The sequence below is a fragment of the Saccopteryx bilineata genome, chromosome 5 (assembly GCF_036850765.1).
Source record: "Saccopteryx bilineata isolate mSacBil1 chromosome 5, mSacBil1_pri_phased_curated, whole genome shotgun sequence".
Lineage (NCBI taxonomy): Eukaryota > Metazoa > Chordata > Mammalia > Chiroptera > Emballonuridae > Saccopteryx > Saccopteryx bilineata.
This window is the reverse complement of record NC_089494.1, coordinates 227,919,756-228,063,934: the sequence shown is the minus strand read 5'-3', so window position 1 is coordinate 228,063,934 and position 144,179 is coordinate 227,919,756. Positions and strand designations below refer to the sequence as shown.

The 144,179-nt window shown below is 41.0% G+C and overlaps 2 protein-coding genes and 1 non-coding gene across 4 annotated transcripts; 1 reads left to right on the top strand and 2 right to left on the bottom strand.

Annotated features, from left to right (window-relative positions):
• Nucleotides 1–78,044: 78,044 nt before the first annotated feature.
• LOC136337912 (ubiquitin-ribosomal protein eL40 fusion protein-like) lies at nt 78,045–78,573 on the top strand. The gene has a single exon (XM_066279832.1). It carries the CDS (start codon nt 78,092–78,094, stop codon nt 78,476–78,478), a length of 387 nt encoding a protein of 128 aa, XP_066135929.1. The 5' UTR covers nt 78,045–78,091; the 3' UTR covers nt 78,479–78,573.
• A 523-nt stretch (nt 78,574–79,096) lies between these two features.
• On the bottom strand, nt 79,097–124,916 carry CHIC2 (cysteine rich hydrophobic domain 2). Of its 2 annotated transcripts, none has more exons than XM_066232507.1 (6): nt 124,446–124,916; nt 99,790–99,844; nt 99,485–99,640; nt 84,563–84,619; nt 84,337–84,396; nt 79,097–80,958 (listed from the first exon to the last, which is right to left on the bottom strand). In XM_066232507.1, the coding sequence occupies exons 1-6, from the start codon at nt 124,562–124,564 to the stop codon at nt 80,908–80,910; spliced, it is 498 nt and encodes a 165-aa protein (XP_066088604.1). In that variant the 5' UTR covers nt 124,565–124,916; the 3' UTR covers nt 79,097–80,907. The 2 variants fall into 2 exon arrangements, with proteins under 2 accessions (XP_066088604.1, XP_066088605.1); XM_066232508.1 differs by having other exon boundaries at nt 99,569–99,640.
• Nucleotides 124,917–142,012: 17,096 nt separating this feature from the next.
• On the bottom strand, nt 142,013–142,088 carry TRNAT-AGU (transfer RNA threonine (anticodon AGU)). The gene has a single exon. It is a non-coding gene; the product is annotated as a tRNA-Thr (tRNA).
• Nucleotides 142,089–144,179: the final 2,091 nt, after the last annotated feature.

The following is a 144,179-nucleotide window of genomic DNA, read 5'->3' as shown; positions in this document are numbered from 1 at the left end:
GGCAGAATGGGATTCGCTTAGAAGAAAATGTGAGCAAATAGCTAAAGAAGAGCTTGTGTTTATCTGGAGTGGATAGTTGAGGTGACGCCTCGTGAAGGAGGGAGCCTTTGCTTGGGTCCTGAAGAACAGGCCCCCGAGGCAGGCGGGTGGGCAGAGGAGAGGGCCCCAGGCCTGGGCAAGGCGCAGATGTGGAGAATGGGGCCGGCTCCTGAGCAGCCGACTGGCCCCTGCTCTTAGTTGCTGAGGAAGGAGATACACAGAAAGGGCCAGAGACGCTAGTCTAAGCCCCACTGTGGAGAGCTTCACCATCAGCCCAGTGGACCCAATTCCAGAAGGACACAATAGGGAACGACCGGAAAGGCCAGCAGGACCATGGATAAAGCTAATTTTAGGAAAAGATAGTCTGACATGGACAAGCAGAGCAGATTCAAGGGGACAAAGCAGAAAGTAAAGAGACCAGTTGAGGCACTATTATTGCAAAAGCCAGTAGGATGACATTTTGTGGCGGTCAGCACAAAAAGGAAGGAGGGGGCGGATACAAGAGGCACAGTGGTCTTTATGGTCTGGCAACAAAGTAACTGTGGGAAGGTGAGGGTAAGGCAGCAGGCAGTGGGACCGAGTGAGTCTGGAGTGGAAGTGTCATGGATACAAGCACAAAGGGAAGGCTGAGACCCGGTGTGGGGAAAGAAGACCAGAGTTTGCGCTTGGGTGTGTTGATTTGGAAACTCCTACAAAATATCAATGTAGAGATGTCTGAGGGAATCACTAAAAACCAAGACTGGTGCTCAGGGACAGGTCACAAGAAGGGCACATTCCAAATTAAAGTAACCCTCGGTTATACCTGGAGACGGCCAGCCACTCCGGAGGACTCTGCGTCATGACCCTCCACGCCATGTCTGCGGGCCTCTCTCGAGGTGCTGTGGACTTGGCAGTGTTTTCTTCTTGGCTCTCGTTTGGTGTCTACTTGTCTTAATATTGTTATACAATGTCCATGTCCGAAGAAAGCCCGGCTTATAAAACACGGGATTAACTGTAAAACATAAATCAGTCCTGGAAATAGGGAAGAGAATTCTTATTTGCTTTGCAAATGGATTTATTCATGTAGAAAAAGATTTATCATTGAATCTCATTAAAGGATTCTGAATACACTTTTAAAATACTGTATGATCTGGCTTCTACATATAATCAATTTAAACAGAGCTTTCTAGGCAAACTTCCATGAAAAAGTGAAGTGTACCCAATGTTTGAGACAGATTTGCCGCTTTATTCTTGGAGGAAATTAAAACAACATTATTAGAAATGAATATAAAACATTAGGAGGCAATATGGTATAATAGAAAGATCTGGAATCAGGTTTAGATCTGCCTAATGAGTGAGCACAAATACAACAAGAAAATAATACACTGTTCTGCCCAAAGTTATTGTGTTGCGTAAGTAATTCACGTGAGTTTGCATTGCACAATCCCTGGCCCAGAGCAGCTGCTTAATCAAAAGCTCAGGCTTCTTGGCGGTGGTCCAGTTTGAAACAGCTCTTGTCCCAAAATAAGTGTCTCCCTTTGTCTCCTTCCCTTTGCCTTCATCCCATCTTTGTGGGGTTACGTGGAGCACACCTTCCTTCCTGGGCCATGATTCTATTTTCAAAGCTTTGCTCTCTTGTAGGTGGTTTTTTGTTTGTTTGTTTTTAATGAATAACAAGTCTGGACATTCAGAAGTGCAAGTCCCACCCTTCAGTAGAGGACAATCCCGTCAGCCCTGAACCAGAGGCATTACCTTCAGGAGATCAGAACTGCACAAGGCAGCAGAGCTTTCCCCCTAGCAGTCCAGGACCAGACAAAGGCACCCTTCCTGGCTCCTTCTTCTCTGGGACTCCAGGAAAGACCCAGACAGTCCTCAAAATCATGAATTATTACGAAGCATTTACAATGTGCATAGCACTATCCTGGGTCCCTGGTGACAAGTGCTGTCATGAACCATGTTTTCTTTGACCCCCACAATGAGGCAGTGAAGAGCACAGACCGAGTGGATTCCCATCCCTGCCCCACTGCTGCCTAGCTGTGTCACCCTGGACGGTCACGTAATCCCTGAGCCTCAGGCCTCCTCTGCAAAATAGAGCTAACAGAGGGATCTACCACGCATGAGTTACCACGGAGCTCAGGGCAGACAATACGGCCGTCTGTGAGAGCTCCTACCACGGTGTCCGCCACACAGCAAGCTCTCTACAAGGGCTTCATTATCCACACTCTCCCGATGAGGGAAAGTGAGGCTCAAAACTGTGTCCTCAGCTCAAGAGTACATGCTCGAAGTGACAAGCTGGATGGAGCTTAAACCAAGAACTCTCAGTAAACACAACCACACATAATTTGATCAAGAGAAAGCAAAATAAAGGCCTCTTTATTTCTTCTCTTTTATGAAGACTGTCCCTGTTGGAGCTCCTCTGTCCCACTCATTCCTCTCCTTTCCTTCGTTCTGCCCCGAAGAGGTTAAAGGTCGGGTTTTACAGGAAAGTTGTGTATTGGGGTCAGTCTAAGGTTTGCCGCCCCCTCACTCTGAGCCAGTCCATTCTGTGGGGCTCACTCACCTTTAATCGAATTCTCTGATAACCTCATTATTTTCATTCATCTGTTTAGCAAATACTAATTGAGTCAGCATCCTATTAGGCACCAGATGAAAGAGCTGGTCCTACCCCACTGGGAGATAGCTAGTAGAATCATTGTTGCCCAGAAGCAACTGAGCTTACAGAGGGGATTCTCTGTAAAAACAGGATAGTTTATTAACCAGCTGCCTGTTTGGATAATCTACCCAAAGGACAAGAGAGCAAAGGCCTAGGAGAAATTCATATCAAATCTTTGCAATTTGACTAACACAACAGCTCAGAGTGGAGTCCCGTCCTCCTCCGGGGAGCTTCCTGGGGAAGGCGCCGCATCATAAGCGTGAAGAGCCCAGGCTTGGGGAGATCAGTGAGCTTTGCGTCCCAGCTCTGCGGCCTCCTCACCGTGCAGTCGTGCAATTGTGCAATCGTGAGCAAGTCACTGAGCTCCGGGCATGACTTTCTTACGAGATTCCTCACGTGAGGTACAGGGGATGAGCGGCAAAGTGCGTATCGTAGGGTTTGACGCATGGTGACTTACAGTGTTATCACAGGTGACGGATAACAAGTGGAAACTTATAATGTTATAACCGGGAAAAGGCAAGCTCTCTTCCGGAAGAGGGGAGGGGTGTGCCTACAGGCCGAGGTTTCACAGACTGTGCTGATAAAGGAGGCTGCAGTGGGCAGGGTTCCAGAGAGGTCTGAGCCAGGCTTTGCGACTACGAGGTGGTAGACCCAGCAGTCTACCGCCACACTGGTACCTGGATGTTAATGTCATTAAGTGGCCAAGTCACTGTCATTCTCAAAAGCATCCAATCTCCCTGCTCCTATCTTTGCCCACCCATTGTCTACTCTTAATACAGTCTCCAAAGAATAAGTCAGATAATGCCATTCCTCTGCCGAAATCTTACAGTCGGTATCTCTCTCTCATGGACCAAGCCATAGTTATTTAAAAAGGAAGGTCGTTGTTGATGCAGAAACATGGTCCTGCCTCCAGGCAGACATGCATCAGCAGTCTTGCGTCGGGGCAGAGCGTGGTGAGTTCAGGCATCCGTGTGCAGTGAGCGACCTGCACAATAGCCCTGCAGTGCCGCTTACAGTCCCGTGTGTGGCCACGTCACCCCTCACTTCACCTCCTGTCACCTGTTTCCCCCTCTCTGATCCAACTGCGCGTGAAGTGCTTTGAATAGCCAGGCACGCTTTGCACTTACTGTCCCCTCTGTCTGGGAGTCTCGTCCCCTAGATGTCCTCCACCTGTTCTCTCACTTCCTTCCAGGCCCTGCTCAGCACCCTCTTTCAGTGAGGTTTGCATCCACCCCTGCATTTGAAATTGCAACATCACTTTCGAGAATATTATGTTATGTTTTATTTCCTTATTTTATTGTCTGTCTCACCCCACTGGAATGTAAGTTGCACAAAGACAGAATTTTTAGAGCTGTTCATTTACTGCTGTTTCCAGTGCCCGGCACACAGTAAAAACTCAGCATCGGGTACATAAGTGGTCATGGGGATGAGCCCAAGAGCCACGGAAACCCTGGGTCCTGCCCCGGAAGTGCCAGCTTTTTCCTTGGGTACCAAAACATGCCCAGGGGATTACTGCTGTGGATACATGAGGGATGCAATCTGCTGTCTCTCCAGATTCAAGCATGAGGCTGGCGTCTCCCAGAGAGGCACCAACAGCAGAGAAGCTGGACCTCTGGCCAAGAGAGCCCCCAGGAAACCTTGGCACAGAGTAGGTGTTTGGTGGGCATTAAAATGACTCAACAGCCACGTCCTGCCGTTGCTCTCTGAGCTATTGGCCACATAGCAGTGTGGAGATCAGTGTTCAAAGTCCTATCCTGGGGTGAGGACTAATGCCCCAGGTCAACCAGGACAGTTGGTTGTTCCTACTATCATCCCACTTTACAGTTGAGAGAACTGAGGCTTAGTGACATTCTATAGCTTAGTGAGATTTCGTGAGGTTCTAACAGTCCTAGCGCATTAAAAATCCACAGTTGCACTGGCCTGGTTAGGTCACCCAGACAAACAAGTCTTATCTGAGCAGGCCCCAGCATGTTTCCTCGCACGCACACCCATGCGTCATGTGGCAGTGCATGGGGACCAGATCTCGTGTGAGCACAGATTTGAAAAGTCTTGTCACCATGAAAAATAAAGCTGTGCGTAATCTCTGTGGCATTCTGTAGAGACAAGGAGTCTTCTCATCAGTACAGGCCCTTGCACTTTGGCTTGCCTCTCTGACACTTAGTAAGCATGTACTGTATTCTTTTTTTTAAAAAAAAAAAATGCATACTCAGGAATAGTCACAGCTGCACTGCTCACAATAGCTAAATGGTAGAAACAACCCAAGCGGCCATCAATGGGTGAATGGAAAACCAAATTGTGGTACATACACGCAGTGGAGTATTATTCAACCATAAAGCAGAAGGAAAGCATGATACATCCCTCAACATGCATGAGCTCTGAAAGCATCATGCTGAGCGAGAGCAGCCAGACACAAAAGGTCTCATGTTGTATGATTCCACTTACAGAAAATGTCCATAAATCCACAGAGACAGAAAGCAGGTTGGTGGTGGCCAGGGGCTGGGAGCAGCGAATGCTTAGTGAGGATAGGGTCTTATTTGGACACAAGAAAAATGGTTAGAAATAGACAGCATGCTGGTTGCACAACATGTGAATGTGCTCAATGCACTGAATTGTTCACTTTAAAATAGTTATTATTATTTTTTTTGTATTTTTCTGAAGCTGGAAACGGGGAGAGACAGTCAGACAGACTCCCGCATGTGCCCGACCGGGATCCACCCGGGATGCCCACCAGGGGCGACGCTCTGCCCACCAGGGGGCGATGCTCTGCCCCTCCGGGGCGTCGCTCTGCCATGACCAGAGCCACTCTAGCGCCTGGGGCAGCGGCCAAGGAGCCATCCCCAGCGCCCGGGCCATCTTTGCTCCAATGGAGCCTTGGCTGCAGGAGGGGAAGAGAGAGACAGAGAGGAAAGTGCGGCGGAGGGGTGGAGAAGCAAATGGGCGCTTCTCCTATGTGCCCTGGCTGGGAATCGAACCCAGGTCCCCCGCACGCCAGGCTGATGCTCTACCGCTGAGCCAACCGGCCAGGGCTAAAATAGTTAATTTTATACTATGTAAATTTCATCTTATTTTTTTTGTTGTTGTTTTTAAAAGCACATGCTTCAATTTGTTCAAGGGGTCCTCACAGAAACTCTATAAATCACATACTAATTCTATTATTCCCGTGAGAACAGCTAAGGAACCTGGTCAAGTTTGCACAAATACTAGGCTTGAAGCTTTGGACCCACCAGCCACTCAGCCGCTCAGAGTCACGTGTGGACCCCGGAGAAGCGAGGGCTCGCTGGGGAGCGCTACAGGAGAGGAAACTGGGGCAGAGGAGGGTCAGAGCAGAAGGCCTGGGTGTCTTCAAGATCACAGCTTAGGACCAGCAAAGCCCAGAGTCTTACACTGCTTGGGTCCTGGCGCTTTTGTCCGCTCATGTGACTGAGCTTCCCAGCTTTGCTCTGTGTTCCTCGTGACTCTTTGCATCAGGGGCCAGATAAGAGCCATGGATAAGGGGTGATATGGGGAGGCCCAGGGGTTGGGCAAAGAATTAGAAGGATGCCACAGAACACCAGACCAAAGCCCTGATACCCAATATCTCTATCCTTCTTCTTTACAATGTCTTAAGTCTCTGACTCAGCAACACAGCGCTAGAGTGACTTGAATATAAACATATTTTGAAAGAAGAGCATATTCTAGGGAGCTTCATCTCGGAAGATTTGATGATGGTGCGACTCAGTGTGTCAGGGTGTGGGCGTGGCTGGCGGGTGGGCAGAGGTGGCAGGATGGAAGTGAATGTGGCAGAATGACACAGTAACAGGGCTAATGATTTCAACATTTGAAAAGCTTCACAGCTCTCAGTGAACACTAGAGACAAGCTCCAGCGGGAGGCTTTTCAAAAGGCACTTCGACAGTTTCTGCACTTCTCCAGCTTCTCCTGTTTGTTTCTTCTTCAAAGCTTGTTAGCACCTCCTGTTTTGAAGACGCTGGCCATCTAAGAACAGTGATGAGGCCTGACTGCAGGGGGCCGACCCCCCAGCTGGTGCGAGGGCTCTCCACTCTTCAGTGTGAGTTTGTTTATAGAGGTAGGGGCGGGGAGGGCAGAGAAGGCTGCCGACAACTCCTGCAGACCCTTTACTGACACCCTAATGAAAGCCCTCCGTCTTAGCCTCCCCTGTGAGCCCTTTAAAAAACAGAAGATCAAGGTGTAGAACAGAAGTAAGTAAGTATTGCTGACTGGCATGAATTCACCAAGAGCCAAAGTATGACTGGAGACCAGCGAGGACGCAATCCACACCACCTACTGGGTGGAGGAGCCTCCCATCATCAGACTAGCAGATTCGTCTCCTGGGAGCCTGTCTAGTAAGTGGCTTTGCCATTCAAAACATCACAAAGCTCTGGTCCACAACAATGTAGGTTAAGGACCGTCCAGGAAGTCAAGTGCTCCTCCATTTACAATCCAAGCAGCCCAAAGTAACAATGCCCAAAGAGTACCGACTTCCTTCTGAGCTCTGGATGGAGACTAAGTCAAGTGCCACCATCCGGGGACCATCAGTGTTGACTCAGCCTCCCTGTTGGCCCCAGGAAAGGACCAACCTGCTATTTCTGGCTGAGTTGGTTAAGGTCACCCCAGTTGCCCCCCCTCATTCACACCACGAAAGAGGAGGCTGGAAGATTTGCATACGCAAAGGATCCACTGTCTTGTCATCAACTGGCCTAATTAACCCTAATTAACGTGGTGGCTGATGGAGATCAAACAGGCCAAAGGGACTGTTAGCAGATTTATCAGCGGCCCAGGTTTGCGTGGCCTCTCAGCTAGCTCAGATCATCGTGGGGTTTCTATTGGTTTTGAAACACCGAGCATTAATTTAATAAGTTACTAAAGTCACATCTGGGGGAAATTATATTCAGCTGTATGAGATAAAGACCATTGTATAAGCATTTTCCTCAGACATCTTCTGTACTTTTTCTTTTGAAAGGGTTCTCTTGTGCCTGATGTTTTAAATATAGTATTAAAATTATAACAGTAAAATATTTCTTGAAAAAAAAAGAGATGAAAAGAATTGAAATTAAATGGAATGCCAACAGATGTGTGTGTGGAAGGAAATAAAATGGGGACTGTGGACGAGTGGATAATGAATGAGGAAGTGGCCCTCTGGAGGTGTCTGTCTCCAGCGGCCTTCCCTCCGTCTTCACGTGACCTGTACAGCGTAGTGGTTAAAAGTTCAGGCTTTGGAGGCAGAATGTCTAGGTTCGGGTCCCTAATCTGACACTTATTAGCTGTGTGACTTTGGACAAGCACCCAGCCTCTCTGTGTCTCACTTTTCTCCTCCGTGAAAAGGGGACAATACCACTCTGTACCTAACCAGTGGCTTCAAAGGCAATATGTACACCACGCACGTGAACAGTAGCTGGTCCGGTATGCAGCCAACAAAGGGCTGCATGTCACTTTTCCATTGTTTTAAAAATATATAAATGAAGATTTTCAGCATAGAAAGGTTGTGTCCCCCTCCCTCACCCCCAGCCAAGGCCTAAAGTACCTATCTAAGTGGGTCCTTTCAGCTGTTAAAGGCATAGTTACTGGCCCCTGCCAGAAGCAGGCTACTGCTTCAAATATATATAATACATTGCCGCTGAAAAATACAAACATCTGGGGTGTTGTCCTGACCTTTTCCTTGACAGTTTAGATGGTAATCGCTTTCTAGACAATTACATTTTTTGTTGTTGTTGAAAATACTGCCACAGAAAAGCAGGACAAATTTCAGTTGGGATGATAGATTCAAAAAAAGATTTAGGTGGCCAACTGTTAGTTCCTGAGCCCCAAGGAAGGCACCAACATAAAGCCTGATCATAACAACAATACCAGGATTACTCTCATCTTCCAGGCCCTACTTTCCGCCAGGCACTGTGCTAGGCGCCTGCTATACACATCTCTATGCAGAACTCCCAGCTTCTTACCAGCTGCAGGAGGCAGATGCTATTGGCCCCATTGGACGGGTGAGGAAATGGGCCCGGAGCTGCTAAGTGCCACAAACTGCCTGAATCTGGCTCCAGCCAGACCCATCTGGCTCCAGAGTCAGCATTCCTTCCAGTCCTCACGGTATCCAACCACCTCTTGGTCCTTTTCCCTGCCCCATCTGTGACCAAAAGTGATACATTTCAGGATCATATCTTCCAGAAAGTTCTTCTCCATATCCACTGTCAATCTCATCCTCTATAGTTCATGCCTCTTTCAGGCCTCTCCCGGTGTTTCTGACACCCGTCCACCCATGGTGATCTCATAGGGTGTTCACTTGGGGACAAGTATCCCCATCTAAAGATATTTCTGAAGTCACAACTAGGGAGAAGATGTGCCACAAGTGTCTAGTGGGCAGAGGCCAGAGAGGCTGTTAGACATCCTCCAACACACAGGGAAGCCCCCACAATGAAGAATTATCTGGCCCAGAAGCCTGTGGCGGAGACATCCTAAGACAGAGCCCCCGGGTTCCGCGCCCCGGATCCATCAGTCCTCTCTCTGCCCGTTCTCTGCACAAAGCACCACTGTTCAGATTTGTTCAGACCCCAAACCCAAGAGCTTGCCTTGTTTTGTCCCTTTTTCTAAACTTTCTTATTTTTACATAAATTTTAGCTGTCACTAGAAAACAGAATTAATTCTGTGGTATATGATTCATATTTCAACCTCCAACCTCCCCCAGGGTTCAATCAATTAATTACAGTATCTATCATTCAACCCACAAATGGTTACAGGGACACCACCGAGAGCCCACCAACTGCATGTGCTCTCACTAGAACCCGTAAAGCTTCCTACCTTTGCAAGCTTTCACACAAATACAGTTTAGCACTAACGGGCAATTCACTTAAAGGTGTTTAAAAGATTTTGCAAAATTCCAGATGAAGAGAAGTTTAAAGCTAAAACAAATCTTGACTGGCCCAGAGTAGAAATAAAGCCGACCAAAGGAGATTCGAGGCAGGGCTCTGTGCAGACGGTCCCGTGAGCCCCGTGGTGGTGGGGTGTCCGAGCCCGCCTGATCTTTGTCTTCGTGGTGCTTAGAGTCTAAGAGTCTATACGGAGCAGAATGTGTAAGGAGAAGAGAGATTTTTTTTTTATTTTTAAAGTTTCCTGCTTTTATTTATTTATTTTTTATTATTATTAATTTTAATGGGGTGACATAGATCGATCAGGATACATTGGTTCAGAGAAAACATCTATCTCCAGGTTATTTTGACATTTGATTATGTTGCATACCCATCACCCAAAGTCAAACTGTCTTCCGTCACCTTCTATCTGGTTTTCTTTGTGCTCTTCCCCCCACCCTTCCCTCTCTTTCTCCCCCCCCCTCCCCATAACCACCACACTCTTGTCCATGTTCCTGAGTCTCACCTATGGAAGAGAGATTATTTAAACCAGGGGTCCCCAAACTACGGCCTACGGGCCACATGCAGCCCCTGCCACACTTCCAGAAGAAGCACCTCTTTCATTGGTGGTCAGTGAGAGGAGCACAGGAGTACTGTATGTGGTGGCGCCGCAAAGCACGGTGTCGCTCACGCATAGTACTACTTCCAGTGACGCGGGACGCACGCGTCACGGCTCCGGAAGCGCGTCATATCACTTGTTACGGCTAGCAGTGACAAATATGGAACCGGACATTGACCATCTCATTAGCCAAAAGCAGGCCCATAGTTCCCATTGAAATACTAGTCAGTTTGTTGATTTAAATTTACTTGTTCTTTATTTTAAATATTGTATTTGTTCTCGTTTTGTTTTTTTACTTTAAAATAAGATATGTGCAGTGTGCATAGGGATTTGTTCGTAGATTTTTTTATATTCCAGCCCTCCAATGGTCTGAGGGACAGTGAACTGACCCCCTGTGTAAAAAGTTTGGGGACCCCTGATTTAAACAAACTCCCAGAAATCCTAAATCCAGTTGAGCGCTGCCTACCATGGACCTCTAAGAAGACCCGATCCTCTCCCGGAGTTGCCACCTTGTCCAGACCCACAGAGAAGCCCCTGGATGGCCACAGACGTCCAGCCACTAAAAGGAGGCCACGTGCTTCAGAAGTCTGCTTTCCTTCTCCTGAGAAAGACAGGGAGCAGTTTCATCCGACGCCTCATCCCCGGGCCTGAGCTGCTCCCAGAAACCCACTTAGTTTTTCAAGTGGCCACCCCCAAAATGATATACAAACAGACTTGAGGCCATTAGATAGGCCACCCTGGGAAAAAACTGAAGGCACAATTCTACCTTCCTGGCCCAGAATAATGGTTCCAGTAGAACCAAATGGCTAAGGGGGGTGCTCTCTGAGAACCCATAACGTCCAGACAGCTATTCAGGTTTCGGGGGAGTGACTGGGGTTGTGGACAGGCCCAAACATTTTTCTTCAACTCTGTGAGGTCATGGGTTAGAATCCTGGGTTAAGTTACCTTAGGCAACAGAACGCCTATGTGCCTTATTTTTTTCATTGGTAAATAAGAAATACCTACTTCAGAGGGTTCTTAAGAGGATTTAGAGAGCTATGAAATGTAAAGTACTTTTAATTTTACTTTATACAAGTATTTTGCATAATTTTATAATTGTTATTAATGTTATAGCTTTTAGCATAAAGTTTGGCACATAATAGACACTCAATAAATATTAACTATTATGGCCTAAGTCTATGGTTGACCTGAAAAATCTTAGGTGACCTTATAACACCCTGAGAAACTGGGATTCATCTAAAGGTTGTATACAGTCATTAGAAAGAGACATGGGGAAAAAAACAAAGCTATTTTCAAAAGGAGCAATAAATATTTACAGTTTGCCAGGTGCTGTGCAAGGCACTGAAGACTCCATGGTGACTTTTAAACTCCTGCTTTCTTAGTGGATCTTAGTCAGTGTAGGGTCACAACACCCCTCTGAAAATTTAACTCATTGTATCGCCCCTTTAATGATAAAACAAAGGTGCCCTAGTTTTCGGCAGTGTTTTCCTTGGCCCTGGTTATAACATAGAGTTGAATCATGACTAAGCCCGGTCAGCTGGGAGTGTGGACTCCACCTGGCTTGGCCCCTGCCACACCTCCCCCCGCCCCCAGCTGGCTATCTAGCCGCAGGCAGACGCTCTGATAAAGGGGGAGTGTGCGCTAGACCTGCGGAGGACCACAATTAGATTCGGACAGGATGAGTAGGCCGATAAGAGCAACGCATTGTACTTCTTGTTTTGCTTTTAAAAAAAGAAATACCCAAGATAGTGTGGCCACCATAATTCCTTTTTTGATTATAAAATTTAGTTTTCTTATCCAGCCAACTCCAAAGGTTCCCCTGTGACCATCACCTCTGGAATTTAACCCCGATCTGCCTATGAACCTTGCTCCGCAGAAGTTTCTCATCCTACATCTGGCGGAGAAGATGGCTGACCTCAGGCTGAACAGAGAGCAGGGGGCACATCTCTCCTGGTCCACACCACCTTTGCAAGAGGGTCTGGGGACGGAGACCCTTTGCCACCTCCACTGAACCAGCTTGTGCGGGTTGAAAACCCACTACAGGCTGACCCAGGAGACTGGGTGGTTTGATGGATGCTACAGGGCCTCCTGCTCTAAGTCATCTCAGTGAAGCATCCAGGCCTCTCACAGCCTGCAGCCACCCAGCCTGTGGCCACACTCGCCACTCTGCATCCTATGCACGCTGCCCCCTGCCCCCACCCCACCCCTCCTCCCTCCCCGCCGTGCCCACGGAGCTCCCTCTGCCAGAGAAACCCTGTCCTTCCTTCACATTTTAATATCCGCTGAGCTTCCCACACCAAACGGAGCCCCCCCTTCTCCCCGCCCCTTTCCTATGCCCCGGGGCGGAGGGGGGACTCTCCTCAGTGTCTGTCGTTCCCTCCCGCGGGCCACTCAGTGCACGGTCCTCGGTTATCTGTGTGCACACAGCGCTTCTCCCACCAGAGTGAGCTCCTGGAGGCTGCAGACAGGCTGGATGGATTTTTGTAGTGTCTGCTACATGGGAGGCCCTCAGTAAACGTGGAATGAATGGATACCTGACTGAATAGTCTCAAATTGCTAACTGAAGTCACTCTTCAATAGGATCATAGAAAGACTTTAGAGATCATTTTTCCTAACCAAATTCTTTTTTTTTAAGTCTTTATTTATTTATTTATTTATTTATTTCAGAGAGAGAAAGTGAGTCAGAGTGAGGGATAGACAGGGACAGACAGACAGGAACAGAGAGAGATGAGAAGCATCAATCATTAGTTTTCCATTGCGCTTGCAACACCTTAGTTGTTCATTAATTGCCCTCTCATATGTGCCTTGACCGCGGGTCTTCAGCAGACCGAGTAACCCCTTGTTGGACCCAGTGACCTTGGGTTCAAGCTGGTAGTCTTTTGCTCAAAGCAGATGAGCCCACGCTCAAGCTGGCGACCTTGAGGTCTCGAACCTGGGTCCTCTGCATCCCAGTCCGACGCTCTATCCACTGCGCCACCGCCTGGTCAGGCCCTAACCAAATTCTTACTAGCTGTGTATCCTTGGGTAAGTTACTTAACCTCTCTGTGCCTCAGAGTCTTAATCTGTAAAATTCAGATACTAGAAGGACACATCTATTTCATAGGGTGGCCAGAAGCATCGAATATTAGTGTATATAAGGCAGTAGAATGGGACCTTGCATACAGCGCATGCCCAGTGGATGTCAGAATCTATCACCGCCATTGCAGTAACATCATGAATGCCCGTCCCAGAGGTGCACCTGTCTCACCCCACCCCCACACTGTCCCCACTGCCTGAGGGTTGGCTGCCAATGGCTAGACCTGCACCCTTTCTTTGGAGACTTGCCCTCAGCCAAAGGGAGCAGCCCCACCCAGATGGTGACCCCGTGGGTACCCTACACCAGAGCTGCCTCTCTGCACCTCGGTCACTGGCTGACTGACACAGGGCACGAAGGCCGGCCCCTACCCTCATGGAGGATAGACTTCAAGATCTAATCTGTGCTCCAGAGCTCCCTGCAAGAGCAGACTGAGCTAGGGTCCAGCTTAGCAGGTTCCCCTCCCCCTCCTGCTTCCTCTCCCCCTTCTCCTGAGTACATCCCCCAAGAAGTCGCTTACACGAGAATTCCTGTTCTGAACTCGGTTTCTAGGAAGCCCAATCTACACAATCATCACCACCACCACTCCCGTCAGAGGAGAGCACAGACGCTGAGTGGCTGCCTGACCTATCCAAGACCCAAGGCTAGGAACAGAACCAGCTGGAGGCCAGGCACTGGCTGGGAGTTAGTCATTTCAGAAGAGTGCAGGTTTCTGAGTCTCCAACCAGTTTTTTCTAAGAAATGACAACCAAACGAATGAACAAACAACCAGTTAGGAAAACAGTACGAAGCCTGCCATGCCTGACGTAGGTGCAGGAAGTTGCGACCTGTATGGCAGTGGGGCGGAGCAGCCTTTGCGCAGGGCAGCCTCCGTTGAGACCCTATGTCCTGGGATGGGAGCCCAAGGGTCCAAACCAGCACGGCAGCCCTGCCTGCCTTGGCCTTGCGCAGCCCCCACCTGTGCCAGAGCGACCTCCTGTCTCACGCTCTCCCGAGCCCACAGCCCTCCACGGAGCCCTCCCCAGTGAGCCCCCACCCCCTGCTGAAAAGCACCTTCACTTGCTGACCCTGTGGCAGTTTTCAAATTCTGGAATTGAGAGCTCCGAGGACAGGGTTGTGCGTGGATCTGGGCCCCACCCCTCGGGGTCCCTGCTGTGGCAAGGGAGAAAAAGGGACAGAAAGGAGAGACTCGCTAGTTGGCGGTAGTGAGACGGGGGTCATTGTCACACTCAGGAGTGAAGGCTGCAGCTCCATGGTCGCACAGCTGCTGTGACTCTCGAAGCCAGGTTCAGATACAAGTCGTTCCACCCCATAAGTCCAAGCTGAAACAGACCAGGAAAAGGCCACTCTGCTCCAGGTGAGGAGTTCAAAGACATTTGATATGTCAGATGAATATTCTGATGAGCAAAAGAGCTTACACAAAAGCTTTGCAGGGTCTGGTGCAGGAGTTCCTTCCTTTTTTTTTTATGTGAAAGCATGTTTTTTTTAATTACAAAAGTAGCATATATTTGTAAAAACTTCAAAGAAAATAGAAGTGCTCAGTATCCCCTCCCACCCACAGCTATTAGTAAGAGTTTGACTATTCTTCAAGACATTTTTAAGACATGTTACATGAACTGATAGATGACAGATAAAATATCCACAAATCTGCAAAAGAATTGTTATAAAAATGAGACTATGAAGAACTACATTAAATTAAAAGTGCACATCTAATGAATGTCTTTAAACAGCATTTTTCTAATTGCTATGAAGTAATATATTCTATTGCACGAAGTAATACATGTTTATTATAATTGGGGGGAGGGATTTCACAATAGCACAAGGAACCAACACTTCCCCAGTAATTACATTCCCTCTGTAACTATTTTATATTTTACTATGTTCCTTTTTGTGTTTTTTCTAGCCTTGTGCACTTATAAATTTTTCTTTAACAAAATTGGGTTCAGACCTTTCTGGAACGGGGTTGTGTTTTTTTTTCACTCAGTGTCAGATTGTGAATTTGGGGGGAGGGCTGAGTATTGTGTGCTCCATTATACAACCTGTAATTGATTCATCTATCAGCATTTATTTCCTAAGGAGGATCTTTTAAGATAAGGAAGACACCCAAACAATCTGTCTGTCTTTTTTTAGAAATCTCTTTGTCCTTTGATCTCTTGTCATTGTGTCTTCTTTTTTTCTTTCAGCCCCTCTCGTAAGTAATTGTGGGTCTGTGGATCTTGGGAAGACCCACTCCCTCTTCCTCGTGAGTACCAGGACTTCCTCGAAGACCATATTAGTGGCACTTCTGGGTGCTGTTTCAACAGAAGGCAGAGATTCTATTCTGTGCTCCTCGAAGCTTTGTATAGATCCAACACTATCCTCTTTTCCCGCGGACGTCAGCTCCTCACACTTCAGAGAGACCCTTTGTCTCTGACGGATCTCTAGCTTCTTGGGCGCACCCCCAGATACGTTGGTTCTGGATTGCTGTCACATAGCACACACCCACACCCCCCACACACACACCCATTTCTGACAAATCTACAATTTTTTGAGCCGGAACAGCCAGATCAGATGAACTGTGCCTGGTGGTCCGTGGGGTCACAGGCAATGCAGCTAGATGGCGCTCACATCCACACATTTCTGAGCCATTAGGAAGGTGTGACTGATGTTTCCCATTAGCACCCCAATTTAAGCTGCTTGTGTCTCAGGGGAAGGGAGAGCAATATACTTGGAAACATGAAATAACTGAAAAGAAATTGTAATCTATTTGTTTTCCAAATAAAATTAGCATACAATGACTACAGCATGCCAGATGCTATCCTAAGCCTGGAACTCTTTCTCCCAGCACCCCTAAGAGACAGGTAGGTGCAATTCGATCCTCCCATTTCAGATGAGGCACTGAGAGACCTAGTAACTTGCCCAAGGTCACAGGGGCAGAGGCGGAAGTCAAACCCAGGCGACATGCTCCAAAGCCCACGTAAGCACCATGAACTAACTGGCTCAAGAAAAATGCTAAGAATGACATCAGATTAACAGTGGTTTGCTCCAGGCAGCAAGGAGTATTGGGGAACCACATTATTTACTTTCTACATGAAACTCTGTATTCAAAATTATTTCCTCATACACAAACTATTATGGTTACTTTTGAATTCAATAATTTTTATAAGAACAGTACAAAAGAGTATAAGAAATCCTTTAACTGTGGTCAAGGACAGATTAAGGTTGTGTGAGTCTTGAAGTTTATAATGGAGGGGGACTCTTTAAGAAAAAGAATTCAAAACTGGAATACAAAATTAGGTATGAAAACAAATAGGTATTTAGATTGGAAAAAAGAAATCACAAAAAATTACAGATTTTTTTAAAAGTGACGAATACCATAAACATAACAAAACCATGAAAAATTGCATACTCTACCTTTTCAATATTCTTTTTCTTATTTTTTTGTTGCATACCTTTTGTATGATTATCTCTTCATATGACAATTCTGTAATATCATTTTCATAGAAAAAAGAAAAAGGCGTTCAAATGCATTTTAAACTGCCATTATATTAGATTGAGCTACACAATTGTTTAATCAAATCACCCTTAAACAATGCACAATAACTTGTGGATGAATATGCATGGGAGTTTTGTCACAAGACCAGTTAGGATGCTCTACTGTGACTTTTGTGTTTTTGAATATCTTTCTTTTTCTGGAATTGCAGGGCAAGATATCTTCAGATATGCTAAGACTGGTCCAACATATAAAAGCATAAAAGCCTGACCTGTGGTGGTGCAGTAGGTGGAATGTCGACCTGGAACGCTGAGGTCCCTGGTTCAGGGCCCCGGGCTTGCCTGGTCAAGGCACATATGAGAGTTAATGCTTCCTGCTCCTCTCCCCTTCTCTCTCTCTCTCTCTCTCTCTCCTCACTAAAATGAATAAATAAAAACTCTTTGAAAAAAAGAAAATTAATTCTTTAAAAAAGAAAAGGCATAAAAATGCAATTTGGCATGCATAAAAATGCTGCTTTGCCATTATAGCATTCCTATAGTTTTGTGCCTTATGAACACAAGAACTCTGGTCAATTCTATTTTGCACTGATTCTCATTTTAAGAAATGGTAGTACTGTGCCCTATAATTGGGTATACTGCATTATGCAGTATTTTCCTGAAGGTAATATCTGTCTTGACAAGACATCAATGAAAACCAAATATTCCACTTCTAATTTTATACATCTGGTGGCTAAAAGAACATTCCACAGGCTAACTTTTGTTTCTGTACATTTTGACTTCTCCGCCCACACGATCCAGGGTCAGCCATAGCTGGGCACATGTGTATTGCAATAGGAAGCAGGATGCCAGGTTGAGTGTGTACCCGGGACACTAGGACTATTCCTTGGTGCCATTCCCCACCTAGAGCAGCTAGCATGGAAGGGAGCATGAATCACATGAATAGATCCATTGCACCCCAAAAAATAAACCTCCAACTCAACTTATTCCCAGTTGGAGTCTCCAAGGTGCTCAGGGCCTCTCCATGGCCACAAAGCTCCTCAAGAGAAAAGTGATGCCGGGGAAGTTGAGTAGGAAGAGAACATATGTTCAGCTTATTGCAATGAAAATATCTTACTTTTGCAATTTTACCAAAAGCATATGACCACGTGAACCCATAAAAGAAGAACACTATTGGACTTCACCCTTACAATGAACAAGTCCTAAAGTTTAACCTTCTTTTGCTTTGCAGTGAATCTTCCCTGACGGTGGTGAAGATGATAATTGCAATAAGAGCTGAGATCATGGATAAATCAGTGTGGACTGGAGTTGTCAAGGCAAACTTCATATAGGAGGCAGGCACTGAGCTAGTCCTTGGGCCATTAGTAGGATTCAGTAGACAGAGGAGTGGGAGAGAGCTGAGCCACAAGTGTCTGCAGTCTGCCAAGAAGCAGACATGCATATATGTGGACGCAAAATGGGTTCTCCTGCCAAGGAAAACATTTTTCCATCACTGGCATAGAGCTACCTTGTAAGAGCCAATGGCAATACATTTACATATCACTAAAGAATGAGAATTGAGCTTTCTTCCCAGCCCCCTCTCCCCATCTCAACCAGCAAATAATCACTCCCAAGCTGGGATCTACCAAGCTGCAGGCATTTGGCACACATGTGTCCATCACCTAGTTGTTCCAACACATGGATGCAAGGACACTGGGCTTACACTCCAGGCAAAGGGGAAGGAAGGGCAGGGGAACTGGCCAGAGGTGGTTTCCTGGGTAGACTCAGGAAGCAAAGCCTGGTGAATACCTGCTCATCCAGTGTGAGGAAGGAAGGTCCATGCCCAACTCTTTTCCTTTCTTTTCAACATCTGCTGTGCCATGACAACCCTGGGGAAAGGGCAATGTTTCTTGCCAGAGGCGTGGCCAGCCAGCCAGCCATTTGGAAGCCTGGAAGTTGATCTTGGCCATGGTCTTTTGGCTGAGTCTTTAACACACTGCATTAAGTTCTCAGTTTTGCTCTTCTTGATCCAGGACTCTACTCTGGAATATCAGAGAAATGCTCCCAGGAGGGCCTTGAGTGCAAGACTCTTCATGCTTTAAGGCGCTCTGGGTTCAGACAATAGCCACGCCACCAGCACTGAGCACTCAATAAAGCCCTCGGACACAGATGCCATTTAGACCACACACATTTGTTCAGCATCTACTGCATGCCAGGTGATCTCTCAGAGGCTAGAGTAATGGAGAAGATTTGGGTTTCCAAATTTCCCCTTTTCCTTCCAGATCATAAATGCAATTACCCTCTTTTAGTTTCCCATAAGTTGATGTCTAGTAAATTTGCATTATGTCTTTTACCCAACTACTGCATCTGCTCTAGAATTCAGCTGGGTTAGTCCCAGGTCAGCCACACTGCTGAGCAGCTAGTTCAGTGTGCGCTTTAGTGGATACTAACATAGGCACATGGAAAGAGAGACAGTTCCAGAACAACTAGAAAGTCCCAGATTAAATTTATTTCAGGATATGGTTTAAAGTGCGAATCTAAAGTGCTTTTTCCCTGAATTTAACTTTTGTGTACAAAATCTATTGAGCCCTGAACTGGTAGCTCAGTTGGTTAGAGTATTATCCCGATACACCAAAGTTGTGGGTTTGATCCCTGGTCAGGGCACATACAGGAATCAATCAACGAATGTAAAAATGACTGGAACAACAGATTGATGTTTCTCTCTCTCTCTCTCTCTATCCCATCATTAAATTTAAAAAATGCAAAACTGCTTACTGAATAATTCTTGCTTTCCCTTTGTGATGCTCACATAATTCTTTAGTTATTATATATCTATAGCTCCATGTCCAGATAACTAGCCAGTTTCACAAGACTACATCTTTATCAGCCTGAAAATCCCACTGTTTTAACCTGAGGAGCTAGATTCTTTTTTCCAAAACCCCAACCTCTTCCCCCTACCCATCACCACATGCCTTGCCCCCCTTTGGGGGGAGAGATAAGAAGACAACATCATCTCTGCCTTCCCTTGAGGAGCTTGCATCCTGCACAGGAAAACAATATGTATGCCCCTGAAATAAATGAAGTGCTCCCAGCCTGTGCTCAAAATGGCTTGTTGAAATAGTAAGTTCAAATACAATGTAAAGGATTACCAGCTAGCTTCTTTATAAACTACTCACTATCTATTGAAATTGTTCCAGTTCCCCAACACACACACACACACACACACACACACACACACACACACACACACCTCTACTGCATAATCTTGTTCTTTTTTTTTAGATTGGCACTTTACTGGTTTAGAAGCACAGGAATGTATTCTGTATTATCAGATCATTTATAAACTTATTATATTTGACACTTTCAGAGATGTAGAAGTTTGATATAAGAAGACGTTTCTCTCATCTTTGTGCAGATCAAGAAGCAAGAGAGACTAACACACACACACACACACACACACACACACACACCTCATACATGCAAACATTCTTTTTTCCAGTCAGATTTTTTTTAATTTAAACGATTCTAAAATTGAGATGTTTCCCTATGTTCCCAGGTTAATTTCTGAGCCTCCAGAGCTTTTACCAAGACTACTGTGTTCTTCACCGGCCATGGTATAAGCCAGTCTGCCCACCCATGCCTGCCCCTGGGTGGAGGCTGCCTGGACTTCGAGGAGCCCCGTGCAGACGGAGGGTAGCAGAGGTGTCTGTCTCCCGAGCCTTCAGAGTCTTGGATAACTGTCCCTAAAGCTGTGATTGCTGCAAGCAGTATCTGCCCTCAACCACAGTGTCTTGAAAGCTGGGATGTGTCAGGATCCCCTGCTGAGTCAGCTGTGCAGGAGGGAGTCTGGGCAGGCAGACTTCTCCCAGCTCCGGGATGCCGACGCCCCCTGGTCGGAGGGCCCTCGCTGGACTAGGCGCTCCCCCAAAGCACAGGAGATCTGTGTTATTCTCGCATGCCAGGGCTTGGCACAGTGCCAGACATGTAGTAAGGACTTAAACATTCTCCAAATGGATCATAATGAGTACTACAATCCAGTTGGAATTAAAATTTTTATCATTTTTTACAAAAAAATAAATAATTGAAATAGCTTCCATATCCTATCAAACCAAAGAAAGGATACTCACAACTTGATTTCAAAGAAAATATAAAAATATATATATTTTTAAAATTTTACAATTATCGCCCTGGCTGCATAGCTCAGTTGGTAGCATCGCCCTGAAGCGTAGAGGTCGCCAGTTCGATCCCCAGTCTGGGCACATACAGGAACAGATAGATGTTCCTGTCTCTCTTTCTAAAGTCAATAAAATAGACATTTAGAATGGTTTTACAATTCCCATTACTCCATATTCAGTCGTCAGGAATCACTAAAACCACGAGTCTTCCACATGCTGGCTGGAGTGCACAATGCATCACTGTTTCCCATTAGCCAGAGGCAGCAGGGAATTAAAAAGAAAACATTCAGATAATAAAGAGTCCGACTTTATTATATGGATCATTTAAACATAAAATCACCTTGAGATTGTAACCACTCTTTAGTTCTTTCCTGTCTTGTCCTTTGCTCTCTCCTGCTCTTCCCCTTGTCGGCTTGCTGTTCCCTCTGCCTGTCTCTCCCTCTGGCATCCTCTTCAGCGGTCGCTCTCGCCCGTCTTCCAGGGAGCCATTAATGAATGATTCAGATTTTCTGGGTGGGTGGCGGAAAGGCTGAGGCTCGGGCGATCGGGAGAGCAGGAGTGGATGCAGGGAGACTTGCCAAGGGGTCCAGAACTCGGGCATGGCTACAGGAAAAGACATCGGAGTGCAGCAATTTGTAAGCATTTAAATGCCCTCAGGGAGTTTGCTGTTTAAATAGGCGTTCTCTACCAGATTCAGTCCAGTCCAGCAAAGATTTACAGGCAGAGGGCGAGGACACAGAGTCTGCAGGCAGACTCTCTAGTTTCCAATCCCAGCTCCAGAATTCACTGCCTGGGTGACCTTCGGCAGCTTCTTCTCTGTACCTCGGTTCCCTCAGCTGGAAACTGTGGAAAACAATATCGTTGATGTAAAAATTAAACAAAGCTCTGGTGACTTACAAATGTTAGTCATTATTTTTTGGCCATCACTGCTCTTCTTTTAAAAGTAAATGAAAACAAGAGCTTACAATTTAATTGGGGGTGGTAGGCAGGATTTAACATAAACAACTCATACTGATTTTTTTTTTTTTTTTTTTTTTTTTTGTATTTTTCCGAAGCTGGAAATGGGGAGAGACAGTTAGACTCCCGCATGCGCCCTACTGGGATCCACCCGGCACGCCCACCAGGGGGGGAGCTCTGCCCACCAGGGGGCAATGCTCTGCCCCTCCGGGGCGTCGCTCTACCGCGACCAGAGCCACTCTAGCGCCTGGGGCAGCGGCCAAGGAGCCATCCCCAGAGCCCGGGCCATCTTTGCTCCAATGGAGCCTTGGCTGCGGGAGGGGAAGAGAGAAACAGAGAGGAAGGAGGGGAGGGGGTGGAGAAGCAAATGGGCGCTTCTCCTATGTGCCCTGGCTGGGAATCGAACCCAGGTCCCCCACACACCAGGCTGACGCTCTACCGCTGAGCCAACCGGCCAGGGCCAGTTTTTCTTTTTTTTATAAATCTGATTATTGTTGTTTTTTTTAAGTAGGACATAGCTTACATAAACACATATAATAGAAAAAATATTTATAAGGCACTCTGCCAAATAATTTACCTATTTATATCAATTAATCTTCATAAAACTCTATAAGATAGATATAATTGTTTCTGTTTTGCAGATGAGGAAACTAAGGCTGAACAGGGTTAATTAACTCAAGGTCCCACAGCTAGTCAGTGGTTGAGCAAAGCTTTGAGCTTAAGTCTCACTCTAATTCTTCAGCCCTTGTGCTAGACAGTTAAGCTTTAAAAACACAGTTAAAACTCTGTTGACCTACAGAATAAATCATTTCCCTGCAAGTCCCCTCAAAAGCCCACCCAGCTGACTTACCAAGAAACTGAAAAACAACAACAACAACAAAAAAAAAAAACCCCAGCATCGCCAGGAAAGGTCACAGAAACATGGGAAATCTTGACTGGCACCAGCCACCTTGTCCTTCAAGCCTCCAGGCTAAGTGACCGAATTGTGGGGGATTAGATAATCTTGGGCGAATTTTGGGTTTCTGTTTGCCAGGATTCACAACCACCTATCAGACTGTGGTGTTCACTATACATTTAGGGTCTCCCACAGATGCCCTGCTGGAGCTAGAACCTATTTTCCAACCAGAAAAAAAGCACGACCTGGGGGCTAATCCATCCATTTACTGGAAAAAACAGCCTAAATTTGTCTACCAGGCTGATATCATTCTGATTTTTTCTCTGCATTAGGTATTCAGCAATGGGCAAGAGTTTTGAGGTCTTGTCCATACTGGCTTGGAAGGTCCCATTTCCCAGAAGCACCCCAGAGACCTCTGGGAAAGAGCACTGCGCCATGACCTTCTTTAGGCCACTTGTAGCCAGGCTTGGATAATGTCCAAACTCTTACAACAAACTGATCTCCTCCTCTTCTTTTTTGGATGCCATCAACCAAGAGGTGTTTAGGAATGTGTTAATAATTCCTAGGAGAAATTGGCCAGGATTACCTAGTCATGACTAATGAAGCTGTCATCCACCACTCCTTCCCGCTGTTTAATAACGCCTTCCAAGGAGGGCTTTATGAAGACGGATCGTATTGTAATGCTGCACCCAAGAAACTGGCACAATGTCAATGACAACAGGGGCCAGCTTATTTTGCATGCCACTCTATTTTTCATTACACTCCACAACAACTTGTTATTAAATGAAAATGAATTTGCCATTAGAGACTAGATACTATATAAAACTGTTCAGCCATGTTTCATGATTCGATGTTTTTTTTTTTCTCTCTCTCTCTCTTTGTTAAATAGTGCAGCAGCCATGTGAGTAAATGTCATTCTGTATTAGGTGAGGTCGGATTTTCCAGAACAATATTAAATATTTTATGAAACTTGGTCATTAAAATTTGATGTGGCTTGAAGCTTGGTTTGCAAGATTCTGACTTGGAATGGCCATTTAAAGACAGGAAGAATGAAATATACGGTCTTCATAAGTGCGCCCAGAAAATGACATGGAATGGGGCGAGGAGAGGGAGCTCTTGCGCAAGAACAATGGCTCTCTCCTCTGGGCAAGAGGGCTTTCTGGAAAGCAGCTAGACCCCCTCTCCAAAAAGTGTGCATTAGTGAGAGTAGTCAGTGTTACTTTGCAATAACAAATAAACCCCCAATTTCAATGGCAGAAAAATGGCAGAGGGCTGTTTCTTGCTTATACGACATGTTCATTACAAGACTCTATGTCTGTCATGAGTTATCTTGGAAGCCAGAGTGATGGAGCACCCACTATCTAGAATGGTAACAGAGCTCTGGAGGGTCTCAAATCCGCAGTTAGAAGTTTAATCCTCCTGCCTGACCTGTGGTGGCGCAGTGGATAAAGCGTCAACCTGGAAACACTGAGGTTGCCGGTTCAAAACCCTGGCTTGCCTGGTCAAGGCACATATGGGAGTTGATGCTTCCTGCTCCTCCCCCTTCTCTCTCTCTCTCTCTCTCTCTCTCTCTCCCTCCCTCTTCCTCTCTAAAATTTAAAAAAAAAAAAAAAGAAGTTTAATCCTGAGGGACTTCATGCAGGAATTAGGGAATATAGTCAATAAAGTTGTAATGACTATGTATGGTTTCAGATGGGTAAGACTTAGACTAGTGATCACTTCATAAGGCATATCATGTCTAATTACTATGTTGTAGACCTGAAACTAATATAATACTGTATGTCAACTATAATTTTAAAATTAAAAAAAAAATGTTTAATTTAATCTTGAACTAGTCACATGGCCCCAACCAACCCCAAGTGATGGGAAGGGGTCAAGAATTACAATCTGCTCAAAAGGCAAAAACAGCATATCTGGTGATCAGCCCTATTAAGTACTAATATAAGATCAAAAGGAGGATTTCGTTACAAGTCCAAAGGTTCAAAAGAGCCTCTTGCATTCTGGGAGAATCCTCCACTCTCCTCTCCTCATCCCCGCTTCCCCTTGTAGTCTCTACTCTTTCCTCTGCTCCCATGGTCCACAGCTCTCCTAGGGATTAGTCAGCCCGGGACTCATTGACACCGTATGATCTGTAACTTTAATTCATTTCAACTGAGTAACATACTTGCAAATTATAAGGGTGTTTCTAAAAATTATAAATATTGCTAAAGCTCAGAGGCATGTAGATAATTAACAATACTTTCCCTTCACCTATCCAAAGTTGACTTCAAATTTATGCTACTTAATGTAAAATCTCTTCGCATTTTGAAACATCTGTATCAGGACTGAATTACTGTACTAAGTACTGCCTCCTTTTCACAGATGGAGACCTCATCACATACATGGAGTAATCTTTTACAGAGCTTTGGCAACTGGACGGTGAGATCCAAAAGAAATTGTATAAATGAAGTAGCCTCTCAGATGACCTATTGGATAATATGTATGATACTTTGTATAAAGAGCTATCCTCACTGAATAGTGAAATGAAAGCCCCAAGTGTTTCCTTAGAGAGAAGTAAATATTTCCCAAACTGCTTTATTAAAGGTTTCCTTGGTATCATAGCCTGAGTCCCTCCCAGAGGAACCATCTGGAAGGAACTCATTCTGAGACAGGAAGCATGCCAGTGGTCAGTTTGGGAGGAAATCCCGGGAAGCCAGGTAGGGGAATAGGAAAATGAGTCATGAGAGAGAATACAGCCAGTGTGAGTCCATGAGTGAGAAAGATACCCTTGTGGGCAGCAGGTTAGTCACACTGGTAACTGCAGGAACGTAGAGGTATTCCATCAAAGGTGAGACAGGCAGAGTATTTATGCTCCAATCTCATTCATCATCAGTAAGGATTATCTCCACAGTAAGGTCTGTGTAGCACAAGGAGTGAACTGTGTGGCCATGAGGATTGCGCCTGGCAGACCTCTAACGACAGAGAGTATAACCAACGAAGGGTCCCTGCTACTGCTGCTCCCAGAAATCGAAGACCAGGCTTGCACGGAGGCCACACTTCCCACAGGAGGCTTCCAGCCAATGACTAGACACAGTGGAATACTAAGGCAGGACCAGTCCTGGAAAATGCAAGCCTTTCCTGACAACTGACTGTGGCTCAAAGACTCCCCAGGGGCTTTACCAAACCCTTCTTAGACTGCACCGCAGTCTAGGAAGCATCCATTAGCCTGCTTCTGTGTCCCCTGCCCTGGGGGTCAGTTGTGCATTACAGTCAGGGGGCTCATCAGCCTCCTGCAGGCTCCCGCCCCATGTTCTCTAACACAGACATTTCCCCTCATAAAATCTTGGCATGTTTAACTCTGTCCTGGTGTCTGCCTCTCAGAGGATCCAGACGATCACAAGCAAGTGCCATGGAGTAGCAGTACTTTGTAGATAGTATTGAACACAAATATGCTGGCTGGCTGGCTGGCTGGCTGGCTGGCTGGCTGGCTGGCTGGCATGAAGGTGTGATGGTTGATTTTATGTGTCAATTCAACAGGCCCACAGAGCGCCCAGCTGTGTGATCAAACATGCTGAGTGTGTCTGTGAAGGTGGTTTTGATGAAATTTCCATCTGAATCAGTAGATTGAGTAAATCAGATTGCCCTTCCTAATGCAGGTGGACTTCATTTAATCAGTTGAAGGCCTGACTAGAACAGAAAAGCTGACCCTCACCCTAGTAAGGGACAATTCTCCCTGCCTGCCTGCTGTCAAACCAGGACATTGACTTTTCTCCTGTCTTTGGACTCAAACTGAAATATCAGTTCTCCCTGAGTCTTGAGCATTGTTGTGAAGATGAAATAGGATCATTTACGTAAAGCACAGGGCCTGATACCTGGTAAGCATTCGGTGAGTGGTGCCTATTGTTTGTCATTAAACCTCAAGATGGGTTGGTGCCCTCATCTACAGGATGAAAGTTAATCAGACCCATTAATCATCATAGATGGTGGGAAGGAAGGTTTATCATTTGAATCTGGCTTCTAGATCAATGATCCCTTGTACTTTTTGGTGAGAGCAATTGCCTTTATGTACCTCAAAAAAAATGTGAGACTCCCCCTCAAACATGATAACAATTATGTATTTTTAAATCCTTCACTGAAAAAAAAAAAACCATATGAAACCAAGAAGCCTTATCTAAATTCAGTCGTGCTTTAAATGTATTTTATTGGCCTCAGCAAGATAGAGGTCCATCTTGAATAGTAGGGCAGGAGATGTGGGAGACAGGGCCTTTATTCAGTCCAGAGACAATGCTCAGTAGACATCTGGGCTCAAGACCTCACAGTCTTCATTCCAGGGCTATCCAGGGGTCTGAGGTCCAGTGGGATGAAGACACTATCTTGTTAAGTTCAAGCAGGTGTGCACTGACCCAACACGCCCCTCCTTTAGAGGGGCTGCCGTCCATGACACCAGTCATTTACTCAGGATTTTATATGCTCCAGTATGAATATGTGACCATAAATTATTATTTCATTCTTCAAACTATATTTCTGAATATATTTGCCAGAAAGATAAAAAAAAAACCTAAGAAGACCACACACAAACATAAGTTGGAGAACTGGACATCTGGTCATTTCCACAGGAAATGAGACTGAGTGGTCAGCACTGTGATTCTGGCCATGGTCCCAAAGCCCAGGGAGGCCCATCTGGAGAGAGACTGTGGTTCTCTGGGCCTGTGAGACTTTAATCCCACCTCTCCCAGGGACAACATCCCCACTAGGAGAGAGGAAGACAAACCCGCAGCAAGTTCACAGTTCCACATGGGCTGGTCAGTAGCTCTGGAGAGAGTTGCTTAAAAACCCTGATTTCTATAAAGGGAGGCTAATCATCTACCCAATGTCCTCCACCTGTAGCCATGTAAGTGGGAAAGACCACTGGCATCCAAACATGTAAAAGGTGTGGATCCCAAAGTGACAAATTACAGAGATCCTCATATGTATAACATGCATGAAAACCAGGAGGAAAAAACAGCTCTTTTGGGCCACTACTCATTCATTCATTCAACAAACATCTATCAGACCCATTCAACGTGTCACACCCTGTAAGCTAAGCACTTTCCTTCTGAACAAGTAAACCTGGCAAGGTCTGTCTGCATGGAGCTTATTTCCTATTAGGAGACAGATTATTAGTCAAAAAAGAAATCACACACACAAATGCAAAACTGCAAAAAATGACACAAAGAAGAGGTGCGCAGTGCCCAGAAGGACAGAGTATTAGGGTTTCAATCCATGAGGGAGGGCAGGGAAGGCTTCCCGGGGGACCTATGCAGGAGTGAAGAGGAGGGAAAGGAGGTTTCCAGGCACGGGGAACAGCCTGTGCAGAGGCCGGTGGGGTAGGAGAAGATCTTGTGAGCAGGAGATTTTGATCTTCTCTACCCTAAAATCAGAAAAATAGGCAACAGTATTTTCTTCTTGCTCTTTTGTGGTTTCATTTTTTACCTTAACCTCTCAGGAAAGAACCCTGATGCATGATGGTGTGAACATCATTATGAACCTCTATTAGTTTCCCCAGTGATTTGAAATCCATTCTCCCCTTGAATACATTTCTAGCTTGCTTTTCAGTGTCGTTGATTTATTTGTGAGCAAAAACTGTATTCTTCTAATTATTAAGAATTCAAAATATCTTGGAATGCAGAGCCTACATACTCCCCAGTCTTCTCTTTTGGGAAAAAGAAAATAAAAATAGAAAATTGAAAAGAAAAATTTAATACCACCTGCCACATATTGTTAATGTTTTAAAATAGTTGCTGCAGGCATGTGTCTTAGGAAAAAGTATAAAATACCTCATTGATTTAAAGCCTCTGGCCGAGTCCTTTCCTCTCACCCCAGTGGTAACCACCAGCATGAATTTTGATATGGAATCTTCCTGTCTGTGTTTTAAAACTTTAACATCATATATAGCCACCCGCAAATAAAATGCTATGTTGTTTTGTGAATGTTCACTTATTCATTCTTTCAGGTGAATTTTTAAATCATCTTGTCAAAATCCCTGTAGATTCCTTTTTTTTTGAATTTTTATTGTAGAGGCATTAAAGGGATTTATTATTTTGGAGAGAATTGACATCTTCACATTATTAGTTTTTTCCTCTAGGGATAAAGTATGTTTTTCATTTAATCAAGTCTCCATATGTCCCCGTGTAACATATTGTTATTTTCTTCTTGTAGGTCCAGCACATTTCTTGAGATTTCCAAGTAATTTATAATTTATATTGATGTTGAGAATAAAAATTTCTTTTTGTGTTGTAATTGTGAATTCATTCTTATTAATATAAAAGAAAGAAGTTAATTTTTTAAATACTTATTTTGTAACTGGCCATGTCACTAAATTCTTACTACAACTAATACTATAGTTTTTCAGTGGATTCTGATGTATTTTCTTAGTGGACAATTTTACATTATATATAATACTAGAAATATACAAATAACAATTTGGCATATTTCTTACTGACAATCTTTCTCCAGTTTTTTTCTTATCTCACCAAATTAGCTTGGACCCCCAGAACAATGTTAAATTATAGTGGTGATAGCAGGCATCCTCATCTCTTTCCTAATCTTAACAGAAGTGCTTCCAATATTGCACTTTCTTTACAGAGTGTTGACGGTTGAGACAGCCCTTATCATACTTTTTTCCTTTAAAAATTAATTAGAGGGTTTTTCCCAACCTGTATATATTTATAAAGCAAAGTGGTTTAAAAAATTGAAGCACACTACACTTTTTGGTAATATTTTGCAAAATTGAAGATTCAACCCCTATCAGCATTCTTTGGTTATTTGTATTGGAACAAGTGTTGGGCTGGTTCTGGTTCAGGCTCTGAAACTAGTTACCAGTTCTGTTTTGTGCAGGTCCTCTCACTTCCCTGGGCCTCAGTTTCCTCCCTGTAAAATGAGGTGGGATAAGATTTTTTTTTAAGTGAGAGGAGGGGAGACAGAGAGACAGATTTTGTATGCACCCTGAGTGGGATCCAGTCAGCAAGCCCCCTACTGGGAAATGCTCTGCCCACCTAGGGCCATTGCTCAGCAACTGAGCTATTTTTAGCACCTGGGGCAGAGACTCCACAGAGCCATCTTCAGTGCCTGGGGCCAACTTGCTGGAACCAATTGAGCCATAGCTGTGGGAGAGAAAGAGAAAGAGAGAGGTAGGGGAGAGGAGGAGGAGCAGATGGTTGCTTCTCCTGTGTGCCCTCATCAGGAATTGAACCCAGGACATCCACATGCCAGGCCAATGCTCTACCATTGAGCCAACCAGCCAGGACCAAGATTATTTCTAAAATTTACTTTGATTTGCTAATAATTTCCGCCTCATATTCTATTTTAATAATTTTTTCAAACAATTTTACAAAGTTAGTCACACCTAATAAATTGACAGGCTGGAGAAGATTAAAAACAGATTGAGTACATAGCAAACCAAACTGAAAACAATTCAAGATAAACAGACTGAAACCTGCACAAAGTTCATAGCTAAAATTTAAAAAACAATAACTACTTACTGAGTATTCACTACATGCCAGGAATAGTGCTTTACTTAACAAAATAGCCTAGTAACAACTAGGCTATTGTTTATAACAACTCTATGGAGCAGGTGAAATCATTACTTCTGTTTTGTAGATGAGGAAACTGAGGCATAGTGGAGTGGGAACTCTATAGATTAGCTCACTCAATGTCCATAGCAGTTTTCTTCTGGTTTTCTGTAGCCTGAAAAATGAAAATGCACATTTCCCAGACTCCTTTACAGAAAAGATTCCAGACGAGCTTCAGGCCCCATCAGTCAGCGGCACTGGCCAGAGACCGAATTTTCAGGTGAAGGTGGGCAGGAAGAGAGAAAAGATGCCAGCTGTGTTTCACAGATCCTTGTAGGCATGTGGAGGCTCTCATGCCTACAGTTCTGGGGGTGGCTTCCTGATCCTCAGGTACACTCAAGGCACGGAGTCCCGGACCCAGTGGTTCAGACAGCACCTTCCTGTCCTGAAGAGTCAGAGAGAAGTGGAGAAGTCACTTCCCTCCACCGTCCAGTTCTGCAGTGCCCTCTGGAAGCCATTCTGAGAGGCCAGTCTCTTGCCAGCCCTCAAAGAGGTGTTGTAAGCACCTGGTTTCCTTATTAAATCGCTTTCTGCTTAAACAACTAAAATGGTTTCCATTATCTGCACTTATGCTCACATCCTTATAAGCAGTGTAATCTTCCTTTTTCTCACATGCCCTCTTCAGCTAATAGAAGGATCCATATCGCATAAGGGACCAAGCGCTGGATTTGGAGCAGGTGACCTGGGTTCTAGTCCCACCCCTGTTATTTAACAGCTGCATGAGTCTGGACAATTTCCTTTAATCTTCTGGTCTCAGTTCTTTATTTTTCTTTTTCTTTTTTTAATCTTTGACATGAGGGAATATAGAGTCACTTCTGGCTCTAACATTCCATGATTCCCAGAAGAATATGAAACCCCGTGATGCAGATTGTCTGCTCAGCAGTTCCCAATGAGCCACTTACAGACCTGAAACTCGCAAGACGATGTCCCAAGCCTTGTCTCCTCCTTGCTTTAACTCTCCTGACAGAATGCTCTGTGGTGGGCCTGGGATCCAGACCCCTCCCAGAGAAGGCCTTTAACCATGGGTGCGCCCCGCGGGAGGCGGGGAAGGTGTCACACCAGCAGCCTTAGCTTCATTAGGAAGCTGCTGAGCAGGCAAGCTGAGGGTTACAAAGCCTATGGCTGCGAGAGATCAAGCCAAGCAAAAGGTCAGGAGACTGGAAAATCAGGACAGGACCATGGAGAATTCTGAGGGCAGAGGTCAGTCCAGCAAGGATGGAAGCCAGGAAGTCTAGCCTGAGGCCAAGGAGTCGACAGCTCCTAAAGCTGTGGTCCAAGCGAGGAGACAGGGAGGTGGACAGGCCATCGAGCCTCACCAGAGTGGACAAAGAATTCAGAGTCCAGGCTGCGAGGTATGATGGGGGGTCTGCCTCTGCCCTCCACGTGCCTGTTAGATTCAACCACTCAGCGCCTTGCCCAGAATGGAAGTTCAGAAAGGGTTGTTACATCAGATTGACTTGAATGAATGGAGACCTCAGGAGTCTGTATACAGAGTAAACCAAGTCTTGGAACAGATGTTTCCAGTCCCTCTGATAAGCAGGAAGTGTTTTCATAAGAAAGCCAGTCAAGCTGCATTGGGGAAGGACAGTTCTGGCTGACAGAGGACAAAATATTGAAGTGCAGTTGAAGTCTAGGCAATGTTTAGAGGTTGGGAAGAGGGGAAGGAGGATGCATGGGCTGGACTTCTAGTGTCCCAGAATCTTTCAGGGACAGTGAAGACAAACTCTAGCATCAGAGTGTGCCTTAGGTTTGCTAGCTGCATGTTTATATACTGTTCACAAAAATTAGGGGGTATTTATTGCTTCATATTCATTTTGAAATATCCCCTAATTTTTGTGAGTAGTATAGTTCCTTTTCATCCCCTCTAACCCGTATCAACTCTCTATATACATTCCTTTCAAAATCTGCTCTCAGCAAGGAAGCTGATAAACTCATAAGATACAGCTTGACCAGGTGGTGCAGTGGATAGAGCGTTGGACTGGGATGCAGAGGACCCAGGTTTGAAACCCTGAGGTCACCAGCTTGAGCCCAAGGTCGCTGGCTTGAGCAAGGGGTTACTTGGTCTGCTATAGCCCCACGGTCAAGGCACATATGAGAAAGCAATCAATGAACAACTAAAGTGCCGCAACAAAAAACTGATGATTGATGCTTCTCATCTCTCTCCCTTCTTGTCTGTCTGTTTCTATCTACCCCTCTCTTCTGACTCTTTCTCTGTCTCTGTCCAAAAAAAAAAAAATCATAAGATACAAATGACCAAAATAATATAATGTGTAACCCTTCCCAGAGGTTGTTGCCTTTTTATAAGCAAACTAACAATGACAACCTTAGAATATCAGGAACATATTATGGGACAGGAACCAGGTAAATAAAATCTTACCCTGAAGGATAACAGTCAGTCTTCATTATTCACGGATTCTGTATTTGTGGGTCCACCTACCCACGCAAATTCATTTGTAACCCCCAAACCAATCAGTGGTGAGGATGTTGTGGTCATTCACAGGCTTGCGCAGATTGGTGAGAAATTTGAGTCCCACACAGTCCAGCTGAGGTTGAACAGGTGACATTCTGCTTTCTTGTTTCAGCTGCTACTCTGTAAACAAGTGTCCTTTTCAGACTTGTTCCATGTTCTTCTCGCTTGAGTTCTTTCTGTTGGTGATGTCACTGTTTAATGTCCCCCCAACACGAGCTGAAGTGCTATGTAGTGCTCCTAAGCACAAGAAAGCTGAGGCATGCCTTCAGGAGAAGACACGTGTGTTACATAAGCTTCCTTCAGGTCCGAGTTATAGTGCCATTGACCATAAATCAACTATCTTTATTAAATAAGGTGGCTCTAAATGGAAATACACAGGAAACAAGGTTATGTGTTGACTGACTGATGAACATGTTGCGACCAGAGCCTCAAAGGAAGCTATCTCTTTATTTCCCCAGGAGCATTTTTTCAGTATTTGCTAATTCATTGTTCACAGTGACTTTATAGAAGGTCACTACCATAAGTGACAAGAATGGACTATACTGGATCTGTCTCCAAACACTTCCTCCTGCTACCACTATGCCTAGGAAATGCTTACAGGGGCTTTCTGCATGATTGTTGCAAGCAATTACAATAAAAATATTTGGATACATTTTTCAAGACCTTTACCTATTAACCATTTTATTTTATTTCATTTTATTTTCTTGAGAGAGAGAGAGGGAGAGACAGGGAGAGAAATGAGAAGCACCCACTCGAAGTTGCATCACTTTAGTTGTTCCATTGATTGCTTAACCTTTTTACAGGCCTGGCCTAAAATTCTTGTTGACGAGCCATCAATGTGCGGCCCATTTCAGACTGGATGAGCAAACTTAGAATATCCGGAAACTGAGATAAAAAGCAGCTCTGCAGTAATTCTGCCTGAATTTGTTTTTTCAACTGTCCTACAGTTCCCCTCCTCCCCCAGTAGATTTGTGATGTGAATGTAAAAGTCTTGAGAAGGGTTCCGAATGGATGAGTGATTTCACTGAAAAGTATTCACACAGAGTTTCTACATGGAGACTCTTCCTAAGCAGAAAGGGCAGAGACAGGTGGGCAGAGGTTCGCAGGGGATTCCTTATATGCCTCGCCCAAGAAAATGGTAGAGGGTCTGATTTAGTCACCAACAGGGGGGACTTTGGCACTTAGTCTGAACTGTTTCTGGCCCTGCCAGAATTATTCTGACTGGAACTGGAGCCTAAAAACACTCTGGCGACAATGAATGCAAATGACACCAGGAGACCACTGCTGATACCAGGCCTGGCCACGGCGCTCCTTCATCCCAAGACCAGGATCCCGGGGTTGTTTCTAAGCGGCGGTACGAGGCAATTCTCTCCCCCAGAATTAAATATATTGTGAGGCTCTGAGGAGCTCAAATGTTAGCTGAAAGTTTTGCTTTCTAGGAAGGAAAGGCATTTCAAGGTGACATGGACCCTCCTTTCTCTGTTTCTCCTTCAGCAAGGTTGTGGTGAATTTCTTTTCTTTGCATTTATCGTATTTCCCCATGTACAAGACGCTCCCATGTATAAGACGCACCTTAATTTGGGGCCCTAAAATTTGAAAAAAATATATGTATTACATAAAGTTATTGAACTCTAGTTTTATTCATCATAAAATTCATACAACTCCTCATCACTGTCAAAACTCCGATCCACTAGCTTGTCCTCATCTGTGTCTGATGACGAACCACTGTCTTCATATATTGCCTCGTCCTCAGTTCCATCTATGGCACTTGAAACACCACAACCGCTGTATAATCCGCACCCAGTTTTTAGACCCCAAATTTTTTGAAACAGGGTGAGTCTTATACATAGGGACATACGGTACATTCATGGGATAGGAAGTAGGCTTTCTTCCCCAGTATTCGCTGCTCCCAGACTCTTAAAGGCCACATTTTCCGAGCTCCGTGTCCCAGACCCATTTGTCACAGAAAAGGGGACGGCCTCTTGGTGTGCCTCGCGGACCGCGGCGCGCTTGCCTGGCCTCCCTCAGGGCCTCACAGGCCTCCTGCCTCGCCCCGAGCAGAGCTGTGTGGCGGAGTCCGGGGAGGAATTTGTAACTGGGGACTAGGGTCATATGCCTTCCGGTTTTCTACTTAGTGACATGCTTTCTCACACAGGGGTCAAGAGTTGGGGCCTCATAAATGCGTCCTTGGAGATGAGCTGCTAGGAATGTTTTCTTACTACAAGTCCCTTTCTTTTCCCTCGAGGCCCTCAGAGTTTGAACCTCAGACCTTTCAATCCCTCAACAGAAGCTATAAACCACAAATGTGCTACATGTTGAAAGGACGTGCAAGTGACCAGCACTTTGGTCTTTTCCCCAGCGGGCCGCTTGGGCGGTCTGCCCACACGGTGGGGAAAGAAGAGGGGACGGCTCCTCTGCCCCCAGGGAGCCATCAGGACCAAATCAGCTCCAGCTTGCGTCCCCAGCAGGCTTGTCTCGTGTTTGCGGATGGCCGGATGGCCGGCTTGTTTAACAAATCCTCTAAGAAGCCTGATGCTGGGAGACCAGAACACCCAGCTACTGCTCCATGGGGTGGGCGAAGGGAGCGCAGGGACAGCTCTGGGTGACTAGTGACCCAGGTGGGGCCACGCTAGCGCTTGACCTCAGAGACAAACCAGTAGAGATTGGAGAAAAGTTATCGCGGCCACATTTCCTTCCTTCTTTCTTTCGTTTCAAACTGTTTTTGCAAATGTTTTAGTAAGTGTTAAAATGTAGGGGGCGGAGGGAGGGGGTGTTTGCGCATGCGCTCCAGTTTGGGTTTTCTTTATTTTGGAAAAGCAAAAAGCCTGACAACAACTCAGAAGTGGAGGTGCGAGTGAGGCCAGGTGCTCAGCTGAGCAGGTGAGGGCAGGCCTGCCCTCCAATACAGCCTACCCCTGATCAGCTCTGGCCACAAAGGGTTGGGTGACAAAGGGACAGAACAGAGTCTGAGCGTGCCTCACCAACTCTGTCATGGAAGCACCATCTCAGGGGCCTCCCCATCCCCTCCCTGCACCTCAGTCTCTCCATGGGCTCTCCCCAACTTGCCCTTGCCCTCACAGCTGTCTGTCCCTTGTCCTTCCCAGGGCAAGGTGAAGGAGCCAGTGACCACTGGTTGTTCTGGATGGTCGAGGGGATTACCAGGTGTGACTGGATGACAGACAAGAGAGAAGGGAGCCATGTGGTGGGGTCCCTGGTGTGAGAAAAGGACCCTGGTTCTCTCTCAGGTCCTGCTTGGTTCCTGGCACCTGAAGTTCTCTCCTCACAGCTCCTGCCTTTGAACTTAAGAGTTTGTCTTTTCGCAAAATGCAACGCCCTTGGGATGAGATAGCACTTTCAAAACTGTGATTATGGCAATCATCTCATTCAAACATCACATCAAAATATTTCACAAAGCACCTTTTCTATTTTTTTTTCATTCAACAAATTATTTTTTTAGAAGTGTTTCTATTATTGAAGCAAGTCATAAGTATTGTAAAAAAGGTTTTTTAATAAAATAAAACTGTAAAAAGAAATCTACCCCTACCCACACACCATTCCTTTCCCATCTACTCCGCAGGAAGTAGAACCACGTTCACGACATGCGGGTGTCCTTCTAGGTCCCTGTGCTTCTCTATGGGGACACATGTATATGCCATGTGTGTACATATGTCTGTGTCTGAAAAAAAAATTGCATTCAACTTTACATACTTCAATTTGATTTTTTTTTCACGCACTGCATTAGAAACATTTTTCCAGGCAGAAATTTTTTTTTTTTAACCTTTGAAAATTTTTCAAAAAATACATGAAAAATCTCCAAAAGTTACATTTCATGTGCTATACATTTCACAGATCCCCTTCATTTTTGCTAGTGTCCTTGGCCTTTAGGAAACAGAAAAATGTCAGGAAGTCGGGGATCTGGTAGGGCAGAGCCGTCCAGCATCCCTCTCTCCGACGATGGAAATGTTCTATGTCTGCACCACTAGCCGTGTGAGGCTATGGGGCTCTAGAAATGGGACTAGTGCTACTGAGGAAATGAATGTTTAAGTTCATTTAGGTGCCAGTTTAAATGGCTAGGTGTAGCTAGTGGCTACTGCATTGGACAACACATTTCTAGAAAACTTGGAATGAATCTGTAAAGCCAGAAGCCAGGGCCAGGGCTATGGCTACCATCAGAGCAGCCCGGCCCATGCAGGTTCGCATTGGATTCGGACAGCCGGTAAAGAAACAACGGAGCCACAAACTGGTGGGTCATAGTCTTTAATCCTAGCTTGCACCCGGCGGGCAAGTAAAAAACATACACTGGGCTCCAAAACCCACTCACATTCAGTGCTCACAAAGCTACTGACTTATCCGAGTTTCCTAGAGTCAACGGTTTCTAGCTCACCAGACTTATTCACCTCTGTTCCCCATCTCCTTCCTTCTCCAGCGTCAAACTGCACAAACTGGCCTCTCACTCAACACTCCGCCATCTTGGCTGCTTCTCCTGGCCTACTCCATGTGGCCTCCTTCTGCTCTCTATTCTAATGATAATCTCAGGAACCAAGAGAGCAAGCTCCTGCTCCGTCCCCATTTTATAGTGTAGAAATCCAAACTCTTAATCCAATATACAAAATAGAGAAGTCTCTAATACAAAGTCACTTCTCTGAGGCATGATTGGATTGTACCACCCCACATCAAAAAAGGGTGGGGAAGGTTTAATCCCAAAACCAAGCCCCAGGCTACAAGGATTCTGCCTGTCCAGAGATACACATTAATATCACCTGAGCGACGGCCTCACGTGGGCAGCGCCATTTTTAACAAAGTGAGCATAATACATTTTATCTGCCCAACAGAATCCATCACCTATTCCTCAAAGAGTTATAAATAAGACACTTTGAAGCCAGACTTTCTGGATTTGGACCACCATTCCTTCCGAGCCTGTTTGCTCATCTGTAAAATGAGAATAACAGCAACACCTCACTGTGTTGTCGTGAGGACTTAGTGATTAATACCTGCACTGCAGTTGAACCACTGCTTGAGCACATAATGGTCGATAAATATTAGCTATATAATAATTTCCTAAAAATAGGAATGGAAGGTGGAAAATATCATGGGGAGGGGAGGAGACTAACAAGAGAAGCCATTGAGTGAAGGGTGCTTTATCCTCTCAGGAAAGGTGGGTCAACAGACCTAACAAATGACAACAGCCTCTGGATCCTGCTTGGATGTGGGGGAGGGGGAAAAGTGAACTCCTTCCTCCTTTGCTGAATTCTTCCTTTCCCCAGAGGGCACCTCTCTGGAGGGCGGCTCACAACCCTGGCCCCGGGTGAACCCTGCCTGGGGCCAGCCAGGAGAAACCCTGCTCAAGAACTGAGGGGCAGCCTCTGCCTGTGAGCCCAGGTGGCCGCTCTGGGCCAGAGGGCAAACCACAGGCACAGGCTCCCAGCCCCCAGGACAGTCACCGACCTGTGGCTGTTTTAATGAGGATTTCGGTAAAGAACAGGAACGAAGAATCTAACTTTGTCACTGAAGTGGGATCCTTCTTCCCCTGGAACAACAGTCTGCAGAGTTGGAATAATTTGCTGAAATGAAGCAAGCATTTTGCTCTCGGGCGGTTTAAAAGGAGTTTACAGAGTCACTCAGTTACCCCTTCCCTCCTGCACACTCAGCCCCGTGTCCAGAATGTTTGGAATGTGTTTCTCTGGTTATTGAAACACTTCTGCAGGCAGCAAGATCAGTGACCCATTTGTTTCTCTTATCCTCGCCCAGTGAGTGATTTACGAGTGAATGAAGGAATGAATGATAATTTAGTGAGTCCCTGAAAACTCGTACTATAAAATATGTTCTCTGCGCATTAACCTTCTTCTGCACTATGAACAGAATTGAAATCAGGACGATTCAAGGTTATTTACTGGTCTTGGATCAGCGTGGATTGTAACAAATGCCCAAAAAATGCATCTTCATCTTAGCAAAAGGCATCACCCCCAGACTGGCAATAAGGACACCTGGGTTCAAGTTCCAACTGTCCCTGCTAGCCATAGAGCCTCAGCTTCCTTTTTGGTAAAATGTGGGACAGATACAGAGGACCTCCAAGGTCCCTCACAGGTCAGACAATGTACAGCCCTGGACTCCTACCCCAGCCAGGAGGCCACGCAGGACTGCAGGACCACCGCTCCTGCTACAGCTTCTAAAAGGGCCAGTTACCCCAGAGGCACAACAGAAAGGTCCAGAGCTGTTATCTCCTAGGGGAGCCAGCCCCACCCCCTTCAGACGCTAGCTACAGCTCTGACCACCTCGCTGGCTTTTGAGGGGGGATATCCATTCACAAACCCCATTCAGAGCCACTCTTCTGTCCTGGTGCAATGAAGCAGGCTGCCTCTTTTTCCACCAAATGTCCCAAAGGGAAATGACATTCACCAAGAATTGGGACAAACTTTTTAAGAAAAAACTGTGGAAATTGCACAGATCCTTGTTACCTAAAGCATTTGAGAGGAAAACTGCAGGAAGTGGTCGACTCAGGACATAAAGAACATCATTTGCCTGCCTTATTATCTCACTTTTCAGTGGGGCTGACGGGACAGCTGCCTGTTATTACAGGGCACACCAGGAAATGTTTAGCTGCCAAACAGAAAAGAACGAGTGAGGGATTAAGCAGCTCTGTTCATGCCACACAAATAGAATTCTTGCACCTGGTAGTCACGCAGTTAGATTTATCATCTTTGTAGGGTGTGTTACTTAAATCCCATTTACAAAGAAACAAAACAACCTAAAAAGGCGCCTTAATGTCATTGTAATTATGATAAGTATTAGTAACCATTTTGCAGTTTTTAGTCTAGATTAAATTAATTGGTGGTGTTTTTTCTTTAATCACACTAATCTTTCATTTATTTGGTTCCTGTTACGTTGGAAATTTACTATGCTATGTTGCAAATCGAAAGTGTTCTTAAAAATGAAAGATCGATAGCAGTGTACCCCTCCAGAAGGGCTGCTATCACTCACGATGTGTAGCAACAGTGATCTCTTTGCAAGGTGGCAGATCACCTTCCCAGTGACGTTTTAAAGAAAGTCAGCTATTTGCTTCTCAGCTTTATTTTTTAATGCCAGAGAGGTGGGGTCTGGGAGCCAGCTCCTGGAGCTGAGAGCATCGCCCGGACCCTGAACCCAGCCCGAGGGGCTGCGGAAGGACAGCAGGTGGCCCTAAATTGCTGCCTTGTTCCCACTGAGAGTGAGTTTACTTCCCTCGTGCCAAGGCCCCAAGAAGAATCCAGTAAGAGGACAAAGTGAGTTTTAGATCTTGTGAAAACTAACCATTCGTACAAGTCTTTGAATTTATAAGAAAGCAAACTCCTCGTGAAGCCTTATTGCTTCAAGCATTAGAGTGGAAACTTGTTAACTCTTCCCTTCTCTTTGGGCATCTCCAATGGTCTCTCTGTGCCAACCTTCAAATTAAAGGAGACTGAGACCAAGCCGGACACTCTAGGAGCTCCTCACCGTCTGAGAGCCCTAGGCACCTGGAGGCCTTGGGCATGTTTAGGTATTTTTTTTGGGGGGGTGTTTTTTTGGGTTTTTTTTGTATTTTTCTGAAGCTGGAAACGGGGAGAGACAGTCAGACAGACTCCCGCATGCGACCGACTGGGATCCACCCGGCACGCCCACCAGGGGCGACGCTCTGCCCACCAGGGGGCGATGCTCTGCCCCTCTGGGGCGTCGCTTTGCCGTGACCAGAGCCACTCTAGCACCTGGGGCAGCGGCCAAGGAGCCAACCCCAGCGCCTGGGCCACCTTTGCTCCAATGGAGCCTTGGCTGCGGGAGGGGAAGAGAGAGACAGAGAGGAAGGGGGGGGTAGAGAAGCAAATGGGCGCTTCTCCTGTGTGCCCTGGCCTGGAATTGAACCCGGTTCCCCCGCACGCCAGGCCGATGCTCTACCACTGAGCCAACCGGCCAGGGCCCATGTTTAGGTTTTTAACGGGGTATTACTTCTCCACGGGGCAGGAGTCAGGGCATTCCAGATGGAGGGGATCACAAAAGGGCACAGAACAGGCCAGAAGTCTGGCGGGACTAGGACTTGGTGCGGCTACTGAGTGAAGGGAGAGATGCTGGGGGCAGAGGGTAGAAGGCCTCGAGTGCCCTCGCAGGGTCATGGTCTCTGTCCTCCACGTGGTGAAGAAGAGTGGTACAGCACTGGTGACGTCTGGGAAATGACTCCTGCAGCATGAACTGCAGGCACAGAGTGGTACAGCACTGGTGACGTCTGGGAAATGACTCCTGCAGCATGAACTGCAGGCACAGAGTGGTACAGCACTGGTGACGTCTGGGAAATTGCTCCTGCAGCATGAACTGCAGGCACAGAGGCTGTAGCGGGGAAGACTTGGTAGACTCTGAGGATGGTCCAGGCCGGAAATGCTGAGTCTGCGTAGCTGTGAGAGTGGAAAAGAAACTGGTCCCAGAGAGCTTCGGGGCATGGCTTTGACAAGACTCCAATCGGCCATAGTGAAGAGAAGCTAGAGTGCCTACTAGGGCATGTGGGTGAAGGATGGTGCCGTTAATAAAGATTAGAAATTTAGTAGAAGAAAAAAAAAAGAAAAGAAGGATGGATTAGGGAATGAGGGAAGAGTTGACTGGCACCATCTGGGCATGCCAAGTTCAAGGTACCGTGGGCTCTTCATGTGGAGATGTCTGTCAGTGGAGAGTGTAAGCACCAGCGATCTGGTGCTCAAATGGGGTTCAGGAGGTATAGATGTAATAGTTATCAGTAGAGCTATTGTGTATTTATGTGAATAGAGACAGTGGTTGAAACCACCGGTTTCAATAAAATCATACAGGGATGGTGTGTAATGAACTAAAATGCAGGCTAAAAACCAAGGTTGAAGAACCCCACTTGTTACAGACTGTTTGTGTAAACCCTGAAATCTTAACCCCGAATGCAAAGGTATTAAGAAGTAAGATCTTTGGAAGGTGATTAGGTCACGAGGTTGGACCCATCATAAATGGGACTGGTACCCTTATAAAAGAGCACACAATGAGAAGGGGGTGTCTGTGAACCAGGAAGCAGGCTCTCACCAGACACCAAGTCTGCCAGCATCTTGATCTTAGACTCCCCAGCCTCTAGAACTGGAGGAATAAATGTGTGTTATTTAAGTCTCCCAATCTAGGGTGTTTTGTGGACATAGAAGGAAGAGTCAGCAAAGGGAAAGAGTAGCCCAGAGGCCAAGGGAGGACAGGGTTTTCATAAAAAAGGGGTGTTAGCAACAATGTCGCCTGCCAGATGGGCAGAGTTCTCTCTTTTGGGGAATGGAGGTCGGGTGCCTGGCAGGGAAGAGTCAGAGCAATGAGCAGAAGCGCCAGGGTGCACTGGCCTCAGGAGAGAGACTGGGTGCATGGAGACTGAAGAGACTTTTTGAAAAAGACCGCTAGGGAAAAAAGGACTGTGACACAAAGCAAAGAAACAACCCACAAGGAGACACAGGATTAAGGGAGGACTTTTTTCTTTTTTTTTAAATGTGTTTGTGTATGAGCTATAGGGAAGAAGCAAGTAGAGAGATAACTTAGAGAAAAAAGAGGATGAACAGCCTGACCAGGCAGTGGCTCAGTGGATAGAGTGTTGAACTGGGATGCGCAGGACCCAGGTTCAAAACCCCGAGGTCGGCAGCTTTAAGCACAGGTTCATCTGGTTTGAGCACAGCTCACCAGCTTGAACCCAAGGTCGCTGGCTTGAGCAAGGGCTCACTCTGCTGTAGTGCCCTGGTCAAAGCACATATGAGAAAGCAATCAATGAACAACTAAGGTGCCACAACGAAGAGTTGATGTTTCTCATCTCTCTCCTTGCCGTCTGTCTGTCTTTGTCCTTCTCCCTGTCTCTCATTCTCTGTCTGTATCACACAGACACACATACAAAAGAGGGTGGAAAGTCAAGCACAGGTGAAGCTGTGGGCCTTGCACTTCTGGCATAAACCACTCTCTGTGGTGAGAAGTGCTGTAGGATGGGGAAGAGAGGGACTGAGGCACCTGGTTCATTGCTTCAAGTTGTGGTTGAGTTTACTTATCCTCCTCCCTCTACTGGGAGGACTGCCCTTTGTCATCTGCTCCCATTGCCTCCAAAGAAGAAGCTGCATATTTCCTGCCTCCACTTAAGTGCCCCTTTCTCCAAAGTTCCCCTGAACCCTCCACTGCAAACAAGGTTTCCCATATCAGAACCTTGGCATTTCATCTGTTCTGTTCTCCCGGGCCAACGCATTCAACCTTGCCTTGCTGTTATCTGGCACCGGGATGTCCCCGCTGTCAGCTAGTTAGCCCTGTCAGGGGAGGAGTCACATCCTGAACCACTCTGTGCTTCCCACATCCACCTACAGGTCCGGAACAGTGTGTCACATGCACTAGGCATTCGATAATACCCTTTAAAAGAACAAATGCATCACCTGAAACTAATTTCAATCTCCTGCTGGCTTCATCTACTTCTGATCCACTCCTTGCCATCATCAATGTCTATTTTCTAAAAATATAAGAGGACTCTCATTTTAGCTTGAAAAAAGTGCACTGGAAATATAAGTCTACTGTGAGCAAAGTCAGATATAAAAATATTTGAATGACCTTTGTCACCAAGAACAAGTTATGTAATCTCTTTTTTCTTTTTCTTTTTTGTTTTGTTTTGTTTTGTTTACAGAGACAGAGAGTGAGTCAGAGAGAGGGATAGACAGGGACAGACAGGAACAGAGAGATGAGAAGCATCAATCATCAGTTTTTCATTGCGCATTGCAACACCTTAGTTGTTCATTGATTGCTTTCTCATACATGCCTTGACTGCAGGCCTTCAGCAGACCGAGTAACCCCTTTCTGGAGCCAGCGACCTTGGGTTCAAGCTGGTGGGCTTTTGCTCAAACCAGATGAGTCTGCACTCAAGCTGGCGACCTCGGGGTCTCGAACCTGGGTCCTCTGCATCCCAGTCCAACATTCTATCCACTGCGCCACTGCCTGGTCAGGCTGGAGTACGTTTTCTTGATCATTACAGTGGGAATAATAATTATATCTACTTTTTTAGAGTTGTTTTAATCTTAAATGAGATAAAGTACATACAGTGCTTAGCAGAAAACTTGCATATAGTGAATGCTTAATAAGTAACATGTTAGTACTATCATCCAACTAGATCATCTTGGAGACCTATTCTGGTGAAGTTATGTGATTCTTCCTATACTAACTAGTACAGGTAACTAAGAGTAGACCTACCTATAAAATATGCACACATTTAATAAAATACTATATCCATGAAACTAGAGTTAATCCTATACTTAACATTTAAAGTAGAAAAAAATGTCAGAATTTAAAGAAAACTGAGAAAATGACTCTCCAATATATCTTTCTGTAAAATTCTCTAATGTGATGTATTTAGCTTATTCATTTGTTCAGGACACGAATAGATTTTGAGTACTTCAGATGTGCAGATTGCTGGGGACAGAGTCACAGGGAAATAAAGAATGAATAAAACACAAGCTTTGGTCTGAGGTATTCTGGGGTGGAGGTAAAAAAATAAGTATACGGGAATTACAATGTTATGTGATAAAAGCAAGTATTGAAGGAGAAACTTGGCAAGGCTTCAGGAAGAAGGAGGCAGAGAAGACAACATCAGTAACCAAGCATTCTGCAATGGGCATCCACTTAGAAGCCAAAGCACTAAGAGCTTGCCTTTCACCATATTGGATTAAGAAAAACACACTGTTCCTATGAGCTTCCTTCTCTCCTTAGCTCAAAATCTTCTCAAAGGTGAGAACCCCAAGACTTGTCAACATCAAGAACGCAGTGAGGATCTGGTAGACTAGTTTCAAGATGGCTCCCATTATTAAGCCAGCAAGATTTAGCAGCCTTTGGTGGCAGAGTGATTTCTACAGAAAAGTTGATAGTAAATTCTTTTTATTTTTCTTTGAAGTCATCAGAAAAGCCAATAAAATCCAAATCTGAAAGAGAGGCATTTGGGGACAATGTGTGGAAGCCCAAGTCTTCCTTAGATCCAGCCGTCCTGCAGGCTCCTGGACGTCACTGCCAGCGGGGACAGAGCTGTGCCACAGAGCAAGGTCACCCCTCAGAATGCCAGGCATCATTTTAAGACAGAATTTTACAAACCATTTGCAGTTTGCAATACAGACTTGAGCTCTGAGCTTTTCGAGAGTCTAAAGTGAGCAAACTGTGTGGTCCTAATCAGTGGAACAGACCAGCAGACATCGTTAAAGAACGTCAGCCTTTTGGTTCATTGCGTGGCTTTCCTCCTCTGCCTGTCATGAGGTGGGATGCAGAGGGGACTTTACAAATGCTCAGTGATGGCAATGGCCTGGAGAACCATCCTAGAGGCCACTTGTGTGGTCTGCTGGCCAGTTATCTACAGACGGTACACACGGAAGCATCTCAGCAGTGAGCCTGAAGGTTATGCCTTTGAACGTCTTAGTGCAAGAACAACAAAAAAGGTCCTTGGCTTTAAACTTAGCAGATACTGGAGATTATTTGAATTATTTATGTCAACATGAATTTTTGGCATCTTAATGAACGTTTTAGAGCATAGTGAAAGCTATTTGCGAATGTTTTTAAATTAATAGAAAATGTATTAGAGGAACAAGTTTTAACTAATTCTAAAACCTAATTTCCTTAAACCTTAAAGTTCAACATATAATTTTTATTATAATATAAATTATTCTATTTATAAATTGAGCAAATTTTTACCATCATTTACAAAGAGATTAAAGTTTGTCAGCTAAAGCTGCATGAACTAAATTCTCCCAAACAGCCTCATTTGCATACTCAATTAAATTCCATTAAAAATTCCAAGCTGCATTACATATTTAATCTTTGAATCTTTTTAGCATTTCAAATGCTTCTAACAAGCAAAAATTCTCAAGTACTTATATGACTAGCAAAATGTAACTATATTAAATCTCAAGTCCTCTTAAGCATTCCAAAATGGTTTAGAACCTTAGTAAAAGGGTGTTTAAAGGTGTCTTTTATGTTTCAACCAAAAATTACAAATTACACTCTTTAAACTGAGATCACAGTTCTCTAACAGGTCCAATCCTCCATTACAAATATTTGAAATACCACACAACATACATCATCCTCAAGATTATAAAAATCTTTTCTGGAACTTACACAGAAATGCTAACCCTGTGGATCTGAGTTACTACTTTAAATCTTAACGGGATTAAAAATCAAGAGAATGGTTACATCATCCCAAACAAGTGGAGGTCACCACTGTAGTGTAATGAGCGTTCATATCAGTCAGAGGTTTCAGGGCAAGGCATTTTTATTCTCCTCTGACCATGACCAGCAACATCGTGACTTCTTTCAGTTTTAACCTATGTCATTACCTGGAAGAGCTACAATCCAGGTCCCACCTGTTGGTTTAACACTTTAATGGCTAGAATCATTTACATACGCCTATTTTTTTGTTTTGTTTTGTTTTTGTTTTTTTTTACAGAGGCAGAGATAGACAGGGACAAGACAGACAGGAACGGAGAGAGATGAGAAGCATCATCATCAGTTTCTCGTTGCGCGTTGCAACTTCTTAGTTGTTCATTGATTGCTTTCTCACATGTGCCTTGACCGCGGGCCTTCAGCAGACCGAGTAACCCCCTGCTGGAGCCAGGGACCTTGGGTCCAAGCTGGTGAGCTCTTTGCTCAAACCAGATGAGCCCGCGCTCAAGCTGGCGACCTCGGGGTCTCGACCTGGGTCTTTCCGCATCCCAGTCCGACGCTCTATCCACTGCGCCACCACCTGATCAGGCATACGCCTGGTTTTATCTGAATGGCTTTCCTATTCTTCCAGTCTGACTGGGCCACAGCCCTCATAAATATCTAAATGACATCCTATAAAATTCTGCATATCTCCCTTCCCTTTGTCGGGCTTTGCCTGACGCTTGATCAGAATGATGTCCCGCATCAGACTGTTCCCCTTTGTGGGGCAGCTGTGTTAGGCTTGCTCACTGGTTTACCGGCTGCAATCCCTTTGCCTGATTAGTGCATAAGCACCTGGCAGAGGCACGTGTGCATAGACTATGCAAAGCTGTGGGTGCTAGCGCTCAGGGGTATTGTGAATGGCGGATTGTGGGTCGTCTGCCCTCCACTGTGAGGGGCCATTTTTGCTGTTTGTCTGCCAGAGAAGAGGTTTTTCCCCTGCTGTGTACTCGTCTGCCATTGTAAGACTTTATTACACAAATGGCCCAATGCTTTCCAGCTCTGCAGTTTCTCTACCGTCCACCCAAATCCATTGTGGACCTGCCTGGCCTCAGCCCCCAGCATTACACCCTTCAAGTGGCCTACCCCATCTCTAAAGGTGAGGGAAGACTGACACGTGTTCCTCCCTTTTCCCGTCAGGTCCACGTCAAGTATAAGAAGTTTTGTTTGTCCCAGAAAGCTCCATCCGAGTTCAGACACAGCGACCCAAGTGCGTGGAGACTGCTCTCTTTAAGACAACATTGCCGCCTGACCAGGCGGTGGTGCAGTGGATAGAGCGTCAGACTGGGATGCGGAAGGACCCAGGTTCGAGACCCCAAGGTCGCCAGCTTGAGCGCGGGCTCATCTGGTTTGAGCAAAAAGCTCACCAGCTTGGACCCAAGGTCACTGGCTCGAGCAAGGGGTTACTCAGTCTGCTGAAGGCCCGCAGTCATGGCACATATGAGAAAGCAATCAATGAACAACTATGGTGTCGCAACGAAAAACTGATGATTGATGCTTCTCATCTCTCTCCATTCCTGTCTGTCTATCCCTCTATCTGACTCTCTCTCTGTCCCTATAAAAAAATTAAAAATTAAAAAAAATTAAAAAATTAAAAAAAAAAAAAAAAAGACAACATTGCCTCTCAAACTCCAATGTGCATCTGAGTCTCCTGGGATTTCATTCTGGTGCCGAATCGGATGCAGTGGGTCTGGGCGGAGGACCACAATTCTTCATTACTAACAACTTCCGCTGATGCAGATGCTGTCACTCCTCGGACCATGTGAACAGAAAGTTTGACTAGTTGATGGAACTTGAGCTTTAGGGTCAATCTGACCCCTAATTTCTATAAATTATGAACAGCAAATGCTAGTTTTCCCTCATTAAAGTCCTTCTGTCTCATTCATACATCATGGTCCTCAGCTCTCTCTTCCCTTCCCTCATCCCCACACACCGTCTTTTTTTCTCTACCCGTTTTTGAGTCTGTCGGTGAGACTCTAATGCAGGGGTCCCCAAACTACGGCCCGCGGGCCACATGCGGTCCCCTGAGGCCATCTATCCAGCCCCTGCCGCACTTCAGAAGGGGCACCTCTTTCATTGGTGGTCAGTGAGAGGAGCCTAGTTCCTTTTTTTTTTTTTTGTATTTTTCTGAAGCTGGAAATGGGGAGAGACAGTCAGACAGACTCCCGCATGCGCCCGACGGGGATCCACCCGGCACGCCCACCAGGGGGCGACGCTCTGCCCACCAGGGGGCGATGCTCTGCCCCTCCGGGGGGTCGCTCTGCAGCGACCAGAGCCACTCTAGCGCCTGGGGCAGAGGCCAAGGAGCCATCCCCAGCGCCCGGGCCATCTTTGCTCCAATGGAGCCTTGGCTGCTGGAGGGGAAGAGAGAGACAGAGAGAAAGGAGGGAGTGGGGGTGGAGAAGCAAATGGGTGCTTCTCCTATGTGCCCTGGCTGGGAATCAAACCCGGGTCCCCGCACGCCAGGCCGATGCTCTACCGCTGAGCCAACCAGCCAGGGCCGAGCCTAGTTCCTATTGAAATACTGGTCAGTTTGTTGATTTAAATTTACTTGGTCTTTATTTTAAATATTGTATTTGTTCCCGTTTTGTTTTGTTTTTTTACTTTAAAATAAGATATGTGCAGTGTGCATAGGTATTTATTCATAGATTTTTTTATAGTCCGGCCCTCCAACGGTCTGAGGGACAGTGAACTGGCCCCCTGTGTAAAAAGTTTGGGGACCCCTGCTCTAATGTTTTAGTCATTTTAAAGGCACCCTCTATGCAGAGTTGAAGGCTACGTAGAGAGAGGACACATGTTTCAGCTATAGCTATTAATAATAATTGTTACCATTGATTGTGGGCTAATTACATGCCACTCACAAGAGACTTGTGTCTCATATAATATCCTATAGAAAGGCTATCATTATTTACATTTTAAAGGAAGGGAAAACTGAGGCTCAGAAAGGCTAAGTATCAGGAAGGCTCTAAGTAGGTCAAAGAACTAGTATGCGATAAAGTGGTAACTGGTCAGATATTCTTTGAAGTTCATCCCACCAGACTGGTCCGTGACTTTGATAGAATGTAGAATTGACTTTCAAGCTTTGATCTCAAAATGTTCTTCCAGCCTCTGCTTCAGTCTTTCTGGAACACTGGCAACTTACTTGAGACTTCATGAGAGACCCAGTTAGCCCAGCTTTTCCAGCCAAACCAGACAAATGAGGCCAGGGAGGCCATCTGGGACCAGCCACCCCCAGCTGATCTGCATCAGCGAGCCCAGCCAACACCACGTAGGCAGAGCTGGGCCATCCCAGCTGAACCCGGACTGTACCACCAACACATAGAATCATGAGTAAATAAATAATTACTGTCTTAAACCACAAAACATGGGATGGTTTGTTATACAGCAATAAATATCTGAGCCAAGCAAGGATATCTGCTTCTAAACCTTTTCTGAGCCCAAAGCCAGGACCCACTAAACCCTAATTTGATATTCCATTACTGGTTTTGGTACTGCTCTGCGCCTGGTATAGCCCACATGTCTCTTCTGACTTTCCACTGCCCTGCTCTGACCCTTGGACTGACGGCCTTACCTGCTTCTTCTCTGGGTCCTGGTTCCCCTTTAAGACTGACTGTGGGGCAGCTGTGTTAGGCTTGCTCACGGGGTTACCAGCTGCAAGTCCTTTGCCTGATTAGTGCGTGAGCAGGTGGCAGCACCACGTGTGTATGGTCTACGTAAGGCTATGGGTGTTTGCACTCAGGGGATTGCGGATTGCCCGCCCGCCACTGTGAGGAGCCATTTTGCAGTTTGTTTGCCTGAGGGGTAGGTTCCCCTGCCTGTGTGTTTGTTCACTGTTGTGAGACTTTATTAAACGGAATGGCCCAACCCTTTTTGGCTCCACTGCTTTTCTACTGTCTGCCCAGAATCCAACGTGGACCTGCCCGGCCTCGGCCACCGGGCATCACACTGCCATTTCTGCTCTCCTTGGAGCTATCTTCCTAGTCATCTTTACGTCAGGTTCAAGTTCTGGTCCTCCTTTGACTTTCTAGGACAGTGTTTCCTAAATTTTGATGTGCTTAAAACCTGAGGCTTTTGTTAAAATGCAGAGTCTTCTCTAGGTGCTCTGGAGTAGCACCTGAAATTCTGCATTTCAAATAAACTTTCAGGCGCTGGTCCTGCCAGCTGCCAGGAATCACGCTCTCAGTAACAAAGCTCTAGGCTCTCTGTGAAGCACCTGCCCCCTGCTCCCCATTCACATCAATAACGATCATGGCTGATGGGAGGTCACGGCTGGGCTCCTCAGCCACCTTGGGAGCCTCAGCGGTTGCTTATCAATGATTTCACTCCTACACAGAGAAATCTGAAGTCCCGTGCTGCTATGAACTCATCAAACTTAGCCTAAGAAACCATGTAAAAGAAAGGCCAGAATAAATGTTAAACCTTCCGTTTCCAAGACATTTATTCGCAAGTATTGCCTGAGCACTTACGCTGAACGGTCTGTGGTAGTCTTTAGGTAGGGAACCCCGGGACATCCTCTTTTGGCGGCCTGGACCCCCTAACCAAATACATACCATAGGACAGTCCCCCTAAGTTAGTTGAAGCCTGTGAGCTTTATATACAATGCTGTCTGATGTAATTTGATTGTAATACAGCAATTTGAGTTTAGGAGCCAATGCTATGTTGGAAATGTAAGGATGTGGTTAGTATTTAGCGTTTATTATGTAAAGCAGGGGTCGGGAATCTATGGTTCATGAGCCAGATGTGGCTCTTTTGTTGGCTGCATCTGGCTCGCAGATAAATCTTTAATAAAAAAAAATAATGTTAAAAATATAAAACATTCTCATGTATTACAATCCATTCATTTCCTACCGCTCATGTTCATGGTTGCAGGTGGCTAGAGCCAATCACAGCTGTCCTCCGGGACACCAAATTTTTATTGGATAATGCATAACGTACACAGGTCGTTGTATGGCTCTCATGGAATTACATTTTAAAATATGTGGCGTTCATGGCTCTCTCAGCCAAAAAGGTTCCCGACCTCTGATGTAGAGGAATGTCATGTCTTCAAAAGTGTGTGCCTGGCCGGACCAATCCCTACTTTAATAAGAATCAGGGATGCACAAAGGTGACCCCATAAACAAGGCCAGAGAGGTGTCCCATTTGATCCGAGCCTCTGTGTATTTATGTGGGGAGCCAAGGCCCCCAAAGGGCATGCCCTGGGGCTCCCTCTATAGACATGCCACATGCTGCTGCTTGGCATGGCACTTGGAAAGGATTTGTGTTATAAAATAAATGCCTTGAAATGGAATATTTGTCTTTTATCCCTTTTCTTCTTTTACCTGCTGAGGCCTCCTAAGACAAGTGCCATCTCTCCCCTGACTAAATAAAGGACCTGGTTTCACTCGGGACAAAGCAGGTGCTTCAACACACTGACGTAAACATACGTGGCCGTGTCTGGAGTGTGAGGAACTAGGATCCTCAGCTTTTCTCTGCAGCCAGGATCTACCCCTGTTCTTTCCTCTAGGCCTCGGGAAGAGCAGCGTGGGATGAGAGCTTGCTTCGTTTTATCCATTCCCGAGTTTGCAGTGCCAAGCCTTTCCTCTCGAACTATAACCTTTAGTTAGCCCAACCCAGGTGGGCCCTGAAGAAGCAATGGAGTGGAAGACAGAACACCCCTCTGCTCTTGATGGCCGAGTGAGAGAGAGATTGAGACAGGTACCAGGGCACTAAAGAGCTACACACGACAGTAGGGAACGTATAGCATTATCAAAAAAGCACTGAGGAAGGACACCCACCCTTGTCTTCAGAATGAGGATGGTGGTGGGGACCAAAGGTTTCTTTGAGAAGTTGTCACCGAAGCTGCATATTAAAGAAGGAGTAGCACTGAGCTAACCAAAAAGGAAGGGAGGATAGTAAGAGCATCCAGAAGCACAAAAGCCATTGTGTAAAAGAAGTGTGAACAAATTGTTGAATCAAACTCAATCCCAGTGGTGGTGCAGTTGGGTCTGTGGACAGAAGCTCAGCGGAGTGACCTGGGCTGGAGGTGGGTTTGAGCAGTGGTCCCCAACCCCCGGACTGTGGACCAGTACCGGTCAGTGGGCCATTTGGTACTGGTCCGCAGAGAAAGAATAAATAACTTACATTATTTCCATTTTATTTATATTTAAGTCTGAATGATGTTTTATTTTTAAAAGATGACCAGATTCCTTCTGTTATATCTAAGACTCACTCTTGACGCTTGTCTTGGTCACGTGATACATTTATCCATCCCACCCTAAAGGCCAGTCCGTGAAAATATTTTCTGACATTAAACCGGTCCGTGGCCCAAGAAAGGTTGGGGACCACTGGGTCTGAGGACATCCCTAGGGCCTTTGTAGTTTAAGTAGGTATATCTTATCATTACTGCTAGAAAAGAAGTGGAATGCAAAACATTCTCTTCGTGTGTATTGTTTTGCTCCATTCTTTACAATTGTGCTCAGTTCTAGAAAGTGAATTCCACATTGGAAAGCTTCCCTGAGGAATATGTGATAATTGGACAAAGCTAGGCTGACATTTATCTACAAAGAAAGGATTTGCTAAGATAATGAGTAGAGCAACCGAAACAGGGAATGTTCTTAATCTACTTCAAGGCCACAATGTTTTTTTCACTGTTTTGAAAGTACATTATACGTAAATGATGTTATGCATTTTGAATTAAAAATCAGCCTCACGCAGTCATCAAAGTAAGTTGTAACTTAACATCTCCTGGGAAACAGCCATTATAATAATAAACTTGAATTTAATTACACAACACAGTGTTTCATAAGTACTTTCATCAAAACTTTGTATGAATTCAAGCTGACCTCCTTACTTATCTGACCTGAGAGGTTGCACCAAATTTGATAGGTGCTCCACTGTCTGTAATTGACCTATATTTTTCTTAGCCTTGCATATGAAAAGTTTCTAAATTCTTCTGATATTATGTTTAAGCAGGACTATCACAATCAATCAAAATAAGCTCATTTATTAACAAAAAATTTAGGCCCAGTCTCTTTACCTAATTGTCTTATGGAGAATTTATTAGAAAAACAAAATAAATGTTTTTAATGTCCAGGAAAGAGTATTGAGGAAGCCCAAAAGTTGAGCTTGAAAGTAGCTCAGAAATTTTTCTTATTCAACGCTCTCTTTTTATACTGAAAATATATATATACTGAAATAGAGAAATGAAGAGACTTCCCCTAAATTCACAACTCTTAGTCAAAATATCAGTTGAGGTTCACCTTCTTTTGTCTGCCAATCTGAAATCACAAAGGCTCTTAAAAACAAAGCTCTTAGTTGTTTTTTTTTTAAGTTTAGTGCCAAACAAAACCTGGCCTAAGCCTACATGAAGCTATGTCTCCCACTTCCAATGAATACTCATATATTTTGCTGAAGAAATACCACTGTGTTTGATTATGGAATGTTTTCCAAGAACTTAGGAGATATAAATGCACCATATAGCCTCTACACTCTGAAGAATTCCGGATTATAAAACATGACTGGTCTCAAAGCTTTTGGAAAGGTATTATAAACCCCTAACAATAGCTACTAATTATTATTTACTTTCACCAGATACTGCCCTAAGGTTTTAGATCTATTTTCATAATCTTAATTGGGCATATTCCACTCTGACCCCACCTCCTGTCTCTTCAGTGTAGTGCCCAACTCCTCCAAGCCATTGGTCCTTTCTCCTTCTTACCTCTAGTCCCATCTTCTCTCCTTACCAGGTTTAAATTATCATGTAATTACTCACTTCAGAACCCCTGAAATCCCTTGCCCCTTTGTTTTGCTCACATTTGCTTAGCAAAACCACAGCCTTGGCAAAAACCCTACCTACTCTTTGTACCAGAAAGTTGATATGTCTGGTGAAAACCAACTGTATTGACTGGCCTCGTTCTGAGTTCACAGTCGCTGACCTGGAAGTGGGCCTTTGACGCTGCCTAGCATGTACAGTATAGGACGTTCCTCGGGCGGCGCACTTACCCCCTCATTCTCCTGGGTCACAAGCTCATATCTCCTCCTCCCCCTTCCTCTTGGCTGAGCAATGGGCTTCCCACTTCTCTAAGAAATTTGAGAGAGCCAGATGAAAACATCCACAACCACACCTACCCACCTGTCTGCACCCACCCGGTACCCCGTGCCATTCTGCGTTGCCACAGGACTCCCTGTGAGTCCTCCTGGAACCGACCCCCTCACCTGCTCAAGCACATCCCTCTAGCAACTTGTCCTCCTCTTTCTTGCATCATCAGAAGTCGCTCAGCTGCATCATTCACTCCACTGGCTAATCAGCACACAAACTGGCTAGTGTTTCTCTCCCTTGGTCACCCCTGCTCCCCCACCGCCACCAGCGAGCTGGTCAGACAGGCTTCCCGGTTCAGTGTCACTCTGGTTCTGACAACAGCCTGAAGGTGCTATACAACCTGTTCCCCCCCCCCCCCCCGGCCCAGACACACCACCTTCTTTGCTCTTTGCTCTCAAACATGCGTGGCCTGCTCCTGCTCTCTGGCCTTTGTACAGGCTATTCCCTTTGCCTAGAACATTCTGTCTTACTCCTTCACCAACTTCACATCTTGGCGCAGGCATCACCGTCTCGAGGCGGCCTGCACTCTCTACCCTCGTCTACCTTTGTCTACCCTGCGTGACACTGCAACCCCTCCCGCCCTCCCATCGCACCCCCTCTGCCTTCGGAACCCTCACCCCACACTACTTCTCTTAGCACAGGAAACTACTGACATCTGTTTATCTTAAGATGTGTATGGTTTTCTGTTTGCCTCCCATCCCCTCACCCTCTCTAGACTACAAGGGTCATAGACGAGGGTCTTCCTTCTGTTCACTGATGTGTCCCAAACAAGTACAGCAACACCTGACACATAGTAGACATTTAGTTAATGCTGAAGGAACAATTTTATTTAAACTTCACAGTAACCTTGTGAGTCAGATTTTGTTATCCCTATCTTATACATGAAGAAATGAGGCAGAGAGTGGTTTAAAAATGTGCCCATGGTAGTATCACAAGAAACAGGAACGACTAGAAACCCTGTCTTTCTGACTCCATAGTCTTCTTTTTAAATAGCCATATCATGTGGCCTCCTCCATTGTGCCTGCCTCACAGGGTTTAGAATAAACAAGCTGAATTGTATCCCCCATGAAACAACCACTATCCAATGCCATTGAGTCTTATGATGTCAGGGCACATGACACAGGTAGTTCTGATCTAAGTTTGCAGGCTACTCAGTTCACACCCTTATTCCAGAAGACAACAGGCCAAAAACCCAACCTAAAGGATTGGTTTTCATTTAGTTATCCACTCATGTATTCAATGCATATTTACTGAGCACCACAAGACTGAGGCTATACGAGGACTGTTCATCTGGATGTAGTCGGTAAACCAAATTTCTTCCGTAAGTCACCAGGAAGGGGGAAATGCCCCCATCATTTCTGGGCCTAAATCAACAGATTAAAGATGATCTCTTTTCTGACGTCATCTGAAAGAATGGCACTCTCTGCAGCCATTCTAGGAAGAGCCTCCTGTCCAACCCATCCTGGGGCCTCTGATCCAAGAAGAGTAAACAGCAAGTCCTCGGGGCCGGCCCCGTGCGCCTGCTGGGCCGCACGCCTCATGGCCTGCTAGTTCTGAATAGCCTTGTGCTGGAATTCAGAAGGAATGTGTGCAGTGCTCAATAGTAGCTCAGTTTGGCTTCGGGGACCATTTTAATTAAATTAATTATCTCTAGAAGAAACACTTAAGAGCTGTTTAAGCCTAAACAATAGGCACTTGTTCTAATTTCCAACAGGCGTCACATTGTGCAGAGTTCTCTTCGTGAGCGGAGGACAATGCAACCACCACGTATTGAAGCAGGCCCTCCCTCCGGGCCCCTGTCCTGCTCCGTTTGCTCTCTCCGCACACACAGGGCAGGGGCTTTCAGAGGAGAGGGGTGCAGAGCCTGGGAGATGAGAGGCAAATGTCCGGGATCTACATAAACGCTCCCTACTGCTTTGCGGACTCCCGAACTCAGGCACATCTCGCATTTCACTTCGGAGCCTGGGTCATTCTGCCTCGTCCTGCAAGTCCTGCACTCCCAGGAAAAAAGGTCCCATCCTCCGTGGCCCTAGTTGTTGCCCTACAGATATAGGGGTCACCACCTTTCTATTATCTCTCAATGTTTCTTTGTTTTCAAGAACTTCAGGTTATATATATATATTTTAATAATTTGATCTGGCTCATTTGTTCCGTTCTGTCTGTTCTTTTCTCAACTGCAGTGCGCGGACTTCGGGTCCGCCCCGGTCCCCCGCCGCAGACTCGGCGCCTGCTCCGCACTGCCGGCCTCGCACTGCAGCCTCGTCACTGGGAAGAGGAGGGTGGCAGAAGAGTCCTTCTGTCCTCCATTCGCTCTTGAGAGCTGTGTGTCATCTTTCAGGGGGCATCGCTCCTTTGTGGGAAAGCCTTGAAACTGCAAATATTTTTCATTATAAGTAAAGGAGAAAAGGTTTCCAGCCTTCCTGTGCCGTGCTCAGCCCTCTTCCCTGAGCAGTCCCTCTGAGTCGGATTTACCCTCAGCAGAGCCATCAATGGCCTCTACTCTTTGGTGGCTCTCCCAGTGCCCGTGGACGTGGCGCACAGCAGAGAGCCCTAAAGGCCGTCACTAGCGTAGACTGATTGTGACAGTATTAGGTAGCACAGGGGCTGGATTTGCTGGAATGAGACAAAAATAAGAGCTTCTAAAATTAGCTTCATAGAATACTAGTGCGCAACTGATATTGGAATAGATGGCTAAAGCCCTGGCCACGGGCCAATCAAGTCTCATCCAGCTTGCCTGACTGGTGGTGGCGCAGTGGATAAACGTCAACCTGGAATACCGAGGCCACAGGTTCAAAACCCTGGTGCTTGCTGGGTCAAGGCACATACAGGAAGAGACTACTATGAGTTGATGCTTCTCGCTTCTTCTCCCCTCCTCCCTCTCTTTCTTTCTCTCTCTCTAAAAATCAATAAATAAAATCTAAAAACAAAGTCTCATCCAGCTCTATCCAGTTATTAGTTAGCAAGTAGGACTTGATTTTCAGCATAACGGGTAGTTTTACTATTCTTGAACTAAAATGATAGGCCGTAATAACACAGGATTATTTTACTTTTAGTATATCTAATTCATTAATAATAGGCAAGTAATAGAGAAAAGAAGGAAACTGAGTTTATTTTATTTTCCACAGTACTTTTAAAATAGTTCGGTTGTAATTAAAATCTCATGACTAATTCTTAATGTCTATTTCTTCTTCTTTTATTTTTTCTGGAATGACCTCATTCCCAACCTATTTGGCAAAAACTATTTCATTGTTTTGAACACAGTAAAATTCCAAATCTTTTCAACATTATTTTATAGATATCAAGTGGGCAAATCAACTGCAAATGATAGTTTTTAAAAGTGTTTTTAATCTTCCTCAGTATCACTTTGTTTTGTACCCTAACAATATTGGCTAGAACGCTATCCCATTTTACGGGCAAGGAAGAAGCAGAGATCTAGTAAAAATTAACAGCCAAGTGAGCATGGTAACAGATTAGATTGAGACAACCCTGAACTCAGGAACTGCTAAACTTTCATTTAGCCTGTGAGTGACCCGTTTCCTAAGATTAACTATCTTAGGATACAGACGAGTTTCCACATTTGAAAAGAAATTTTGAATAAAGGAAAAACAGTGAGGTCAATAAGAATAGTGAACATTCTCTACTTTTCACTTTTAAATGTGTAGTTAAGTGTACTCAGTGCACACACACATTCTTACATTAGGGGATAGATTTGGATTAGGCTTCATTGTTTCACTCACTTGAAAAAACCCCTTATACGATTTCAGAAACATTATTCTGTAGTTAGAAAAAAAGAGTATTGCTCTCCTCGTATCTTTTAAACTCTATTTTGGACAAACACAAGAAGGGTAGAAGTGTTTATGTTGCTCTTCTTCCCTGTGGTTTTCTTCACAGGACAGTCTGTGTGTGGTCTGTGTGGTCTAAAATCATGACCTATCAGAGATTTACATATTTTCAAAGTCAACTCAAGCCTTTGTCTCACTTTTCTTCACATCACATAATACCGCATTACCTCCTATAAGCTGCATCAGGGAGGTGCACTTTATAAATCAAGGGTCAACCCAAATACTGAAGCGTGCGGGAGGTTTTTATGAAAGTGTGTTTTTGGTTTTGCCTGTATTGACAATTTACAGATGAGCTTCCTCGCTGATGTTTATTCAAAGATGCTCTCATCTTTCTTTATATTCTGAAGGCGCTTTTGGAGACTATAAATTTTTAACAGCGGCTAGTGTAGGTGAAAGGAGTAGGAAACTCAAAGGAAGGACTGAGGTAACAAAGCCACGGACACACAGAGCCATGAGGAAAACAAGGCACATTTCCCGAGGGTCACAGTTGTGGGCTGAACCAGTACCATAGTAAAAACAAGTATGGCTACAAAACTCATCAATTCAACGAACACTTATTGAACATTTATCATGTGGCAGGCAATGTCCTTGGTGTTGGGAATTAAAATGACTAGACAAGGTCCCCAATTTCATGGGGCTGATATTCCAATAAAAGATATGTCAAATGACAAAAGTAAGGATAAAGGCAAACAGCAAAAAGAATCAAGAAAATAAAGTAAGATCCTGCCTGGACAGAGGGGTTCGGATTGGGTGGTTGGAAAAGGCTTCACTGACGAAGGGACATTTGTGCCGAGACCTGAATGACAAGAGGAGTTAGTCATTCTAGTAGAAGCAACAATGAATGGGAGACCCCATAGAAGAATGAAACTTGACCCTTTTGAGTAACCAGGAAAGACCATGCAGCCAGACTGGAGTGGGTGACACTGGGTGCTGGGGGGTAGGAAATGATGTAAGAACTGACAGAAGATAATGCAAGTTTAGACAAAAGTGAAAGCAAGGATATGGAGAGAAATTAATGTACTGAGGATATATTTCTGTGGTAGAGTTCAGGGAAAAGGGAAAATGACAACTCCTGTTTCTTTTGTTTAGAATATGCTGAGATGAGAAAGGACAGTTGCCTGACCAGGAAGTGGCACAGCTGATAGAGCATGGGCCTGGGACGTGCAGAGGACCCAGGTTCAAAACCCCACGGTCAGCTTGAGTGCGGACTCACCGGTTTGAGTGCAGGGTTGCCGGCTTGAGTGTGGGATCATAGACATGACCCCATGATATCTGGCTTGAGCCCAAGGTCACTGACTTGAAGGGGTCACTGGCTCAGCTGTAGCCCCCTGGTCAAAGCACGTATGAGAAAGCAATCAATGAACAACTAAGGTGCCACAATGAAGAACTGATGCTTCTCATCTTCTCCCTTCCTGTCTGTCTGTCCCTATCTAAATAAATAAATAAATAAATAAATAGACGGTTTTCACAGGGAGCAAACCAAGCAGCCTGCTTTGATCACTTTAAGTGTGAAATGCCTATTGGTTACTCAGGTAGAGAAGTGATAAATTGGCATCGAGATATCTAAAGTTATTGCTCAATGGAAAGGTCAGAACTGACAATACAAATCTGCATATAGACAGTATCTGAACCGCGGATTAGATGAAATTGGGTAGAAAAGGAGAAGAGCTGGAGCCCTAGACTTGAGCCCTGGAGAACTCGAACATCTCAGATTACGGGGAAGGAGGAGGAAGAAACTAGAAGAGCCTGCTGTTGGAGAAGCCAAGAAAAGAAATACGTGAAGACAAATGGTCATCTGAGTAAATGCTTTGGAGCAACACAGAAAGTGCCTACTGATCTGGCAAAGTGGAGGTGTCTGGTAACCTTGACGTGAGCAGTTTCAGGGAGGGGATAACCAAAGCTGAGGCGGGGTCAGTGGAGGCAAGCTGGAGCGTGAAGACGACTGTGAGCAGCTTTCTGTGAGGCGTAAGGTGTAGCAGAAGGGGATGCGAGGTCCAAGGAGGGTTTTATTTTTTTAAAGATGGGAGAAAAGAGAATGTTTGTATGCTAACAGAGAGATCCAGTAGTGAGAAAAGATGCTGAAAATGTTAAGAGAGAAGTGAAGGTACGACAAAGCAATTTTGGAGAGTAAAAGAACAAACATATTTGTGGAGTATATATGCATAGTTAAGACCTTTGGATAGGACCTATTTGACAACAGGTGGTAATGAACTAAAACTGAAATTAGCACTGGTTGTAGGTTCTTCTTTAACTCCACTCAGCTGTGAGGTGTAAGCCCAGAGTAGGGGGTAGCTGTGTTTAAAACTTGCGGCTCCCAAGTGGCTATGACAGAGGGAGAGTAGATGAAGGAGCTGATGAAATTACCAAGTATCAAGTGTTAATGACAGGCTTTGATAAGTTGAATTCCCACTGCTATACAAGCTGAGTGTTTATTAAATGTTGATGTACTACACAGACCTGGGAACAAGCTTTATCGTTTCCTAGAAGAGCAAATTACTTAACTAATGTCAAAGCTTCCCTTGCAGGAATAGACATACTACCCCTTCCATCCAGGATTTCTTTATAACCTTTGTAATGTGCCAGAGACAGTTCCTGGCATTGAGTGACCACTTGATATAATGTTAGTTTCGGTTCCACTTTCCAAGCACAATTTATTTTCTCTTCCTCCTTTAGTTATTCAACATCCATTCCTTTAATACCTAGTCTTTGCCAGGCTGTAAGTGCTAAGGGTAAAACAGCAAGGCTATCAGGGACCTGACTTTCATGGTGTAGCAGGGAACAGACATGACATAAGTAACTACACACAATAAATATTTAAGTTCAGTCATATTATAAATGTTGAACAGTGTTACTCTGAACTCAAATGAAGATGTTGGGATAATTAGATTTTTTAAATCGCCTTTTAGTTATATTTTTGTAAAAATTTTCAAAGAATTTGTTAGAAGTATAACATTCCAATTTACCTCTTTTTGAGTATAAAAATACTCAAAGCAAAAGTCTAAACAATAAGAAAAATCTATACACATAGAAAAGGAGTAAGAAGATGCTGGCCAATAAGGTTAGAGCAGCACTGTTACATTAATCTAAAAAATATACCAAAGTGTCCGATATGCTAAGTTAGAATGCACTTCGGAATTGGGTTCCATATCACAATTCCTTAGGAAATATTTCTTAAGCTTTAACTTCGTGCCAGGCATTGTGTTAAGTGATGAGAAAAAGAAAAACAGCCCCAGGCATCCTTAAATTGGCTCGTTACCATAATAAGCTAGACCACAGTGTTCTCCTGTTGAACAAAAACTTAAATCTCACAGAACACCATCCTCAGGCAAGGTCACTCTGTAGCCATTATGAAAGGAGACAAATAGACCAGTCCTCTTCATGACTGTGTCTAAGGACAGACAAAAACAAAGTCACAGCACAAAGCACAAAAAATCAAACATGCCCCTCTGCCACCTGACACTACATAGTTAGTAACTGCCGCCCGCTTTCCCAGTCACATCGTCTTCCACTTTGCTTCGTTCTGCCCATCTTCTAGACAAGCTCCATTGAGATAAAATTACCCTACTTCCCGAGAGAATCTAAATCCAGAGCAAACTCTTGCTTCCTTGAATTCTTCCAAATCACCTAATGTGAGCCCAAATCCTATAGAAAGGCCTTTTTCTGATGTAAATACCCCTCACTCATTCCCCATTGTGTGCGCTCTAATTTCAACAAGCAATAAACCCAATTTTGTTCAACTCCTAATGTGTTCTTAGTGGTCTCTGCTTGTGTGGCCAGAATATATGCATTATGCCATTTAACCAACACAACTACTTCTTGAAACAGCTGCTATTATAAATCTATTTTACAAATAACAAAACAGGCACAAAGCAGTTAAGTAACATTTCCAAGGTTACACAGTAGAAAATGGCAAAGCCAGAATTAGATAACAGGTTTGACTCCAGAAATTCGTTGCTAATGTCTCAGATACTCATTATCCAGGATTGTTAGAAGGCTAGTCTTTCAGTTCAGTTAAACAAAGGTCAGAACCATTTTTTCTACACCTCCATCCCTTCCATCTTACCTATTATTTGGTCTTATTGCTAAAATCGTGGATTCTTTAAAAAGGAATTATGACTTGTAAATTTTACAGATTAAAACAGATTAACATGGGGGTTTATTGATTTCACTTTTTTCAGGGTTAGAATAAGCTTTATCAAGGACAAAAGGCCACTCATCATCTAAAAATTCTTTAATAACTTCAGGTTAGAGCTAAAATGTCAGCATGTTACACATGTCCCTTCCCCCTTTTCTAGCTTTGTATCTTTATGCTCTGTCATAATTCATTAATTTAACTGTTAATGACTACGTGCCAGACAATCTTGCCCTATTTTTCAGTCACAAAGAACCCATTTTTGAATGCAACATATTTATACTCTGCTTTTGCACACGTCCGTTGTGTCAACTGATCCTTCAACCCAATCACTGACCTTTCCATTCAATACAAAAGTTATTGCTCCTTTGCAGCCCCACTACACCAGGAAATTCCCTTGTTAGCACTTATCAGACCATGTTACATGCTTATTCCTCCAGTCTCAGCTCTTCAGAAGAGAGATATTTCCCTGGTATCCTGTGCACTTGGCACAAGGCCTGGGAATGAGTCAAGTTTAACACACATTCTTTGAACTCTTCCTTCATGAAACCAATTTGAAGTATGACTATTAAGCAGAACAATTCAAACACCTCCAATTTCATTGGTAACAAACTTCTAGCTCTGTTACCTGCACTCACATCTATATTAATCACTTAGTGTACGGCATTAGCCAGGAGGGTGGACAACTGGTTTTCAGATGAATTTTCTAAAATTGTAGATTGGAAGATAATTTATTAACTGGATTTTTTTTTTCACCCAGGAATAAAAGTTCAAAGAGTCTTTGGGTTACAGCAGTCATTTCTTGGAACTATTTTTTTTTTTTTTTTTTTTTTGAGAAAGTCTTCATCTGTTACTCCAAACTACTGTTTACCTGATTTGAAGGCACAGTGTAACAATAAATCTCCTTGGTAACTAGTAGAAAAATAAATACTAATAAAGCAAAACACAAAAACACAATAGAATGATTACTCTGTGGATACATTTGGAAATTAGCAACTACTCCCTTTTGTGCCTTCTGAATTTTGAATAGATGCATAAAAGAAATCAATGAAAGTATTCTTTAAAGCTAAAAATGTAGTTGTTGGAAGTAACAGAAATAAAGCCATATAACGTGAGATAATTAAGAGGCAACTTCTTTTATCTACTTAAATGTAATAGACAATCCTATGAATAAAAGTATATTATTAACAGGGCTGCTTTTAAAATTTTTTTAAATTGAACTGGATTCCTTTTTGTTTCAGGGAAAGGAATTAGCTAGTCACTTATTTTAAAACTGTTAAGAATAAAACTGAGATCAAAGAAAACACATGTTTACAATGGCATTAAAATGATAATTTTTTTTAAATAATAAATTTTTAGAATGTTTTCCCTTTTTGTTTTTGAGAAAGAGCTATCTTTGAGAGGCAATTTTGTAATTAAACAGATTTGCTATAGCAAAGTCTATGTTGTTTAAATTATATTTGATGTTCTCTTTATTTCTATGGGATTTGTTTTTAAACCTTTAACAATTATATCTAGCAGATTCAAAAAGTTTAAAGCCTTCAACCTTCTCTTGTTGAAGAAAGGAAAACAACCATTTTGTCAAAACAAACATAAAAATAAACTCAAATTCTGAAACCAAAATGCTATTCCGTGGCGGGACTTCTACTAACTTTCTATCTCTTGTCAACACTTTGAATTTTTAATAACAAAAATCATTTTTCTTTTATTCTTGTTTTAAGCGATTTAACTATTATACAATTAATTTTAAACATCACCGAAAAGCACATTTTAAACAGATTTTAACACACTATTTAAGTATCTAGTTTTCAACATTGTGAGTTCCTATACAAGGGTTTTTATTTTTAACTTCATTGAGGTATAATTTAAAAAATATAAAATTCACTTATTTTTCATGTACAATTCAATAGTTTTGAGTAAATTTACAAAGTTGTTACAGCCATCACTACTACCTCATTCTGGAACGTTTCATTATCCCCAAAAGAAACCTTATACTGTACTAATTAGTCCTCATTCCCCACTTCCCAGTCCAACCCACCCCATCACCTGGCAACCACTAATCTACTTTCTGTCTCTATGGATTTACCTATTCTGGACATTTCACATAAGTGGAATCATACAATATGGAGTCCATTATTCAGTACAACATTTTGAAGCTCAGTCACATTGAAGCATGAAGAAATAATAATTCATTCCTTTTAATCACTCTATAGTATTCTATTGTATGGTATGGATATACCACTTTTGGCTTATCCATTCATCAGGTGATAAAACATTTGGGTTGTTTCTCTGATAGCTAATGATATTTTTCATCATTTATTATTAAGATGAGTTTTCCATGTGCTCATTGGCCACTTGTAAAATTACTTTGGAGAACTATATATTCAGATCCATTGCTCATGTTTAAATTTGGACTTTTTAAAATTATTTTTATTGAGTTGCAAGAGTACTTTATTACTCTATTATAAAATTTATTTAGATCCCTTTATTAGATATGTGATTTAGAAATATTCTCCCAGTCGATGCTTGTCTTTGGGTTTTTTTCTTCTCTTCCAAGTGAGAGGAGGGGAGATAGACTCCCACATGTGCCCCAACCAGAATCCACCTGGCAACCCCCACCTGGGGCCAAAGTTCTGCCCATCTGGGACCATGCTTACATCTGAACTAGTTTTAGCACTTCAGGCAGAGGCTCTCCAGGGCCATCCTCAGCACCTGGGGCCAACACGCTCAAAACAATCAAGCCCTGGCTGCAGGAGGAGGTGGGGGGGGGGGGGGTGGAGAAGCAGATGGTCTCTTCTCCTGTGTGCCCTGACTGGGAATTGAACCCAGGACTTCCACATGCCAGGCTAATGCTCTATTACTGAGCCAACCAGCCAGAGCCTTGTCTTTCATTTTCCTAATGGTATCTTCTAAGTCTTTATTTTGAGAAAGTCTGATTCTAAGGTCATAAAAATTTACTTCTAAGTTTTAAGTTTTGTATCTATAATTCATTTTTCACTGTTGTGTATGATATAAGGATCTAAATTCATTCTTTGGCATGTGGCTATCCAGTACTTCTTATATTAGCCTTTGATCTACATATATCTATACTTTTGCCAGTACCACACGTTCATTACTGTAACTTTGTACTAAATTTTGAGACCATGAAATATAATTTCTCTAACTTTATTCCTTCTCAAAGATATTTTTTGGCTATTCTGGGCTCCTTCCATTTTCATATGAATTTTAGGTTGGATTTTGTCAAACACTTTTTCTGCTTCTTACTGGGATATTTATAAGGTGCTGTAGGTTTTTTATTTTATGTGGTTCTAATTTCTTTTTAGTAAGGTGACCAATCATCCTCCTTTAGGGTGGATAGTCCTTTCTTTTGTAAGTTACATTCTCCTTCAAAAAGTGTCCTCTGCCTGACCGGGCGGTGGCGTAGTGGATAGAGCATCGGACTGGGATGCGGTAGACCCAGGTTTGAGACCTCGAGGTCACCAGCTTGAGCGAGGGCTCATCTGGTTTGAGCAAAAGCTCACCAGCTTGAGCCCAATTGTTGCTGGCTCGAGCAAGGGGTTACTCGGCCTGCTGAAGGCCCACGGTCAAGGCACGAATGAGAAGGCAATCAATGAACAATTAAGGTGTTGCAATGCGCAATGAAAAACTAATGATTGATGCTTCTCATCTCTCTGTTCCTGTCTGTCTGTCCTTGTCTATCCCTCTCTCTCTCTCTCTGTCTCTGTAAAATTTGGGGGAAAAAAAGTGTCCTCCTACATATCCTCCTTTTTGATATTGGAAGACTAATCTGTAAATGTCTGTATTCAATCGATGCGGTTGATCCATTGCATGTAATGTGACGTATTTGTATCTAAATGAGTAATTTTTTTTACAATTATTATTAAAAATTAATAGGCATGTAAGCATAATTACAATATAAAATATTACAATGTTTTTATTATGCATTTATCATATTATAGTGTATTATTGTTGCAATATATAAAATGTTTCTTTTATTTATGATATCGTTTTCTTCCATTTATTTTTGTCCTCCTTTCAATTGTAAAAAAGTTGGTCACCTTATTTTTAGTCATTCTTAGTCATGTGACCTGCTATCAGGGTTCAGAACAATAAAAGCCTTTACTACCTTGGGCTCCAGTGTGGAGAGTCTGGGGTTTGTGGCTTTGGGAAAAGAGCTGAAGGGACAGCCCCCAGGACCCCTGTGCCGATCTAATACCTCAGATACCATCTTTCTTGGGTGGAGCATTCCCCTCTGTAAAGCATCAGCCTGAGGGAAAGCAATAGCCCCACCCTCTGGGCTCCCTCTCATTTCACCCTGCAGAGCTTACATCCTGCTGAGGAGTCAGTGGCTTGGGCTGGTTGCAGAGACCTGGGCAGCTTCACTCCAGGTGTCAGAGACTGAGCTGTGTGGCTTTGAGGCAGGGGCCATTCCCCCAAACTTCCCTGTGAACCTGACTGGCACTTCCCCTCCATAGGAGACCCATTCCAAGTTCTTAAATAAGATATTCCGGTCAAAAGGCTTTCAGTCAGTAAAAACAATTTTGGACATAACTTTCTGCAACTAAATAGTTAACACACTTTATAGGATACAGGATTTTATTCCCAGAAAACATATTCAATTATAGGCTAAAGTTATGTCATTATTACTGATGGCAGTAACCAAAACTAGGGCCTTCTCTGTCATTTCTCAGGCACCTGCATGTCAGTTACCTTCAACTGGTAGCTGTTGGACAGCCAGCTCCCTTGAGCATAACTTCTTAGTTCCAACATTTCAGTTCTTTACATTAGTCAGCCACTATGTCCTCAACAACCCTTTCAAGTTGTGTAACTTCACAGAACTTCATGTTTGAAAGAATGGCTAGCTGGAATTGAATAGTTATATCTTAATCTCAATTCAATGTTAATCACCAAATATTACATTTTTATATTCTCACTCAGTATCAAGATGGTTAATTTCTATCCCTGTGGATAGAGAACTCAAATAGCAAGTCTGTGGAGAACTGGTTTACTACATAACTAAGCAATGGTGATCAGAGTACCCTTCATTATCCCAAATAATTTATTATATAAGGGAACATTACATGAAGTGTATGTGCATGGATCTATAGATAAAGTAGAGCTTACTGAGATTAATGTTACTCTACATTTCAGATAGCTTATACTTAAAAAGAGAAATCACTGGTGAGGAAACAGAATATAGTTAGCATTACATTAAATGTTTGGAAAATGCAATGAGAACATACATGCACAAATCAGTGTTTGTAGATCTGCATTTGTAGTTTAAAACATTAATGAAATGTATTTTCAATACAAAATTCATGAATGTTCATCTTTAAGCTGAACTGCGTCTGACCTTGTGGGAGTCCTTTTTTTTATTTTGAGTACCAAAAGCCCCTGGTCTTCTATTTCTCTTCCATCTCACCATTACCAAAAGAAATACATTTGATGATCACAATCAGATGATATCAGTAAAACATAATTTAAATTTACAAAACAACACACCCCTTGAATTTTTTGGTAACAAGATCAAGTTTTTGGGTTCCAAGCTTTTCATCATGAAGAGAATGTGTTTAATCTGATGTGAAGTTGGCTACCCAGCAGTGTAGTTAGGCTGCAGAATGTTTAACTCGGGGGCTGTGGGCTGCTAGCCATTCTGTTTTAAGACGGGCCAGCAATAAACATTTAAGATCTGTCACAAGTTGTCAGGCTGGGTAGTACACAGAGCTAACATTTTATCAGTTGTGGAGACAATTTGTCTTTAGGTGTTCTAGGCATATCAATTTTGATTAATACTTTCTGGATTTCAAATGATAACTTAGGATTTTTTTAAGTTGTTAAATTTGCAAAAGGGAAAAGTCTATTTATACTACTTATCACAGGAAAGAGCCCACATTTGTGGTCTATGACATGCCTGGAGTTTTAGTCCTGGCACTGTCACCAATAATCTATGAGCGTAGACAAGTGACAAACTCACTAGGTCATTATAAGGTTAGAATGGAAAGGTAGGATGTCTTACTATAATTGGTAAATTTTTTCAAAATATACAAGCTCTCCTTCCCTCTCTTTCCAACTATAGTGGTGTGGGGGTTACAGCCATGCTTGTTTGATTTTAATACACATCCCCACTGACACCTGTGGAGTCGCTTCCAGCTCTGAGGTTCCACCTGTTTTTAAATGGATATGGCCATGGCTAAAGAGCAATACCCAGTGCTGACAGAATTAGAAAAGTGTGCTTCCTTACACACATACTTTCTTCAAAGCTCTTTCCTGGTGAAGCCTAAAAGTTGATGGTTTTGACAGTATTTGAAAACATGCCAAGCCTGACCAGGCGGTGGCGCAGTGGATAGAGCATCAGACTGGGATGTGGAAGGACCCAGGTTCGAGACCTCGAGGTCACCAACTTGAGCGCAGGCTCATCTGGTTTGAGCAAAAGCTCACCAGCGCAGGCTCATGCTGGCTTGAGCAAGGGGTTACTCAGTCTGCTGTAGCCCCATGGTCAAGGCACATATGAGAAAGCAATCAATGAACAACTAAGGTGTTGCAATGCGCAATGAAAAACTAATGATTGATGCTTCTCATCTCTCCATTCCTGTCTGTCTGTCCCTGTCTATCCCTCTCTCTGAAAAAAAAAAAAGAAAGAAAGAAAAAAAAAAGAAAACATGCCAAGCATTTATACGTTACCTAACGCATCTTTGCTCTATGCAATACACAGATCATTGGTCAATCAGGACAGAGTGGTTGATTTCTTACACTTCCATTCTTTTACAAAATCACCATCCAGCACACAGTATGTTACAAAGAAAAGACTATCAACAATTGTTTTTTCAAAGTTCATAAATATTACTAAAAATTTCACCTATCTTTGGGAAACAATTTCATAAAAATGTCAGCTACAGCCTGACCTGTGGTGGCGCAGTGGATAAAGTGTCGACCTGGAAATGCTGAGGTCGCCGGTTCAAAACCCTGGGCTTGCCTGGTCAAGGCACATATGGGAGTTGATGCTTCCAGCTCCTCCCCCCTGTCTCTCTCTCTCTTCTCTCTCTCTCTCTCTCTTTCTCTCTCTCTCTCCCCCCCCTCCTCTCTAAAATGAATAAATAAAATTAAAAAAAAAAAAAGTCAGCTACATGTTTGATGCTCAGAATAAAACAACACTGCTTGTTTTATGTACATGAACAAGTTTGCCTTCTCTTCAGAACAGTGTTTCCAAGTGTAAAAAATTTTAAAGTTTAAAGTAATTTAAAAGTAAGTTTCACCCTGGCAGGAAAGCTCACTTGGTGCGAGCATCATCCCGAAGCGCACTGGTTGCCAGTTTGATTCCTCAGTCAGGGCACTTGAAGGAGATTGATGTTCCTGTCTCTCTCCCTCCCTTCCTCTCTCACTAAAATCAGTAAGAAATAAAAAATACATATATAGTATGTCAATATTTAATTTTCTAGTAAGTTTCAATAGGTATTTCTAATTTGGGGGGGAAAAAAGCTCTCAGTATATAGCCTAAAAATATTTTGTTTTTCACAGTTTCACCTATAATTAATTTTTAGCTGTTTTCCTCATTAACTTTACAATGATATGCTATCATTAATATAGAAACCACTAACAAATACAATCAGGAGTATCAGATTGAAAATAGAAATTCATCACTATATTTTTCAATTTTAGTCTTTAAGCTGGAGATTATTAACTGTAAAAGCATTAAAGCTATTATAGGAAGCCCTGGCCAGTTGACTCCATGGTAGAGCATCAGCCCGGCCTATGGATGTCCCAAGTTTGATTCCCAGTCAGAGCACACAGGAGAAGCAACCATCTGCTTCTCCATCTGTCCTGTTCTCATTTCTCTCTCTCTCTTCCCCTCTGGCAGCCATGGCTCAATTAGAGAAAGCTGGCCCCAGGTGCTGATGGCTCCATGGGTGCCTTCTCAGATGCTAAGAAGAGCCTGGTTGCTGAGCAATGGAGCAACACCCAGATGGACAAAATATTGCCCTCTAGTGGGTTTGCCCAAAGGATCCTGGTCAGGGCACATGTAGAGTCCATCTCTCTGCCTTCCCTTCTCTCACTGAATTAAAAAAAAAAAAGAAAAAATTATAGAAAAAAAACCACTCAAAATTTGGGGACATAAGACAAAAATTAACACATTTAGTCTGAAACTTTGGATTTTATCCATAAAGCACAGTAGTTGACAAGCATCTCCTGGGAAAAAAAATCTACTGAAAGAACACTGTAATTATAGCAAGGACTTCCTTTTCAGATTTTTTTTTTTTTTTTTTTTTTTTTACAGACAGAGAGTAAGTCAGAGAGAGGGATAGAGACAGGGACAGACAGACAGGAATGGAGAGAGATGAGAAGCATCAATCATTAGTTTTTCATTGTGCGTTGCAACACCTTAGTTGTTCATTGATTGCTTTCTCATATGTGCCTTGACCGTGGGCCTTCAGCAGACTGAGTAACCCCTTGCTGGAGCCAGCGACCTTGGGTTCAAGCTGGTGGGCTTTTGCTCAAACCAGATGAGCCCGTGCTCAAGCTGGTGACCTCAGGGTCTCAAACCTGGGTCTTCCACATCCCAGTCCGACGTTCTATCCACTGCGCCACTGCCTGGTCAGGCCCTTTTCAGATTTTAAAAAATAAATTTCATATTTCCCACTGACAGGAGAATGCCTCTGCAATTTATACTTCTTGCCCAGGTCATTCAATATTAAAGAACTAATGATTTAGACTTTTATTTTGCTGAAGTAAATAACTTTTAACAGAAATACTCATTTTCCATCTCCATAATGCAGGGTTGTTCTTTTAACACTTGAGACCGCCTCCTTTGCAATCCATTTTTAATTTCCTTAGACTTCTACAGCAATTTTTCTCGTTTTATAGATTTTTGACATTTCTACCTAAAATGCCTAAAATTTCTTCATGTTTCTTCAGTTCACAATTTGTGCTCTGATTAAAGAACAAAACTAGACAAAACCATATGCTTTAATACCAGCATATTTAAACAATGTAAACTACTTTTTGGGTACTGGGCCACAAAGGCCTATCTTAGCAGATACTACAACCTATGCAAATCACTTCACTGGGTCAAGACATGTCTGGTTGGTATTCTTCTTTCACTTACAGACAGATTATGAGTTTCATAGGAAGAAGAGAGCCTTTGGAGTCTAGAACATGATATAAAGTAGGAAGCACATAATGAAAACCTTCAGTTTACTCCAGTTAACAACCTTCTCACCTAGGATGACATATGAACAAAAATATTTAAATACGCTAGTCCTCACAACCAAAGAACTGGTTGACCCATAGGTCTTCTTCAAAGGACAACTAAAGGTCATAAGGTATAGAACATCTAATCTTAAGTCATGCTCTAGGAAGGGCTCAGAGAGAGATTCAGGGGTTAGAGAGAACCATCTCTTGGCCACCTCAAGAAGAGATTCTCACCTTTTAATGGCTCTATATTAGTCAACAAAGTCATCTAGGGTGTGCCAGCCTGGGCTCCAAAAAGTGGGTGGTCTTTGCAGAGGGAGGTGCTCACTCACTCTACCTCTGGCCAGAGCCAGTTCCTGCAGCTGGACCAAAGGCAGCCACAGTCTACCCTCAGCACATTTCTTCATTTCTCACTTGAGTGCCCTTCTTTAGTTCCCTTTCAACTGCCCACTTTATATTGGCTTCATTACACCACCGCTCCATTTGTAATGTAAATTGGGAAACTCGGGGAAGTTTTTCTTTTGGCCTTGTCTACAGAAGAATACGGAGAGGTATTCAAAACGTATTAACACAAATCAATGGCACCAATAAAAGCAAAATCTCCTTAGCAACATAATCTTGATTGCAAAAGGAGAACTGAGAGCATTTAGCAGAACAGTGGCCCACATGGAATACGCATTTGTCTGGAAGAATCCAGTACAAAGCCTAAAAGAGAGATTTTGAAAAAATCCAAAATTAACTCACAGGGAACAGTTACTCTTTTTTTCAAAAGTACACAATTGGCTACATTAAATCTATCGTGTGCTTTTGGCTCAGCAACATTGTATCACACCGCTTTGCAAACTGAAATTACAACACTCTGCATGCTTCACATGAGTTACAGGGTGTTTTTTGTTTGTTTTGTTTTCTGAGTTTTTTTTCCTTCGTTGATTTCTTTAGTAAAGCAAACAAAAAAGTCTAAGAAATATTCATCTCACATACAATGCAAAGAAAATTGAATGGCTATCTAACAATATCTAAGACTGTAGGTACAAAAGGTTGGGCTTTTAGGCTTTCTAAGATAGTAACTACTGCAAGCAGCAATGGCATTTTTGCTTAGGTCTCCATTTGTGAAAAAGGAAATTTAATACACTGCTGAGAATTCACACATTTTTCTTGGTAGGATGAAAAACAGTAAATAAAAAAATAGAAATTCAGAAAATAAAAAATGCTTTGAAAATTACAATATTGAGATAATGCAAAGAAACAAGAAATCCACAAACATAAAATTTCCCTCTCAGCTTTTAAATGTTTAAAATAAAATCAACTTCATTTTTTATTTTAACTAAAACATTTCAGGTGATGAAGGTAAAACATCTTTCTGTACTACCTACTGCAAAGAGATGCCTTAATGAACTGAGTTATAACTACTTTATCTTAGAATTATGTATGTGTGTGTATATATGCACACACATTTTATCATATATATATATATAACTATTTCTTAAAAGTCTGCACTAGATTCTGAGTCAATCAAGTAAAATGAAAAAATAAAAGTGTGTATGACAAATAGTCATTGTATACAATGCAACAGATAAACTACTTCAATACTGCTAAATATATATATTTACAGGGTGGTAATTAGAATTACTTCTGCTTCCCCTTGAAAGCTTAAAAACCAATGCTAAACCTAAAAAGAATAATTGAGAACCCTATTTAAAAGCTGTACTGACTCTTAAAATTTAGGGATAACTTAAATAAGATCTTTGGGGGGAAAGTTAATTTTTTTTTCCTATTCTGTTTTCTAACTAAAATGCAAGTTTATGAACACATAATATAAAATTTTCTTTAAGCTTATTGCACATAGTTTTTAAACTCGTATTTCTAATGTCAATTATTTTGTTCCCAGATATTTGTACAGGTCGTGTCTACAGAAGAAATATGAGTGTATTAATTCATATGGTCACTTCAGCTGAGGTTAGTTTGGTCAGTTTACTTTTAAGTGATTTGATCTCTAAGTTCCAGACTCTTTCTTCCAACTTCACCTAAATTGGCTTAAATTTTTATTTAACATATTATAGTGTTTACAGACCAAATGCTGTGAATTAGCCCATATTTTAGTTCTGATCATGAAATCATGTGCTAAAATCATGCTGCAACAGACTCACTTAAAAACAAAAACTCAACTAAAAGCATGTGAACAAATTTCACATTAGGTCTCCATTTGTTTAGTAGAAAAATTCCATCAATGAAGACTTAATTTTATAAGACTAAACATATAGCAATAAACATAGGGCCAGAACCCAAGCCACCCATCTACATATTTCTTCACCATTATGAAAGCCAACAAATTTTCATCTAACCAAAAATAATTTTTTTAGCAAAAAACACAGTATATGTTTGACAATGGTTTGAATTTTTTAGTAATAAAAGTGTAATACAAACCTATAAAACTCAAATGTATATTTTACCAAAGTTATTTTTACTTTTTAAAATGTTACTAGACTTAGCTGAATTTAACTAGAATTACCTGCAGGCATAATCAAGACCCTGGTCCTGGGTCAGCATAATTATTCACCAATCAGAAGTTCGTGATGAATTATATTGGAAAGCTATTCCATGCTCACTAAGGACAAAGAAACAAATTCCTATTATCATTTATCTAGTATTTTTTAATTGTCACATGAATTTTAAAAGATACATTTTTATTCAAGGTAGCCTCATACTATCTCTTCAAAAGACACAATAGCAGAGGAAAACTACTTAGAACATTTTCTTTTAAAAAAAATAATTTCTGCCTAACCTGTGGCGGCTCAGATAGAGCAACGACCTGGAACACTGAGGTCCCTGGTTTGAAACCCTGGACTTGCCCGGCTAAGGCACATACAACGAACAGCTAGAGTGAAGCAACTACTTCTTGACCCACCCGCCTCTTCTCTCTGTAAAATCAATAAATAAAATCTTTAAAAAATCCCATTTGTAATACATAAAGAATATAATAAAAGAAAGCATAAAGTTGTGTGCAATTCCTGAGCACTGCATAATTCTCCCACTTGAAAACCAGAGCACTGGTGGGGTAACAATGCAGCCTTTCTCTCAGCCAGAGTTCAGCATGCGGCTTTCCAATCATGTCCACCTTGCTTCCACTGCCAGTTTCACAAGGCTAAATTCTTCTGAGAAGACAAAATGTCATTAGCTCCTACAAATGTAAAAATAAATGGAGATTTTAAGAGGGTTTTGATAACTTCAGTTAAAACAAACTCCTATTTATGAAGACTTCATAGCAATATAATGAGACTTGTAATTAAATAAGCTGCTACTAAAAACAAAAGATCTTTTATTTAATATAAAAGCTTTCTTGAGCCTGACCTGTGGTGGCGCAGTGGATAAAGCGTCGACCTGGAATGCTGAGGTCGCCGGTTCAAAACCCTGGGCTTGCCTGGTCAAGGCACATATGGGAGTTGATGCTTCCTGCTCCTCCCCCTTCTCTCTCTCTCTCTCTCTCCCCTCTCTCTCTAATAAAAATGAATCAATAAAATCTAAAAAAGTAAATAAATAAATATTTAAAAAAAAAAAAAAAAAAAAAAAAAAAAAAAAAAAGCTTTCTTGAGTAAAAAGAATATGCTTTATTTCTATAATATTTTAAATCCCTATAGTATTTATGTCAAAAAGAATTGGAACCAGTTTTATTAAATTAAGAACCAGTAAGAGATAGGAGAGAAAAATCTGCATTTTGAGGGTACATTATAGTCCAGGGGTTGGGTATCTATGGCTCATGAGCCAAATGTGGCTCTTTTGATGGCTGTATCTGGCTCGCAGACAAATCTTTAATAAAAAAATGTTAAAAATATAAAACATTCTCGCCTGACCAGGTGGTGGCACAGTGGATAGAACGTCGGACTGGGATGCAGAAGACCCAGGTTCGAGACTCCAAGGTCGCCAGCTTGAGCGCGGGCTCATCTGGTTTGAGCAAGACTCACCAGCTTGGACCCAAGGTCGCTGGCTTCAGCAATGGGTTACTCAGTTGGCTGTAGCCCCACAACAGTCAGGGCACATATGAGAAAGCAATCAATGAACAACTAAGGTGTCGTAACAAAAAACTGATGATTGATGCTTCTCATCTCTTTCTGTTCCTGTCTGTCTCTATCTATCCCTCTCTCTGACTCTCTCTCTGTCTCTGTAAAAAAAATAAAAAAGAAACTTCATTTCTTTCATATGAAAAAATATATATATATAAAACATTCTCATGTATTACAATCCATTCATTTCCTACCGCTCATATTCATGGTTGCGGGTGGCTAGAGCCAATCACAGCTGTCCTCCGGGACAACAACAAATTTTTATTGGATAATGTGTAACATACATGGCTCTCACGGAATTACATTTTAAAATATGTGGTGTTCATGGCTCTCTCAGCCAAAAAGGTTCCCGACCCCTGTTATAGTCCAATAAGAGAGTAACCAAAACAGAGACCCATTACTTAGGTTCTCCTGAAAGCTGGTTTCTCGAACAAACGAACGAAGAAAAGGAAAGAAAAAGGAAAAGGAAAAGGAACAAGAAGCTTATTTCACAAAATTAAGAATGCCTGGTGTGGTTAGTTCATTGAAATATTTCTGAGATAAAGAACCAGAAAAGTAATATACTATCTGTTTTTCATTAAGAGAAAAAAGGAGTCAATTCTCAAATTCAAACAGAGCTCCATATTTATAAAGTGAATGTATATTTTTAAAAAGGCATGATTTTGCTTAAGTATCTGAGATGAAACTATATTTTAAAAGATATTAGAAAACTTTTCTCAAATATTATATTTAATGTCTACATGATTTTCAAACATGCAAAGCATTACTATAGCTACATATAGGGAATACTCATTCTAAGGTTTTAATTTTAAATGCAAAATATGAAAGTAACTCAAGTTTTTGCTCACACTGTAAGTAAGTCAAAAAAGCAACTCAATGATGAGTAGTAAAGATCTGGCTACTTAATTTTACTTTTATATAAGATGTAATAAGTAACAGCAAAATAGATGATTAAACATATGATCTAGTCCTATCATCTTGCTTTTGTGGAAATGAAAATAAGAGCAAAGAAGCCAAGTAATTTGATATTCTTGCAGAGCAGAGAAATGAGTTAAAAATCAGAATCAGCATTCCGATTTCCTGTTTTCAGAATTGTCTATTACGGCTATAAACAACCTGTTTCCATTCACTATGGCAGTGGCGGGGGTGGGGCACCCATTGCAGAAATAAGTACACCAAAACATAACTAATAACATAAACAACATATAGGTTTCTCTTAAATAACTACGTATCTAAAAATCTTTGTAAAAGTTTAGAGGATAACTCAAAATTTGAAGACAAATCTCCTTCAAATATCAACATATAAAAGGTACATTCCTCAAAATAACAAAGTTGGCTATAATATCTACGGAAAATTCAGTCACTTTTTTAACACACAAACTATTATGAAAAAATTAATATAGTATGGTTTAGGACTGGCCTTCAGTTTATTCATTCAGCCCCAATACTAGGTATACATCAGCTTTCTTCAGAAATGATAGTTTGAGAAACCCCGTATCAACTATCCTATTACTCTCTTCCTAGAATGTCTGGACAGAACTGTTAAAAAAGGAAAAGGAAAACATCAATTTCACTACTGTACCAAATTGGAAATTTAAGAAACTCCATCTTAAAAATGCAAATACCACCTTAGCAGAATTGAAAGTGTCAGCTCCTCATCATTTAATGTAACTGATTCATTTTAACTGGCCTTTCAAACATGCTAAAGAATTAACATTCTTACTGGGACCTTTGGGGAAGGAAGGCAGTTATGAACTTTGACCCGGACTAAGTGATGATGACTCTGGACATCAAGAGGGCAGCAAAAGGATCCACAGTGCTTCAGCAGGGTAGGTGCAGGAGAGAGCATCCAGGACCGCAATTCAGCTGAAGACAGTTTTAAACATATTGTACTTTGGATTGAGTACTACTAACCAACAGTTGAGCCAAAGCAAGTATTTATAGTGAAAATCAGGCATACAGCTAAATGTTATAATTGTGAAGCAAAATACCACAAAAGTTGAAAGTCTCTATATAATGTTATATAAAACTAGTATAGTGTGATCTCATGCAGCCTGTGGGTCCAACTGTATATGTTACTATTTAAAATGTTTTAAACCCAAGATTGATATGAAATGTCAAACTTTTATATAGTTGGCCTGTCTCTACTAATATAAACAATCAATCAGAAGCTCTGTACCAATAATACAATCATAGGGAAAATAGTGGTTTTTCTTGATTTAAAATTATTCAATTACAAAACTAGTTTTATAGCAAGAAAATGAAATCATTGTTTACTATTATTCAAGGTTTGAACAATTTTTTGATTTTAGGCCTAAATTTCATGTTTATATTTTAAATGAATGAAACCTAGCTATTCAAGTCTTAATAAAGAATCTGATGACCATTTTATATAGGTAAGGTGACCCTTCTGTGAGGGTGGAGCAATATCCACCTCAAAAGCAAAATGTGCCGCTTAAGTTTTACTATAGTCATTAGGTTTTGGAGTATATATTTTAACCCAGATATATAAAAGCCATGTATTAAAATAGAACAGTTTAGAAAGTACATTATTTGATAAAAGACTGTCTACACAAGAATGGTGGAGTGATTGTAAAATGCCAGTAATGTATAAACAAAGATCCTAAATTATTCATTTAGCCTATGTAAAATCTATACATTAGATTTTCTGTCAATAATACCTTTTTTTGGTCAGTTTTTAATGTACCTATGGTTCATGTTTCACCAACTTTAAGTCAGAAAATTGGAACAGAAGAACAATCACCATTTTATATATTTCTAATTTCCAGTAACAAGGGCACTAGGATTCTTATTCAAGAAAGAATAGGCTCTTTCACTTCAACGAGGCGGCGTATCAGCCTCCCCAGCAGCCGCAGAGATGCAGATCTTTGTGAAGACCCTGACTGGCAAGACCATCACACTTGAGGTTGAGCCTAGTGACACCATCGAGAATGTCAAAGCTAAAATCCAAGATAAAGAGGGCATCCCACCTGACCAGCAACGTCTGATTTTTGCGGGCAAACAGCTGGAGGATGGCCACACTCTCTCAGACTACAATATTGAGAAAGAGTCCACCCTTCACTTGGTGCTTTGTCTTAGGGGTGGAATTATTAAGCCCTCCCTCTGCCAGCTTGCCCAGAAGTACAACTGTGACAACATGATCTGCCGCAAGTGTTATGCCCGCTTGCACCCCCGTGCTGTCAATTGCCGGAAGAAGAAGTGTGGCCACACCAACAATCTGCGCCCCAAGAAGAAGGTTAAATAAGGCCCCTCCACCACCTTCATGGACCTGCAGGGCAGCCTTCTGCCTGAACCCCATGACCCTAGGTCCTCAATAAAGTTTCCCTTTCATTGACTGGAGGAGTAAAAAATTGTTAATTAAAAATTTTTTTAAAAAAAGAAAGAATAGGCCAGAGAGGTTATACTGGGGGCTACTAATGAAAACCCAAGCATGGAAATCTAACTGTTCACAGCATATCTGGCTTATGGTAATGCCACATATTAAGCATTCACCATTCTTTTCTACATATACATTAGAAATATAAGAGTGCACATTTCTAGGGAATCTTTAAGCAACTGACATACCTCTCAATAAAATTAGAAAAGCTTTTAAAAATCCTATCTTTAATACTATCGACTATGAAATTATCTTAGTGTTAAAATATGTATTAAGGGAATAAAATAATTAAAAATTATAATTTACAGATGAGTAACAGAAAAAAATATCTAAAAAGATATAGTCCTTCCTACAAATTTATAAAATTTTGGATATAAAACACTATGTTGCATAGTCCACAGTCATATCTTTCTGCTCTTTCTGAATACTGAAGCAGATTGAGCGTTCTCCATGCAATAATTTTCCACATTGAAACCAGAGAAATACTAGAGTTTTTGAACAGCATTACCTTTTAATTGCACCACTGTAAGGTAGCTGGCCACACCCTAGACAGAAGGTAAATAATGTGAGAAGCGTTGATTCTTTGTAGTCTGAGCTCTTCAGAGGAAAAGTGCTTTATAAATTCAAGTTGCTAAGTGTTTTGGGGGCAATGGAAACAAAAAACTCTCATACAAAAAAATCCTAGTTTTTAAGATAGTTCCTAATGATCAATATAGGATATAGGATATAAAATACTGGCATTTGACTATTCAAATTTATATAGAATTACAGTACTTTGGAGAAGTACAAAGAAAGAGTTTTTTAAAAAATACAGGTATATAAATTAATGAAACTGGTATTCAAAAGATTTAATACAAGGAAAAAGGTACTATATAGTGGTACCAATTCTTAATACAAATTATTTAGCATAGTTGATATAATTTCAAAAGTTATTCACATTATTGCTCGATACCACAGCTATACGGAACAAGTTCTTGACACACATTAAAATTTGTATAACTTCAGGTTTATAAAAACAAAAATTTACACATAGGCCATTCAGAAAGTTTTAAAATGCATGGACATATGTACAACCAAAAGGAGAAAAAAATATGTATGTTTGTGTATATTTAAAAGAAACAAGTTGATCTGATTTAAACTTAAATGTCACACTCTCAATCAAAAAAGTATACATAACTGCCCTGATCGTATAAATTCGTTGATTAGAGCGTGGTCCTGATATGCAAAAGTTGCCGGTTCAATCCCCAGTCAGGCACAAACAGAAACAGATTGATGTTTCTGTCTGTCTCTCCCTTCCTCTAAAAACCAATTAAAAAAAAAAGTACATATAATTGAATCAAAAGCAAACTAGTAGATAAAAACAATACTATATATATGCCTGCCTTTCTTAGTAATAATCTGTTCTAAATATCAATGGGGTCTTAAACACCAGCTTACTTTTAGTTCTAGAATTTTTGCTTTCTTTCAAAAACTTTTTAAAAACATATATCCATTCTACAACTATGTTAGATTGGATGGAAGAAATATTTTCCTTAGAAATTTTAACCCAAGTAAGGCCATTATTATCATCTTGATAAAAAATATACACAGATTGTAATGACACTATATTTTATGATCCTGAGCTCTAGTAACCATTAAATGCATGCATACCATTCACTGATTTGTCTATTCTAATAAAAATAATTAAATCCTGTCTTGCTATGTTTGAAGACAGAAATCCTTTTAAAAAAATTTTATAGGTCTTCATGTTACAGATATTTCTGCTGTAAACAGAGCATTAGGAATTGTACAAGAAAGAATGTTAAATTCCAAAAAGCTATTAAAGTACTTTTAAAAAATAATAACTAAGTTAATTTAAAATTAATACAAAGAATGTGCTTGCTAGAATTGATAAGTTGAGCCTTACAAAGGTGTTTTTCTATATTAAGGAATTAATAAATAAAGAACTGTGTGTACCTTGGTGATAAAATAAAAAAGGCTGGCCACTTTTTATGCTAAGTTCAAATGTATGTATTTTTTTGATAATACAAAAAAGTAATCCTTGAAAATCAGAATACATAACAGAAAAGAGCACAATAACTTAAGTATTAAACATCTGTATGAAATAACTGTTGCAAAGTTTGACAAAAATGCACACTTAGAACATGCGGTTATTTAAAAAAAAAAAAAAAAAAAAAAACAGAAAAAACACCACACGATTCTGTAGAACCAATGTTATGTCACCACCAGAAGAGCACCAAGCAAGGCACCATTGGAAAGACAACATACTTGGAAAGTCTCTATAAATAAAGTAAATGCTAATCTGGTCGAAAAATCGGTGTCTTTGGTAAAAATTCTATGAGGATGACCTGTAGAAGGAGAAAAAAAAGTTTTTAAAAGACTTAAATAGATTTTTATCTGAACAAAACTTCAGTTATATTGCTTCATTTAAATTGATTTTGATAATGCCTCTGACACACAAGAGAATACATGCATGAATGAATAGAAAACAGAACTAGCATTAACTAATAACTACAAGTGTTTCATATTATATGGATCTATTTAACTCCAACAACTTTTCTATGAAACAAGTATTATTCTCATTTCACAGATAAGGAAACGGATGATCTGAGGAGGGTGACACAATGGACTGTGGACTCCTCATCTGAACAAAAGTCTATCTGAACTGCAAAGCCTTGCCCTTTCTACTGTACTACGCGACTGCAGCTGACCCCATAATTATTTCTTCAGGCTTCTACCCATTTACCAAACCCATGGGTCTACAGGTTCTGGAATTGCTCTCATTTTACTGTACCAGGGTATGTGATTTCTAGATAAAGGGTACTGATGCTTTATCTCTTAATTAAAGGTTGAAATTTGTTCCAAAGGGTCTTCTACAAAAAACTAAAGGAAAACCAATAGAGACAAAACACAGTAACACAGAAAGACACAAACTGACCAGAGCTAATTTTATTACAAATTTGAACTGTCTTAACTCTAATCAATTCTTTCCCTTATTCCAACTCTGTATAGAATAGGTGCTAAACAAAAAAGTATTTGATTTGAACATTTCCAAATTTAATGAACTTCCTTCCCCCCCCAGAAACTGTATCTAAAACTTGATGATTAAATGTTTAAACTACTTATGAGTCAACATTCAATGAATACTTTTATATTTCAAACATGTCCTCCATCAAGCGGTCTATACAGTTTCAGCCTGTATATAACTTTACAGTATATATAACTACATAATGGAAAATGAAGGCTATTTTGGCCATATTTGCATTATTGTTTTTTAAATAATATATCCTATGAACTCTTCTTCTTCATAAGAAATAAAAATTGGTCACCTGTCTCATTCCTTCTAATCATACTGCTCTATCATCTCTAAATAAAAGTCGGTATCAGCCCTGGCCGGTTGGCTCAGTGGTAGAGCGTCGGCCTAGCGTGCGGAGGACCCGGGTTCGATTTCCGGCCAGGGCACATAGGAGAAGCGCCCATTTGCTTCTCCACCCCTCCGCCGCGCTTTCCTCTCTGTCTCTCTCTTCCCCTCCCGCAGCCAAGGCTCCATTGGAGCAAAGATGGCCCGGGCGCTGGGCATGGCTCTGTGGCCTCTGCCTCAGGCGCTAGAGTGGCTCTGGTCGCAATATGGCGACGCCCAGGATGGGCAGAGCATCGCCCCCTGGGGGGCAGAGCACCGCCCCTGGTGGGCGTGCCGGGTGGATCCCGGTCGGGCGCATGCGGGAGTCTGACTGTCTCTCCCTGTTTCCAGCTTCAGAAAAAAGAAAAAAAAAAAAAAAAAAAGTCGGTATCAAGTTGCTATTTTTCCAGACTGTCTCTAATATTCAAAATAATCAAGGAGAATTATTTTCCTTTAACAAAGGAAATACTTGTAAGTATAAGACAGTTCAGGTCAAAGAAAAATATATGATCAAAATGCCCCAATTCATTAGATAAAGAAGCACTCTCATTAGATTATTTACTATCTTAAATATTTTAAATTACTTGTGAAAAGTTTTTAAAATTGTTATTCCCCCCATTTAACTATCACAAATATATATACTAAAAAAATGTAGAAAAGATACTTTTCTAGCAACTAAAAAATTTGTTTTACTACTCTTTGATTATCTTCTATAATGGTATGGAAAATATAATGGCTTTAGTAGTAGAGTTTAATTATCTAAAAATTCATAATAAATTAAAGGAAACTATTTTACAAACAAAGCACACAGCTCACAATGCTTTGGAAAGTTAGTAAATTATTTTATTTTTAGTTAAAAATATAAAATAAACATGAATATGAGTATATTTTATGAATGAATAAATGATATTCATATAGTTCTAGCTAGAAATAATAGCATTGGGAATAACTTTTATGTTTTTCTTTACAATGTAAATTTTAAAATGTGCAAAATATAAATAAATAAAGCCACAGTTTGAAGTTTAGTGTTTGGGTTTATAAATAAAGCAAATTTTCAAAAAATGCTTTAAGTCTCCTACATATTCATTCCTCCTGCCAAAATACAGAAACTCTCTTATCATGTATGATGAAAATACAAGACTAGCATTTTTATAGGTCAATCTCAAAACAAGTTATTTGAATGTACTTTTTTATTAGTATTATAAAGTATCCAGTGTCTTATCATCACTTGATATAAAGTAACATGTTTGATATAAAAGATAAATTTTGCATTATTTGTATTCACTGAATATAAATGTATTTAATAAAAAAAGACATTTTTAAGATGTCTTTTATGTTCAAGGCTAGAAATGGGATTTAACTATGATAATGAAAGCAAGGGTAAATACTACAAAGCTAAATGATTTTATGACAATTTCCAACTATTTAAGAACTGTTTTAATAAATGTTTTACACACACCACACACAAACTCTGATGGCTAAATTGTTCCAAATAACAGAATTTGTCAGAAATCATGTGCCAGGTACTTCACAAAGGCTATGATTTTAATTTCAACAATTAATTCTTCCTTAAATCTTTTTCATTTAATATAGTAATCTTTCCATATTTAAAAAAAAACACCCAAGCACAAGACAAAATAAATATTTAAAATTTTTATAGTATTTTGAATTTTCAAAAGGAAGAAAATTGTTCAAGTAAATTAAGAAATCAATAAATTAAATACTATACCAAATAAGTTCTAAAATTTACTGTATACATGTGCCAACTTAGATATCTTTTAAGAATAAACAAAGGATAGGCAAAATCTTATCTCCTACTTAAAGATAATTTTTATAAAACAGTATTCTAATAATACTTTAAAAGATTCTTTAAAGGCCTCTGAGGTATGGGTTGTTAAAATTTATAAAGGCTAGAGGTTTCTTAAGCTCCAATGGCTTGGCTGAAAGGTTTTCTTCCACACTTGGAAACTTGATTAGCATTATATAAAAAAGCCATATCTGACTTGCTGCGTAACCAAAGTTGTGGTTATTCTTTATATAGCATCTAAAATTTCACACTCCATCAACATATGTTCAGGCTATTTTATCTTGGCAATTAATTTATTATTTTTCAGAACACAGTGAAGCCTTGTTTTCAAGTCATTCATAACTTTATAAATCAGTCTTACACATGAAACCATGCATCTGTGAACCGTAGAAAATCCTTGCACTCAGGAGATTAAGCTCCTGACACCTTTGCTGATTAATAATCATGGAAAGAATAAGATCAGAAGCAAAATAAATGATCATTTAATAGAGAAACTCACAAAACAGCCCTTTAACTTACATATTCCATCATGTTATTCGTTTCACATTTCCTTTTGCTCAGTCTCCAGTGCAAGCACAGCTAGACAAGAAGGAGAGTAAAAGAAGAAAAATGAGCTCTATTTTATTGCGGCACATAGACTAACCCATTTGTCCACCTTTCATATTTTTAGTTCAACAAAAGCATCTGTTTCCATACTGTGCAATTCAGACCCCAACAGTACGAAGCTGCTCCCTGTGGTACTCACCTTGTGGTATAACCTATTGTTTTCCCATTCTAATAACTTCTCAATCGATCTTCGTGTCTGGAAGACAAATGAGAAAAAAGTTTACTCTTGACTGGTTTTAGAAAAACTCTGTTCTGCAGCTGCTTTTAGTGTGAAAAGGAGAGAGGTATAAGACAGAGAATGAATATAGGGTGGCCTATAACACTATCAACAGTCTAGCACTAAACAGTAACCTGAATACAATTAGTACACTATTTTAACAAATAAATTATAATCATTTAGCATTGTATCTTCTTTTTTTTTTGCTGTTTCAAACTTTCTAGCCTCTGAATTAAAACTATCAAAGTCTGAAAAGCTAGTGCTATCTACCAAATGATAAAAATTCAAATCTCCATTATTTCAAAATTTTTTATAATACTTAATATGTAAGAATTAAGTATTAAAACAGGGCAAAAATGTATTTAAACCAACAAGAATGATAGTAAAATCACTCTTAATTCACTATTACTATTACTGTTAAAGAAATCAACTGAAAATTTTATGTTTAAGATCACTTGATTTTTACAAGATAAGCTATGCAGCATGTAATCTTTCTTGCTTGGGAATATGAATGGAGGAGAGGATCTTTCATGGTGCCAGGTGTTGGGATCAGGCTGACACAGCTGCAGGTGCAAAAAGGACAGTGTTGCCACAAGAGTCAAATGCAACTGGGTGCAGCTGCAGCTTCCTCACAAGGGAAGGAAAAAGCATCTAGCACTCAATATGGCCCAACTAAATAAGTGCTGATGATCAAATGTGAAAAACTGTATACCAAGCAAGGATGAGCTAGGTGAGAAACTGTTAGGATCAAGCTGGTTTTAGATAGTTTAATGTTACATAATAAAACAGTATCTAACTATTATCTTGTTGCCATATTACCTTTCAGCATGTTGAACATGCTAAAGACACACCACGGTCATGTAGGAGCCAACCATAATTCATAACTACCAGTGAATTGCCACTGCTGCCCTACATTTTCCAAGTTTATGTCATAAAAATCATAAAACCAAGTAACTCTCTGGATAATAATATGCCAATGACTAATTTATTACATTATTTCTTGAACAGTTTTTTGGACAAGAATTTTAAAGGGAAAAAAAGTGCCCTTGTTAACAATGATCAGCAGACCTCACTTGTTTCTTTGTAAAGATAGCCTTTTAGAGGCAGCTCTCCTTTTAAATGAAAATAGGGCAGCAGTTATGGTCACACTTTTTGTTAATTTAGTTGCCAGTCAGCTCCAAATCAAAAGAAAATAAGGCTGCAGAGTGTAATTAACATTCAGTTCAGTCGTTTTGTCCCTTGTCTAGCCCCCAAGCTTTGTTAAAATTGCCATCTGAATGCTGAAGGCTGTAGGGAAATCGATTTGATTCTAATCGCACCATGAAAAGAACATGATCTAACTGCTTTCAGCCCTCCGTAAATCTGTACTAGGTCTTTAGCACAATGCAACTTCCAATTTAAAAAGCACTGAATGTCTCGTCAATGACTTTGTGAAGAAAAAAGAACAAGGAGCAGACATAAAAATTCCAATAGTTGTTTAAGCATTAAAGTTCATTTGCATCACAGCGAACCTGAAAAGGGCTGACCTCTCAAACCGCCTCTCAGGTCTATGAAGTTGTAGCCTTGACAAGCTCACATTGACAGAGCTCATTGACTCTGAAAGGCTACTCTATCAATGGTGAAAAATGGCAATAGGTTCTACTCTAAGCAGGCATCTGCCTGCCCACCCGCTGCTAAACCAATGGCAAAACCGATTCAAAACCTGAATCTACCTTGTAATCTTCCTTTCTAGGACTCTTTAATAATAGATTAAGATTACTATACAATTTGAGATTTTACTTTTACTGATGATTTAAGAGTTGGGGGGTGGGAGTGAAAGAAGACTGGAGAGAACAAGCTTTCCAAGTCTTGTTTTATATTAAAGTATAAAGATTAAAAGCTTAACATTACATTCTGCAAAATTTAATTACTCAAAGAAAAAAGTGAAGTGACCATCATCATTTCATCAAAAATTTAAACCCATGTTATATTGAGAATGAAATATCATTACAAATGGGTCTTACGGTGTATATCTCTCTCTCTCACAGACACACACACACACACATACATGTTAAAAACTTAAAAATACTTAACTAAAATCAACTACCAGTATTTGAATAAAAGGTAATTATAAAATATGAACCCTAAATTCTGAAATACTTATGTAGAAATGTCTGAATTTATTCTTTGCCTCTAATTAAAAGTTTAATGATAAGGTTTGGTATAATAATTGTATGTTACAATATTTAAGAATTCTAAACCAAACAACCTCTAGTATGCCATATTCTGAATAAGCATCTAAATATAAAATATTTCTACACACTTGACAGTCTAAAGTAAAAGCTGTAAATTAGCACCATCTAATCTTGCTATAAGACCTCTTTCCTGCTTGACAGGTGAAAAAAAAAACACTTGCACGTGCAGCTTAATTAATCATTACACTTGACATCTCAATGATTTACAGTGAGGAGCAGGTGAGAACATACAAAACCAGAGAGAAACCCTTGATCTAAGTGAAACATTTCTAGCACACTAAGGTGACAAGTATATAGATTCTAGAGGTCATTAAGGAAGAAAGAAAGAAACTGTGCCACAAATTATTTGTTAGTAATGACAAAAGCTCAAATTAAATGGGAAAAAAAGTTTAACTACTGAAAATGTTTAATAGTCTGCAATTATTTTTAGTTAACAAAATCAAAATATAGTTTCAAGATTACATACAATACCATTTTGGCAGATACTGAAAAAATATGCACTTCAGCATTTATAAAAGCTATTTAAAAGCCTTTACACATGAAAAAAAGCACCTTGTAATTGCAGTATTCTAGAAATAAAAGTTAAGAGTTTATATCCACAGAGTTGTCAAATACTATTTTTAAAGAAATGTAAGATCCAACCCTGCCAAATTCTATAACTACTAACTGGGTAAGCAAACCTAAGCATATAAAAATCTGTCTTTGATTTTTAAAAGTTTATATCAACCATTAAACTTAACATAAATTAAAGCAAACTAATATTCATCAGAAAAAAGATAATATGAATACAGTCTGTCAACGTGACATACAAAAAATATCATCTCTCAGTATTCTAGGCCAGTGGGTTGCTAAAAATAAGTCATGTTAATTTTTTAAATAATTTGGTGCCTGTGAAAAGCACCAAATTGATAGTCATGGGAACTAAAAATCTCCTATTTAACAGAAAGAACAGAGGAAAGGGCAGTGCAGGCGTCAGTGCAAGCTTCCCTACAGTGGGCCTTAATCCTTTTCAGTGCTCACACCCTAGGGGTGAGAGGACAGGTTAGTGGTTCTTAATCAAGGAATTCTCACTACTTCTGCATAAGATAATCAACAAGAAATCTAATTTTACATGAATTATTATCCTTAATTAAAAGGACCAAGACCACCAACTCACAGCATGCAAGCAAAGCAAGTTTTTTATGAGAATTACATCACATCACTAACCTGGTCTGGAAAAGGACAGCTCCCACCAATCGCCCTCATCACAGCTCACTTTCGTCTTTTTTCACATACTTCAACACATTGCTAATTATATTTTTCTCACTGGTGAACTAGCTCTAATATGGCCATTAAGCAATGTTAGAGTAAAAATTTACAGATTAAAAACATTTTACTACCAAAAAAATTATTTAATAGATTTAACTTGAATAACTATTAGCAACAGAAGAATAGTAATTATGGCTTCAATTTCTATTGCCTTTAGTTCTTTTTAAAGTTTTGATAGAACTGTAGAAATTAAGTCAAAACATGAAAACCGCAGAAGTAAATGGCCTAAATAATTCACAAAATAGTTAATTAAATAATGCTTAATCAACAATTAAGTATAGCATACCCCTTATCAACTTCCAAAGATGTATGTGAAGTTTACAATAGTAAAATATATATAAATCACTTAGAAATAGTAAGTTACAATTGAAAATAAGGGTTTCCAGGAAATGTAAATTTGACTTATTAAGAAGAAGCATTTTTGTTAATTTTTTCTAAATCTCTCAACTTTCTAAGAAATAATTATTCCTTATAAACAAATTATATGCAATTAGATATAAATAGGTCTTTTAGGGAATCAAGGAATCTTCTAGAAAATCTTGAATGTATTACTCCCCTACTTTATTACTATTAGTACATATAATATACTCATTATCAATAATATATTTACAATATATCATTTGAAAGAGTAGTTTTTCAAAGATGTGGTTTTTTAAACTTTGCTAATAAAAAAAATAAGAATCTCATGGATTTTAAAGTACTTAAAGCCAAAGAAAAGTAAATGTAAAAGCTGTTAACAAAATTTCTCTGAAATATCCTCCCAAAAAAACAGCATCCTTCAGGTATTAGAACATAAAGATGCTAAGACATGTTAACAAAATACATAAATAAAATATCTCACTAACAACTATAAAAGTTAAGCTATTTAAACTTAAAAAAAAATAAAATAAACTTAACATTTTAACAGGATTTATTGATAACATCACAGAAAGTCAAAGTGCAATTTCAAATGTTCAATTTTTAATTAAAACAAGTTTTAATTTTAAACTTCCAAATTATAATGCAGTAAGTTTTAACTATAATGCTTTGAATGTATTCATAACCTTATATTTTAACTTTTAAGTATTTTTCAAATAACTATACTTATCTCTTAACATCTGTACAAATTCATATTACTAACATAAGTAAAACAAAAATGTTCTTAGTTATAGTCATTAGAAGGAAACCATATAAAATTTAATTATTTTAACGTAAGAGAAAATTACTTGATTTACCATTTATTCTAGATTAATATAATTCTTATATTGCAGTGATGTGCAGAAAAAATTAAATGGCTTATCTCAGCATAATGATACATGGAAAATCTGAACTCACCAAAAAGATAAACTAGAATATGATCAGATTCCTCAAAAACAATAACTAAATACATTTCCTTGTACTTACAGGCTCCTTTTACTAGGAAAAACAAAGAAAAGAAAGCTTCTTCAATAAATGGTGCTGGGAAAATTGGAAAGCCACATACAAAAGAATGAAACTAGATTACAGTTGGTCCCCATGTACAAAAATTAATTCAAAATAGATCAAAGACCTAAGTAGAAGATCTGAAACAATAAGTTACATAGAAGAAAACATAGGTACCAAATTTATAGAGCTTGGTCTTAGAGAACATTTTATGAATTTGACCCCAAAAGCAAGGAAAGTAAAAGCAAAAATAAATGAATGGGAATATATCAAACTAAAAAGCTTCCACAAAGCAAAAGAAACCAACAACAAAACAAAAAGGCAACCAACTGAATGGGAGGTGTTATTTGCAAACCACAGCTCCAATAAGGGGTTACTATTCAAAATATATAAAGAATTCATATAAAGCAAAACCAACCAAACAAACAATCCAATTAAAAAATGGGCAGAGAAACTAAACAGACACTTTCCCCCAAGAAGACACAAATGGCCAACAGATATATGAAAAGATGCTCAATTTCACCAGCTATTAGGGAAATGCAAATCAAAACTACAATGAGTATTCACACCTGTTAGAATGGCTATTATCAACAAGACAGGTAATATAAGTGTTGAAGAGACTGTGGAGAAAAAGGAAACTCTCATTCACTGCTGGTGGAAATGTAAACTGGTACAGACACCATGGAAAACAATATGGCAGGCAGTTCCTCAAAAAATTAAGAATAGAGCGTGACCATATGATTCAGCAATCCTTCTTCTGACATCTATCCGAAAAACTCTAAAACATTTATTCACAAACATACATACGCCCCTATGTTCATATTCATGGAGGCCAAGACATGGAGCCAACCAAAGTGTCCTTCAATAGAGGACTGGATAAAGATGTGGCACATATATACAATGGAATATTAGCCAAAAGAAAAGATGAAATACTGCAATTTGTAACATGAGTGGACCTTGAGAATATTATGCTATGTGAAATAAGTAAGTCAGAAAAAGCTAAGAACCACATGATTTCACTCAAGATGTGGGATATAAAACTGGAATTCATAGACACAGACAACAAAGAGTATAGTGGTTCCCAGAAGAAAGGGGAAGTGAAGGTAATAATAAAGGGTAAAGGGGGCGAAATATATGGTGACAGAAGATGATTTGACTTTGGATGGTGGGCATATAACAATGCAATGCAATATACAGATCGCGTATCACAGAAATGTACATACACTTGAAACCAATATCATCTTATTAACCAATGTCACGCCAATAAATTTAATTAAAAAAATAAAGCTATAGTAACAAAAGGGCTTCTTTTAAAACTTTTATGTGAACATTAACTTTTAAATAACCTAGACAAATGAAAACATCTACCAAAGTATCTTTAGAAAAATCCTTTTAGTCCTGTTTGTTAAAAGTAATAGTTTTAGATAAAGATAAACTAAATATCTGCAAACATTTTGTATTACAAAAAATCCTCTTAGCCCTGGCCGGTTGGCTCAGCGGTAGAGCGTCGGCCTAGCGTGCGGAGGACCCGGGTTCGATTCCCGGCCAGGGCACACAGGAGAAGCGCCCATTTGCTTCTCCACCCCTCCGCCGGGCCTTCCTCTCTGTCTCTCTCCTCCCCTCCCGCAGCCAAGGCTCCATTGGAGCAAAGATAGCCCGGGCGCTGGGGATGGCTCTGTGGCCTCTGCCTCAGGCGCTAGAGTGGCTCTGGTCGCAACATGGCGACGCCCAGGATGGGCAGAGCATCGCCCCCTGGTGGGCAGAGCATCGCCCCATGGTGGGCATGCCCGGTGGATCCCGGTCGGGCGCATGCGGGAGTCTGTCTGACTGTCTCTCCCTGTTTCCAGCTTCAGAAAAATGCAAAAAAAAAAAAAAAAAAAAATCCTCTTAGTACTGAGCAGTGATTTACAGGTACTAATCTTAAATACGGTAAGCTTAAATACAATTTCATAGAGTTTATGATCTAGGCTAGTGGTTCTCAACTTTTTTAGGTCATTCTCAGTACTTTATGAATACAAAAATGGCACACAGCACAAATGTAAAATGTTGCACACAATTTCTTTTTTATTATTTTTTGTATTTTTCTGAAGCTGGAAACGGGGACAGACAGACTCCCACAAGCACCCAACCGATCCACCCGGCACGCCCACCAGGGGCGGACGCTCTGCCCACCAGGGGGGGGGTGCTCTGCCCCTCTGGGGCGTCGCTCTGCTGCGACCAGAGCCACTCTAGCACCTGGGGCAGAGGCCGCAGAGGCCAAGGAGCCATCCCCAGCGCCCGGGCCATCTTTGCTCCAATGGAGCCTTGGCTGCGGGAGGGGAAGAGAGAGACAGAGAGGAAGGAGGGGGGGGAGCAAATGGGCGCTTCTCCTGTGTGCCCTGGCCGGGAATCGAACCCGGGTCCCCCGCACGCCAGGCCGCCGCTCTACCGTTGAGCCAACCGGCCAGGGCCTGTTGCACACAATTTTAAGGGAGTTACCCACTAACCTCTGATAAAATTTCTGAAAATATTTGTAACAGATCAAAAAACTAAAACTGAGTTTCAATTCATAGCAGAAAATTAGAAAAATTGTTCTTAAGACAAATGGTTTCAGCTAACACAATCAAAGGTATTACTACCAGAGACTTTGAAGAACAACGTAATTACACAAGGAAGAATCACCTACTGATCAATTATAATGGACAACTGGAGAAAGAAAAAGGGCTAAGGAATAGTAAATAGTATCTGTTGATCCTCACTTTTGGTCTGACCTCATGGAAGGTGGCTTTCTTTTGTTATCTTATTAAATCTTCACAACAAACCTGTAAGGTAGCTGTATTACTTTCATTTTACATATGAAAACTACAGCTTAGAAGAGTTAAGAAACTTAAAGCTACACTAAGAAACAGTGAAGCTAGAATTTAATACCAGAATTGTATGGCCTTCAACATCATGTTCATTCGATTATACTACAGAGCTTGTCAAGAATTTATAACATGTGCGTGACATGCAGGGTATCTTAAGCCAATAAGTTGTCATCCTTGAACAAACAAATTGACTCTAAAATTTGAAAAACAAAATGTATTCTAACACCAAATATTTTCCTGCTCTAATATTCTATGGTTCTAAGATCCAGACATACATACTCTACTCTGTTCTGCAGTCTCAGTGAGATTTATCCAAAACGTATTTTATTTGTTTATACCTTGCCTTATGCAATGATACATGACTTGGGGTGTATTTCTATTTTATAAAGTACACAGGCTTCAAGAAGTTAAATGGTTTGCCCTATGTAATACTACCTGGGAGAGTAATGAAAGGATTCATACCCAGATCTCCCAACTTTAAATCCAATGTTCTTTCCACTTTCAATCAGCAAAATAAATTATTTTTATTTGCATCTTAATTAAGTGACATCAACTTATAAATCCTTCCATTTGAGGCATATAAAATGAATATGGAATGTATTGACAATATAATTTTAAATGTGAAGTTTCAAATATTAAAAAAAAAGATAAAAACAATCGCATCATTCTTTCCTTTCCAAATGTAAAAAAATGCCATAATTCTTTACATAAAGTAAAGGTAATTTGAGATCTATACTTCTAGGTAGGCTATAGTAGCTAGTCTCAAGCCAACACTCCTACTACAAATAGAAATTAATAAAAGAGGAAGAAGTAAAACCACATTATTTTGAAAACATCAGAAGCCCTGGCCAGGTGGTTCAGTTGGTTTAGAACACCATCACGATACATCAAGGTTGCAGGTTTGATCCCTGGCCAAGGCATTTAAAGAATCAACCAATGAATGCATAGATAAGTGGAACAAACTGATCTCTCTCTCTCTCTCTCACCCCCCCCCCCAAATCAATCAATAAAACAAAAAATTTTAAATAAAAACATCAGAAAATTCCAGAAGCAATAAGGATTCGATGAAATAAAATCCAGAGAAGGAAAGAGTCCTTCCTAAATCATTCAATGATTACTGGGCATTTTCTTTCTTTGTTGATTCTAAGGGTGGGAAGGAAAGGGAAATCAATAGTTTCTGCGGGATATACAGGCTGGCTCAATGGATCAGTTTTCTCTAGAAACAAAACTGAGTTCTGAGGCAGTACAGAAGGATGCGGGGCCAATCCAGAAGGCAGAGAAAAATAAGTCATAGTCTACCACTGCTTATGAGACAAAATTCTGCCTGGAGGAGGAGGATCTGCATTAAACACATGATTGGTCTCCCCCTCAAGACACTTGAATCTGCATGGAATAGAAGGCTAAAAAAACCAAACTCAAAATATGCCAAGGATACAACTTTTAGGGTAGAGGAGACAAAGACCAGAGTTGAACTGAATCTTGTTAAACTTGCAAACCAGTCCAACTCAGCTCAATCTCTTACTACACCAAAGTGACCACTCCCCTCTCACACAATCTTCCTAATAGAAAAAGAGATGAGAATCTTGATTGTGGTAGATTTCATCTGGAGCTTCTAACCTCATTTTGTGTGTAATATCTAGCATAAAAAATAATTTTTAAAAATTTTAAAAGGCAGAAAAATATGACCAATAAAAGAAAGAACTACAGAAACAGACCCACAGATAATCCAGGTATTAGTGTAAACTGATAAAATGTTAAGTTAACTATGGTTAACATGGCCAATAAAAGAGAGGGAAAACAGCCTGACCTGTGGTGGCGCAGTGAATAAAGCGTTGACCTGGAAATGCTGAGGTCGCCGGTTCAAAACCCTGGGCTTGCCTGGTCAAGGCACATATGGGAGTTGATGCTTCCAGCTCCTCCCCCCTTCTCTCTCTCTGTCTCTCTCTCCTCTCTCTCCCTCTCTGTCTCTCTCCTCTCTAAAAATGAATAAAATTAAAAAAATATTTTTTTAAAAAAAGGGAAAACAAAATGGGTGAAAAGAATTTCAAAAGAGAATTGGACTCTATAAATTACTCTAAAATATAGAATATTAAGTGGATATTCTAGAACTGAAAAATGCAGTATCTGAAATTAAGAACTCACTGGATTAACAGCAGAGTGGACACTGAAGAAAGTAGGCAAATCTTTCTATAAACCACCACACCAACACTATCTTCTAAATATTCAGAGAACTGAATTATAACTAGCTCTTTGCAAAACACATTTTCAAAGGAGTCTAACATATGTTTAAAGTCCTAATGCCACCTCTGCACATGTAAGGCTCACAAAGTTTACACTCTTTCGTGCATCCTCTTTTATGATGAGAATTTAGTAACATTTTTTTCCAATTAAGAACAAATGGTCAGTGACATTCACACTGACTGTAATTTATTTTGTTTATATAAGAATCAGTTTTCTAAATTTCAAGTTGAAATATTCTTTTCTTAATTTATTTTTAGATTTTTATTTATTCATTTTTTCAGAGAGAGGGAAGAGAGATAGAGAGAAAGAAAGAGAAGGGGAGAAGAACAGGAAGCATCAACTCCCATACATGCCTTGATCAAGCAAGCCCAGGATTTCGAACCGGCAACCTCAGCGTTCCAGGTTGACACTTTGTCCACTGAGCCACCACAAGTTAGGCAGTTTAAATATTCTTTAAAATGGAATAGCAATATATTCCTGGTTATGAGAAATCTTTTACAGAAGATCTCTTCCACAAAGCAACTGAAATAAGATTTCAGAGATTAAACCTATTTATTTATCCTGCATTTTATAATATGGGAGATACTGAGGAAGGAGCAAGAAATCACAAACTGAATACCCAGAATCGTAAATAGAATACCAAACTCTACCTTCAGTGCGAGTCCTAGCCCCTCCTACATTGCATTAACTCATTGTGTGGCGTTCTTAAGAGTAAATATATAAGTTTCAAGGAAGGATGTAAATATTAGGGAAAAAACCTCTACTCCTGACCTCTCCCATTTGGATTCTCACACTACACCCCAACCAAAGTAATTCACAATTATTGAATAACTAAACTGGAGATTGACATGAAAGATAACCAGAAGAAAAATCTAAGCATACTACAATTTAAAGTAAAAGAAATGCAGTAAGACTGGATACAGACCCTTTTCATCAAAATTCAAAAGCTAAATAGCAATTACCTAAAAAAATCCTCAGAGAAACTAAAAGAATAAAAATTAAAAATTATATAAAAATACATTACTAAGCCTGACCTGTGGTGGCGCAGTGGATAAAGCGTTGACCTGGAAATGCTGAGGTTGCCGGTTCGAAACCCTGGGCTTGCCTGGTCAAGGCACATATGGGAGTTGATGCTTCCAGCTCCTCCCCCCTTCTCTCTCTCTGTCTCTCCTCTCTCTCTGTCTCTCCCTCTCCTGTCTAAAATGAATAAAGAAAAAATAAAGAAAAAATTTTTAAAAAAGCCTTTCGGTTTAAAAAAAAATACATTACTAAAATATTAGTTATTTAGGTTTTGAATTAAAATCAACAAGAACTTCTTAAAGTTTGGAAACAGAAATGTTTTGTAGACCTAAATATCTCAATTTTCAAAGGATTACAGATATTCAGATCTGGAAACTACCTGAGAGTTCAGTTAGCTTCTCTTTATCTCAGATTAAAGAAAAAGAACAGGTGCCTGGACCAATGATGGCACAGTGGATGGAACATCCACTAGAATGAGGAGGTTGCCTGCTTGATTTGGGCTTGAGGGCTTGAAGCTCAAAGTCACCTGAGGCCAAGTCACCTGACTAAAGCAAGGGGTCTCCGGCTCGGCTTGAGCAACCCTCTCCCCACCCCCCCAACTGGAGCACACACAGGAAGCAATCAATGCACAACTAAGTGAAGCAATGATGAGCTGATGCTTTGCTCTCCCTCCTTCTCCCTCCAAATCTCTCTCCCTTCCTCTCTCTCTACAAAAGAAAAAGAAAAAAAAAAGAAAAGGAAAGAAAGGGGTAAGGAAAGGAAAAAATCCCAGGTTCAAGAGGTCTGAGTGACTCTCTCAACACCACCCAGCTTTAAACAAGATGTACTATATTATCTTTTACTCTTTATCACCTTGCCCCTACAGAAAAAAAGGTTCCAATTTACTCCAAGACAGTGATTTTCAACCTTTTTCATCTCATGACACACATAAACTAATTACTAAAATTCTGCAGCACACCAAAAAATATACTGCCTATATGTGCCTATGTGAGTTTTGGCCTATGTGACAAAAACAAAACAAAAAAATAGGTATAATTTTGATTCATTCACACCAGGAGGCTATTGTGTTGGCTGTTGTCATTTTCTATTTGACAATCTAAGGGTCAGTGCCTCTTAGAAAAGAGTTCAGTGCCCCTGACTAGTTGGGTATTGACTGTTTTAAAAATTCTTGTGAAACACCCGTTGAAAATTGCCACTCTGAAAGACAAGATGCTTTTATTTACTTAGGAATCTTGCTTTGAATTGTAAGGGCCATATCTTCTGAATACTATCTTACTACTCAAAGATTTCAAAAGCCAAAAAGTACATTCATCTAACAAATATTTAGTGAACATAGAATTGATGTGAGGCACTGTGAGAGGCGCTGGGGATACAGTAGTTAGCAGGACATAATGGGAAGAATACTACTAAAGTGATCATAGCAACTGCCATTCACTAAGCACCTACTATAGGCAAAATATAATACTATACTAAGTACTCCACATGCACTTACTCAAATTCTTAAAACAACCCTGCAAGGAAGATATTAACTCTATGTTAGGTAAAACTGAGGTTTAGAGGGAGTAAATTGATCAATCACTGAGAATAAGTTCTATTTTTTTAAAGCAGTAATATTTGCTTATGCTCACTAGATTGTATAGTCCATATAAAATTAAATCTATCAAATAAACATTCCATATAGCCACATATATACCAAGACCTTAAATTAAATATTAAAATGTTAAATAAAATGTACTTTCTGAAACTACAAATGGGAAAAGCCTAAAAATATCTACCTTATGTCTCAAATAAAGTTTAATAAAAACATTTGAAAAGTTATCTTAAGTTACTAAAAATGGGTAGAGAAGAATATGCAGTTTACTTTTGTTTTCTAAATCCTATACTGCGCACACATGGCAGTATCTTGTTTATTCATTAAAAAAAGAAAAAATAAGATCTCAAACAATAAGTAGATAAAAAAGCTGTGATGCACTTGCACAATTGTAACACCACGTGGCTGTAAAAAGGAAAGAACTCTTACCTTTTGAGACAGCATGGATGGAACTGGAGGACATTATGCTAAGTGAAATAAGTCAGTCAGAGAAAGACAAGTACCATATGATTTCACTTATATGTGGAACATAACGAACAAAATAAACTAACAAAACAGAAACAGACTTATATATACAGAGAAAAGACTGACGGCTGTCAGAGGGAAGGGGGGTCGGGGGCTGAGTGAAAAAGGTAAAGGCATTAAGCAAAGAAGAAAATAGTAATAATAAAACCTCATAAATGCAGAGAGCAGTATGATGACTGCCGGAGGGAAAGGGGTTTGGGGAAAGGTAGAAGGTAAAGGCGGGGATAATGGAGATTGAAGGGGACTTGACTTTGGGTGGTGACACACAATACAATGTACAGATGATGTATTATAGAATTGTACACTTGAAAACTTCATAATTTTATTAACCAATGTCATCCCAATAAATTCAACAAAAATTTTTTTATTGATTGCTTTTTTTTTTATAACTCTGTTTTCTAGACCAACATTAATTTTTTTTTTTTTTACAGAGAGAGGGATAGACAGGGACAGACAGACAGGAACGGAGAGATGAGAAGCATCAATCATTAGTTTTTCATTGCGCGTTGCAACGCCTTAGTTGTTCATTGATTGCTTTCTCATATGTGCCTTGACTGCGGCCCTTCAGCAGATCGAATAACCCCTTGCTCGAGGCAGCGACCTTGGGCTCAAGCTGGTGAGCTTTTGCTCAAACCAGATGAGCCTGTGCTCAAGTTGGCGACCTCGGGGTCTCAAACCTGGGTCTTCCGCAACCCAGTTGGACGCTCTATCCACTGCGCCACCGCCTGGTTAGGCTATTGATTGCTTTTTGAGAGGCAGAGAATGGAACGGACGGTGAGGGAGAGACCTGGGTCTTCCGCAACCCAGTTGGACGCTCTATCCACTGCGCCACCGCCTGGTTAGGCTATTGATTGCTTTTTGAGAGGCAGAGAATGGAACGGACGGTGAGGGAGAGAAAAAGAGAGCATTCATTTGTTGTACGCATTCACCAGTCACTTCCTGTCTGTGCCCTAACTGAGAATAAAACCTGCAACCTTGGTGTTTCAGGACAACGTTCTAACCCTCTGAGATAATCAGTCAAGGTTAACAAAAACTTTTCTAAAAAGTAAAATAACAAAGGATCTCAAATAATTCTTTGGGTTAAATGATAGAATATTATCCAACAAGTGAAATAAGCAGTTATTAAAACGATGCAAACACCCAAACAGTTGAAAGGAGTTAGGGGATCTAAACTATGAAAGCTGCAAATTCAATTATGAATCCAATAACAACCAAAAATTTATAAAAGGAAAACTCTATGGTATGAAGATGACCTGATGAAAACTACAGGGTGCCATTGGCATTATCAACAGAGAAGTACTAATTTAAAAATATTTTTAGTAGAAATATAACTTATTTCATAATAAAAATTGAGGAACCAATATAGAGATCACTGTATTTTACACCACCAAACTATTTTATCCCACCATCAATATGTGTACAGAGAGAATGCTGTATTCTACACCACTCTCAAGTAATTTCCTATGACATAAAAATGGTAAATATAATTTTTAGATGGTTATTTAATATAAACAGCATGTGGACATACCATAATTTAATTTATCACTACTGGATCAGATTATTTTTGTATAGTATTCAGGATAGTGTGACTCATTCAATACAAAAAAACAAAAATAGATAAATGCAAGACTTGCTTGTCTATTTCTAAATTTAAATTAAAATATATAATTCAACTTACTCTTTTACTGAGACAAATAACTGGCCACATACTGCAACCTAATGTGCAGCAGCAACAAAGGCAGCCACAAAGTAGCCAACGTACATTAACAGGAAGGTTCTTCTTAAGACAACTGTTAACTCTGTTGATGCTGGCTTTAAATTCTTCAGGAGCTACCTAAAGAAAAAAATTTAAGAAATAACAACACTGCAACATTAATAATCAATAAACATATATCATTAGCATAAATTTTTTCCTAATTTGTTAAGAAAAGACTTTAGTTTTGAGGCATATAAATAGTATCTAAATAATTAAGATATACTCACTTTTCCAGTTAATGAAGAAGGGAATTCTGATTCAAATTTGTTGCTCAGTCCAAATCTATTTTAAAAAGAGAAAAAAATATGTTATTCCATGTCCTTGCTGCACAAAATAGACTATGTGCTTTAATCAAAAGGTGAAGAAAATAGACTACAATTTCATATACTACAGAGTAACAATGGAAGTTTGAGACAAAAAAAGATAATCAGCAATTTATGAAATGTAACTAGCAATTTTAGCAGCTGAATCAAAACTTTTATAATAAAAGGCTGAGTATGACTTTTGGGGGTTATCTTTGCTAGCCAAATATTAATGTAATGAAAAACAACACAGGACCTGGCCGGTTGGCTCAGTAGTAGAGCGTCGGCCTGGTGTGCAGGAGTCCCAGGTTGGATCCCTGGCCAGGGCACACAGAAGAAGCACCCATCTGCTTCTCCACCCCTCCCCCTCTCCTTCCTCTCTGTCTCTCTCTTCCCCTCCCACAGCCAAGGCTCCATTGGAGCAAAGATGGCCCAGGCGCTGAGGATGGCTCTATGGCCTCTGCCTCAGGTGCTAGAATGGCTCTGGTTGCAACAGAGCGACGCCCCGGATGGGCAGAGCATCGCCCCCTGGTGGGCATGCCTGGTGGATCCGGGTCGGGCGCATGCGGGAGTCTGTCTGCCTCCCCGTTTCCAACTTCGGAAAAATACAAAACAACAACAACAAAAAACCCACAATGTTCAATTTTATCAAATTACTAAGGTTCTTCCAACTAAGTAACAGAAAACTAAAATTGCTATTAATTACACTTTAAGTCAAGAGCATTTCTTAACACTCAGTATAGCAGTAGCATGTCTAAAAATGCAAACTGATTAGTTAGCACTTTCTGAGATCAGCACTGCTATTACAGCTAAAGAATGCTAAAAACACCTGGAACAATGTGGTAGTTGGCCTAGCTACTTATATTTTCAAATTTTAAGAAATTTGCTATATATACCACCAAAGAAATGAAATCGAGGTAGTACGTTTTAATATCTCTCTAAGCATTTAAATGTCTGCCAAGATCATGAGAATTGACTGGGCACATGACTATTTCTTCACAGTAAGTTACTACGAAAGAATAAAATACTCAAGACACACTGGCAGTAACAGATCACCCTGGAACTAAAAATTGAGATTCTTAAATATGATTTTTGTTAGATCCTGGTGTCAAAAATTTTCCCAGTTTTATTAAGATATAATTGACATAATATTGTATTACTTTAAGGTGTACAACATAATGGTTTGACACATGTATATATATGAAATGACAGTCACAATGAATTTTGTTAACATCACCCCATATAGTTACAATAACATTTTTCTTTATCACGAGAACCCTCAAGATTCACTGTCTTTACAACTCTTAAATATAAAATACTGCACATTGGGAAGCTGGCACTGGTAAGAGGAATACCCTAAAATATTCTGTATTAAACAACTGGCCAGGTTACGAATTTAAAAAAAAAAGTTTTTTATTTTAGAGAGAGGAAAAAAAAGAAAAGGAAGGAGGGAGAGAGAGAGAAAAAATTATGTCGTTCCACTTATTTATGCATTTATTGGTTGCTTCTTGTATGTGCCCTGACCAGAGAGCAAACCCACAACCGTGGTGTATCGGGCAAATGCTCTAATCAACTGAGCTATCCAGCTAGGGTAAGGATTTCTAATTCCACCACCATGGAGCTGGACAGGGAAAATCCAATGAATGAGGTGGGCCGTTTGAAGGCAACAGGATTGGTCGAGTCTGACCAGGTAGAGGGCATACAGAGAGAAAGAAAGACACCAGGTCCAAGTGATTATTGTCACTTCAGAATGCAGAGCCACCTTTGACAGACAGACTGCATGATTTTATTTTTCCAAGAGAAAGTGGAAAATTAGATTTCTATGCAGCATTTCCCTCCTTTAAAACACTGTGCAAGTCAATAAAAAACACTTCTGTGGGTCATGTTGTGGTTTTTGTATCATTTCCTATATGTGGATGGTGGCATTTGAAAGCATTTCATCATCTTAAGTACGTACTTTCATATATTATGTAAAAATAGCATTGAAATAATATTAATCTATCTTTAAAAACAATGGATACTATTTATGAAAAAGATTACAATACAGCTACCTAGGTCCTAGCCCAAGTTCTTTTCACACCAAATATAAACTGACAACCATTACTACTTAATGTAATTCTGGAATTAATGCCATTCTGTTTCTAAAATTCAAAGACTGAGCTAAATCTAATTTTCTGTGAATGTGGGGGCCTTGGAACAATATGCGTTCTACTTGAAAAGCCCCTACAGATACTCACCTCCAACCTTAAAGGTCTTCCCATGAGGAAGGGGTGTAAAGTCCTTGCTGGTAGCACTGAGTGAGGTCTCTAGATAATGTACTCTTTTTCATCTATTTCCCTTAGAAAATATGTCATTTAACAAGTCTTTGAGTAACTAATCGTCTCAATTATAAATATCCTTCTCTTATGTTATCTCCCTTGGTCTGTAGGTCTTCTCCTTCAATCAAGTTTCTATTTCAACCAGGTTTACTATTGTAATTAACCATCTCCTTCCAACTGGTCTTTGAATTTTTTTAGAAAAGCAACAACCAGATACATCCAAGTCTTCCAAAAAGAAATGTCTTCCCTACATCCCCTGCAATTAAATGTTTAAAACAAATTATTTTATCAAACTATAGTTTGCTAGGTAATATGTAAATTGGAGAGAGTAGTCCAGTAATGAGTTTAAACCCTAATCTTCTTCCTTTCCAGAATCCAGATACATCCTTATTGGCTGAGTGGCTGTGCTAACTGCCCTGCTGTTCCTGCAGGCAAAGCTTGTAAGTCAAGCTGGTAGTTGCAAGGATATTCTTTTGGCACTCAGTTCCTCTTCAGTCATACAGTTTGTTAAGTTTACCTTAGGAACAGACAGTAATTGTCCTCTTCCTTCATCTCACCCCCAAAATAATGTCCCAGGAAAGATTACCAGAAACATGATTTACACTAGATGAGAGTACTCAGCTTTTCTAGCAACCATTAACTTGATTTGGTGCTTAAGACTTTTCTGTTCCCCCTTGCTTGTGTTTCACACCAGCCTAAACAAGAATGCCTGGAAGATGCTGCTGTCGAAGCCTTGGAGTCTCCCCAGCCCACAGCAGTGAACTCCAACAGCAATTTGCTTTTATTTTTAACAATCTCTAAATAAGACTTAATATTCAAATGAAGTACTACATGACTATGGGCAGAATGGGCAATGATAACCAGGCACTCTTTTCTCATCTCTATTTGGAATATAGTACTCTTGATACAGGGTTTGTTTAAACATTTGGTGTCAGGGCCTCTTTACTCTTTTAAATTCTTTTTTTTTTTTTTTTACAGAGACAGAGAGAGAGTCAGAGAGAGGGATAGATAGGGACAGACAGACAGGACGGAGAGAGATGAGAAGTATCAATCATCAGTTTTTCGTTGCGATACCTTAGTTGTTCATTGATTGCTTTCTCATATGTGCCTTGACCGTGGGGCTACAGCAGACTGAGTAACCCCTTGCTCGAGCCAGTGACCTTGGGTCCAAGCTGGTGAGCTATGCTCAAACCAGATGAGCTCACGCTCAAGCTGGCAACCTCGGGGTCTCGAACCTGGGTCCTCCCGCATCCCAATCCGATGCTCTATCCATTGCACCACTGTCTGGTCAGGCTCTTTTAAATTCTTAAGGAACTCAATGATGGTTTCAGTTTATGAGGTTACATTTATTGATATTTTGGATTAGAACTAAGAAATCTAAAACATTTTAAAATTTATTCATAAATGAGCCCAGTATATACGCTAACAAAAATATTTTTATGGCCCTGGCCGGTTGGCTCAGTGGTAGATCGTCGGCCTGGCGTGCAAGGGGTCCCGGGTTCGATTCCCGGCCAGGGCACACAGGAGAAGCACCCATCTGCTTCTCCACCCCTCCCCCTCTCCTTCCTCTCTGTCTCTCTCTTCCCCTCCCGCAGTGAGGCTCCATTGGAGCAAAGATGGCCCCGGCGCTGGGGATGGCTCCTTGGCCTCTGCCCCAGGCACTAGAGTGGCTCTGGTCGCAACAGAGCGACGCCCTGGAGGGGCAGAGCATCGCCCCCTAGTGGGCAGAGCGTTGCCCCCTGGTGGGCGTGCCAGGTGGATCCCGGTCGGGCGCATGCGGGAGTCTGTCTGACTGTCTCTCCCCGTTTCCAGCTTTGGAAAAATACAAAATATATATATATATATTTTTTTTTTATGTGAATTATTTTTCAACATAAAATTCTTTAGTGAGGAAAGTATTATTTTACATTTTTGCATATCCATTTAATGTCTGACAATGGGACAAAGCTGAATTCTCACATCTCCTGCATTCAATCTGTGATATGTTCTTTTGGTTGAAGTTTATGAAGAAAATTGGGCCTTACCAGATATGTAGTTGAAAAATTGTCTACATTTTTCTTTGATGCTATACCAAAACTTGGCAAGTGGTAGCTCTCAGATTTTTGCAAGGAGGAAACTGAAAGTCTATCAATAAACTTTTAATAGTCTGCTAAATTAAAATCCATTGGCATATCTTATATTTTGAATAATTTTTTTTACCCAGATCTAATCTTATAACTCATACATTTATCAAATGCTGATAGGCTTCATTTTGGGATATTAGAATGATCACATTCATTAATATGGTCACTGATCTCATCAAAAAGGTCTTTAAGAATTAGGAAGCTACCAAGCTCATAGTAGCAGATACATCTTTTCCAAAATTCATAATCTTCCTCTGAAAGCTGGAATTTTATTTTGACGACAAATGGTATAAGTTGTTTTCCTTGAAAAGTCTTGCTCTATTAAAAAAAAATGAGTCTGAATGTTAACCAGTACTATATAAACAAAGGAATTCCATTTCCCATGTTCCCATACTACTTGATTATATTTCTCTCTTGTACAGTCTTTACCACATCTTATTATAATTATGTCAACAAGCCTAACTCCCTACCCTGATAAACAATGAGTTGTTTATGGGGAGGTATGGTATCATAATTATCTTTATACCTCAAATATCTGGCCCAATGCCAGACATAAATACTCAATAAATATTTGTTGAATAAATTAATCAATTTTCAAACCAGAAAAATGTCTCATTTCACTAATTCCTCATTGCAGTCTTCCATATCATTGTTCTCTCTTCCTCTGATGCCCATGAAGTCAGAGTTGGGACTGTTCCATGTCCCAACTGTCATTTTCAGCTTTCCAGGTCCCTCCTTCTGTGTTAGGAGTCCACAAAACCAATCTGTTTCAATAATGAGACTTACAGGATTGGAGGACTCACAGGATTCAACATTTACTTGTAATCACCACTAGATTCATTATAGTAAAAGGAGACAAAACAAAAGCAACAAAAGAAAAAAAACACATGGGACAAAGTCCAGAGGAAACCAGAAGCAAGCTTGCAAGGATCTCTTCTCAGTGAAGACATACAGGATGTGCTTAATTTCCCCAGCAATTAGTTTCAACAACACACATACAATGTTGTCTACCCAGAAAGCTCATTCATTACTCAGTGCCCAAGGCTTTGGTCACATAGACACCCTCTACTTATCATGTACCAAAATTCCAGACTCCCAGAAGGAAAGCAGGTATTCGGTATAAACCACACTGCACAGTTTAGGCACAATGAGCCATTCTTATCAATTCTGGGAATACTGAGAACCCTCCCAAATTCCAAGTTCCCACACACCAGCCAAAAGCCAACACTGCAAGCAACGCTAAGAATAGCAGTCTCAAGACTGCTGTTACCTCTTTTCTGCACACCTTCACACTCTCTAAGGACACAGACACCCATGTTAGCTTTTCTCTCTGCCATGACTCTTGTCTTCATCCCAATTAGTTAAATATTCAGCACCAGAACCTAAGTGATCATCTGACCTCACCTATTCTGAGGAATTTCACCTCTATTTAATTAAGTAACCCATTCATTCTAAAACAGTCTGATTACTTCATCACTTAGGAAGGTATCACCTGCAAAATTCTGAACTGTACAATCCCCTCTTTACCACTACCATCAACCATTTCACTTCCCCCACCCTTACCAAATTAATTTTATCCTCCTGCTTTTTTTCTTTGTTTTTGTATCCTCCTGCTTACCACTACTCCTTGTCTTTCCATGGGATACCAGCTCCTTATGATTCCCTTACTTCCTATCTGCCAGAACTACAGTCAATCGTTTTGACCATACTCCAACAAACACCCTTTATTTTCTGCATCTCTAGAGTGTCTCTTGTCAATCCAATTCAATTGAAGTGTTTTTTTTCTTCATTTCCCATTGCCTGGAGTTACAAAAAAAAAAACACCCACATAACTATTATAAAAACATTATCTAAGGTCAATAGATTAACATTATAATTATCTTTATTCATTCCTAATTGGCTCCCTTTTCCATACTCCATAGTTGTTGTTCCTCTATGTGTTCAACCTTACCTCATAACCCTTATTTTTCCAGATAACCACAGTCCTTAATTCTAATCAAAGAAAAAAGACCATTGAACATAAACTGCTTTGCCTTCTCTCCCTTTCATTTTTAGATTTACCTATGTCTTCAATATCTTTACCATCTTTCTCAATAAAGGCAAGCTTCCCAAAGCTAGCCATTTATTCCTGGTTGCAACTCCTCCAGTCTCCTCTGAAATCCACTGTATTTCTCCTTCTCTTCTAGCTCCTTATGCATAACTTACAAACCCATAAATCCGCCAAGCCTGAGAATCTGCACACCTATTTTCTTCTCCCTCAAATATATGATGGCATTCATATCTTTTCCTTCCTTATCCATGTCTTCAGAGTCCTCTACTTTTATACTATCTTTATCTCACCTCCCATTTATTATTCGAACTATTGAATACTATAATCCAGGTTTTAATCAATATTTGTTCACTGATGATACTGCATTCAACAATAATTGAAAACAGTTCTTTTCAGCAAGTTCTCCTTCATACACTGCTTTCTCCTAGCAAAGAGCTTGAGTATCAATGTGGAGAATGTCTTACAGACAGAAAATAGCTCCTTTGCTATGTCTTTTATTTCTTCTAAAGCCTGTTATTTTCTTTCTTTTTTTTTTCTTTTTTCTTTTACTAGAGGTGGGGAGAGTGGGGGAGAGACAGACAGGAAGGGAGAGAGAAGCATCAACTTCTTTAACTGCTTTAACTGCTCACTGATTACTCTTTACCATACCACTTTAACTGCTCACTGATTACTCTTCTTACATGCTTTAATGGGGGTGTGGGGTGCCTCAAGCCAAGTCAGTGACCCCTTTCTCAAGCCAACAACCTTGGGCTTCAAACCAGCAACTTTGGGCTTCAAGCTAGTGACCTTAGGCTCAGGCAAGCATCCTTGGGCTCAGACCAGCAACTCTGGGCTTCAAGCCAACGACCATGAGATCAGGTTAATAGTCCCACGCTCAAGCCGGCAACTTAGCACTCAAGTTGGGGAGCCTGCACTCAAGACAGACGAGCCCATGCACAAGCAGGTAAGCTCGGTATTTTGAACCTGAGACTTCAATGTTCCAGGTTGATACTCTATTCACTTCACCATTATGGGTCAGACACTTCTAAAGGCCTTTTTTTTAAAAAAAAATTCTAGGTTAACCAAAGCAATATTATCAGATAAAAGCTTTATAAAATCATCTCATTCTATTAAATGGACAAGAAAGGCCACACTTCATGTTTGTTAATATTAACTACAAAATGTTACCTTTAATGGTATTAATGTGACGTAAGTTACTTAGTTTTAATACTACTTAGTTATGTTTTGGAGTGTTTGTTGGTTTAAGTTTGGCCAGAGGTGAGGTTTGTTAGCAATGAAATGATTTTAACAACATCACAAATTACTCCTTTTATCCATTATGCAGCTTTAAAGTTTTCAAATCTGGTAAAAGTAACTTACTTTTTTCTAAATCAAAGTATGATTAGCCCTGGACAATATTAGAAAGGCCAAGTTTCATCTCATAAAATGTTGATTTGATAGCCTTGAAAGAGTAACAGAAGCCGAACTCTCTTCAAACCTAACAGTTTACCATTATTAACCCAAAAGGCTGGAAGTAGCACTTAATTTTAAAAGATGTGATTTGAGGTGGGTGGCATCTTAATTCAGTTAATGCAAAGACTAATATATAAAACAAAAAAACTTTTGTTGGTATGAAAATTTTAAGGTATTATGCATTCTCAGTGAACCTATAAACATTTACAACCATTTCAAAAATCAATTTGGTTTTAACATTTATTCCTTTGTCACAGTAATTTCCCTTTTAGGAATCTAGCCTAAAAAATAATTTGGAATATAAATAAAAATATATGCATAGCCTGATTCATGGTAGCACAGTGGATTGTCAACCTGAAACACTGAGGTCCCAGGTTTGAAATCCCAAGGTTGTCAGCTTGAGTGCAGATCATTGACATGATCCCATGATTACTGTCTTGAGCCCAAAGGTCACTGCCTTGAGCAGGAGGAGGCACAGGCTCGGCTACAGCACCCTGGTCAAGGCACATATGAGAAGCAATCAATGAACTAAAATACTGCAACTGCAAGCTGATTTTTCTTATCTCCTTTCTGTCTGTCTCTCTCTCTTTTACTTAAAAAAAAAGTATAAATAAATTCCTCAAAATGATAAATACACAAAATCATAATATGAATGTTAAGTAAACTATAATATCTTCATATAACAGAATATTAGATAATTATTAAAAATGAAGTTTACAAATAACATAGAAAATACATATATCAAGTAAAAAGAAAATACGAGAGTACATATACCATTACCTCACTTGTAAAGAAAAACTTACAAACTGATAGTCTTCAAAGATACAATCAATAGTGTATAGTCTTTTTTTAAAAAATTCACACTCTTTGACCCAGTAATTCTACTTGAAGAAACATATCAGAAGAAAATAATTTCAGTGCACAGATAAATTTATGAAGAATCAAGTATTCCACAGTGTTATTTTGGTAAGGGAATATTAAAGATATTTCACTTCATTTATTGTTTCTTAAAACAGAATCTTCTTTTCAGATGTATATAGTAAGTATACTGCTCATAAAAATTAGGGGATATTTCAAAATGAATATGAAGCCATAAAGAAGCATTTGATTTTTTTTTTTTTTTTTTTTGGTATTTTTCTGAAGCTGGAAACAGGGAGAGACAGTCAGACAGACTCCCACATGCGCCCGACCGGGATCCACCCGGCATGCCCACCAGGGGGCGATGCTCTGCCCATCTGGGGCATCTCTCTGTTGCGACCAGAGCCACTCTAGCGCCTGGGGCAGAGGCCAAGGAGCCATCCCCAGCGCCTGGGCCATCTTTGCTCCAATGGAGCCTCGGCTGCGGGAGGGAAAAAGAGAGACAGAGAGGAAGGAGAGGGGGAGGGGTGGAGAAGCAGATGGGTGCTTCTCCTGTGTGCCCTGGTCGGGAATCGAACCCGGGACTTCTGCACGCCAGGCTGACGCTCTACCACTGAGCCAACCAGCCAGGGCAGATTTTTTTTTATTAAACAAGAACATCAGAAAAGCAAACAAGTCAAAGAAAGTTGTTCTATTATGCAAATGAGATGCAAAACCAACTTTTATTTCATTGGTGAAAATGCACTGTACAAAAAGCTGAAAGTACTGGAGTCTCTGCACATTCCTCGATCCCTTAATTTTTGTAAGCAGTTAGAGGCTAAGTAAATACCCTAACTATATTTTCATAATATACATCATCATAATCCTTTTCTATTTGAATCTTTTATTGGTATTAACTAGGTATTTTATAATAAGTAAACAGGGAATTTTAGGATCACCAATCAATAGTTTTCCTGAATGCATTTCAACCTTTTCTATACTTCAAGCCCAGACCTTTTCACTTCCATTTTTATTTCTTCTATGTTCCTTGTATGCTTCATTTTAATGTCTCTTAGAATTCACTAATGCATTATTATTTTGAATTAAAATATATTTTGAATTCATGGTAAATTTTTACTTTTAAATGCAGACCTGCAAGAATCTGAGAGTTTCAACCTGCTTTGTTCTGTGATTATTTTCCTTGCTTCCAAGTTTCAATGCTATTTTTAACAGTGAAAGTTTTAGAACAATGGAAATGTCCTACAGTTGTATAAAACTAATCATAATACATCAATCTGAAAAGATACTACACAGCTTAAAACAATGTGAAGTATAAAATAACCTGTGACTCTGAATGTCTAGCAGTTCCCCATGCTCTGGCAAATTAGAAGACAAATGGGCATCTGCTTTAGGAACAGCAGTATATAGGATGGCAGGGCTCAACAACCCTACCCAACTTGGACATTAAATAATTCAATCTCACACTCTTTCTTGAGGTATCTGAAAATAAGAAACAATAGATGGTAACATGAAGTTTAACCGAAGCCAAGGTATGGTAAAGCCATAAATAAGCAGCAATCAAGACTAAGCTGAAGCCAATAGTAAGCAGAAACTATAAGATAAAGGGAAAAAGTAGTCTGCCAATTCACATAGTAACAGTAGAAGCTGGAACTGAAAGTAGATAAGTCACTCTGACAGACAACTAGACCAGGAACAAAGGACATATACTGCTGAGAAAAATTAAAGACTAGGATAAATAAACCAAAATATTAAATGATTGATGCCTTTTTGTGATTACAGACGATTTATTTTCTGCTTCACTGGGAAATGCTACTTCCAAATTTTTTAAATAATCTTTGTTTTTCATTATAATTGGTAAACAGATTAAACCTGAAGAAAAAAATAGATGATTAAAGGGGATTGTTTTTAAATCTTAATCTAATCATAAGGAAATATAAGTTCAATTGACATATCTAAGTTTCAAGTCTACTAGTTTTAAAGTATATTTTAGAGTATTTTTAAGGATTTTAAGTTTATTTAAATATATATTAAGGATACTGTAAAGACTTTAGAAATTTAAAAAAAAATCTAATTCCACAACAGTAGAATCTCAGAATCTGAGAGTTAGAAAGGGTCCCTACTCCAAACATTTTATTTTTCAGATGAAGAAATTAATGCATTAGAGGCAAGTAACTTGGGTCTCATAGCTATTTAATATGTAGGATTGAGGCCAGAGCCTTACTCTCTTGAGCTCAAGCCCAGGGCAATTTCTACTACAGAACAATGCCTCTAATAACTTTTTCTGAAAGCACAGAAAGTGCTGCCTGACCAGGTGGTGGCGCAGTGGATACGGCACTGGACCGGGATGCGGAGAACTCAAGTTCAAAACCCTGAGGTTGGCCCTGACCGGTTGGCTCAGCAGTAGAGCGTCTGGCCTGGTGTGCGGGGGACCCGGGTTCCATTCCCGGCCAGGGTACATAGGAGAAGCGCCCATTTGCTTCTTCACCCCCCCCCCCTTCCTTCCTCTCTGTCTCTCTCTTCCCCTCCCGCAGCCAAGGCTCCATTGGAGCAAAGATGGCCTGGGCACTGGGGATGGCTCCTAGGCCTCTGCCCCAGGCGCTGGAGTGGCTCTGGTCGCAGCAGAGCGATGCCCAGGAGGGGCGGTGCACCCCCCCCCCCCCCCCCCGTGGGCAGAGCATCGCCGCTGGTGGGCGTGCCGGGTGGATCCCAGTCGGGCGCATGCGGGAGTCTGTCTGTCTCTCCCCGTTTCCAGCTTCAGAAAAATACAACAACAACAAAAAAAAAACCCTGAGGTCACCAGCTTGAGAGTGAGCTCATCCGGACTGAATGCAAGATCACCAGCTTGAGCAGGGGGTCATTGGCTTGAGTGTGGGATCACAGACATGACCCCATGGTCGCTGGCTGGAGCCCAAACGTTGCTGGCTTGAAGCCCAAAGTCGCTGGCTTGAGCCCAAGGTCACTGGCTTGAGCAACGGGTCACCTGCTCTGCTGTAGCCCCTAGTCAAGGCACATAAGAGAAAGCAATGAACTAAGATGCCACAAGGAAGAACTGATGCTTCTCATCTCTCTCCCTTCCTGTCTGTCTTTCCCTATCTGTCCCTTTCTCTGACTCTGTCAAAAATAAAAATAAAAATGTATAACTCCTGACCTAGAAACTTCATAAATTGAGAAACTATTTTAGAATTGAAAGAAAAAAAACTTTTTTCATCAAATAGAAATTATAGCTCTGGATGGATAGCTCTGTAGCATCATCCAAAGCACAGAGGTTGCTAGTTTGATCCCCAGTAAGGGCACATACAGGAACAGATCAATGTTCCTGTCTCTTGTTCTCCCCCCTCCTTCTCTTGCTAAAATCAATACAAACCTTTTAAAAATTATAAAATTAAAACGAATACATAACAAATGTTAATATTCTCATATGGATCTAGAAAAAAATGTTTTTTTGAACTTTTCATATTTGTACATAAAATCCAACAACAGAATTTTGTTATGTTTATTTTTATGAATAACAGAGCACATAAGTTTGTTGCATTTGGTTCTTGTACTTGTAAGCAAACAGATTCTGAGAGAATCTGAAATCAACTGCCTGGAATGTAATCTTGACACTGCCATTTATTAGATGTGTCACTTTGAGCAAATTAGTTACCTTTTCTGAGCCTCAGTTTCCCTATTTATATACCAGAAATAATACTGGCCTAATTCATTAAATGAGTTCATATACTTAAAGAAAGCATCAACAGTACATGGCATAAACGCTGTATGTTGTAACTGCTTTTAATATTATAAAACAATGTAAATGTCTCCTATGTTTCTATTATAGTTATTATCCTTCTAATAAAATGGGCAATATTATCATTTAATTTCCACCATGGATTAACTTGACAAATTAGAGAATGTCTAGATCTCAATGACTTCATAAATACTATGTTCAAACAGCTTAGCAAACAGAATTGTCAATGATCAAATTCGCTGATAACTGTCAAAGATTTTTACTTTTTGCCAACCTCTTCGAGGTCAGGGGATAGTGTAGAGGAAACGAGGTACAGAAAAAGGTGCTGGGTTCAGGAAAGCCAGGCAATATTAAAATGCTTACAGCTAATATATGGGCAAGCAACTTGGGTAAGGAATCCAGGCAGGTGAGACAAAGGCTGAAAAGCACAAAGCAGTTTCTGTGCTGAGATGGAAACACAAGGGACAGAATGCCCGAATTCTAATCCTGGTTCTTATACAAACTAGGTATATTATCTTAAGAGAGCAAATCTCCCTTCTGGTTTAATCTGCCTCAGGTAAGACAACTAACCCCTCAGGGTCATACAAAGATCAAATACTATGCCAAAGTTATTAAGAAAAAAAGTTATCTTGGCTGGTTGGCTCAGTGGTAGAGCGTTGGCCTAGTGTGCGGAGGACCCGGGTTCGATTCCCGGCCAGGGCACACAGGAGAAGCGCCCATTTGCTTCTCCACCCCTCCGCCGCGCCTTCCTCTCTGTCTCTCTCTTCCCCTCCCGCAGCCAAGGCTCCATTGGAGCAAAGATGGCCCAGGCGCTGGGGATGGCTCTGTGGCCTCTGCCTCAGGCGCTAGAGTGGCTCTGGTCGCAACATGGCGACGCCCAGGATGGGCAGAGCGTCGCCCCATGGTGGGCGTGCCGGGTGGATCCCGGTTGGGCGCATGAGGGAGTCTGTCTGACTGTCTCTCCCTGTTTCCAGCTTCAGAAAAATGCAAAAAATAAAAAATAAATAAAAAAATAGAAAAAAGAAAAGAAGTTATCAAGGATTTACTGGGTTCACATTTTATAGGTTGGACAGCTGCTGTAAAACAGAAAGAAAGTTTCAAAACTTTAACTCTTCTCAAAAAAGTTTGAGTTTTTCTTTATGCAAGAGAAGGTTGTCAAAAGTTTGCGCCCTTTATCAATGAAGTCTGGCACATCTCTCATCCTGATGGAAGCAGCACTATGAAAAAGAAAGACAAAGGTAGCACAAAATAAAGAGTAGGTAGATGAGTTTTAATTTTAAGTAGAGAGCAGGACTCATTAAGAAGATAATTGTGGAAGATTTGGAGAAGGAGAAAGAGCTAGCCATTTGGATATCAGTGGAATATTCTAGAAAGTGTAATCAGCCAGGGCAAAACCCCAAAGCTCAGGGCATGCCTGGACAGGAGGCTAGTGTGGTTAGATCTGGTAATCAAATGAAGGAATAGTAGAAAAGGAGTCAGAGAAGTAATGATGTACCCTATTAGTTTGGGTTTTACAGGCCACTAAAAGGGACTTTAACTTTGAAGATGGAAAGATTTGGGGAGGCTTGATACAGAATAGATATGATCTGATTTTTATTTTAAAAGGATCATTGTGGCAGATGAACTGTAAAGGCTGAGAAGCAGTGGAAACAGGAAAAAGAAAAGAAGTATGGAGGTACAAAAGAGATGATAGTAAAAAAAAAGTGGTTGAATTTTGAATATACTTTGAAGATAGAGCCAATGGATTAATTTCTTAACGGACTTAATGTAGTAGAAGACAAAGAGGGACATCAAGGATGTGTTAAATGCTTTTTAACCTAAGCAAGTAGGATGCCAGATCTGCCATCAAAGGAGAATAGCAACTGCAGTTGAAGCTGATTTGAGGGAAAGATCATGAATTCAGTTATGGATATTTTGGATTCTGAGACATTCAACCTCCACAGACTCAAAAAATGTTATATTCCTATAGACGTGACAAGACCTATGAACATATAAACTAGAAATTTCAGATTCAGTCTGACCAGGTGGTGGCACAGTGCGATAGTGTTGGACTGGGATACAGAGGATCCAGGTTAGAAACCTCAAGGTTGCCAGCTTGGGCACAGGGTTGCTGGCTTGAGCATGGGATCATAGACATGACCTCATGATCTCTGGCTTGAAGCCCAAGGTCACTGGCTTGAGCAAGGGGTCACTCACTCTGCTGCAGCCCCCCAGTCAAGGCACATATGAGAAAGCAATCAATGAACAACTAAGAAGCCGCAACGAAGAATTGATACTTTTCATCTCTCTCCCTTCCTGTTTGTCTGTCCCTATCTGTCCCTCTCTCTGTCTCTCTCCTAATCATCATTTAAGCACACTACAATTGGGGTCTCTGGCTTTTTGCCCTGTAAAACTGTACCAATTTCAAATAATATTTATCATTGAACAGTTTAGCAGGGGCAGAGAAAGAAGACTAGGTACATAGGAATTCCTTCACTGGACTAACCAAAGACTTCATTATAACTATAATACAAGATCAAAGAGAAAATGGGAAAGGAACTCTCGCAAGGAAGCATGTATATATACATGCTTGTCAAATTAAATACACACACATCCACTTCTTAACCATCAAAAGCTACGACAGGTTACCCCAAAGTACAACCAACTCTACCTTAAGTAAACTTCATTTACTAATAGGATGGAAAAAAGCTTAAGAAAAATCATTTTTTCTAGGACTCTGAGAAAATTTTGGCCCTTGTATATACAATTCAGTTTTAAATGTAAAGATGTAACAAACAATCTTTTCCTCAAATCTATTAAACAGATCATCGTCAACCACCACACATCTTGTAGCTAAAGGATACCACTTTACAAAGTAAAGTCCTTACTCCAAAATCTATGATTTTGCGGGAAAGCCCTTCTCCATCCAGTACGTGCAGTTCTCCTGGCATACTAGCTGCCCTGTGGTAGTAGAACAGGAAATGCAGGTATGCCATCAAGACAGTCTTTAGTCAACAGTAAGGGCAGCCACAGACAGTTCCCTGACCTCACCCTTCATGAAGCCAAAACAAAACAACAAACAAGCAAAAAAATAAACACACACACACACACACACACACAACTGAAGAATGGGATGGCAAAAGTGCCAAAAGTGCCACACCTCATAGTGAAGTTGTGAAATTAGATGGCTTACAGCCAGCACTGCAGTATTTCCTTTATGTAAAGACTATCACCCTAAACCTGGTCACTATCATGTCTAATCTAGATTGTTCCAATGGCCCCCTGAACACTCCTCCTCAGTTTCAGTCTAATCCCTCTATAACCTTTTCTGGCCCCTAATAAGCTTACCATCCTCATTTCAAGGTGCTATCCCCTTTGTTCACTATATTCTAGCCACAAAACAGAAGTAGCCTTTCAGTTTCTAAAGCAAGGCAAGCTTATTTTACTGTCCTCCAGGGGTCTTTCATTCTTTCTAAATGTTTTCCACAGAGGGGTTCTCCCTAATCACATTATTCTCAATCACAGCATTCTGTCAGTCTCCTTCACAACAATTTTCTCAGACATAGTTTGTCTATTAGCTGTATGTCCATGATAAACTGTGTTTCATTCATAGCTATCTATCCAGAACCACACATTATACCTACCATAAATGTAATGATTATTTCTTAAATTTACTTATCAGAAAATATCACAGCTGATAATGAAAGATTAAAAAAAATACTCTTAGGACACAAATATGTTAAAACCCAAGTATTAATATTCAAACATCTAAATCCAGCACTCAGAACTTCTCTTACTTTATAGTTCTAATAAAGTTAGTAGTCTCATCTTCAAACTAAAGCTGATGACTTAGACAGAAAGAAGGTAAACAGACAGCAAAAACCCACACAAGTGAAATTCAAAAGAAAGTGACATTTAGAGAAGAACCTCAAGCCCCAAAGTACCCTAGCCAGCCTCTAAGAATACCACTGTGTACCATGCTGATAATATCTGCTTTTGATTAAATGTTTCCTATGCTCAATCAGATAATTCTGAGCTCAAAATATTGTTTTAAAGGAAAGCATTTGTCACCTTTTTGGACTGATTTCCAAGAAAACAGTAAAGATTAACCAAAAAATATGCATGTAGGGATAAACATCAAAATAAGTGATAATAATTTGGTGAAAGACTACTTTGGGTCCAGATTATTATATATTATTTCTGCCTTTCACACCTAATCGCTGAGGTAGGTGTTATTATCCCTTATGCAGATGAGAAAACTGAACTTCAGTAAAGCTAACAGCTACAGTTAGGTTACAGTTAAGAAAGTATCTGAGCACTGAAACCAATCCGCTTGATACTGAAGACCACACTCCTTCCTTAGGACTATCCATTGCTTTCCAAATGTATCTGATATGAGAATCACCTAATGCTAATTAATAATAAAAATTCCTGACTGACCAGGTGGTGGCGCAGTGGATGGAGCACTGGCCTGGGACACTGAAGACCCAGGTTCAAAGCCCCCAGGTCAATGGCCTGAGCATGGGATAGCAAGGCGTCACTGGCTCCGCTGGAGCCCCATAGGTCAGAACACGTAAGAGAAAGCAGTGAAGTGCTGCAACTATGAGTTGAGCTTCTCATCTCTCTCCCTTCCTTTCTGTCTGTCCCGGTCTGTCTCTCTCTCTGTGTCTCTCTCGCATGCACTAAATAATAACAACAACAATAATAATAATAGTAATAATAATAATAATAATAATTCCTAGGCTCTTCCCCTAAAGATTCTGACTGAGGATGTCTAGAATAAAAACCTAACATTTTTTTTAAATGCCCTAGTGATTATGATAATTGGTCAAGTTTAAGAAATCCTGCACTGGGATTAAAAACTAGACTATATGAACATGGAAACAGTGTTATAAGATCTGAATTTATAAATGGATTCTAAAACAATGAAAAGTCACTAAAATATCTTATACAGAAGAAACTAGAGTAGGATACCTAAAAGCATGTTGCTATGTGTTATAGTTAAAGCTTAATTTTATTGAGAATGAAATCTTAGTTTTATAGATTAGAAAGCTAAAAGAAACAAATAGTAGATACCATAGAATTTTAAAAGATTCCTTTCTTTTACAGAATTGATTTAGTACCCTGGCCTTTAACCTTTTAGAAATACAAACTCAAGATGGACTTCAAAAGCAGCCCTCAAATTAATATTATTCTTTGGAATAATATTAATTAGAGTACTGTTTTTTAGAATAATAGTAGTATTTGATTGTTTGCTATCATAATTAATTTCCTATAATTTACTTTTCACCAGTTAGTCTCTGTATTCCACTTAACTAGGCACATAAAATGTTAAGTACTAGTCAATTTCACATCTGTAGGCAGGCAGGAATCCAGCATTGAACAGTTTAGACTGAAACACCATGCAAATTCCAAATTCAAGTACAGCAAATTTGGAAACTTCAGTTTATCACCATATTTCTCATTTCTTCAAGAAAGTTTATCCATTGAGAAGTTTTTGTAGTTGGTCTACATAAAATGTTTAGCATTTTGTTCTTCGTATTATCAAAGATATGTTCAATGTTATAAATCAAACTAATTTCCTTTCAAATTACAAAGAGTAAGAAAAATCACTGTTGGGCCCCGGCCAGTTGGCTGACTGAACAGAGTGTTGGCCTGGTGTGTGGACATCCCATGTTCGATCACCAATCAGGGTACACATGAGAAGCAACCATCTGCTTCTCTTCCCCTCCCTCTCCCCTCTCTCCCTCTCTCCCTCTTTCCCTCTTGCATCCAGTGGCTCAAATGGTCTGAGTGTCAGCCTCAGGCGCTGAGGATAGCTCAGTTGATGCAAGCATCAGCCCAGACAAGGTTTCCAGATGGATTCTGTTTGGGCACATGCAGAAGTCTATCTCCTCCTCTCACTTAAAAAAAAAAATCTCTGAGAAAAAATGTCTATCTTAATTTGACAATTTCCTCATTATTACCGATTTTTATTTTGCATTTTAAAGAGGAGCCATTTATTTTTTGAATATGATTTTATAAGAACTCTATCATAAGCCTGATTGGTGGTGGCACAGTGAATAGAGTGCAAACCTGGAACACTCTGGTCCCAGGTTCCAATTGCTGGTTTGAGTGTAGGATCATCTACATGATACCAAAGTCGCTGGCTTGAGCCCAAAAGGTCACTGGCTTAAAGCCCTAGGTTGCTGGCTTGAGCTCAAAGTTAGTGGCTTGAGCAAGGGGTCACTGGTTCAGCTTGAGACCCACCCGCCCTCCACCCCATCAACGCATGTACAAGAAGCAATCAGTAAACAACTAAAGTGATGTAACTATGAACTGATGCTTCTCACTCTCTCTCCTCCCCTACCTCTTTCTCTCCCTACTTGTCTGTCTGTCTCTCTCTCAAAAAAAAAATTGCATCATAACATATTCTTTGCCTTCGTTAGGAAGCACAGAAAGGAAAAAAAACTATTCCTATGGCAATTCTGACAAGTTCTAAAAATGTATGGAATTATCTCATTTAGAGAATATTTCAGAACCTATAATATTCCAGACAGCATATTAAGTAGTCAAGAAATAAAAACCAGGAGGTACAATCTCTGCTCTCAAACAGCTGCCTGTGGAGAAATATAAGGTCTTCAAAAATCTCAAAACAAAAAGGTTAATATTTAAAAATGGAATATGCCTCATACAAGATGCTGGCTAGAGGAAAGAAGTTGGGAGTTATGACATTAAAATTCTTTAAGTGATTCTGTTACTTGGGCAAATCATGTCCAGGTTGTTGCTACTCAAGAGCATCTAGCAGCAGTCTTGAATCTTGAAATACTGATACACTTCAAGACCGACAATTTTTTAATGACTCTATCATTAGAAAGCTCAATATATATCAAGGAGTTCTTGCAATGTCTGTTACACAAAGATCCTATTGTACCCCAAAGTAGTTTCCAAATTTCCTCATTTCAAGTTACATTTCTAAACCTTCCAACTTTTCATAGCACACTTTTGATGAAGACAAGGAAAGAGTGATGTCCCACAGCCATTAATAAAAACTGGTGAAGGATGAAGAATTATTTGTGGCAATGGTAGGAAGTTTGTAGTTCAGAAGTGAGTAGTACATAAAGTCATGATAATTTAGTGAAATAAGAAAATAGTAACATTGGAAACAAACCTCAGCAAAATAACTTGGCTCTATAAAAGGCTTATGCTAGAAATCAAACATTAGAAAAGCTTAAGTTTAATTCTGATATAAGAGGTCATGAAGTAAAAAGGGTCAAATAGGGTCAGTTATAATTATAGATTAGCTAGGAAATATTTATCTAAAACTAGTTTTAAATTCTAATTTTTATATTAACATCCTTTAGCACTATCACTATTGTGAAAAAGTAGTCTTCAAAAATAATCATTATATTTTGTACAAATTTGAGAGGTAAAGAACCCCATAATTGAAAAATATTAACCAATCTGGCCAATACTACTTAATAAGTTAATCACATTTTTCATCTTTATTACATAATAAAATAAGAAACACACTCCCGCCCACACACCTATTTTAATTGTGAGCTCAAGCTTTTTAAAATGCATGTACATAAAGCCTGTCCAGGCGGTGGCGCAGTGGATGGAGCGTGAGACTGGGATGCGGAGGACCCAGGTTCAAGACCCCAAGGTCACCAGCTTAAGCGCAGGCTCATCTGGTTTGAGCAAAGCTCACCAGCTTAGACCCAAGATCGCTGGATCGAGCAAGGGGTTACTCGGTCTGCTGTAGCCCCACCACAGTCAAGGCACACATGAGAAAGCAATCAATGAACAGCTAAGGTGTCGCAACGAAAAACTAACAATTGATGTTTCTCATCTCTTTCTGTTCCTGTCTGTCTGTCCCTATCTATCCCTCTCTCTGATTCTCACTCTGTCTCTGTAAAAGAAAAAAAGAGAGAAGGAAAGAAAAAAAGAGAAAAAGAATTTATTTTAAAAAAATACATGTACATAAATATTACACAATAACAGGAACTTATCATTTCCCTTTCTTCCTTCAAATATGACTTTTTTGTCAAAATATGCTTCTGCACAAGATTTCTCCCAGTTGGAGTTGTCATCTTGTTCCATTTGCTACATGTAAGTCTAACAGTGAAGAGAATTATTATACTCATCCAGAATAGTATCAAGAAAGAATACTGATCATGATGAAATTACAAAGTATAAGTCTAATTTGGGGTCTATTAAAAACCACGTTATAGTAAACTTTGTTTAGGCAAATTATACTTTTTACATCCCCAAAATTTGATTATATCACAAAATTAACCAAGATCTGAGTGCATAGTAGAGAATGGAAAGTAACTGAGTTTTTCATATCACTATAATAACATACCAAATCATGTCATAAGAATACAGTGATCTCTGATGTATTGTAGAATTGTACTCCTGAAATCTGCATAATTTTATTAACCAATGTCACCCCAATAAAGTAAATCAAAAAGTTTTAAAAAGAGAATACAGTAATTTATAAAATAAAAGTAATACTATAGTTAATGGGGTAAAGAAAAGAAATATTCAATTATAAAGGTCTACTCAAAAGTGAAATCTGGCCTGACCAAGCGGTGGCGCAGTGGATAGAGCATCCGACTGGGATGCAGAGGACCCAGGTTCGAGACCCCGAGGTCGACAGCTTGAGTGCAGGTTCATATGGTTTGAGCAAAAAGCTCACCAGTTTGGACGCAAGGTCGCTAGCTGCAGCAAGGGGTTACTCCGTCTGCTGAAGGCCCGTGGTCAAGGCACATATGAGAAAGCAATCAATGAACAACTAAGGTCTCACAATGAAAAACTGATGATTGATGCTTCTCATCTCTCTCTATCCCTGTCTATCCCTCTCTCTGACTCTCTCTCTGTGTAAAAAAAAAAAAAAAAAAAAAAAAGTGAAATCTGTGAAAAACATGTGAATAGACCTATAGCCTCACTGACTAATCTGGATTACAGATGATGATTCATTAAACACTATCATTTACTTTCAAATTGGTAAGACTGCTCCCCAGTTTAAAAAAGAAAACTGTGCCTGACCAGGTGGTGGCGCAGTGGATAGAGCGTCGGACTGGGATGCGGAAGGACCCAGGTTCGAGACCCCGAGGTCGCCAGCTTGAGCGCCGGCTCATCTGGCTTGAGCAAAGAGCTCACCAGCTTGGACCCAAGGTCGCTGGCTCCAGCAGGGGGTTACTCGGTCTGCTGAAGGCCCATGGTCAAGGCACATGTGAGAAAGCAATCAGTGAACAACTAAGAAGTCGCAACGCGCAACGAGAAAGTGATGATTGATGCTTCTCATCTCTCTCCGTTCCTGTCTGTCTGTCCCTGTCTATCCCTCTCTCTGACTTACTCTGTCTCTGTAAAATAAATAAATAAATAAATAAAAAAAAAAAAGAAAACTGTGGCAGTGGCAGTGGTAAGTTTAACCAGTCTTACTTTACCTGTTTTAACAGCGCTTTCCATTTATATTGAATGACAAGAAAAACTGAATGTTCTAGTAACCTATAAGCAATAATTTCAAAAACCTTTATAGGTACTGTAGGTACTAACTGGGATACCCACTGGCATAGAGTGCTTGTAAATTATGCATGAGTCATGCAAAAAAAAGTTTTGTATTACTATGATTATACTTATCTATGTCACCACATAACAGGCTTAGGTTTTCAATTCAGAAAGATTCTTATCAAAATATTTAATGTAATTTAACCTCATGCAGATTTTTTAGAAATGAAAAAATAAGACCAAAGTGAAATACCGTTAGGTTTGAAAATGGCAGTTCAGATTTCTTAATACTGTGCTTTATACCTATGGATCACTGTATGTGTGGAGGATACTTAATAAAGGCTAATATTTACTGAGCACAGTGCCACACAATGGGATGAACTCTTTGCATTTAATGCTTGATAATCTTTAAAGTTAGGGCCTAAAACTGCCCCATCTTAATTGAAAATGCATAGATAATTTGACAAAGTAATGGCAGACTAGATTTCAACCCAAAGTAATAGAGGTTTCAAACCAAGGTAACAGGGAAGAGAAGGAAGTGGCTGAGGGAAATCAGAAATATTAACTCCCAACGTAGAAAGAAAACTCTTTACTGGTGGCATATAGTTCCTCCTTATGCTTCTCTGAAACAGTGGTTTGCAATCCTAGCTACACGTAAAAATCACCAGTGGGACTTGAAAAAGAAACAACTACCCATGCCTGGGACCCTCACTCTGAAACTTGGCCTTCAGTTGGCATGGCCTGGGGCAAAGGCAGGGGATTTTTAGGCTCCAGGGTTGATTATAATGGGCAGCAAGATTGAGAACCACTAGTAATTTTCTCACCCTACTAACCTCTCTAAGTAGCCAACTACAATCAAAGTAACTGTTCACCTATTTGGTTTTGAACACTTTGCCTATTGTATTTTTCATTTACCCAACAAAGTGCTTAGCTTTTCCTTAAAAAGAGGAAACATTACAACTATAGCTGTACCTTTCAAGTAACAAAATATTGCCAACTCTTCTTAGATATGAAGACTGTAGGAAGAAGGGTGGGCAGATAGCATGAAGAAGTTTGAAAAATCCCTTCTTTAGGCACCCACATACTCCTTAGGTGTAAAACAATGTAAAAAGGTCCTAAGAGTCAAGCTAAAAATTAAATGGCTGGTTATGAGACTTAAAAAGTTCTGTGAAATATGTAAAAGAAAGATTTAATATCCATGCTATTTGGTTATAACTGTTAATTCTGCTGGTGATGACAGTTTAAACACTCAGTAACTGTTATTGTGGTGATAAATTCCATTGTCTTTTCATGGCACTGTGACAGCGATAATGCAGTGTTTCTACCCTATTAAGTCACCTGAATATAAACTAACAGGCTAAAGAAATGAAAGCACTGTGTAAGCATACCCAAACAGAAATACATATGGCTAGTCATATCATGTACTGACAAATGCAAGGATTTTGCTGACAATCTTATAAGAGAAGTCTTACTGTTACACTAAAAGTTACTCATTGCACATCCCAGTCACCCTAGACCAAAATATAATGAAAACTGTTGGTCTCAGATTTACTGGTCCTTTTATTTTACTAAAAAGCAAAAGTGTGGAGAGCTTATCTAACAAGCATGGAAGTTTGATCTATGATTTGAACAAGAGGCCTTCAACAAACAAAAGAGTCTAAATAGTTCAAGTTGTACAAAACTCTGGACTTCACAGAGAAACATTACAAAACTTCCTGCTTCCAGAGAGCTCATTATTTGGTTCAAGTCTTCACATTCCTTTATTAGTCATGACCATTCCCAAAGCTCTCATTCCTTACTTTCTGAATAGCATCCGACTTTTAAATGTGGCTAATCAGGCTTCCAAGAAACCCTTATCAAATAAAGAAGCTATCCCAGAGTTTATGCCCAAAAGAGGGACTTATATTACAGTAACTTGAGCAGTATGTCCATCACAGAGATTTTTAAAATTACTTGTACACATAATCGTTCTGCATGTCTTAAATATATGTTCATCTGCACATTTTCGCCACATACAGTTACGGGAACTTGCATTGGTTCTGCAGAAATCGACTGCAGGGAACTGGGAAGACCTGTGGGCGTGTGAAATACACAAACACAACAGGGAACCGCATCACCCACTGCCACTGGGGTCTCCCACGGCCCAGACCTAGCCTCTGAGCCATATGTCACCAGGCTCAAAGGCCCAGATGAGACGAGAGAACCACTGGGTAACTGGATGAGAAAACAAGGGGGAGGGACCTCACAAAGACGTGTACTTCCTCCCGAAGCTGAAGGGGTGTCCCGGGGGACTGACCCTAAAGAAAAACCTTCCCTGATGGGGTCCGTCACATCGCCCCAGGCCCGTAGGGCCTGCTAAAAGGGGTGTCGAGGACGAAGGTCCCCACTTTGGAGACCGAAACAAATGAAAATCAAGCAAGTTCTCACTTCCTGGTCGCCTACTTTCCCAAAGGCCCCGGGCGCACAGGACGGACACCGGGAGAAGGTGGCTCCCGAGGAGTAAACGCCGCCACCACCCCCCAGCCCCGCACCTCCCGTCCTCGCCCTCGCCCTCGCCCTCGCCCTCCTCCGGGCCTTACACGGTGACGTGACCCGAGCCGCGGACCACCACCGGGTCCGGCGAGTACTTGAGTAGCTGTTCCTCCAGGGCCCGCTCCTCGTCCTCCTCCTCCTCATAGATCTCGTCGAAATCCGCCATCCTGAGCCTGGAAGATCCCTGCCCAAAGGGGCCGGACTCCAGGGACTGAGGCCGGGATACGAGCTGCGAGGCGGCGGAGGCTGAGGGGAGTCGCTGCCGCGGGCTCAGAGGCCGCCCAGTCGGCTCTTGGCTGTCTCAACTCAGGCTACAGAGGAGATGGGGTCCTGGCCGTCGCCGTCGCCGCCATTACCGTCGCAATAACAACAACACAATGTCAACATCCGCCCAAGGGCCGACACTTCCACCAGCGGGGCCGCCGCTACCACCGCCGCCGCCGCCGCCGCCGCAGCAGCAACTCAGGCAACCACAGCAACGGCCTGAGCCACCCGCAGCGGGAACACCCGGCTACGACATCGCGAGATTTCCCGGGAGTGAGGGCGGGTGCGTGGGTTCCTGAGCGCGCGTACGTGAGGCTTCGCGCGCGCCCCGGCCGCCTGATCCGCCCGGCAACACCACCTCGAGAGCGCGCTCACGCGTCGGGGCCGCTCCCCGGTAAATGGGTCGCTGACCTGCAAGTGAATGGCTCTCTCGGGCAGATGCGATAACCCCGACTCAGCGAGCAGACCTCGGAGTGTCCAGTGGGGCTCATAATTCACCAAAGGAAATTCTAACCAAAACAACTAAAAATGAAAACCCTGCTTGGAAGACAGAACGTATTGTGCATCTGATTGGCAGTTGAACAATTGAATCTCGCCCTTTGTCAGTTTTTTCGTAAGGGAGAAGAACCAGAGTCTGACTTCCCAAATTCGAGAAGCCCACAGACATTCTGCAAATGTTTTTGTCCACTATAATACAGGATTTTTAAAAACATGTCCAAATTCAAGCATCTTGTCCCATCATCCAATAAGTGAGGCCAAGAGTGTTGATACTTTTTCTTTCTTACAAGAAAACTCGTGTAGAAAAGTGAACGGACTAAGGAGAAAACAAAACAACAAAACCCCTCATAGACACAACAATGTGGTGATTACTAGAGGAAAAGTGGGTGGCGGGAGGTAAAAGCATAAAGTGGGGATAAATAGTGATGGAAGGGAAGTTGACTTCCGGTGGTGAACACACAATACAGTATACAGTTGATGTGTTACAGAATTGTACCCTGAAACCTGTATAATTTTATTAACCAGTGTCACCCCACTAAATTCAATCCAATTTAAAAAAAGAAAGAAAAGAAAACTCACTGTAGTCAGGCCATGAAACAAGATTGACTATTCTCTGGAGTACAGACAGATTGGAAGATCCAGTTTCCTACACCAACTTCCTCATCAACTATAACCTGTTTTCTTCAGTTAAGGCCTTAGGTAATCCCTTTCCTCTTCCCACAAAAGAAGGAAAGAAAAGAAAGATAAAGTTAATGGATGCCTGTTACCTGCCTAGACCACTAGTAAAGGCCTAAGGATCATGGTGGGCACTTGGTGGTTTCATAGTCAAGAAGTTGTCCAGGCATTAAAAAAAAAAAAAAAAAGTTCAAGGGCAGGAGGGGGCTACTGAAAGACTCCTGGAAAAGATAGTCATACTGGACCCAACACTGGTCAGACTATTCTCCAAGTTCACACCCTAGCAATTCACTTTAGATGGGTTGAAGTTGAAGAAGTGCAAAGGAGGGCAATGAGGATAGTGAGAAATGCCAAATAATGTCCAATTGGAAATGGTTGAAGGAAATGAGCACAATTAGCCAAGAAAAGATGAATGAAAAACCCAGATGTGTCAGACTTGCTGTATATCTCCTCAGAGTACATTTATTCATTTATTCATTCAACAAATGTTTACTGAGTTCCAATGATGTGGCAGGCACCATGCAAGTGTGTGTATGTGTGCGTGCATGTATGTGTATGTGTGAATGAAATACAGTCCCTGCCTTCCAGTAGCTTATTTATAAGGCGACCAACTTTTTTACAATGAAAAGGACAAAAATAAATTGAAGAAAACAATATCATAAACGAAATATTTTATTCATTGCAACAATAATATACTATAATATGATAAATGCATAATAAAATCATTTGTAATATTTTATATTGTAACTATGCTTACATGCTTATTAATTTTTAATAATAATTATAAGAAAAAAGTACTCACTTAGTAAAACTAAATATCAAATTAAACCACTAATTTGGAGTGATATTCAGGTGTATTTATCATTTTCTAATTTAAAAACATCTGTTTTATGCAACTATTTAATCAAAATGCATTATTAATAGATATAGCTTGAGGTTAGATTTCCACTTTAAAACTCAAATTTTGGGAAAATACTTGTAAATAAAATTATATGTATTTGGAAATTATTAAATAGATAATGAATTAATAAAACATGAATTGTGCTTACCTGTCTATGATTAAACATTACTGAGAAAGAAATAATCGTAAGTCTACAATGTGCTGTGTCTTGTTTCAGTAAGAAGTACACAAAGCCCTTAGCATGCTCAGTATATTGCACGCTCTCTCAAGGTCACCTGTGAGGAGCGCATGCATCTCATAATCATGTCTCTCCACACTGTACTGATCCTTGATGAATCGTCATGTCAAATACAAATATTGATACTTTACATCACACTCAATGGATCGACTCTGCACCAATCGAATATGGACATTTACAGATTAGTCTTCCAATATCAAAAAGGAGGACATGGAGGAGGACACTTTTCGTGGGAGGACAGAACTTACAAAAGAAGGGCTGTCCTCCCTAAAGGACAATTGGTCACCTTATTATTTATCACAAAGGATAGCAATTGTAATTTCGTTTAGTGCTCCCAGAAGAGTATACAGAGGGTGCTAAGGAAGCACACAAAAGCAGGTTGGCTTGGTGGTTAACAAAGGTCTCTGAAGCCTGGACTGCCTGCCTTTATTGTCAGCTCTGCCACTTTCTGTGTGACTCTGAACAAGTCACATAACCTTGTTCCTCATATGCAGAATGAGGATATAATATTACCTAACCTACTGGACTGCTTAAAAGAGGGCAGGGCACACAGTAAATATGGAGTGGTAACAGGGGATCTCTAAGGCCCCATCCAGCCAATCAACTCTATGAGGATCAGTAAAGTTTGTTTACATTATGTAATGCTTTGCTGTTTATTAAGTACATACATATCATTTATATACCCCAAGAACCCTGTGAGGTAACTAAGGAGGATGTACTTTATTCCTTAGTTTCAGGGATGCTATGTGAGTTTATCACGGCCAAATGGCTATTTAAAAATCAAACTCAGGGCTTCAACTACAGTGCACTAGATAAGCCAAAGAAAGTCTGTGAATTTTCTTCTTGGCAGGAAGCGAGAGGCCAGTGGCTGCACTTCACTGAAGGAGCAGCTGCAAATGGGAGAGTGAAAAAAAGGGAAGAGGAGGAAGGAAAGTTGGTCTTTTGCAGACACGGTTACACACCTTTCTGTGGTAACAGTGGCCAAGATAAGGAGCTGGTGCCCCAAAATATCTAATCATCACATAGCTAACAATTTCCCAGGGCCAGAGGAACTCAGCTCCTTAAACCTCCAACACCGTCCACAGTTCCTGCTCCAGAGAAGGAGCTCAAAAAATTTAACTGACTTGAGATATTATGCGACTAGTGCCATTTCCAGAACATCTCAAGTTAATTTGGCTTCTGAGGCCTGCAAGAACCTTACCCTTATCTTAACACAGGTTCTATATGAGAAAATGTTCTATTCTAAGATCTATGCAAAGACAGATCCTTGTATCTCCCACCGCCTCAGTGTAAGGTGGGGGCTGCCTTATTTTTGTCCTTCCTATTTTGCTCTTTTTCCTGCTCTAAAAAAACTTGTCAGAGCCAGCAAGAGGGTGTGGGACCTGGGAACAAAGCCCAGCAAATGAGGGAAGATGTTGACATCAGAATTCCAAACTCCACTCCCAATCCTCCAGGTTCCAGTTTTTTCCCCTTCCCCCAGTCTCTTCCTGGGGATGAACCCCACTCCCAGTGTCTTTTCCCTCAGTGTTGGGGAGCTCTCCTGCCTTCTGAGGATGGACTCCTCTCCGTTTGAGTTCCCCATCACATCCCTGCTTCACACATTTTCACATTAACCTTCAGCCCAAACGGCTCCCAACAGAAAAGGATAAAATGCCTCAGGGGCCTCATGAGACAACTAATCTTTGGTTGTTTTTAAGACATGTATTCCGCCTGAACAGATGGTGGCTCAGTGGATAGAGCGTCGGACTGGGATGTGGAAGGACCCAGGTTCGAGACCCCGAGGTCGCCAGCTTGAGCGCCGGCTCATCTGGCTTGAGCAAAGAGCTCACCAGCTTTGACCCAAGGCCCCTGGCTCCAGCAGGGGGTTACTCGGTCTGCTGAAGGCCCACGGTTAAGGCACATGTGAGAAAGCAATCAATGAACAACTAAGAAGTCGCAACTCGCAAAGAGAAACTGATGATTGATGCTTCTCATCTCTCTCCATTCCTGTCTGTCTGTCCCTGTCTATCTCTGCCTCTGTAAAAAAAAAAAAAAAAAAAGACATGTATTCCTGGGTTTGAAAACTTCCAAGTTCTGTCACTGGTTAGCCTTGAGCAGATTTAATTTTCTAAATTCTTCATTCTTTTTTTTTTGTCTTTTTTTTTTATTAAATTTAATGCAGTGACATTGATAAATCAGGGTACATATGTTGAGAGAAAATATCTCTAGATTAAACTTCTTCATTCTTAATTGAAACCTATGTCCATAGAGTTTTCAAGGATCAAATGAGGTAATGTGTTGCTATGGACTAAACTATGTCTTCCCAAAATTCATGTGAAAACCCTAACCACAATGGGATGGTATTATAGGACTTTTGAGAGGTAATTAGGTTCAGAAGAGATTATGAGGGTAGGGTCTTCAGATTGGAGTTAGTGCCTTTAGAAGAAGAGACCAGAGAGTTTGCTCTCCCTGCCATCCTCCCCGTGATGTGAGGACAAAGTAAGAAGACTGCCACCTGCAAGCCAGAAAGCTGGCTCTCACCAGGAACCAAATGAGACAGCACTTCGATCTCAGACTTCCAGTCTCCAGAACTGTGAGAAATAACTTTCTGTTGTTTAAGACACCCAGTCTACAGTACTTTGTTATGGCAGTACCAGCTGACTAAGACAGCATGTAAACCCTCATTTTTCCACTCATTCATTCATTCAACAGGTATGCATTGAATTATTTCCAGGTGCCATATTCTGTGCCAGGAGCTAGGGTTTAGAGATAAAGCAGGAAACAAAACACATTCCTTGCCTCCATAAAGCATAATGTCCATTAGTGAGGGCTAACAGATAAGTATAAACATTAATTGTTTGGGCCTGACCTGTGGTGGCGCAGTGGATAAAGCGTCGACCTGGAAATGCTGAGGTCGCCGGTTCGAAACCCTGGGCTTCCCTAGTCAAGGCACATATGGGAGTTGATGCTTCCAGCTCCTCCCCCCTTCTCTCTCTCTCTCTCTCTCTCTCTCTCTCTCTCCTCTCTAAAAATGAATCAATAAATAAAAAAATAAAATAAACAAGTTTGTGAAAATTATAAAAACAAACAAACATTAATTGTTTGATCAGTCCTGTGGAGAAGTACAGGGGACTATGACAGCAGTTAATATAACTCACTCAGAAAAATCAGGAGTTCTCTTCTGGAAAAATAACATTTAAGTTGATGAACTAAGCATAAGTATGAGGGTGAGGGAATAGAAGAGATGAGAAAGTTTCAGGCACTGGGAATTGCATGTTTGTCTTAGCTGGTTTGGACTGCTATGACAGAATACTGTAGAATGGGTGGCTTATAAACAACAGAAATTTATTTCTCCACCTTCATGACTTAATTATCTACCAAAGCCCCTATCTCCTAATACCATCACATTGGAGGTTAAGATTTCAACATAAGAGTTTTGGAGAAATGTAAACAATCGGTCTATAGCAATGTTTAAAGACCCTGAGGGAGAAAAGAACAGGGCCCAATCAGGTCACACCAAAGCCAGTGTGCTTGAACTATAGTAACGAAGGCAGAGCCAAGTTGAGAAGGGGTCAAAGACGTTGGTAAGGAGTCTGGGAAACGCTAAAAGTAAGAGAAATACATCGAGCATATGAGCCAGGCAGTGACATTATTAGATATGCATTTTAAAACCCCAAATGGGAGATCAATAGTGCAAACTGCCCAGCATGCACCCCCCACTTCTGAAAGCAGCATACATGCACTCTTCTCAGATTGTTTATGGTAAATCACACCTCCCCTATTCTGAGTACATGTGATTGGGTTAAGCCATCCTCATCCCCAATTCCAAGAGTGGACAAAAGACCAAGGGCTGGAAATCAGAGAGCATGGAATTCTCCAGGACACAGTGATTGGTTTGAATAGATACATGGTCCAGGCAGAACCAATGAAATTTAGTACCAGGATTTATAATAGGGCTATTGGGAAGAAGGAGAAAATCTGGTATTCTCTGAATCAATTGGGAGCCATGCTTTGTAATGGTAGAAACTGCCTGATAATGATGCCAACACTGAGGAAGGCAGGGCCAAGGGATGAAGCAAATACGACTTTGTCCTGGTGACCATATTTGAATCTTCTGAGTTCAGCCCCGGTTTGTATGAGAGATGATGGATTCAGTTTGTAGAATATGAGGCACTCACTGGAGATGTCCAATAGAGCACAATAGAGAGAGATATTAGATAGATAGAAGGAGAGATGTGAGGGTGGATGGATAGATAGAGTAAGCAGAGATGAAGAAAGGGGGCAGGTTCCAAAGAGTAGTCGTGGCAGAAAATAAATACATTTGGGATCCATCAATTTGTAGATGGTGAAGGTAGCCATGGAAGTGACCAAGAAGGCTTAGAAGCCAAGAAGTGAGATAGCCTAGGGAGAGAGTGAGAAGATAAAAGCACTTAGGATGGAGGCGTTTCGTTGATTAGAGATGAGGAGAGGATGAGGGAATGAAATGAAACTGAAAGGGGGTTGCAAAATGATGAGAGGCAAACTGAGAAAGTGTGTTATGTGTAAAAGGAGGAGGTAGTAATCGTCTATGTGAGATCCTGCAAAGATAAGATAAGAGAGGAACCAAACAGTGCCCACTCTATTTAAGAGAAGAGCAAGCCTGGGGAAGGACTCAATTTCTATAATCAGCAATTTGGCAGACAGAGCCAACAGAATCCCTTGACTCTAGAAACTCAGAGAAATCCTGGGTCAAATATAATATAACCATTTAAAAAAGACAGACATAAAGGCGAACATAACTCCCTACTCCTTAACTGTGACCTATACTAGAGATTCCTTCCAAGAGTACAGTACAGGAAAATGGGAAGACTGACCTTACAGTAGCAATACCTGACAAACACTACTGCAGCCAGGTAATCAAGGTCAACATCAATAGCCATAAATCATGTTACTAATGTGGACCTTGGTATGATATAGTAAGAATGGCACTTAACCTTTCTGATCTTCCTCCCCAAAACCCATAGTCCCATTCTGACCATGAGAAAAACCTTAGTCAAATTCCAGTTGTGAACCATTCCACAAAATACCTGAATAGTGCTTCTGAAGACTCTCAAGATCATCAAAAAACAAGGAAAGTCTGAAAACCTATCAAGCCAAGAGGAACCTAAGGAGACATAACAACTAAATATAATGTGGTGTCCTGGATGGGATTCTGGAACAACAACAACAAAAATTAAGTAAAAAATGAAGGAACTCTGAATAAACTATGTGCTCTGTTAATAATAATATATCGGCCCTGGCCAGTTGGCTCAGCAGTAGAGCGTCGACCTGGCATGCAGGGGACCCGGGTTCGATTCCCGGCCAGGGCACATAGGAGAAGCGCCCATTTGCTTCTCCATCCCCCCCCCCTCCTTCCTCTCTGTCTCTCTCTTCCCCTCCTGCAGCCAAGGCTCCATTGGAGCAAAGATGGCCCGGGTGCTGGGGATGGCTCCTCGGCCTCTGCCCCAGGCGCTAGAGTGGCTCTGGTCGTGGCAGAGCGACGCCCTGCGGGGGCAGAGCATCGCCCCCTGGTGGGCAGAGCGTCACCCCTGGTGGGCGTGCCGGGTGGATCCCGGTCGGGCGCATGCGGGAGTCTGTGTCTCTCCCCGTTTCCAGCTTCAGAAAAAATACAAAAAAATAAATAAAAGAAAGAAAGAAAGAAAGAAAGAAAGAAAGAAAGAAAGAAAGAAAGAAAGAAAGAAAATTTAAAAAAATAAAACTTTAATAATAATATATCACCTGGCCTGTGGTGGCACAGTGGATAAAGTGTCAACCTGGAATGCTGAGTTTGCTGGTTCAAAACCCTGGGCTTGCCTGGTCAAGCATATATGGGAGTTGATGCTTCCTGCTCCTCCTCCCTTCTCTCTCCACTCTCTCTCTCTCCTTTCTAAAATGAATAAAATAATAATAATAATAATAATAAATATATCAATATTAGTTCATTAGTTTTAAAAATCATACTGTAGGATGTTAATAATGAAAACCATGGGCAGGAGATAGGGAATTCCCTTTACAGTCTCAATTTTTATTAGAGTCTGAAACTTTTCTAAAAAAATAAAGTCTATTTTAAAAAATAATGCAGCAAATACTAAATTCAAAAGAAAGAAGACACTTTTTTAGTGCCCGAAGCAAAGCTAAAGCTTAAAGTGGAGATAGACTCATAGACTACCCCGTGGGGCTGGAAGGGTGGGAGGACTGCTCCACCAGAAGGAGGTCCCGTCAGCTCAAGACAGCAGTTTTAACGCTCAGGCTGTGGCTCAAGACTTGACCGTAGCTAGGCTCAAGGCAGGAACAGCATCTAACCCAGAAGGGCTCTGCCCATGGGCCCAAGGAAACAATGTGGAAATTATTTTCTTCCGGAATTCTGGGTTGGAGAAATTAAGGTTTCTGGTAAAAAATCAAAGCTGCAGCCATGCACCTCCTGAGCCGCCATGTCTAAATTTACACCTAACGTGTAATACAGGAATGGTCAATCTAAGAAATTAGAGGGATCCTAATTAGCATATAATTTCTGAAAAGAGGCAAATGTGATGGGATCTAGAACACAGTGCCTGAAATCTGGTAATCACAAGATACATTAGCTATTTATCTTCACATTACATTCTATTAATATCTAATAAAATGATAGGAATACTACTAATAATAATAAATTACATTTTATGTTCTTAAACCTAATTTATTTGGATGGAGTAGATGTGGTTTTAGGAAACGTGGCCTCAGGAGTAGACTATTCAGTGCCAGCCATGACTACCATCTTCCTAGGTATGCAGAAGAATTTAAATTGCATCAGGAGAGCTTTAAAATGTCTTAAGAAATACATATTTCTTAGTCCTCTGGGAAAACAAAATGTCCTAACTTGGTCTTTAATCCTAGGTATAATTACAAAAAAAAATTAATCATTCAATGCACAGTGATCATTTTGAAAATCCTTTAAACCTAACATTTGCACTATGTGTCCCAACCTAAGAGTCTGTGGTGCTCAGCATCCAACTGTGTAGCAAAAGTTGGTTTACAGTTGTGAGTATGCAAAACAGGGAGTTTATACTTGCATTTTTTTATTATTTATTTATTTATTTATTTATTTTTACAGAGACAGGGAGTGAGTCAGAGAGAGGGATAGACAGGTACAGACAGACAAACGGAGAGAGATGAGAAGCATTAATCATTAGTTTTTCATTGTGCGTTGCAACACCTTAGTTGTTCATTGATTGCTTTCTCATATGTGCCTTGACCGCGGGCCTTCAGCAGACCGAGTAACCCCTTGCTGGAGCCAGCAACCTTGGGTCCAAGCTGGTGGGCTCTTGCTCAAACCAGATGAGCCAACGCTCAATCTGGCGACCTTGGGGTCTCGAACCTGGGTCCTCTGCATCCCAGTCCGACACTCTATCCACTACGCCACTGCCTGGTCAGGCTATACTTGCATTTTTATTTATTAATTATTGTATTATTTTCCATACAAACAACTGGAAACCTACTTTTGCCCCACCTTGTATAAGTAATGGAGAATAACACTGCTGTTCCAGTGCCCTAGGATTGAGGAAAGGTTGTGTGCAATATAATACATGAATGGTTTTTGGGGAGCCACAGAGATCCTCTTCTGCTTTCATTGTCACCTCAACAATGGTGGGACTGAAAGAGTGGGCAAGAAGGTGATCCACTAGGACTGGGAACTTCCTGAGGGCAGAATGTATTTATTTTGTTTGGGAAAAGAAACAAATGCTTCTGTGGCAAATATAGTATTCCAGGTACTGTTCTAAGTAAGCACTTTGTACATATCAACTCATTTAGCCTCACCAACATCCCTACAAGGCAGGTATCATTTTTATTTTTATAGAGACACAGAGAGAGAGAGGGATGAGAAGCATCAACTTGTAGTTGCATCACTTGTAGTTGTCCATTGATTTCTTTTCATATATGCCTTGAAGGGTGGCTCCAGCCAAGCCCGTGACCCTTTGCTTAAGCTAGCAACCTTTGGGCTCAAGCCAGTGACTATGGGATAATGTCAATAATCCCACGCTAAAGCCAGCAACCATGAGATCATGTTGATGATCTACCCTCAAGCCAGCAACCTTGGGGTTACAAAGCTGGGACGTCAGTGTCCCAGGTCAATGCTGTATTCATTGTGTCACCACCAGTCAGGCCTCAGGTACCATTTTGGTCTCTATTTTATGTGTATGCAAACAGAGGCAAGAGGAAAGTAGGTAACTCGGCCCAAAGCCACACAACTAGGAAATGATAGAACCAGGATTTGAGCCTAAACAATATGTTTCATCACCCATGATCTTACCACTATGCTCTACAGTCTTACCAGCAGTGTAATAGATTACTTCTCTCTGTCTTCCCATACCTGCTACAGTGCCTGGCATATAGTTAGTGGTTTATTAATTTTAAATATATGGCTACATGTATAAAATATTTTTAAATTTTTTTATTTATTAATTTTAGAGAGAGAAGAAGGGAGAGAAAGAGGAAGGGAGAGAGAGAGAAAAACATCGCTCTGTTCCTGTATATGTCCTGATCAGGGATCGAGCCAGCAGCCTCTGAGCTTCAGGACAACACACTTATCAAGCTTTCTGGCCAGGGCTGACAATCTTGTTTTCATTTTTTCCTTGTTCATTTCATACTATATATACATATTTAGTTCAATATCTGTCTCAAAATATTTTTATAATAAATTTGTAAAATCCATGTGGAATCGGTCCTGGCCAGTTTGCTCAATGGATAGAGCATTGGCCTAGCATGCAGATGTTCTGGGTTCAATACCTGGTCAGGACACACATGAAAAGCAACCATCTGCTTCTCTTCCCCTTCCACTCCCCCTTCTCTTTCTCTTCCCTTCTTGCAGCCAGTATCTCAATTAGTTTGAGCGTCAGCCCCAGGCATTGAGAATAGCTCGGTTGATTCAAGCATTGGCCCCAGATGGGGGTTGCCAGATGAATCTCAGTTGGGGCACAGGTGGGAGTCTGTCTCTTATCTCCCCTTCTCTCACATTAAAAAAAAAAATCCATGTGGTGTCTCTTAGATTACCCTAGAATAATATCTATGGCCGCTCACCTAATTTAAACTAATGCTGTAACTACGACATACAAGTTAGACTCAGTTTTCCTCACTGCTATCTTTAAATTCACAAATGTCTGGAGACTATTCCTAAAATCGTGGACTCATAAGACCAGAGTAGAGCCCAAAATCATCTCATCCACACTGGCTTTCAAAACCAGTCTAAATCACTTGCTAAGAATTAGATTCTTTAAAGTCTAGGGCTGTGCCTTGGTTCTTTTTTTTTTTTTTTTTTTTTTTTTTTTTACAGGGACAGAGAGTGAGTCAGAGAGAGGGAGAGACAGGGACAGACAGACGGGAACGGAAAGAGATGAGAAGTATCAATCATCAGTTTTTCGTTGTGACACCTTAGTTCATGGATTGCTTTCTCATATGTGCCTTGACCGCGGGCCCTCAGCAGACTGAGTAACCCCCCTCTCGAGCCAGTGACCTTGGGTCCATGCTAGTGAGCTTTTTTTTTTTTTTTTTTTTGCTCAAACCAGATGAGCCCACGCTCAAGCTGGCTATCCTGGGGTCTCGAACCTGGGCCCTTCTGCATCCCAGTCCGACGCTCTATCCACTGCACCACCAGTGCTCTTTTTTATTTTTTATTCCTAGCCCTTAAATATTATCAAAAATGCAAGAATCATTCATTACATCTTCATCAGTTAATTCTTGTTTCAATCTCTGGGGAAACACAAAACAAGTTTACACTTTCTTCTATGTAAAAGTTCTTCAAATAAATGAGGATATCCCCACCCAAAATCATTTTTGTTTGAGCTAAACATGACCATTTACATCAATTTTCCTCCAAGAAGGTAGTTTCAAGTTTCTGACTTTACAGAGATTATATCTGACTCCTAAATAGTTTTGTTTGTTCAATAGCCTTTTTAAAAAATGTTTTATTGATTTTTCTAGAGAGAGGATGGGAGAGAGTGGGAGATATGAGAACATTGATCTGTTCCTCTATGTACCCTGACCGGGGATTGAACCAGCAACCTCTGTGCTTCAGAATGATGCTTTAACCAACCAAGCTATCCAGCCAGGGCCAATAACCTTTTTATTATTAGAGACTCAGAACTAGACATAGTATGATTTGACCAGTGTGATAGCCAGCCTCCAAGATGACTCCCAATAAGCCTCCTCACATGGTACTCACACCCTTCTGTTGTCTCCTTCCACACTGAAGAGAACTGACCTGTGTGACTGATAAGATTTGTAAAAGTAGCAATATGTGACTTCTGAAGCTAGGTTATAAAGGACATGGCAGCATCCACCTTATTCTCTAAATCACTCACGAGTGGAATCCAGCTGTCATGCCATAAAGATGTTCAAATGGCCCTATAGGCAGGTTTAATGGGGAGGAACTGAGGCATCCTGCCACTCATGTGAGTCATTCTAAAAGCAGATTCTCCAGCCCTAGTCAATCCTTCAGATGACTGCAGCCCAACTAACATCTTGACAGCAACATTCTGAGAGACCCTGTGTCAGGCCACCCAGCTAAGTCCTTCACCAATTTCTAAGCCACAAGAACTGTGAGAAATAACAAATATTTATTGTTGTTTTAAGCCTCTAAGTGTTGGGGTAATTGGTTATGTAGTTATAGATGATTATAACAGCCAGGTCAGAAGAAAAAGAGACTAGCACTGCTTTCCTGACCCTGGCTTTCATAAAAATCAGACTGATCAAACTATTAATTTTTAAAATTGTGGGGGGGGGGGGGGGCCTGGCCGGTTGGCTCAGCGGTAGAGCGTCAGCCTGGCGTGCGGGGGACCCGGGTTCGATTCCAGGCCAGGGCACGTAGGAGAAGCACCCATTTGCTTCTCCCCCCTCTCCTTCCTCTCTGTCTCTCTCTTCCCCACCAGCGTCGCCCCTGGTGGGCGTGCCGGGTGGATCCCGGTCGGGCGCATGCGGGAGTCTGACTGTCTCTCCCGTTTCCAGCTTCAGAAAAAAAATACCAAAATAAATAAATAAATAAATAAAATGAAATAAAATAAAATAAAATTGTGTGTGTGTATCTATATGTAAAAGTTCCTTTGGTATCTTTTTTAGTTTTGTTTTATTTCATGACTCCATATCACTACTCTAGTGCCATACTTACCTAGACACTCAAGAAATTTGAAACATTGGACTTCATCTTTAAGTCTTGAAAGGCACAACCAATTTTTGCTCCTGAATGTGTGTAATGAAAATCTATTCTTTCCTCTTTTTGAACTCTCATTGGGGGCCAGTGGCTTTCTTACTCATCAATGTTAAGATTTTCCCAAACTTCTTTAAACATGGGACAGAGAAGCGTTGAATGTGACAGTTATAATCAATGCTGGATTTCTCATATGATTGAGTTGAGGGGGTGCCCAGCTTCCATAGGACTTAGAAGAGAACTTGTCTTGGGCTCTCTCTCTTACTGCCTACCCCCACACTGAGCACACACACTGGCCTTGCTATATTGTATTTCTTCTCGTATCTATTTTTTTCTTATACTATTTTCTTTCTGAATGTCTGCTTTATATATTCATATTTTTAACATTTCTTTGCTATTTTCATTGGCTAATATGTTTCAACCTCTTCTTAAAACCTAAATTACTTTTATGTAGAACTAAAATTTTAAAGAACAAACTGTCTTGGCCCTGGCCGGTTGGCTCAGTGATAGAGCGTCCGCCTGGCGTGCGGGGGACCCGGGTTCAATTCCCGGCCAGGGCACACAGGAGAAGCGCCCATTTGCTTCTCCACCCCCTCCCTCCTTCCTCTCTGTCTCTCTCTTCCCCTCTTGCAGCCAAGGCTCCATTGGAGCAAAGATGGCCCGGGCGCTGGGGATGGCTCCTTGGCCTCTGCCCCAGGTGCTAGAGTGGCTCTGGTCGCGGCAGAGCGTTGCCCCTGGTGGGCGTGCCGGGTGGATCCCCGTCGGGCGCATGCGGGAGTCCGTCTGACTGTCTCTCCCCGTTTCCAGCTTCAGAAAAATACCAAAAAAAAAAAAAAAAAAAGAACAAACTGTCTTAAGTTCACTTTAAGACTTGAACATCCTGCATATCATGTTGCTCCTAGTGACATTAAGCACTTAAGGAGATGCGTGAATAATTTTAGGTTTAGAAGATCATCTAATAACTCTGCCCTTGATATATCTAAAAATACCAATGTGTTCTTTTCAGATATAATGCACCATGAGGTGACCTGGAGGTTCAGGGTTAAATGCACCTTATTTACCATGAAAATAACTTAGACCTGGAGGAAAAAAATATATATCATAGTTCTAAGTAAACATCTTCAGAAATCTTGCTATTATTTTTTGCTGTAGTTAATTATACCATTTGGAAGACATTTGGATATGATTAACATAGAAGAATGCAGTATCTTTATTCAGAAAAATAAGTGAGAAATGAGGCCAAGAAAAAGACCATTTTTAAGTAGAAATGGTATTTATATCAGTGTTTCATAATACTTAATATTTTACAAAATATTTTCATGTATGTCTAAATATATAATGTCTTATCTGACCCTCACAACATTTCAGGGAAAGAAACAGAGGGATATGATTCGCATTCTCTAAACTTCAGAGGAAACTGAAATAAAATGAGTCCTTACTCAAGTTTAAATGGCTCCTCAAAGGCTGAGATACAACAAAAATCTAATACTTCTTTTGTTTCTGTGGATAAGTTTCCACTATGAAAAGGGGGAGATAAATAAGAATGGAAACAACACAAACCTAATGAGAAAATGAGGCTAACAGTTTTTACAAAGTATAATGAGGAATTGCTGAGTGGCTATAAAAAGAGCTCATCTACTCTTTCAAACACTTAATCCCAGGATGATAGTTAAACAGGAAACAGGTTTATCCAATACTTGTTATCCTCATCTGTGCAGTGGAGCTAATTATAGTACTCATTGCATAGAGCTATTGGGAGGATTAAATGAGATAATATATGTAAAGAATGATAAGTACTCAGGAAGTATTATTAATAGTTGTTATTATTGATGATAATGATGTTATTTCCATCACGGTGGACTAGAATACTATTGTAGAATAAAGAGTAGTAGATATGCATTTTCACTCTGCATTGTAAACAGTGTGCTCTAGTATCTTCCTTCAATTCTCCTATCTAAAGAATGAAAACAGTATTTCTTTCTAGCTGCCTTCTTCACAAAACAATTCATCATATTTATACTAGATCAGGGGTCGAGAACCTATGGCTCGCAAGCCAGATGTGGCTCTTTTGATGGCTGCATCTGGCTCGCAGACAAATCTTTAATAAAAATAAATAAATAACGTTAAAAATATAAAACATTCTCATGTATTACAATCCATTCATTTCCTACCACTCATGTTCATGGTTGCAGGTGGCTGGAGCCAATCACAGCTGTCCTCCGGGACAACACCAAGTTTTTATTGGATAATGCGTAACGTACACAGGTCGTTGTATGGCCTCATGAAATTATATTTTAAAATATGTGGCGTTCATGGCTCTCTCAGCCAAAAAGTTTCCCGACTTCTGTACTAGATCATGTTCTGAGCACTACAAAGTCCTGTAGAAATACAAGAAAATACTGAGACTATTTCTCTCTTCCAGTTTTTTTTCTCCTTGCCATCCCGAGCAAAGCCATACTTTGGGGCAGCGGGAAGGTTTTATGGGCAAGCATCCATTCAGGCCTACGCAGTTGCCCAGCAATTTAAGAATTCAGTGACTGAATAGTCAACTTGATTTTACTGTTTTTCAAGATTCAAAGAAACAGCTCACATTATCTACAAGCGGCTAGTTGAGGTGGCAATGCATGTCTCATCTAAGGAATAGACAGATTATTTTACTGTGGACTAGCATGATAATGAGCCTGTGAGAGGTTTGTCCACAGGAGATGCTTCCTCCAATGTCCTTGCAAAGCTGTTGTGGCTGCTGCTCACCTTAGAAGTGATCCTAACTTGAACCAAAGATTACACTCTACCTAGATTACAGTCTGTTAGGTCCCTATAACTTCATTCCCTCAGCAGCCCTCCTGCCACCCCACTGCCAACCATGAGGACCTGCTCTTTAAGGGTATGTCATATGAGCAGGTGATCATTCTTGTTAGTATCACAGAACAGCTGATCATTCATGATTAGAGCATGACTATTGACAAAATCAGGGCCAATTTGGACACGTCTACACCCTCTGACATCAGCATTTGGTTCTAACCTGTTCTGCCTGATTTAAGACGCCTTAGGAATGATGTAACTTGGCAAATAAATCCAAAATCGAAACCTCTTTAGATGATAATCTCAGATTATCTACTAGTGATGCCAATCAACTCATGAATGTAATGTTTCTCACATGTTTATTCTATAAGTAGTGCCTATGAATAGAGGGTTTTTTTCCAGGTTAGTGTAATGAATGTACCAACTTTAAGTAGCGCAGGACCCTACCATCATATACTTACCAAATATCATTTTTAGAAATGCCATTGCCAAAGAGTCAGATGTTACTTTCTATTTTCATTCCTAAAATGATCAAAACAACATTTTGATGGTCATGTTGAACAGAGTAGTTCAGTCAGGTTTAATTAAGTCAGATTAGGCTCAGACCATTAGGGAATAGTTCTACAATCCTTTTTAATCCCATTTTTGTTCCTAAATCATAATTAAAATAACATAGAAACATCCTATTAATATATGTGGAATTATATTAGTCTATTTTGAGCCAGTCTTTCATTTTTCAGTTCATTTTTTTTTTTTTTTCTTTTCTGAAGCTGGAAACAGGGAGAGACAGTCAGACAGACTCCCGCATATGCCCGACTGGGATCCACCCGGCACGCCCACCAGGGGCGACACTCTGCCCACCAGGGGGCGATGCTTTGCCCATCCTGGGCGTCGCCATATTGCGACCAGAGCCACTCTAGCGCCTGGGGCAGAGGCCAAGGAGCCATCCCCAGCGCCCGGGCCATCTTTGCTCCAATGGAGCTTTGGCTGCGGGAGGGGAAGAGAGAGACAGAGAGGAAAGCGCGGCAGAGGGGTGGAGAAGCAAATTGGCGCTTCTCCTGTGTGCCCTGGCCGGGAATCGAACCCGGGTCCTCCGCACACTAGGCCGACGCTCTACCGCTGAGCCAACCGGCCAGGGCTCAGAAAATTTACTTTTATCCTTACCTTTTATTTTCTTCCATCTTTCTTGTATTTTCTTTCTCCTAAGGTATATTTCATTATTTTGATCATAACCATAGTGACTCTTTTGTCTTCTTTTCCCTAATTAACATCTCAAAGATGTTTTAATTACTCACTAAAAATCCATGTTAAAAATTTAAACCATATGTCATATGTCATTTTTTAAAGATTAATATTTAATATTCCTTAGCTCTGAGACTACCTAACAACAGATATAAAAATCTTTCTTAAAAATAGAAAAGATGGCCCTGGCTTGTTAGCTCAGTGGTAGAGTGTCAAGCCGGCATATGGAAGTCCCAGTTTCTATTCCTGGTCAGGGCACACAGGAGAAGCAACCATCTGCTTCTCTCCCCTTACCCCCCATCTCTTTCTCTCTTCCCCTCCTGTAGCCATGGCTCAAATGGTTCAAGGAAAGTTGGCCCTGAGCATTGAGGATGGCTCCATGGCCTCACCTTAAGCAGTAAAATAGCTTGGTTGCTGAGCAATGGAGCCGCAGCCCAGCTGGGCAGAGCATCACCTGGTAGCAGCTTACTGGGTGGATCCTGGTCAGTGCACATGTGGAAGTCTGTCTCTGCCTCCTCACCTCTTAATAATTTTTTTTTTAAATAGGAAAGATCATAGTCAAAGAATGCATATTTTATCTTTTCTGGGGCATTGGCTAACAGCCATCAACTGTCAAAAATCAGCAATTTCAAAATGTGAATTTATTCTGAGAAATCTAGTCCTTCAAAACACTTCTAGAAAAAAAACAAATTTAAAAAAATATATAGTCCTGGCTGGTGGCACAGTGGATAGAGTGTCATCCTGGAGCACAGAGGTTGCCTGTTCAATCCCAGGTTTGCTGGCTCCATCCTGAGGGAGTTGGCTGGATTCTGAGGGCACCAGCTCGACCCTGAGGTCGCCAATTGAAGACCCAGTCAGGGAATATACGAGGAATAGTCAATAAGTGTACAACTAAGTCGAGCAACAAGTTGATGCTTTTCTCTCTCTCTCTCTCTCTCTATATATATATATATATATATATATATATATATGTATGTATGTATGTATATAGCTATAATTTAAGTTATAATCAACAAAACTGAATTCAAACTGTCTCAATAAAGATATTTATTGTCTTCATGATGGTTAAGTGGGGGGGCAGATAAGGAGCAATTTGATCAAGCCTCTAGCTTCATTTCTGGACTCTGTTTATATCTGTGCATTAGATTGTTTCTTCTTCTCTGCAAAATGACTGCAGCAGATCCAGCCCTCACATTTATACATCAGAGAGGACTGCATGCTTGAAATTCCCCCCAAATTTCTTAGATTTGCTCTTATTGGACTTTCTGAGGTCACATGCCACTTACCAAGCCAGTCATTGTAGAAGGGATAACATATACTGACTGGTTTGCATGTTCCTCTTTGGAGCCAGAGATAGTTTAATGTTCCCAGAATTCCAAGGCTGAAACCAATCAATATAAATGCTGTAGAAGCAACTAACAGGTATTAGCTACAATTAAATTTGGTAAATATTGGCTTGTACCCACTTTTTAAGCATAATCTTGAAAATGGGAAAGACTCCACACCAGGAGAATAACCAATAAAAAGAGACTAGACTTGTGAGACTTATTATCACTAAATCTTAATATAAGGAACTATTAGAACATAAGCCCCATTAGGAGAAAACTTCTGTTGTGTTCATACTGTTTCCTAGAGCTTTGACATATAGCAAGCACTCAATAAATATTTGCTGAATTGATGAAAGAACTGCTTTCTAATGAGGGTTCTTTTATTTGAACATTAGCAAGCTTTGTTCTCCAAGGGGGAGAGAATCCATAAAACCAGCCCCTTCTGAAGAAATAGGCATGAGGAAGAGCAATTTTTTCTGATTCTCTATGGCAGGGGTCCCCAAACTTTTTACACAGGGGGCCAGTTCACTGTCCCTCAGACAATTGGAGGGCCAGACTATAAAAAAAAACTATGAACAAATCCCTATGCACACTGCACATATCTTATTTTAAAGTAAAAAAACAAAATGGGAACAAATATAACATTTAAAATAAAGAACA

Coding starts and splice junctions, on each gene's coding strand:
- LOC136337912 (XM_066279832.1), top strand. CDS start 78,092: ATGCAGATCTTTGTGAAGACCCTGACTGGCAAGACCATCACACTTGAG.
- CHIC2 (XM_066232507.1), bottom strand. CDS start 124,564: ATGGCGGATTTCGACGAGATCTATGAGGAGGAGGAGGACGAGGAGCGG. Junction 99,845..124,445: donor GGCTCGGGTCACGTCACCGT/GTAAGGCCCGGA, acceptor TTTTTAAAATAG/ATTTGGACTGAGCAACAAAT. Junction 80,959..84,336: donor CGAATAACATGATGGAATAT/GTAAGTTAAAGG, acceptor CTCCTTCTACAG/GTCATCCTCATAGAATTTTT.